This window comes from Saccostrea echinata, unplaced genomic scaffold, assembly GCF_033153115.1.
Source record: "Saccostrea echinata isolate AGI-Se365-2 ecotype Australia unplaced genomic scaffold, CSIRO_AGI_Sech_v1 ptg000034l, whole genome shotgun sequence".
Lineage (NCBI taxonomy): Eukaryota > Metazoa > Mollusca > Bivalvia > Ostreida > Ostreidae > Saccostrea > Saccostrea echinata.
In genome coordinates, this window is record NW_026889783.1 from 4,792,984 (window position 1) to 4,901,879 (window position 108,896).

At 33.8% G+C, this 108,896-nt stretch overlaps 6 protein-coding genes across 9 annotated transcripts; 3 read left to right on the forward strand and 3 right to left on the reverse strand.

Annotated features, from left to right (window-relative positions):
- Positions 1-3,689: 3,689 nt before the first annotated feature.
- LOC133199418 (somatostatin receptor type 2-like) lies at positions 3,690-5,716 on the reverse strand. Its single transcript, XM_061335225.1, has one exon. It carries the CDS (start codon positions 5,682-5,684, stop codon positions 4,566-4,568), a length of 1,119 nt encoding a protein of 372 aa, XP_061191209.1. The 5' UTR covers positions 5,685-5,716; the 3' UTR covers positions 3,690-4,565.
- A 44,374-nt stretch (positions 5,717-50,090) lies between these two features.
- Positions 50,091-63,386, reverse strand: LOC133199604 (protein transport protein Sec31A-like). Of its 3 annotated transcripts, none has more exons than XM_061335447.1 (27): positions 63,197-63,386; positions 60,809-60,943; positions 60,561-60,650; positions 59,955-60,153; positions 59,618-59,713; positions 59,393-59,530; positions 58,769-58,911; positions 57,779-57,890; positions 57,534-57,686; positions 57,292-57,420; positions 56,856-57,155; positions 56,580-56,663; positions 55,951-56,010; positions 55,695-55,815; positions 55,335-55,513; positions 55,066-55,192; positions 54,729-54,877; positions 54,321-54,491; positions 53,822-54,164; positions 53,526-53,655; positions 53,223-53,290; positions 52,965-53,083; positions 52,719-52,856; positions 52,019-52,078; positions 51,542-51,673; positions 51,162-51,233; positions 50,091-51,065 (listed from the first exon to the last, which is right to left on the reverse strand). In XM_061335447.1, exons 2-27 carry the CDS (start codon positions 60,919-60,921, stop codon positions 50,871-50,873), a joined length of 3,621 nt encoding a protein of 1,206 aa, XP_061191431.1. In that variant the 5' UTR covers positions 60,922-60,943; positions 63,197-63,386; the 3' UTR covers positions 50,091-50,870. The 3 variants fall into 3 exon arrangements, with proteins under 3 accessions (XP_061191431.1, XP_061191430.1, XP_061191432.1); XM_061335446.1 differs by having other exon boundaries at positions 52,965-53,086; XM_061335448.1 differs by lacking the exon at positions 52,019-52,078 and having other exon boundaries at positions 52,965-53,086.
- A 30-nt stretch (positions 63,387-63,416) lies between these two features.
- On the forward strand, positions 63,417-66,261 carry LOC133199710 (uncharacterized). Its single transcript, XM_061335578.1, has 5 exons — positions 63,417-63,590; positions 65,099-65,192; positions 65,403-65,562; positions 65,825-65,977; positions 66,071-66,261. The coding sequence occupies exons 1-5, from the start codon at positions 63,451-63,453 to the stop codon at positions 66,259-66,261; spliced, it is 738 nt and encodes a 245-aa protein (XP_061191562.1). The 5' UTR covers positions 63,417-63,450.
- A 4,842-nt stretch (positions 66,262-71,103) lies between these two features.
- On the reverse strand, positions 71,104-74,797 carry LOC133199711 (uncharacterized). The gene is made up of 6 exons (XM_061335580.1): positions 74,620-74,797; positions 72,970-73,539; positions 72,657-72,760; positions 71,766-72,494; positions 71,398-71,668; positions 71,104-71,260 (listed from the first exon to the last, which is right to left on the reverse strand). The coding sequence occupies exons 1-6, from the start codon at positions 74,795-74,797 to the stop codon at positions 71,121-71,123; spliced, it is 1,992 nt and encodes a 663-aa protein (XP_061191564.1). The 3' UTR covers positions 71,104-71,120.
- Positions 74,798-75,131: 334 nt separating this feature from the next.
- Positions 75,132-78,741, forward strand: LOC133199606 (uncharacterized). 2 transcript variants are annotated; one of them, XM_061335449.1, is made up of 2 exons: positions 75,132-75,496; positions 76,172-78,741. In XM_061335449.1, the coding sequence occupies exons 1-2, from the start codon at positions 75,263-75,265 to the stop codon at positions 78,692-78,694; spliced, it is 2,757 nt and encodes a 918-aa protein (XP_061191433.1). In that variant the 5' UTR covers positions 75,132-75,262; the 3' UTR covers positions 78,695-78,741. The 2 variants fall into 2 exon arrangements, with proteins under 2 accessions (XP_061191433.1, XP_061191434.1); XM_061335450.1 differs by lacking the exon at positions 75,132-75,496 and adding an exon at positions 75,536-75,772.
- Positions 78,742-79,391: 650 nt separating this feature from the next.
- LOC133199607 (uncharacterized) lies at positions 79,392-101,528 on the forward strand. Its single transcript, XM_061335451.1, has 23 exons — positions 79,392-79,554; positions 81,219-81,264; positions 81,369-81,508; positions 81,797-81,885; positions 83,013-83,082; positions 83,348-83,469; positions 83,580-83,712; positions 83,898-84,176; positions 84,546-84,628; positions 85,902-86,031; positions 86,233-86,375; positions 86,499-86,691; positions 90,818-91,458; positions 91,818-91,940; positions 92,040-92,127; positions 92,442-92,562; positions 93,053-93,302; positions 93,387-93,510; positions 94,238-94,454; positions 94,577-94,741; positions 94,851-94,983; positions 95,094-95,175; positions 98,386-101,528. The coding sequence occupies exons 1-23, from the start codon at positions 79,432-79,434 to the stop codon at positions 100,165-100,167; spliced, it is 5,277 nt and encodes a 1,758-aa protein (XP_061191435.1). The 5' UTR covers positions 79,392-79,431; the 3' UTR covers positions 100,168-101,528.
- The last annotated feature ends 7,368 nt before the right edge of the window (positions 101,529-108,896 follow it).

Here is a 108,896-nt window from a genome sequence, read left to right on the forward strand (position 1 = left end):
CTGACAGCATATGTGACCTGTCTACAAGGGACGTTTACTCCTAGGCAGCGATCCAGCCTCTGAAATTTAACTCCGTATAGTGCCCTTTCACAAATTTGTACATTGTTTGAAGATTTTTTGATATCGATCACTGTTCCTTATCCTCGCCTTTTTCATCTAAAAAGATTAATTATTTGCATGTCAACAAAATTATTTTGCATGTAAGTATAATTATCTTCCATGTTTATATACTTTTTGCATGTTGACATAGTTAATCTTGCATATAAGGGGCAGCTATACTATAGGGCTTCGTGTTAAAGGTGTTATTGTTTTAACCTTAATGCAATATAAAGAGTTTAATGGAAAAACGATTTTAATAGAATTTAACTGTAGATTGTTTAAAGGAAGACCCGATTTTGTCTGTTTCGTATCTTTTTTGAAATTTTGTTTATTAAAATTGTGTTCTGTTAAAGTCTTGTGTTTGGTATCACAAACTGTTAAGTAATTTTTTTGTCTGCTTGGTAAAGAATTTTCTTAACAAATCAAAAAACTATAACTTCATTAATTACAAAATCGCAGTTTTTCAGATTAATTATCTTGTAGATTTTCCATGAGGACGTTAAAAGTTTTGCTAGCTTCCAATTTTTGACATGTTCTTCTTTAAAATTGTTTCAAGAGTACTCGGGTACAAAGTAAATGCAGCACAATACTTTGGTACAAAATAATTGCCTGTATTTTAGATTTCCACTTTCTATATTTCTCGTCCTTCAACAAATAACCTCTCGCTAAGACGCTCCCAAAATTTATGATCACGATGTTTGGAAATATGAGTTGCCCATGTACACTGATTTATTGCTTTGAATATTGTTTAATGTCGGGGATCAATCACCCGATAATAAGTTTTACAGAATGCGCAATATTTTTTGTTGGATGATAATGTTGAGAAATATATTCATCAAGATGAAAATATTCTGGATGCAAAACATAATGCAAATTCATTCTATATTCACGTCTGAAAATACCATAGGGAAATAATTCTATTACATCCTAATAAATGTATATCATAAAAATACAACCAGAAATTGGCATTAAGCCTAAGTATTGAAATTAGGAAGCAAGTTATTATTGACAGCTACCAATGATTATCCAAATGAGAAATTCTAAATCTTGATCTAGTCTTATGTCTTTGGAAGCTTTTGAAAACTTTGGAAGTATATACTTAATACACAGTGGGAAAAAATATATGGCACTTTTGACCGATTACATTTGTGATGCTGTAAGACTGAATTTAGCCTATTATGTTCTTACAATATTTAGATTCGTTCGTTATTTCATTTCCACAATTGCTCCTCCGTAATTACTTTGCGATACTGATGACCCGAAACCTTCCATTTAACACATAAACGTGTCAGTAGGATTTTTATATGATAAATTCTAGTTCATTAAAGCAATGTGGAATAAATTGATCTTCTCCTCGCGCTCACAACATCTGTTTACGAAAATGGTGAACTCATTACTCGAACGGAATGCATTTACTTTAATTGCGACAATTAACTAAAATTAAGTATGCATATTTATTCCAATAATCTGTAAAAATGTATAATCTTTTTTTTTTTTTAAAGATTAGACAATTACATAAGAATTATCTTTGTTTGAATTATCAATAACCGGGTAACCGTTATCAAATCAATGATACATGTATTGAAATTTTTTTTTATCAAAATTAAACCAAATAACGATATTCACAAGCAAACTTATTAGAAATGTTTCATTGGTTTTTCGCAAGTACCTGGTGAAATTGTAGAAAAACTGAAAATGCATATTGTAATATATACAAGATGAAATTGTACCATTTAGTTAACTGAAAGGGGACTGAAAACTTACTGAAAGTGACTGAATGCCAGAGCTGTGTCATTCATTGACTTTTCCAGACCTTTCAGTGACCATTCAGTTGACTAATGATGTAGGTTCATCCTATGAAATATTTTGTGATTTTATATGACTCTTTAGCAAGATATTTGATTCTATACATATAGATGTATTCCGTAACATGACTCTTTGTTTTGCTTCATTATTATTATTATTATTATTATCACGTTGTTAATGTTATTGTTGTTTGTTTTCTTTTTAGGTTGTTTCGATTTTTATTCACTAATTTAGCAAATAATAGGGAACGGACGAGTAGGATGTACGAATTACCCAGTAAATGTGGCTATTTCTCCAATAAAGATAAAACACTAACTAAGACAATACAGAAATCCTGCATGTCCGCTGCGCCTTGGTTGACAATGGTTTTCTCGGGGTGAAATTTTTCAATGTAACCATTAATTACATGCAATATTTATTGTATTATATAATATTGAATGTTTTAAACAAATACAAATAAATATGAAGCGCGCGCGCATGCATAGATTTGGTGCAGTTAATTTTTTTTTTTTTTTTTTTTTGAATATCACTCGTCGTCACTGTTGCCCTGAAGGACGTGGTTTTATCATTCAAATGGTAATAGTGTTTTAACAAATGTTTCTAGACGAATCTATAACATGAAAGTATAATATTACATTGTATAATAGGAATTATATTTATAGATATGATAAGTATTATATTAATAATATAATGACCGGTCATGGTAGCCGAGTGGTAAGGCGTTCGCTTCGTGATCGGGAGGCCCGGGTTCGATTCTGGTTCGCCGCGCCGCGTCACACCTAAGATGTAAACATAAGTAGTGACTGTTCCTTCTCCAAGCGCCCTGCATTAAAAGTGAATGTCACGGGTCATTAGGATATAATGTTAGAAACCTAGGTCCCTTGTCACGGTAGGCTTTGCACGCTTAAGAACCCTCACTACTCAATGGCCCTGAGTGACGAGTACAGGTCTAAATTTGAAGCCCTTCATCGACATACTGTGACGTCTCTATGTGAAAGAAAAATTCTCGAATCGGACGTTAAGCAATATACAATCAATCAATAATATAACAGTAGATATGATACGATAAGTATTATATAATATAATATAACATTATGTAGGATAGGATAGATATCTGGAAATACAGTCGTTTGGCATTGAACTTCTGCAAAAAATATCTTTTAACAATGTATATGTATATAAAAAAAAGACATAGAATACTGTTTTAAATAACGATTTTCATGAGTAGGGATTACAGTAATAGAGAGGGGGAGGGGGTAACTATGAAACGAAAACTAGAAATGTTTGTAGTTTTACTTTAATACAACAAATATATCATAAGTTATCAAAGGTTGTCAAAGAACCTCTAATTCTGTGTCTCTGATTCCTTATTTTTCATAAGGTGGTGAAAATAGTTCTTGATTCTTAATTGACTAGACATTGCAGTGGATTTTAACTTAAAAAGGATCACTCCTGCGGGATTTATCAAAGTAGCACTTAATAGTGTTGATAGGAAATGCTATCTGTGCTGTATCTTTTTTAAAAGGATAATGGTATTCCAATGAGCAAATGGTAACATTCACTTTGAAAAGTAATCAATATGAATATTAGTTTAACCTGAAACTTAACAGTATTCCCTCACGAAACATTATGCTCTATCTCCAATATCTAATTAAAACTTCTGATTAAAACATATTGTAGACAAACAGAAAAAATAAGTTTTTATGCTTTTTTTTATCTGAAGGACAATTTACCAAGATGGTAATTTCAAATCAAGGTTTATTTCTTAAATAAGTACATGTCGTTCAAAAGGCAAATTTCTTCTATGTTTTTCCTTCTTTTAAAATAATAACAGTTTTCATCTAGAACAAAATTCTGTCCTTGAGAATGCGTGTGTGTCAAATTCGATCAACCAGCTACAAATACACCATATGCACGGAAATGCTCATTTCCATTTATTTATGGTTTTGCTTGCGAAATAATCAATTTTAAATCATTTTCATTTTCTGATTTTAGGTTGTCAGAGAAACACTCTGCATCGAAAATGCACCATAAACTTCAATTTATAAAATGGCCAACACAAGTTGTGTTTGTCATGCATTCACAGTCCCATATAAGCTTCCTAAGCACAATGTCTTGTCGAAGAAGTGAATATAGAGACCCCGTTTGCCAGAAGATAAAATATATTTACAATTTAATTTTTCAAAAACTTTTTGTATATACTTAAATTTTCTTAAAATATTTTCTCCTTTTACGCACAATATTATAACAATGAATTTATAGAACAGACAAATTCTTGTGATTGTGAAAAAATTCAACATATTAATTCTTACAATTTGAATTATTTTAACCTCACCAAGTGCGGTCTCACTTTTTTGAAATTCCTTTAGGGCAATTGCACAATTTACCTATTCCAAAAGAATTGATTAGAAGATCTGTTCTGTACCTTCTGTGCGATTGAAATGTTTCCAGTAAAGAAGGTAAACATGTATTAAAATTTACTATTGTATGCTACATTTAGTTTTAAGTCTGTTTTAGTTCAATCAAATAATTTCTGCATGGTGACGAATCAAATCAGCATGTTTATATGAATTTGCCAGCATACACGTCTCACGTAAGATAGCAAATGATTTTTTTAAAATTTAGAATATCATGAACTAGATAGAATTGTTCATTTCATTTCATAATCCTGTGTAAACGCCTCCATTGTTTTCCCGGTCAAGGCTGTCCTGTTGGTCTCGGGTAGTCTCAGCATCGGTTTGATTACTAGCATGTCTCCTCACCAAATCAAGTTCAACTTGTTGTGTTGTGTTAGTATGACCTTGAGTTAAGATGTATCGAATACGTTCTTTAAAAATGCACTGACACGTAAATGCTTCCTTGAATCTTTGACGAAAGTTTTCACTGATGAAAGCATACAAAATTGGATTGATCATACTGTTAGCAAATGTTAAGACTGTACATATATGTAATGCTACTGCTATAGTATCTATCACTGTGTTGTACAGACTCAGTACTACAAGTACTATCTGTAGTACCCAGTAAGGTAGCCAACAGATTACATACGTCAAAATGATTGCAAAAACAAGGTAGGTGACTTTCCTGTGATTTTTACGTTGTTCAGTAGATCTTTGTCGATTTACTGGTCCAGCACTCTTCATATGAAGAATAACACAGGTGTAAAATGTTGAAATGAAACAAAGGGGAATTCCAAATCCCAGAATGAATGTGTAAATAATATATGCAGGAACGACCTTTACGTCAGGCCAGTCTACCTGGCAGGAAAATTTACCTTCCAAATAAGGATGTGATGTTCTTTTTGAATATAGAATTATAGGCATTGAGAGTAATAATGAAAGTAGCCAAATAAAAACGATGACAAACACAGCTTTCAATCGTTGTCGATGTTTCTGAGATATTACAGGCTTACAAACAGCAATATAGCGGTCCACGCTTAGACTTGTTAACGTCAAAACGCTGGAAAACGTGGTAACCGATGCCGTCATAAAGAATATCCTACACACGGTTTCTCCGAATACCCAATGCTTGACAATAGTGGTGGTTGTGATCATAGCGATATGTAGTAAAAATATCAAATCTGAGAGAGCCAAGTTAAAAATGTACATATTGGTTACCGTTTTCATCTTCGGTGAATTCAAAATAACGTAAATGACCAAAAGATTCCCAAACAAACCGCAAACTCCAATCAAAATGTAAACCACAACAAAAACGGTGTTCACAGCTTCATTTGTGACAATGTTGGCACATTCACTCTGCGTAGTGTTGTTTACCAAATACATTTTTCAAAGTTAAATTATATCAGATGAGATATCACAGTGAAAATGTTTCTAAACGTCTAACAAACTCCAGAATCTCAGCAATTCCCTAAGCTGTCGCGGCAGACCTTCTCGACCTGTCGCAAGATTACATCGGAAGCCTGCTCTCAGATTCCACTGGCTTCTGTCGATCGACAATCCGTATTTATAAAGTCTTGTAGGTCTAAAGAAATTTCAGTGAAAGTGAAACAGCTGAGTTTGTTTATATAGATAACATCACACGGTAGTACTAAAACGTGAACAAGCACAATATTTTTTTAACACTGTCATTATTTTTTCAGCTTTAAAAAGTTTCTTTATTATATGCAGAAATGAGCTTCGTTTGATGTCAGATGTTTTTAAACAAAACTTGCTGTAATCACATTGAGAAATATTTATATGGATGAACTTCCATATAACCTATAAAATTCTTTCATGAATAAATAATCTCCGTAATATTTCACAGTTTTTCTATCATCTCATCTGATAAAAAAGTTCATATATGTTTAATGGAATAAAATTATTAAACAAAATCATGAAATAGTAATAAAACAATTGTTTTTCGATCAGAGAAATGTCCTGGTTAACTCCCCTAGTTTTTTATTGTTAATGCAAAGCAGGTCTGGATATAATCATATCTGTCGCTGTTGACAGCTTGGTTGAAGAGTATGAGGAAATCTTCATCGACAGCAGATTGCCATGGAAATCATTTTCTTATGCCTATTCATTGTCTGTTGTTTATTCAATCAATGGACGATTCTATTTTGTCCTACCTCTAGCATCTATATAGTATAGCATGATAGGAAAGACTGATGACACTTAAGGGTTTTTTTTTAATTCCCTTCAATAAATATTGCGGATTATATAGCATTTGTCATTTCAATTCAAAGAAAATGTTCAAAGTCTTTTTATCAAACGCCAAACTCTGATAAAAATTATTTTGATTTTACACTCAAGTGCTCAGAAATGGATATTAAAAGGAAGCTGGGATTCCTCCTTGACAATATCTATGCAATCGTTAGACAACATGTCTTCTCCCGGGATCTTAGTGCCCTTTGATTAGCCGACCTGAATTGTATTCTTATTCTAAAGTTTCTATTTGAAAAGAAGAAATCTCATTCTATGACATTCTATTCGACAGTTAGATATGTCGACGTGATTTTTAGTCTTCAATATCAAATTACAACAATTAAAGAAAAGAATGAAAGATTACTTCACAAGTTATGCAATCCGTTGTAGAAGAAATGAATTGAAATTTGATAATATGCACTTAGGGAATTTTTTTTAATCTACCAATTAAAAAAAACCTGAATCAGGTTTAAATTCCTTTATCATGTTAAAGGTGAATCACCAATTCCAGCTCAGTTGGTAAAGCACTTGACTGGAGATTGGGGGGAGGGGGGATAACCACTGATAACTTAAAGATTACACTTAAGTTTCTTTATTCTCATAAACCACCTCACAAATCAGAATGACATAAAACAAATTCAAACATTGTGAAATATGAATCCTTGCACCAACAGTTCAAAAGTTACGGCCAAGGTTACAGGTAGTTCAAATTTATGTGTCTCCGTTATAGTTCAGTATTTTCAGGAAAAAAAATCCTAGATCTCTACGATTTCTGTTAATTGCTAGATGTGTCGAGGGAACGTCCCTAGATAGAAAATGTTTAACATTTTCTGCGAAGAATTTCATACAAATAATCGATGGCAAATTTTCCTGTGAAATAGTATTCAATTTCCACAAACAACTTGAACAGAAAGAGATTGAATTTCTAATTGCAGCATTAATACGATATTGATAAACCTCATATTGATTAGCCAAAGGCGTTATATTTTTTGAATTTATAATTTAAATTTGCTTTGAACTTGTGTTCTCTTTGAAGTGTAAAGAAAATCTAAACAAAGCAAACACCATACATACTGTATTTTTATTCTTCCTTTTATTTTTGAATCAAAATGCAATATTCTATTGTAAATAAAAAAGTTGTTTTTATTAATGGTACGATGTTCTGTTTACAGAAATGTTTCTCTGAGGAACATATGGCTCCAACCCGACGAAAAGGAAACCATTTGAACTATTTGTATGCATTTTGTTAATTACGTTCTTCGATTGCATTTGCACAGGTCATTAGTGTAAGAGCAATTCTTTTATTTGTCAGAATATCAGAACTTAAAAGTGGTTTTGTTATCGCTACAAACAAATGGATTAATTGTATATCGATACAGCAATCAGTCACAACATGCAATTTTCTAATTGCTATTTTACTCCTCTACTCGTCGAAAATAGTTAGTTATATTCTTGGATTCCATTAATATCCATAAAGAGAAATATTCCATGTAATTAAAATAAATACATCGAGTGAATTAAAAATGTATGAGTAAACTTTTAAACTATGGAGATTATTCTCAGCATCAATATTCATTGATTTTATGGGCAAAATGCTTTCTTTAATACCTATAACATTATATAATAAATTGAAAAGTTTTTTATTACAATTTGTAAATATTTTATCTCTTTTTTTATTCTTATATTGAGTGTAAGACAGTTAATTGAAATCAATCAGTATAAAGATTTTGTGTTTAGTTTATATAATAATCTAATACATACAATTTCATTCAGTCAAATGAAGTCGCGCAGTGGTTAGAGCATTGGCTCTAGAGTCACGGAGAAAGGAGATGATCCTTACGTCGGGTTTTCGAATCCCATAGCGGGAAATGTAAACCGATCCTTCGAATGAGACCGTATAAATTGAGGTCCCCTGGCCAGTAGGTGCTAAAATATCGAAAAAAAATCTTTCAATGTTCAAAGGCTGTCAGTGCCGACTACAGGTCTTTATGAGTGAAAAAAAATTTCGAAGGGACGTTAAAGAAACAAATAGATAAAATTAAATGATTATATTTATAATGATATTTGTAATTTAATTCGTATTGTTTATGTTTTCCTACGGAAAAGGATAGGTTAACACCATTTTGAATGAACACATGTTAAATTGCAAAGGTAAAAGTTGATTCCCTAGAAATGAGATACTGTTAAAAGCTTTCAACTGAAAAATATTATCGGATAATTTTTTCCTTAACTTGTATCCATTTTTTACAGAAATTCAATTTAACATAATACAAAATATTGATATGCTTACGTATATATTTCTTTAGAATTCCTGCAATTTCTGATTTGAAGGACTTATCGACCTTTATGCGAAGACCTTTTTATATTAATATGAAACAGAATTTATTCAAAAACTTCTAGGGGAAAAGAATATTTTGCTGTGGCTTCAATTGGACATTTAGATATATTGACGACGTTTTATCGATTAACAATATTTGTTTTTGTTTCCAACGTTGATTCGATATATCCGTTGGAACTTGAAATAAAAGACACCTCAGAGTCTGGCACATCTGTTTCATATTTAGATATTTTTATTCCGGAGAAAGACATTAATGGCACACTAGCGACTAAACTTTATGATAAACGTGATAACTTCATCTTTTTAATATATTCGATCAGTGCATATTATCTATTCAAGATATATTACTAAAGTCAGGTACTCTTCACACAATTGCTCCGAAGAAAATAGTTCCATTCATGATCAGTAGATAAAACATTACAACAAATATTAAGAATAATCATGTATATTTAATACGTTAAAGAAAACAAAATTAACGTTAAAAGATTCTAAGAAAATCACTTTTTCCCCAGAAAAGCAAATAAAAAGTTTTCATATTCCTACGCTCGCTGCCTCCTCAGTCTTTTTCACGAAAATATATAGGTCACACTTCGATTGATAATGATAAATCTTTTCACCAATTATATTACATGTCATGATTGTCATGATTATTGTTCGTTAATTGCCGTATATTTTCTTTTGAGTTAGAATGTTAATCATTACTGTGTGTGTTTTTTTTTCTCTCTTTTTTTAAATAACGGAATGGTTATTATGGTTAAACACTTCTCGGCAAAGCAACGTGATTTTCCGAGCTCGGAAAGATCTTCGCACGTGTGTAGACCAGCTAGGCTATTTGGTCTTGCAAGAATAGGTGTGTGCACCGTTCCCTAGTGACGCTTAGATCGGTAGACTGGGTATCGGTACTTGCTACGGACATAAAGAAGTTTAGAACTATACACCAGTTTCATAACAAGTGCAGGTTATTTACTCAAGGTGAAGCCTTATACTGGGCTAGAGGGGCTGAGTTATGGTCATCGATCTAACACGAAAATGTACTATTTTTGTAAATAAAAACATTTCTAGAAACAAAAATGAAGTTTATCTTCAAAACGTCTGTATATTCAAAATCAGTATATGGTGGAGGAATATTCAGTGATGCTCCATAGCCGCAACCGATCTCGCGCTTTCCTTTGCGTCTAACAACGGCCGTCAATGCATCACTGGACGAGTTCATTGATTACTCTAAAAGGTGACAGGTTGGACCATCTTTAACATCTGCCTATACTTTGAGTGATAGTACTTTTTAATAGCACAAAATTAAAAAATGAATTAAAATCTATCCTTGATAGATTTATAGTTTTGCTATTTATAAAAATGGGCTATCTTTGATAATCCATAACGGCTTGGACTTGTTTTGAATTTTTTTTTACAGAAGATTCTATCATTGGAAAGTTAGATGGTACACATGTAGCACAGGCCCATAGTACGCGGGATTTTTTGGCAGTCCCCCCCCCCCCCCATCACTTCGAAAACGTTGCTATAGGCCTGTAACATGCTATTTGGATTAAATATTCCTGAAAATGAGTGAGGCGTTAAATACATTTTTAAAATTATACGATTAATTATATTTAGTTTATGTTCTATGTGAAATTAAAACTATTTTTATGCATGTGCAACTTTGTGATAAAGTCACTACATGCATGTAACGTTATATATGTACATGCAGTTTGTTTCCTACTATATGCATATTTTACTCAACAAAAGATGTTGAAACTCAGTAGCCTAAATATTATGTCATTTTAGGATATTTATGTATATGGCACTTTTATAGTTGACTTTATACAGCTTGGGTATCTCTGACGTTTTGTCAGTAAATACTTTTTTTTATTAGAAATCATCTGAACACAATAAAAATTCGAATAAATTAAAAGTCGAATATCTTGGATATGGGGTAACCCATATCTATTCTTGTCTATTGTCATCTTCACTTATTTATGTAGCAATATACCATTATCACCTACATATGGATTTTATGTGTACCAGTTGATTTGATACGCAAGAGAATCTTCTACGTAACAACAGCTTCTAAAACGAGACAAGCTATTGACAAATAAGTTGATGATAAAAGGAATCAACAGTCTCGTTTAAAGTCAACAATCTATCGCTAAGTCGAATGTTGACTGACTTTTTTCATTAATAAAAATTAGGCCATTATTTTCAAATCTACGGATTTTTATGTTTGGCCGATAATGACAAGGAGCAGACCGGGGAGGGGGAGGGGTAACCGATTGACAGGGGATGCTTACTCCACCATGGCACCTGATTACACCTCTGATGTTTTTATTGGTCCCTTTTTCTTCTGTTCGCGAGTTGTATGGTTCAAATGAACTTTTGAGCTTGATTACTGTACGTTTTCTTCATATTATACTTTTGAGCTTGATTACTGTACGTTTTCTTCATATTTTATATTATAAAAAAAATTGTCGTCACTGTTGGCCAATATTTTAGGAAATTTTTTTAAAAGTTTTTAAATCAGTTTAAATCAATTTCTTGATCTCTGTTTCGAACATTATTCCAAATTAAGACGGTAATGAAATAACAAGCCATAGTATTATATTTATGAGAGTTTTAAATGGATTTCACTGTCGTCTGTTTGTGTGTCTGCAAACATTGGGTTTTCTTTTTACCCTAAAGATATCTCTGCCATTATGAACCAAACACTAATAAAGTATGAAAAAAAATTTTTACCTTTCGCTTCCAATTTATCGAAGATACAAGAAGACGAATGAAAGTATCCTTAGGCCGACCTCTATGTGACATCTAAATTTTAGGCGCCAACTGGCTCCTTATCAAAAAAAAATTAGTCGCCATTGAAAAATTTTAGTCGCCAGACAAATTTTTCTTATGCGCCAATTCAAAACTGATGTACCGGTAAGTCAATAAATTAGAGACATGTCCATTGCTTACCTTTAAACTTCTTTTCTGCTCTTTATTTAAAAAAAATGTTGAATATTTATAGTTCAGTAATATGACAATCACCAAGTCAATTTAAAATGGTCGCCAATTTGGCGACTTATAGAAAACTTGAAAACTTTTAGGCGCCAATCATAATTTTTAGGCGCCATGATGACTAAATTAGTCAGCAATTAGATTCCTGTTAGGTAAATTTAATCTAAAATTTAAATCATAATGAAAATTAATGGAGAGTCTTGTCACAGTAAGCCTTATTTTGGGCGACAAATTACAAAAGATTGAGAAAAAATATGTTGACGCAAATTAACAATCTACATTTATTTTTGTTCTTGTGTTAGAAAATTGAAGTGTTTATCATCTTCTTTAGCAGCTGGTTATGGTTACAGTTGTGATATGACACTAAAATCGTACAATAAACCATGGTAATATTAATATAAATCTAATATGAAAATGTCACATTAAAGTGCATTTTTAAAAAAAATCTAATTGAAATTCGAAAAAGGGTGGAAAGTCTTTGAAGACCAGGTTTTTCCCATTAGCATTTCCATAAGCAAGCCGGCTAACTTAACTATATGACAAACAGGATGACTTAAGATGTCCCATTGTCAACTTTCCGTACTTGTATAGCTATATTCCCTCACTATGAACAGATGTTGTTCATGTCTCTGAACTGATTCGGTACCTTAGAGCATGTTCGTTGTACAACCAATTAACAAACTGATGCAAACTACTAAAAATAGGTTGATTTTACAAAGTTTTTACATGTAATCAACATTTCGCAAATTCTACGATCATTGTAATGACCTAGTTTGCAAAACAACCTATAAATGAGTCAAGTTTTGACTGAAGTTTTTCATAGCCACAAGAGGTGGAAAGTGGAACTGTTGAGGACTTAACATCTTCTGTCAAACGGTCATACCCGCAGCGAGCCTTTTGTCCATCTTCTTCGAGTAAACGGTGTACTCTATAGAAATTTCAGTATGAACAAATCGCCTCATGATTTATACTGAACATCGGTCGGCAAATTGGTGTTTGCAAAACAACAAGATTGATTATACCCCTGTTACATCAACTTCTTTGTCAGTAGCTTACTCTGGTTTAAACATTGTTCGTATGCAGAACACACTCTTTCATATTGAGTCAACTGTGAGACAAGAACACCATATGCAAGTGATGATAAATAAAGGAAATTCACAATAGAGAAGTCCGTTGGCTTTACAAACATGCTCGCAAACTCTTGCATTTGTACACCCAACTCGTGCCAATATTCACCAGTATAAGTTTAATAACCATATAATATTAATGAACAAAGTAGTGAAATACTAGTACATGTATAAGAGTTAAGGTTATTGTGTTATTCATAGATTAGTGAAACAGACCAATAAAATTTTCTGATGTCAAAGAGGAGCTTTTCAAATGAGTTTTACATTGCATTATAAAGACTCGCAAAAAAATACTAAAAATATAGACAGCACATATTTAATATAAAACTTTTGATCAAGCGTTTAACAAAACAATAATTGCATGCCATATCATTAATATTATTATACTCAAATAGCACTCACAGAGTACCAAAGGATAAAAGATGAAAATATCATTTTCCAAATTATGTTATCCTTAACTAAAAAAAATTATCAAAGTTTACCTAGGTTTTGCTTTGATAATCATACAGTGCATGACAGCCCGTATTTGATTTCTAGGCGTGAATATGATTACTGCATAAAATATCTGAATTTCGACTATCTTGCATTCTGTGCTCTTAAAGCAAAATACTTCACACATTTTTAACATTATCGTAAGTAGAAATGTGAAAAATTTAAAGCGAAACAAGTCCATAACCTTCCTATTACCTTCAACAATGTAATAACTTAAACAACTCTAATTTTGAAACAAGAATAATTACAAATGTCTAATAATCAATTATTGCATTGTTCTCTGTGACATTCAAAATGGCATGAAAAAGGGTCCTCAAACTACCTTGTACATTGTCCATAATGATATCAAATAATTGGTGAGAGGGAGGGAAAGAGAGCAAGAAGAGGTAAAGGAAAGAACAAGGATCTATCTAACACAAACCCTACAAACAATGCAAAAACCAACAACAACTGGTAAACATTATCAATTTCCATCTGAGCATATTGTTTCTTTTTTGGTTATTTTTCTTGTTGTTACTAATGAAACATGGAGATAATGAACAGTATTCAAGCTCATATGTTTATTCAAACATTGCAAATCAGGAGCATAGCAAACACGGACCTCCAAAAACATCAGAGGTGGGATCAGGTGCCATGGAGGAGTGAGCATCCTTTGCCAACCGATCACACCAGCTGTGTGCTCCTTGTCATGAACAGCAAAAATCATTTAACGTTTCATTGTGTAAATAATGGCCTAACAATTAGTATGAAAAACATCAGTCAGCATTTGACTTAATGATAGATTGTATTTGCTGATTATTATTATAAGGTAAACTTTGATTATTATTACTATTGAAATTCTTGTTTCATCAACTTTTTTGTCAATAGCATGTCTCGTTTTAGAAATTATTCGTAGGTAGAGCATGCTCTTGCGTATCGAATCAACTGAGAGTAATAAAACCCATATGCAGGTGATAATGCTTGACTTCTGTCAAATTCTCTGTAGTATTGGTCATCCAAGAAACTAAAGTAAAATCACATATTTTCATGGGGTCATAATTTTGTGGTCTGAGGAAAAAATGTAGGTTTGTGAGGATTTGTTTGAATTAAGAATTGTTGAGTAGTTATGCATATGATATTTTAGATTTCGTGGTAGATCTGAATTGATGAATCTCTCCTTACCTGGAAAACAACGAAAAGTAATCCCCCACGAAAAAGAGTGATTTCCCAGTACTAGACTTCCGTCAAATTCTCTCTAATTATAGCCATTAAAGGATCTCCTTGACTTCCGTCCAGTTCTCCATAATTATAGACACCCACGGATCTGCTTGACTTCCGTCAAATTCTCTGTAATAATAGTCATCTAATGATCTTCTTTACTTCCGTTGAGATCTCCGTAATTATAGTCAACTAGGGATCTTCTTGACTTCTGTCTTTTGGTGTAATGCAATACCGACTTCAAATTGTCTCATGTAATTGTACATTAAGTGGATAAAATACCTTTATTAGCTGATTTTGTTTGAAATTAGAGGAATGGGAGTTATTAAGCATATATATGTATCTTCTGTTCTGCAGATATTTTTTTAAAAAAGAAAAGGCTTGATTTTTATAATGCTATCATTAACGTTAGAAAGTTTTAAAACTCGCAAAATATTAAACAAAGAACATTCAAGTTTTACCTCACAATATGTCTTTATAATTTTAAGGAGAAAAGAGTATTTCATCCAGAAAATCGATGGTAGATTATATGACAAGATTCGCCTGATTGAAACGTGCATGCAAGACTAATGTTTAAAAAAGCTTAAATTAGCGGGGAAAATCGAATATATACTTAAAATGACTCGTTGGATAAGTGGAACAGATTGGAAACATTTTGCAGTGCATATTTGCTTTTTACCGAGATGAACTATTCTTAAAAATTTGCTGCTTCAAATATAGTACAATATGAACTCTTTTTGAAAATCTGAAAGAATTTATTTTACTGTATGCTTTTAGCTTATTTAACTGATAACATTGTGTACATAATAAAAGATTTTCAATTGCATGGCATGAGAAGGAATGAATTATAAAGAAAAATATATTGCACGTTAGAGAGTTACATTTATATTATCATCCTCTTGCAATAAAAATCGGTTGCTGTACCCGAATGGTTAGGCGCTTGCTTCATGAGCAGAAGGTCCGAATTCGACTCTTTTCCCCGATGCTACCTTAGTCCTAAGACATTTCTTATAGGTAGTGACTTCCCTTGCCAAGCGTCTTTCGGATATGAACTTAACAAAAGTTCCTGTGTCATGATAGGCGTTGACACAAAAAAGAACCTTCACTGCTTCGGCCATAAATGCCCAGCATAAGTCAAAATTAGTGGTACTTCATCTAAAGCTGGTGATGTCTCTACATGAGTGAAGACTTATAAGTAACATAAAACAACGTACAATTAATCAACCTTACAACTAAATTGAAGTTGATTTTAAAAGAATACTGGCGTTTCTCACTGACAACTATATAGTCTCCGGAGACTAGGTCTTCCAACAAACTATTGGAATTCTCATGGGCACTCATTCTGCTTCTTTATAAACCAACCTGTCTTTTATATCCTATTAAGCAGAATTTATTCAAATTCTTCTACATGAGAAGAAGGAAATGCTTGCTGTGACTTTCCACTCGATATTCAGATATATCAACGAATTTATATCAATTAACAAAAGTTTTTTCGACTCGGTATATCACAGTGAACCGGAAATAAGACACTACATAGTCTGCTACATCTGTTTCATATTGGGATGCTTTGCTGACTATAGACCATAAGGGTCACCTAACAGCTAAACTGTAAGACAAGTGAAATAACTTTAACTTTTTCAACTTTTCAATCACCATTGGTTGTAATTGGCAAGCTGTAATTACAATGAAGGTCACTGTAACTACCATAGAATTTCCGAAATATTGACTGAATCTTGTTGATTTAATAATCTTTCTAATGTTATAGCGTCAACTTGTTGACAAATTAAAGCTTAAGGAGCTTCAGAATGATGCTCTTTCGTCAAGCATGATGATTTAAAAGTCTGTCATGGACGACATCCTAAAAGAGATTACAGCACCAGAATTAGGATCAGTTGCTATGGAGGAATCAGTAAGCATTCACTTAACGATAGGTTGTATTTACACACAAGGTCAATATAACGGGCGAAGAATTTGCGAAAAGCTGACTTAAAATAAAGTTAATGAAATCCTTGTAACAACTATTATCAACTTATTTGTCAGTAGCTTGCCAAACTTAAAAAATGATCGTACTCTTAGCATTTTCTTGCTAATCGAATCAGATGAAATATGTGGAGATTTGCGATAAAAACACCTTATGCAGGTGATATTGGAAAACTACATAAATAAGGGGAAGCTTACGATGGAAATCTGGTCATCCCATTTGTTATTAGTTGGTCAAATAGTCAATAAATAGTAAAGCATCCAGATATGAAACAAATGTGGCTGTCTGTTGTGTCTTTCATTTATAATAACTGATAACTTACAACTTTTGATTATTGGCCTTCAAAATACTTATTTCATATCATGTAAATTTATTCATTTAGATATGGAATTGATAAAATAAGTTTAACTGATAAATGATACGTACTAAATGCAAAAATCTGAGATTAAAATACTACAACTATCTCAAGAATTAATGCAAGACTAGAAACCTATGACTTTCACCACTAACTCTGCAAATCTTTACACAATATTTATCTCTACGTACGATGTACTTTTCCTAATTTGTTTCCCGAGTGAATTTCTTTACCACTATTAACGTTGCCTGGACCAACCAACGGCTAAAATCTCCAAGAAAATTTTGCAAATAAAATACAAAGCAAACCACAGAAAGCTCATGAGGACTATCACAGAATGTGTCCTATATGATTAGATTTTCCAAGACAATTTTACAAATAAAATACGAAGCAAACCACAGAAAAGTCGTGTAAACTAAAATTACATTCATAAGCTGTATTGCAAAATGTTAAATCAGGAGCATTTGTCTTAAAAGGTGACTGAAAGTATTATGTTGAATTAGAAATTTAGTTATAGACCTGCAATTGGGGATCTTTAACTATAAGACAGTTATAAGACAGTTAAAACAAAGAATCAAAACTTTAATTTCATCTATAATATGTATATTTTTTACATTTCTACATGAGAAAGTTATAGTGCGTTTCTTCGATGTATTCTTAATATATTTGAGTATCTGTTTATTTAAGGAATAACTGTCTTATTTTTTGGATTCATGATGTGATCAATCGAGTGGCTTGCGTGATAATTTGCATAAAGGCGTTTATGCATAAAATTATCACGCAAGCCAATCGATTGATCATCGTCATGAATCCAAAAAATCTGACAGTTATTCCTTATATTTACATGCTCCTGACTGTGCAAATTCCCGTGCTAATAGCCCCGCTTCTGTCTCTATTTGTCCCGCCCCGCAAGTGATTTTTTTTAACCGTGCCTATCGATGAACCAGTAGATTTATGTAGAAATAAAATATTTTTACAATTTGTAATTTTATCTCGGACAAAGACATTGGAAATGTAAATATTATGTTGTATCCTCTCTCTCTCCATCTCTTGCGCTTTGAGCAATCTGACTGATTAATATCGTCAGACTGTGACATCACTGTTCCTACCTCTTGGCTACTTCTCCTGATTATTCATAGTCAGATGGCAGTCGTTCTACCTTAAGGGAAACTAAAATTGATATTTCGATAGTTGTATTTGTAATGCTAGCAGAAATTACTAGCATTCTGTTTTAAAAAAAAAAACAATTAGTGAATTTGAGGAACATGCATTGTTTCTGATATATCTTGTTACTTTCTGTGATGCAATGTCATGTTTTCTTTCAGTTAATTGCGTTCAAAACAAATTTGTCTTCCCCATCTATATTTGGGAAATTTCAGGCACTAATAAGAGATTAATTCACAATGGTCTAAATTATACAGGTAAAGCCTTTAACGCCCAGAAGACTAACATTAATGTTGCTATTGATTTATTGCATGTTAGCCTTTTTTTAAAATTGAGACCACGATTCTGATTTTGTTATTCTTTTTACATTTTTAATTTAAGCATGATTACGTCAGTAGCCATTCCGGGATTTGCAGGTTTTAGTGAAAAAGACCGATAACTGAGTTGTATTCATTCTGTTATTTTGTCTTCACCATAGCAAAACACGCATTTTGATATAATACCTTAGCTTTCATCATCGAGACCTTTCTTCCCAATTACTGAATGTTTGGTAGGATATTTTATAATGTAATAATTCATTAACGATGATATTCTCTAAAATTTTCATACTTTCCTTTAAAAGTTAGATCGTTCGAAATCACCATAAAACTCCAATCATTTTTAAAAAGAATTTGAAGACTCAAAAATGAATGTGTCTTTATTTCCTCAATTATAATATTATTTTTTTTTCCTTACAGAATTTCAGGCTCATTTTAATGTCAAAGAATGAAGAAATATCTTTGAATTTAAGTCTACATAAAAAACACATATTAAAAAAAAACTATTAACTGCATTACACAAATTCATATATTTGGGACCAAATATTTACCGAAGAAAGCACATATAAGAGGGTTGTCCTAAATTCCTGTAAACTAAGGTCATATCTCTTACAGAAATTATTGCATCTTTATAAAATTTTCAGGGTGTGTCTTAAATGTGTTGTTTGTCTATAAATTTTTAACATCATCGCCTGATAACAATACGAGTTGTTAAAATCAAAGTGTTACCGTTTCCTACCACATAGAGCAATCTCCGACGTCAACAAAGATAAAAGTCACCGCTTTTATTTATTTATTTATTTATTTATTTATTTATTTATTTATTTATTTATTTATTTATTTATTTATTTTTTGAGGAGGGGGGGTTACACTAATTAACAGAATCAAATTTTTGATTTATCATAATGATTTTATATATAATGAAATAGGTAAAGATAACGAAAACTGTTCGTTCTAAATAAAAGAAACAAACAATACAAAATGAGCATGGCATAGAACACGATCCCCTGAAAATTTCAGAGGTGGGATCAGGTGCCATGAGGAGTAAGCTTCCCCTGTCGACCAGTCACACTCTATGTATTGACAGATAGACTGAGTAATCATGAATGTTTAATAAATTAAACACTAAAATATACAAAGAATTTCCAGGTACATGTATCAAATAATAAAAAAATCAAAAACCTTCTATATTTTTAATGCTTTTTGTCTGCCTTCCCGAGTAAAGTTGCGGCATAGTTTCAGTTTTATATCGATTTATTTGTCGATTTTTCCTTCGGACGTTTTCGTTCTCAGTTTCGTTTTAAAATATACAATGTAATTTGAAAAATGCAATAGTCATTTTAATTCTAGGCGTATGAAAAAATTCTTTTTGTACCAGATATTTGCCATATTTCTTTTCCTTGCGTTTCTGTAAGTGTGAATTCAGAATAGATCTGAACATTTGAACAGTCAAGTGCGTTTCCTGTGTCTTGCAGCCTCCATTTCTCAACTGGACAGGTTCCTAAAACCGTCGTAAAACTTTTATTAATTGAAGCACATGTATGGCAAGCCCTTTTTATTATTTATTCGAAAAATAAGATATATTTTTATTGAGATGCGTGTGCTCCTTAATACCCCTTTCATTTAGGAAGATAGCTCTGTCACTTTGAGAGACATCTCTTTAACTTAGAGATATCTCTTTAACTTAGAGATATCTCTTTTTGATCATCTAAAGTAATATCTCTAACTCAGAGATATCTCTTTAACATTATAAAGAGATATTCTTAACGTTAAAGAGATATATCTCTCTAACTTTATGATATATCTCTGTAAATCTAAGAGATGTCTCTCGAGCTTAAATACATGTAGATATCTCTCAGTTTGTAAGATATGTTTGGTTTGATGAGATATCTCATTAGTTTAAACGATATCTCTCTACCTTAAGGTAGATAGGTATCTCTTAAGTAAAAAGATATATAATATATCTTTCTTATTGGAAGCGATATATCTTTTTCTAATATATAGTATTAGGACTTACCATATACATATATGAAAAAATTGGAAGAAAGATATTCAACTATATCATATTTGAAAAATTTAGTTTTTTCCCTTTTTATGAGTAGTAGATTCTTTTTGAAAAGACTTTAAACATCACTCTCCGATTTTTAATTGCAATTTTTAGGTGCTATCCCGCCTTTTCACACCAGAAATTACTCAAAATTTGTAATTTTTATTAATTGACGGTTTAATCAAATTAAATTATAAAGTTTCAATAATTTGTGAAACCAGGCTCCTACAAAACTACGTTTGTCTTCGGAATTTTGGGACAACGTTCGTAAACAAAACTTAAGGGCAGATAACTTTACGAGAGTATGAATCCTTCAGAATCATGCTCTTGTAAATTTTAGGTTTGAGAACATTCCTTCGCAGGATAGATTCAAGTTTGTCCTCACCCATCCCCAATCCCACCTCCGACTGTTTCTTTTTAGTTGGGTTCAAAGTACAGTTTTACAATGGTTCCTAAAGGAAATATGTTTTAAAACTGCATGTAAGCTGTATTAAGAATATTAGAGTAAGGCTGTAGAATAAACCATTTCAGATCCCCAACTCTAGCAACTAAAATATAAATCTATGTTTCTGCAAGCATAATGCATTGATTTTTAATTGAAAAAAAAAAAAGATAGGTCATTGATATTTTTTCAAATTAAAACGTGTGATAAATAAACATTTACGTTTCTTTAAGACCAGCACACAGTAAAGGTCCCATGGTAATATATATGTTGAAAGTAGACAATTAACATGTACATCATGAACGCTCACCAAAATTCAATATCAAAAGCACAACAAATCTCAGAACTCTAATAACTAAAAACATTTCCAATCATTTTGAAAAGAAAATGTAGGTAGACAAAATGTATGCCCTATCTGCAATAGGATATCTGCTTATCAAAGCACTTAGATAGTAGACCGGCCGGCCTGCCTGATATGCGCGATATACAGTCGTTTCGTACGATAGAGACAGGAAATACCATTCTATTAGATCAGTTACTTTTGGGTCCTTGTGCAGGGTATCAGTCATGATATTTCTGTTGTGAATAGATGGTCCGTAAACAGACGAGATAGAAATTGACATATATGCATTATAATCATCTCAAATCAACAAGCGATAAAACAGGTTACAATATTATAATCACCCCAAATCAACAAGCAATAAAAACAGGTAACAATATTATTAACACCCCAAATCAACAAGCAAGAAAACAAGTAACAATATTATAATTACCAGAAATCAACAAGCAAGAAAAACAAGCAACAATATTATAATTACCAGAAATCAACAAGCAAGAAAAACAAGTAACAATATTATAATTACCAGAAATCAACAAGCAAGAAAAACAGGTAACAATATTATAATTACCAGAAATCAACAAGCAAGAAAAACAAGTAACAATATTATAATTACCAGAAATCAACAAGCAAGAAAAACAGGTAACTAAAAAGGGTTTTAGAGACAACAATCAGAAAATGTACAGAAAATGATTCAAATGAAAAAAGGTGAAGATAATGAATAGTGTATGAGACAACCAGAACAGTTCTAAATTACCATGGTCTGATTAATATTTTGTTTAAATTTTGAGTAAGATCTTAACATAAAGATTTCGTAAGTACGTATTTCTGTTTTAATGAATAATATGCGGATGAATAGAATAAAGTAGTTCTTAATGTCACGTATGCACAAGCTGTTGAATTAACCGAAATGTGATCTCCGGTAATCAATCACGATACCTAAGAGCCGATGAACTTTAAATGAGCAGTAAAAAAAAAATACGAAGTTTTAACAGTTTATTCTGTACTGAGCGCTTCAATACTTTTTTTTTTATATGATATGAAATATTTCAAAGCCATTCTTGTTTGAATTTTTCGTATTCACTTGCAAAAACATAACTCTTTTTTAGCTTTCTTGCTGCAAAGGCATTACATCATTTGTAATGAACAATTAAATATATCATGAACAATCCCTCAACCAACAAAACAAAACTTGTCATTCTATTGCACGTAAACAAGCTATTTATAATCAATCTATTAAGTACCTGATGAATTCACCACTTTTGATTAAGGTAAAGCTAAGGAACAGTGATGAAAATATTCATCCAGTAATCCAGAACAGAAAAAATATAGCTTTTCGGCTATTTGTGTTGAACTGTCCAGCCAAAATGTCTTTTTGTATTATTGTTTCTATTAGTGTGCCTCGCAGGACCTTGTTGCACAGGCACTTGTTTCGGTAATAAATTTTTAACCCATAGTATAATAATAACACAAGGTATCTAACTCCGAATTACACGGAGTACCCCCTCCCTCAGAACCGCACTCATTTACACTTTCAGAGGAAATACACTGACAAACTGTTTATACCTATGTTTTCTACGATAATTTATCTACACAACCATATATGGCATGCTTGTCTTTATTTTCTTTAGTCTCCGTAAACAGCGTCAAAACTCTGCTCGTCGAGTGGAAAAGTCGAATTCAACCATGAAATGGTATGTGCTAATCCCGCACAGAGATTTTGATTGGCTAAAAATCTGTTTCTAAAATTACATCGGATAAACATCGTAATGTTTTCAGGGAAAATCAAACTTAAACAAGTTCTATTTACTCATGCAATATTTAAACACTGGAATTGAATTTTTAAACCCACTCATTTTTTAATTTTGTTCTCTGTGCGGGATTAGCACATACCATTTCATGGTTGAATTCGACTTTTCCACTCGACGAGCAGAGTTTTGACGCTGTTTACGGAGACTAAAGAAAATAAAGACAAGCATGCCATATATGGTTGTGTAGATAAATTATCGTAGAAAACATAGGTATAAACAGTTTGTCAGTGTATTTCCTCTGAAAGTGTAAATGAGTGCGGTTCTGAGGGAGGGGGGTATTCCGTGTAATTCGGAGTTAGATACCTTGTGTTATTATTATACTAAGGTTAAAAATTTATTACCGAAACAAGTGCCTGTGCCTTGTTGGTCAGAATTTTCGCTTTTTCCATTTGTTATTATAAAATGTTTCTACGTAGTTAATAATTTACAGAATCAAAATGTCACTGCAATTTGCACACCATCAATCAATTTAGTCAAAATCATCAGCTAATACAGGGTTTATTGTCTAACTATTTTTCCTCATTTCCCTGTTATTTAATAACAATTTCTGCAAAAGTGCAGGTTCCCACTTACAATGATTTAAAGGGACCCACGCATACGTTTACACACAGCGTTGTTTCAGATGCGTCACAAAACCCTTGATTGCCTCACAATTGAATATAATAACGTTACAGATAAAATGACTTCAAATTGCGGTAAAATATTTTGCTATTCTTGCATACGTGGTAGGTTTGGACTGTGTATGTTGAAAGCTCGTTCATTTTGGCATTTCTGCCAGTTCTTGCTATTTTTTAAATAATGAAATATTAAAATTAATAAGCTACTTTCTTACATAATCTATTTTGAGATATTGTCAATTTCTAGAGAGAAATTTGTCAGTCTTATCTTATTTTATTTTAATTTTTGAGTTTGAAAAGCTACTTCAACCAAACGTTAACACATGTAGTATTTCTCCTTCAAAATATTTGAATATGCATGCAGTAGATAGACATGTTTTAAAAATCTACAAGACAGTTGATGCAACCCAGAAGAATATTTTAGTTTTAGTTTCCTACATATTAATAAACTTTGTAATTTTACCGCTTATTTACCTCCACCCTTTTTTCCACGTTAAACAACGTATTGTGTTAAATAAAAAAAGGAAAGAAAATTCTTTCAGAATGTAGGAATCATAAACTTTGAGAAACATGTACAACAATCATTATCTAAGATAAAATTTGAAGTCCCATTTTGTGTTTTTGATATGTCCTCTTTTCACTACAATAAAGGCTACCCCAATTTTCTTTTCATTTTTAAAATGGGGAATGGATATTGCATAACATGTGTGAAAAGCAAAACATTTCACCCTTTAGTTTTTTTTTTTTTTAAATTTGTCAATTCCGTTGTTTATTAGGTAGTTTTAGCATATAATTGTGTGTAAAACTACGAAAAATGGTCCATATTTTGAAATCGTCCCGTATCACTACAATCAAGGCAAGGTAACAAAATTTCATTCTAATTAGCTCGGTAAATACAGAAATATATCTAAAAATCAAAAATATTTGTCGGTACCTTTTCGTAATTTCCAGCTAGACTGGGCCTCGTTATGTACAAAAAGATAGACGTGTAGAAGAGCATTTCAAAGTAACCCGGGCACTTCTGCTATATAGCAAAGTTACTGTACTTTTTTAAAATTAATAGCCAAGATTAAGACCTACTATAGTATTGTAATAATTTTCGAGATTTTTAGATTGTGTTTATATTACTCACCCCTGAAATTTGATAGAAATGATGTGTATATATTGCATAGGTCATAAAATTTAGCATTCGATTTAGTTATCTTTGGTAAGATAAAGCTGAGTAAATTAACTACAATATTCTTATATAATATGCTATTTTTAACTTAGCTGTTCTTGTTCGAGTCCTGTAAGTCCCTAACAAAAACTTCTTAACTCTCCAAAATTTTTGTGAATTAGAGCCTTGATATTTCATTCACTAATGATGTAAATTTTGAAAATTATAGGTAAATATATGTAACCGGAAGTAGAACTCTTAAATGAATAAATTAACAAAGTTACTAGCCAACTTGGCTTAAAGCAGTAAACTATCTCCAGTTATGTCTGTCAGCCCAGGTAAGGGGATATCTGAACTATGATCAACGCTAAATGAAAACACAGTTGTAAGTTTTATAAATTTAATAAAGTGAAAATTAACCTTTGCAAATGATAACAAATAATAAATAATAGTCAAAATTTAACAGAGAATAAAGTCTTTAAAATTGCATAGAATAAATAAAGTTTTATCAAAAATATAATTTAATTTGGCAAGTGAATAACGATAATCTCAATAAATTAATAAGAATTTTATGAAAAATTTAATAGAAAATGGGAGGAATGTGGAAAACCTTATGAAAATAATTTATGTCCCTACTGAGCTTCCATACTTATGAAAAAGGTCAAAAATCCTATAAAAACCGCTATAAATGTCAATGGGTTGGAAAAATGTAAGGGAAATGAGCTACATCACCCAATGTGAACTCTACTAATCAACAGTCTAGAGTTGAACTTAAAATAATAATGCTAAATCTGAACTCTAAAAATATCTAACCCAGAAAATAACACCAAAAATAAATAGTGAATAGTGGTTCTAGGAATTAGACCTGTTATCTACAAATCCCTAGACCAGGCTGGACTTGGAAAGGGGAAAATAAATTTACTCTATAAAACCTACATCCTAACTGTTTCCTAACAAAAACCTAGAACTTGTGAAAAACGTGAAACTAAAGCTAGCTAAGACCTAGAGTACTGTTAAACCATGAGGTTTTCTTAGCACTCTAAGGTACTAATCAAATAGTGCTCATAAACCATGAGGTTTTCTTAGCACAGTAAAGATGAACTAACCATGAGGTCATGTTCCCCAACCCAAATGAAGAAAACTACACAAACACGGATTTAAATACCCTAGCTATAGGCCCAAAAATAAAAACAAATAAATATCAAAGATCCTATAGCTAACTTAACCAATCAGAACACAGCTACCAAAAGTACTATGAAAAGACTCGCAACATGGATGTCACTTCCTGTTTAAAAAGTAAAACATGTGGAATGTCAACACATGTCTTAACTTATAAAAGACAAATAATAAAGGGATTTTACATAAGTAACAACTGAAAACATAAGGTAAATAGAATTATCATGCTGAAATACCAACAAATACTTGCAAAATATAATTTACGAAACAAGGGCTAAGAAATTAAAATCTAAACCACTGCATATACAAGTAATATTTCCTTTAAATTTAAGAAAATAACATACAAGAATTGGAGAAAATAAAAAAGTAGCAATATAAACCATTATTTAAAAAAAAATGGATTTACTATTTTGAAAACTAAAATTATTTACCATAGTAAACTATGGTTAACTGAAGGAAACTAAACTAAACTAACTAAATGAGATTTCTGTGGCTTATTATAATTTTAAAAAGGAAAAAAATTAACTAAACTAAACTCAGTCTGATGTGTAGGCATTCACTGCACCAAATGAAATGATAGGTTATATTTCATAACATGGTCAATATAACGACTATAGAATCATAGCATGCTTTAGAGTATCGAATGAGTTTGGGAGACGAAATACTATATGCAGGTAATGGCGGATATTTAAGAAAGTTGACGATGGAAAACCTGAAGTCATATCGTTTGTTATAGAATTTAATAGTTAGTTGACCCTGATCGTCTAGAGTCAGTAAAATATCTAAATATGAAACAGATGTGGCAGACTCTGAGGTGTCTTTAATTTCGTGTTCACTGGGATATATCGAGTCGACATATGAATGGAAGTAACTTTTGTTATTTTATAAAACGTCGTCGATATATCTGAATGTCGAATTAAAGGCCACGGCCAGTGTTTTCTTCTTCTCATGTAGATGTTTTTAATAAATTCTGCTTAATAAAAATATGATAACAGGTTGGCGAATAAAGGCGCACAACTAGTGCCCATCGTAATTCCAGTAGATTGTTGGAAGACCTGGTCTCCAGAGACTACATAGATTTTGTCAATGAGGACCTCTTGCATCTTTTTAATATCAACTTCAGAGTACTTGTGTGTAGAATCAGAAGGATTTTTAAGAGTTCCATTTCATTTGAGGAAAAAGATGTCTATAATGTCAAAAAGCCTTTTCTTTAATTTATCGCAATGTGTGGTTGTATAAAAGAGAAAATTCATAAATTTTTATGCTACTTATTTTAGAAAAGTTTAGCAATTTTAGACTTTAAAAAAGTTCTTTTAAGTTTTTTTATTCTTATCTGATTTACACAGTTCTTCTTGAATATGCTGTAGTACAAAAAGTAAATAATGAAATTTCTCCTGCACAGAAGAATAGAAAAAATATGTTGAGTAAGAGCCAAAGCATATGGCATTTATGATCGCTTTTTTTCGCGCATATTTCGTCAATCAAACTGTTCTGCACTTAAAATCGTGCATTTGTATACTTTATGTCACATTTTTCGCAAGGTGTAGAGCTCAAACTTAAAACAAACGTTTTGATCATGTTTCTTTTATCACCTTATCATGGTCATTTGGACAAAATTAACATCACAGAATGGGAAATTTAAATTCTTGTCCATTCCATAACCTCTAATAGCTCAGGGTAAAATGTTTCCCTATTGCAACTGGTCCAGACTCGAGTGGTATTCAAACTTCATTGTTTAAACACGTCTTAGTCTTATTTCTACTTAAGCATTTGCAAATTACCTAGATTTTTACTGGAGCAGCATTGAACAAGTCACTTTAAATATTTCTTCAATCCTATCTGCGCGACTTTGACATGCACAACAGTGTAATAAAAATGTGATGAAACAAAAATAAAGTCTGGTTTTATGATTAAAGCTAAACAATTTCCTGCAAAACAGTCATGATCTCATCTTGTACCAATGGTTTATTTCTCTCAGGGTTTTTGTTTTGAAATTAAAATTGGAGAAATAGATCGTGATTACGTGCCCATATGAGTATTTGTTGATTATCTTCCCCTAAGCAAATGAATGTGGTACTTCAACCTGCATCCCAGACATTTTTGTCAATATCTGAGCAAGAAAAAAGAGTTTCAAAAATTCCCCTGTGATTGTTTTGTGGATATATGTGTATTGTTTGCTAATTTCAAATTCTATTCAGACATGACAATTATAACCTACGTTCTGATTTTCGACAAAGTTGGCCAAATATTCATTGTGCAATTCAGCTATTCAATTTCGGATACATTTCACATGTTACTACTTGAGGAATAAGTAAATAGAGCAACCAAAAAAATTCTTTTTCTTCTCCTTCCTTTAAAGAATGAGGTACTGGCAGAATCATATTCTTTTATTTTTACTACGAAAATGTAAGAGAAGTCATAGAATGCTTATGGAAATATTCTAGACACATGGAATATGTTTTGCATTTTGATTGAAGAGCCATTTAAGTAATAAGTAAAATACTATTACATTGAAATAAAATCCGGAAATGCCTGAAAATTTACGTATCATTACATATTGTACCAGATTGCTAATTATCTTATCCTCTTACCAAACCTCAGAATTTTCCACTTCCATTGAAATATAAGCATTTCGCCGATTCCGGTATTTTTCATCTTAAATTTATTGGTAGTCTAACTCTGTTGACCAAACAGAGTTCATTCAATGTGTATACCGTATTTTGTTGTCTTAGTGATAATAAATAATCTTAGAAAATTAAATTTGTTTAACCTGTGGGACTGATCTTATGCAGAGCTAATCAAAGTGAAGATAAAATTGTTACGAACAATATTAGGGGTTTTTTTTTTTTTGTTCAATTTCCTGTTAGAACCTTCTTATATTTGTTTGAATTACCTTCTTCGGTTCCGAGTTGCTCAACTACCAGTCAAATCTAAATAAATAAGGATGTAATTAAGTGTCTTAATTTTTATTATCAGGAGGAATCAAATCTTAACGTATTTGACATTTCTATCCGTTTTTCTCCCCGAGCATCTTGATAATGTCAAATCATGAAGAAAATTACAACAAATGAATGCTTCTGATATGAGAATAATTCTGGCTATTTCGGAAATTATGTTTGCATAATGATAGCAAATAAAGCACAGAAATCCAGACAATGGAATGTAGCCGACTGTGTTGACATTGCTTATAGTAGACAAATTTCTCCGTGAGGTCCCGTCCGAGTGTTCAAGTTCTTTATTACGGCACATCGGAATATAGAGTAAATTTAATACATAAAATGTTACAGAATATTACGATATGAGAGTGGGCACAATGAAAAGGTCGTATTTTGACTGACATTTTTCATACCATTTGTCAGACCATTGTATTTATAATAAATTTGACTACGGAATATACCGTTTACCTGATAAATACATAGGGTTCACGGCGGATGTGACCGGTCGACAAGGGATACTTACTCCTCCTTGGCACCTGATCCCGCCTCTGGAATTTCAGGGGATCCGTGTTTTATCATCTGTTCTTGTTTGTTTGTATGTTTTTTTTGGGGGCGTACTGTGCAACAATATATTCAAGAAATGGTGTAAATCAGATTCTTAAAAATTCCAGGGAACTTTTAGAAATTTAAATTCAAAAAATTTTGCCAAAATCAATAACATCAAAATCTACGACTTTTCAACTAATTTTTACAAAATTGTTTTGTTAAAAAACCATTATGATTGTACCCAAGAATACTCTGAAGTTGATATTAAAAAAAATACTTGAGTTTCTGATTGACAATATCTATGTGGTTTTTGGAGACCAGGTCTTCCAACAATCTGCTGGAAGTCCTATGGGTACCTATTGCGCCCCCTTATTAGCAGATCTATTTTTGTATTTATATGAAGCAGGATTTATTCATTATCTTAAACATGAGAAAAAGGAATCTCTTGCTGTGGCCTTCAACTCGACATTTAGATATATCGACGACGTATTATCAATTAACAATAGTTATTTCCATTCATATGTCGACATGCTATATCCAAGTGAGCTTGAAATAAAAGATACCACAGAGTCTGACACATCTTTAACTTTTCAATCGTCAATTCCCCTTACTTATGCAGCAATATATCCTTATCACCTGCATAAGGGGTGTACATATCTCAGTTGATTCGATACGCAAGAGGGCGCTCTACGTATGAACAATTTGTAAAACGAGGTAGGTTATTGACGAACAAGTTGATGGAACAACAATATCAACAGTCTCGTTTAAAGTCATCATTTCGTAGGTTCTATGGTCGATACAATGACCTTGTCAGGAAATACAATCTTTCATTAATTATATGCTGACTGACGTTTTTCATACTAATTGTTAGGCCATTATTTACACACTAAATTGTCGACGGATTTCGTTTCCCGATCATGACAAGGAGCAAACGGCGGGTGTGACAGGTCGGCAAGTATGGTCACTCCTCCATGGATCCTGATCACACCCCTGATGTTTTTGGAGGTCCGTGTTTGCTCTGCTCCAGATTTGTATTGTTTTAATGGACTTCGAGTTTGAATACTGTTCGTTACCTCCATATTTCATTGCATATTATGTTAATGTCTCCCAATTTATTCGATACTAAGGATTACTCATTCTGGTGCATCAAAATTGGTACCGTATAAGATTTACATGAAGGGCATGCTCTGAGTACGATCCATTCTTAAACTGAGGCAGGCCAATGACAGAAAGTTAATGTTACAGGGATTTCAACAACCTCGTTTGAAGTCAGCATTTCGTAAATTCTACAGTCGTTATAATGACCTTGTTAGCAAATACACGTGTAACATATCTCTGGGTGAAATTTTGACTGATATACATGTATTTCATACCAATTGTAAGGAATTTGATTTTATACTAAATTTGAATTTGGAATATTCCGTCTACCTGATCAATAAATGAGGCCTAGGTTCACGGCGGATGTGACCCCTCAACAGGGAATGGATACCTACTTCATATACCATAATTTATTGCATGCATTTTAACGCATTATATTATGAATGGATACAACTAATGTACATAAAAATGTCACAAACTTGTATGAGTTTCTATATTACAATTAAAGTTACACATTTTCTACCCTGTCCAGCAACATGCTCTTGGAGGATATTACATTTACAATTAAAAGTAAAACACGTTCCTAAATAACTACATCTCTCTAATATATCCTTTCCATTGTAAAAACATTTTCCCTCATTTCTTAGAGTTTCACCATTTCTAAAAGATAAGTAGACCGTTCACGGTAGCTCAGTCGGTAGAGCGCTCGCTCCGTGATCGGGAGGTCTTGAGTTCGAATCTCGGCCGCGACAGACCTAAGTCGATAAAAATTAGGTAGCAACTGTTCCTTCATCATTCGCTCGGCACTTTGAAGTGAAAGTTGCGGGTCCTTCGGATGAGACCTTAAAAGCCGAGGCCCCGTGTCACGGCAGGCGTTGGCACGATAAAGATCCCTCACTGCTCAATGGCCCTGAGTGCCGAGTAAAGGTCAAAATTTGAAGCCATTCACCGGTATATGGTGACGTCTCTATATGAGTGAAAAATTCTCGAATGGGACGTAAAACAATATACAATAAAATTTAAGTTTAATCTGTGTTTATAAGTATTTTTGTAATGTTGTAATTCAATTGTTTTGAATGTTAAAATTACAAACTTAAGTGATATAAAATTAAGAGAATCAAACCCAAGTCTTTATACCTCAATATTTCTTGAACAGTGAATACAGATGTGATCATTATCTATAAAGCATAAAGACACTAATCATTTCTTTTCTTTCAGATTAAGTAATGTCTTAATATTTTAAAAGAATGAACAACTTCAGTATTAATTGCGATCCAAATTCAGCTGGAACATGACATGTTACAGAAAATTACTGTACAATATACTTTGATGCAATACTTGACTATTTCTACTTCAATCTCGCATGATTTCTTTTCAAATGCTCATCAAAATCCTTAAACGAAAAGGATTTTCTTTTTTACTAAATCAGAGGATAGATAACCTCAATCTGAACGAATTTATTCAATGCCGTGCTGATGCTTTTTCTGTCTATACTGGTTTAACATTTTAATTAAATTCTTCTGACTTACAGAATGCCAGAATCACGGAGCCTCTCATTAATTATGTGTGTATAAATCTAGTGATCCAGGAAATTGCAATAGTTACAGAGGATTAAGTGAGACAAGTTGTTTTGGTTAACTTTTTTAATGAACTTCTCCAAATTCGTCGTAATTACTCAGAATCTGAGGGATTATTTAGTCACTTTCAGCAGAATTTGGGAAATGATATACAAAGGGTAACATTTTCATTTTTAAAAAACTTGATGAACTTGATGATGAATTGTTTTTATGTTTGATTAATTATATCAAAGATTTTCACACTGTGTGGAGACAGCAATTTTATACAAAACTTTGAAGAGGAATTTGTTGATTTTTTTTTATATAAAACATATGTATTGCACTAAAAGGTGCAATAAGAGAAAAGAATTTATGTCGTGACCATTTAAATACTACACTAGGAGTTAAACAAGGGTGTAATTTAACTCGTGTATTTCATATTTGTTGTTGAATTTTATAACCTTTTATAACCTTATATTGATAATTACTAGTATCCTATATCATTGGAAAATAAAACTTTTAATAGCATATTTTTGCTGATGATCTTGTTCTGTTTTCAGAATTTGCTGAAGGCTCCCAAAACTGTAAAGACATTTTTACACGATAATGTATACAATGGAAGTTCCACGTGAACTAAGATTATGGTTTGTTCAATCAGCGAGGAAAATTGATTCTATTTTCAACACTACTAATGTAGATACTGTCTTGATATATTTTTCTACAATCAAATGGCAATTTAAAATATGCCTGAAATGATCTTGTTGCTAGAGCTTTGGATAAGATCTTGCACTCAAACTGTGATTAAACCGCTAATGTTCAATTTTTAATCTACTCCTCAGAAATTTAATATCTGATTTCAAAACAATCATCAGTTATTTAAATAAAGACATTTTGAGAAAAAAATCAAAATTTCTATTAAAGAAATTCAAGGTATACGAGTAAAGAATCAAACTTTGAAGCAAGAATCGAACGACATGTGGGTGTCGTCCTCTTCCTTTTACATGTCAAAATATATCAGCTTGCTTTAGATACCAGTCCAGGAGAGAAGAAACTGGCACATCAATATCACAATCTTTTATGAAATAGTGCTTACTTAGAGGATATGCAGTTGGTCCATAAAAACTGAAAAAGTTGGCAAAGCTGTATAAAATTAGTACAAAAAATGTTAAATCTTAAATGTGATCCAGCATGTAAAATGTTTGTTCATCCCTTTTCTCCATAGCAAAATGGGCAATAGTTGTGTTTGAATGTGTTCGGGTGTGTTTTTATTAACTTTTATTACAAATACAAATATTTTTAAAAGTTAATTACAACCATTTATCCCAGATATCAATGTATTTGATAAAGTCTTCAATATTGAATATAATGAAGTAAAATCACAAGAATCGTATACATTTATTTTATATTATACTTATAAGAACCGAGGGGGCAAAATATTCATCAATACTTTCATTGTGCTTTTTCGCCTTTTTAAATAAAGAAGAGATCTTTAACTAAGACAAACTGCATGATTCAAGAAGACTTTTCAAAGAATTAAATTCAAGATTTTTAAAATATATAGTAATGAAATGTGAAGATGAAGTACAGATTCAAGCTCAAAAGTCCATGAAACAATACAAATAGTGAGCAGAGCAAACATGGACCTCTAAAAACATCGGAGATGTGATCAGGTGCCATGGAGAAGTAAGCATCTCTTGTCGACTGGTCACATGCACCCACCGTGAGCTCCTTATCTCGATCGGGTGAATGATATATTTAACTAAAATCCTATGTAAATTCACATCCAAAAATTTTGCTACAAATTTTATTTCATTTAATTTTACAAAATTTAATAACATGAAAATTATTCCTTCTGATTGGATTATTAGGATATATTTTACATTTGTTTGTGTCGAAGGTATCCATTTAGTTGATATCAAAGGTATCCTTCTAACTAATTGAAGTTTGAAGACTTAACATGAAAATAAAACCTTTACTTGCGATTGATTTTTAAACTCTGTAACCTAAACATAAAAGTTCTCTATCAAATTTACAAATGTAAGTGAGGTTCGAGACTCCTATGGCTAATCACTAAAATATAATGTCAGTCTTCATTACCATTAACAGACTGTAAAGTTCCAAGATACTAATGTCCATCTTCATGTCAAGGAAACTTGTCTGGAATTTAAACCCAAGTAAATAATATACGTCTAGCAAGAACCAATTTATTGATTAAGGTTCTTTATTGCCGACACGAGTATTATTTGGGTTAAGTTAATTTTCAGTTAAAGTGTTTTACAACATCAACTTCTGGTATCAGACCTGACAATGAAAAACAACGAGAGAGTAAATTACCTCATACTCTTTAAAGTTTTGTAAAACGTTACATGGGGAAAGTCTGTACAAAGTCAATTTATACAAGACACATTTACTTTTTAAAGTTGTAAGATAAACATGTTCTGTCTTAATACCTGCATGTGACCTTTAACCCAGAAATGTGCTCTGCACTTCCGATGTTGGGTTTCATAATAATGAACAGGAGATATTTTAACATTTAAGTGAGCTATATTCTCATTTAGCAGGAATTTAAAATTTCAATTCGGTAAATTATGTTTTTTTTTATATCGAAAATACATATTAGAGTTGTTTGAATGTTCATCTGATCAGAGGAATTCATCTACCGAATTATCATTCATTTTATATCCATTTTACAGTGTAATGAGTTGATTTCGTGCTTGAGCTACATACTAAGGACGCAAATCTTAATCCGTCAATGTAGATTTGTATGACTAATGATTTTTGTTTTCGCAGCCATTTCGAAGGGCTGTAATGAACGTTTCACATAATTATATAAATGAATGTCTGTTTACCCTGTGGACAATGCATTATTTCTTCTGCTTCCCAAATATCTTTTTTAGATTTAAAGTAGACTAAAAATAAAAATTTTCAGGCAGTTTGGTATATTGCAAAGATTTACAAAAATGGTTAAGAAGAAGCAAACGTGACTCTTTAGAACTCCTATGAACATAAATGATATCAGCTTTCTAAATGTTACAAAGTGATAAAAAGGAAGACTCGGAATCCCGCGCGTATTAATTGTTTTCGTCAAGAACAGATGACGGTTTTTCATCAACAGTAAAATTGAATGAACAAGGTTCTTAATATATCATCTAAAAATACGAATAAGTAGAGTTCTCTCTAATGAAGTCAAGAAAAGGCCGTTAAACTAATACAATGCGTCAGTTTTCTATGAAAATCATCTTAGGGTAATGATAGGAAAAAATATACACTCTCTCTCTCTCTCTCTCTCTCTCTCTCTCTCTCTCTCTCTCTCTCTCTCTCTCTCTCTCTCTCTATATATATATATATATATATATATATATATATATATATATATCTTTAACTTGAGATTCACCACCACACTTGATTAAAACACTCACCAGCGCATGTAGCATCGTTTTTAGAAGGATAAAAGAAAAAAAAATATTGAACCCCCCCCCCCCAAAAAAAAAAATAACCAGAAGCCTCTCTCGAGACTGTAGCTCTACTGGTTTGTGATTAGAACAAAGGAAGAGAAAATTAGCACTTGATAAACATGATGACTTCAACTTTTCAATCGTCAACTTCCCTTACTTATGTAGCAATATACCCTTATCATCTGCATATGGGGTTTATGTCTCTCAGTTAACTCGATACTCAAAAGCATGCTCTATGTATGAACAATTTCTAAAACTTGGCAAGATATTGACAAACAAGTTGATGAAACAAGGATATCAACAGTCTCCTGTAAAGTCATCGTTTCGCAAGTTTTATGGTCGATACAATGACCTTGTCAGCACATACAGCCTATCATTGAGTCAAATGCTGATTGACATTTTCATACTAATTGTTAGGCCATTATTAACACACTGAATTATCTACGGATTTTTCCAAGTTTTTTTTTCGATCATGACAAGGAGCACACGGTGGGTGTGACCGATCGGCAGGGGATGCTCGCTCCTCCATGGCACCTGATCCCACCTCTAAATTTTGAGGTCCGTGTTTGCTCTGCTCCACATTTGCATTGTTTTGTTGGACTTTCGAGATTGAATACTGTTTGTTATCTTCATATTTCATTATTAAGATAAATTTTGGTTTCAAAAATTGTCGATTGATTTTTCCTGGACATTTAAGGATTACATTTGCAAAAAATTTGTACCTGTAGACATAATTATTACGCAATTATTTTCACACCGAATCGTCTACTGGTTTTCCGTTTCCCGATCATGAGAAGGAGCACGCGGCAGATGTGACCGGTCGACAGGAGATGCTTACTCCTCCATGGCACCTGATCCCACCTCTGATGTTTTTAGAGGTCCGTGTTTGTACTGCTCTCAATTCTTATTTTTCCAATGGACTTTTGAGCTTGATTACTGTCTTTAAAGATTTATAATATGCAAAGAAAACGAAAAAATGTATTTCACGCTGATGAAAAGATCAAAGAAATTCGTAATAAATATTAATCCTGTGCATCAATTTTATGAAATCAATAAGTAAAAGATTAATTTAAATCAATTTAATGCTTTGTAAATGAAAACTTTTAGGGGGAAAACATTTTCTCCAATATAAATGAAAAGGATATTAATATAACTCAATATTCAAAATACCTAATCCTCTAAGAATTTATGTCATTTATATTAAAATGGTGAATTTACATCTAGTTTCTTTTATTTAAGTGGGGTTTTTTTACATGTACGTTCTTATTTGTGAAAGTGATCGCAAGTTTTGAATAGTATGCACAATTTCTGAGTAGCAAAAAATAAACATGCAATTTATTTTGAAAATCTGGAAAATTTTATAGTGAATGAAAGACTTAAGATTCCTCTAGATCATTTCTTCTTTCACATCAAAATTATTTTGCATGTCCACGGGATGTACTACTATTCATTCAATTATTTATAAATTAATATCCGTTTTAATCTTCAGAACTTTTTCACTTACTTTCAGAGGGGAGAAAAACCATGTCATATATTTCATTAAGTATTTCATTAAGAAATAAGCAGCATCTTATACCGTTGAACACAAAATGGAATTGGTTTTCCTCATCCTTGATTATTAAATGGAAATTTCGGAAACCTAAATGGTTTGTCAATTGCATTTAGAAGCATTCTTCGAGCAAATGATGGTCGGCAGTAAAATTAAATGAACAAGCTTTTTGGTTTTCAATCAGCTGTGTGAGCAAACAGAGGTCAGACTAATGGTCTTCAGAAAAATCATTAAAACAGTATAGGTATTATCTCTGGTAGATTGCGTATAGATTATAAAAAATCCTACAAAATTCTTTTATCATATACACTTGTAGTGTCCTCTACCAAATTTAGAATTTGTTCAATTTAAATTTATATATGACAATTGAATTGCCATATATAAATTTAATTTAAAATTGAACAAATTCTAAATTTGGTAGAGGACAATAGGAATTTTTCTTAAAAACGCAACAACAAAAAAAATAATTAAATAAACATGTTCCCGTTGCATTTTTAATACCAAGCATATTTCTAAAAAGACTAAAAATAAAAAAAAAATCAGTTCCGACGCAGTCACAAGTACTGGCGACGCAAAAAAATTGATCCTGCAAATCTACAAAATAATTATCTTCTATGATCTCCGACACAACTCAAGTTCATAACTTTAACCGTTCTGAAATAGACAAAATTTTCTTAAATATTAAACATATGGGTTTGTCATACGGTTTATGATATTTTGTTGCAGGTCCGTATGCACTTTGCGGGGGGGGGGGGGGTTGTAGGGGGAGGAGGGGACCAGTATCGTATGCTTACTTAATTAATGGATTTGCTCCCTCAATAATTATACTACTTGATTTTTGCTGTCAAGGAATTTTTGTTCGGTTAGTTCCTCCCCCAAACTTAAAATGTTTAGTTGCCCTATTCACCCTACTAATATATTTTAGTTATTACACACATGGGGGGTTAATACGGAAATATATGGGGTCCTTGTAAGTTCAAGTGAAAACAGTGTATGGAATTTGATATCTCGACATTTGAAAGATCAGGGTTCCCACAATTTTGGTCCTTTTAAAGTATGTGATTTAAGGTCCTCATTATTAACTACATTTACGTCACCAGTAATGAGGTGTCAAGCAGGACTATAGTTGTAGGATGAAGAAGAACGTGAACACTTTAAGGATTATGTTTCAGATGAAATATATGAAGATAACAGTATGCAAGCTCAAAAAGATGTTCGATATTTAGGGACTGTAGATATTTTTTCTGTAATTAAAAATGTTGGAAGCAATACAGTCGATGTATATTTGTAAAAAATACAGGTTGTGGACTTTGTTGGCAAAAAGTTTTAAGAAACAAACGTGTTGATTAAGCAGTATTCTCTTGTACATTAAATTTGACAACGGAATATTCTATCCACCTAATCAATCCTTAGGGCTCACGGTGGTTATAACCTGTAGATAGGGGCTGCTTACTCCTCCTGGGCACTTGATCCTATTTCTTGAATTTTTGCCCTGTTCACAAATTTGTATTGTTACATGTAGTAGTTTTTTTTTCTGAAATTGATCACTGTTCGTTATCTTCACCTTTTTCATTTTAACCACGGAGCATGTATCTCTATAGGTGGATTGTGTGAGTGAGTCTGTCCCCAAGGATACTCATCGCTCGGTTTATACTCTGCTATGGATATTTAAAAGATAAATGATTAATTACTGACTGACACCGCGCCTAGTATAAAAAGTGTCAATCTGTAGAATCTATAAGGGACACAGGCTCTTACAGAATGATTGATGTCCCTCGGATTCTCCTTCGGATCATTAACAATGTATCGTAAAGACAGTCAGCAGATAACCAGTTTTGGTATAAAACAAACTCAATCTCTACTGAAATAAAGATTGTGAGGTTTCAATCAGAGATATTTTTGACAATTCCTTTTCAGACCCCATGTGTCTCATTTTCAAATATTCTACTAAAAATTGCTAAACCTGCAATAGTTTGAAAACAAATACTTCATTTTATAGCAACCTTACTGTAAAAGTTTTTATACTAAAACTGGTGATAATTTGACTTGTCAAAATTAAAACGTTGTTTATGGATTTGAATGTACTCTTTTAAGAAAATGTACTGATTTATACTGGGTACACAAAGGATTCACTCAGTAAGAGAATGTCGGGGTAGAGGTTTGAAATAAATGATGGGGGCCATAAACATCTTTATGAACATTTGAATTCGCCTGACCACTCTATTCTTTTAATGAGGGTTTTAATTTTGGGAAAAATATATCATCCAATAATTGTCCTACTTTAAGTACTCCATTTCGTAGACGAGAAAAAATACTGGATCAGGAAACTAGGTACGCCATTTCCATCAAACCCACTGCGTGCAAATGTGAACGTGATAGGACTTTTTAACAATACACGTAAGTGTAGTCATGGACATCGATCATACAAAAGATCAAATATACATGATGTCTCTTTTGATTCAGTTTTGCCTTACGTCAATTAGGTACATCTGCATAACATTCGCACTAAAACATACTCATTTCCATTGAAATTTTTGAATGGAATATTTGAAGAAACTAAAGCAAGTCCATACATAGATTCTTCAACTGCAGAATTCAAGCTAGTGTTTGTGATTATGGATGTTGCCCAGCACAGGCTCTTTAATTAAGCCAACAAGTGTGACGTAAGATAATAATTCTGATTGAACCCGCCGGTTTCTTAAACTTAAATTTGCCAACAAAGTAATAGATGGTGGGAGCATTAGTTACAGTACTCTAAACAAAAAAGTTTAGTCTTGAATTCCACCATATTTCAAGTTGAAGTCTACATCCTGCATTTTCTACAGATATTCCCAATCTGTTGCTTCCAAACCTTTCAATTGAAAACAAACTTTACAGTGCCTAGAAATTGAACATTTAAAGCAACAGTTCCGCTGGACACATCATTACCGGTGATGTTAATATAGTTGAAAATTACGACCTAAAAGCAACCGTCTTAAACGGTCCTTAATTCAGGGAGCCCCGATGTTTTAATTGCCTACGGAACTTCATTTTTTATTATGAATTATGTCGAAGATAATGCCGGACGATGGGTTAAATACGAAAAAGAAGACCTGAACACTTTATCAAAATGGATTAAATGTTTTGAAAATATATTTCAATCGTGTTAGAAAGTTAAAAGGCAATATGCAAACCATCTATCCTTCCGTTTTCAACAAATCGGAGGTGATAAAAGAATTTGAAAGACTACCTGAAAAGTATGCTATGGCTCCAGTAGGAAAGACGTGTAACAATATCGTTTTTGTTTGTAAGGCTCCTATTGATAATTGTATTTTAAAATACATTGGTTTTAATTCTACGTCTGGAAATGCAACTTATACTCACAGTTCACTTTCTTCAAAATGACATTTAAGTCTGTAATACTTTTAATTCAAACATTCCAGTCAATCCCTGTGATTTCGATCTATCCTATCTATGCTGGATTCCTAAACTTCATAAAAAAAATCCGTACAAGCAAATATAGTGTTAGAAAATTAAAATATATTACCGTGTCCAGCAAATGCTCTTCTAATGCCCGTATTCACACCTGTGTTTAAACCAGGTTTACCACTAAGAAAAGCTTACATTTTTTAAATCCGTTTCATACCTGTTTCTCAGAAGTGAGCTGAGCTCACAAATTAAGCTAAGCCTAAACCTGGTCTGGGGTAGGTTTAAATGTCGATTTACTGTTCTTCTAACACTGGAGGACTGGATAGATAAGATGAAGTAGGTGGAAGAAAATAAAAGACAACTCAAAATTATACATGACAGAGCAAATCTATTTATATAATGTTCTTGGACTTCTCTCAAAATGCTGTTCTACTTATTATGAACATACTGAAGTGTGTTACATCTATCACGGTGTAAATTTTGATAAAAACAATTTTAGTGGCCTGTTTTAACTATCTTTGAAATATACTTTTAATCTATTGTAATTACTTAAAACAACATAAAAGACTAATTATGCTAATTACCATGTAACTCAAAATGTGTCAATTTAATCGATTTACTCAACATGTCATGAGTTATTCTATCTAAGCCATCTGTCCCTCATGCTCAAAATTGTGCTAAATGTCATTGTTATATTTTATTATTTATATGTTATATGCAACATTGTTAATCAGTTACATGTAAGTCCTAGGCTTCGGATTGTTCGGGTCTAATTTTTGGATTTCCAGAATTCACCCTACCGACCTAAGTTTATAATAAAGTGCTATTCCATCGTTAGCATTTTTATGTTTCATTGTTGCCGGAAAGTTTTACACTTATTTTCCCCGGTGATACATCAATGTTCAATGCCATTCCCGGGTGGAAATTTAAAGATGATTTTACATTGTCTCCGATTTGCAACTTCGCTCTCTATTGTGTGTAATTGCAAAGGCAAGTTGTGTGTGTGTAGGGGGGGGGGGGGGGATTTGAACCCACATAGAATGAAAGTGATAAAATAAGTATTGGTGCTTTTTATTTCCTTTGAAAAAATATTGAATTAATTTGGAAGATGTTTCTATTTTGAGTGGGTAAGCCCGTGCCTCTAAAGAAGAAAAATTCCTGTATCTGCCCTTGAATTGTGTCTTTTGCTCTCTTAGAAAATTAAATTATAGAGTAAGTGGAGGCATTCGTTATATTGAATGAATTAATTTATTGATAGTACATGTAATGGTGAGAACATTGTCTCTACTCAAAGTAGGAGGACGCTCCTAGTAAAACCTTCTCCGTGAAGGAATGAAAGATTTTCTATGAAAATATATGTTTTTTTTTCATTTTCCTGTGTCTCTGGTTCTTTCTCTGCTTAATATTATACCAAATGCTGTCAAAACACGAGATTGACTGCAGTTTAGGTAAACCCAGTTTTATTTTCAGTGTGAAACACAAGTGAGGTTAAAGTGAGCTCAGCTCAAGTGGGATTTAAATCCGGTTTACTTGACTCTGGCTTACTTGATAAACCTAGCTTACCTAAGCCATAGGTATGAATACGGGCATTAGCGCCTATCCTTACTCCTCACAAATTATTAACTGCTATAAAGGAGAAACTTTAGGCGTACTGTGCTACAACATATTCTAGAAGTGGTGTAAATCAGATGTGGATTCTCAAAGAACTCTTAGAAAATTTTAAAAATTCCAAATTTTTAAAATGTCAGTAACATCAAAAAGTGCGACTTTTCTACACTTTATACAACCATTCCTCATGATAAATTTAAAAAAATAAACTAAACTTTGAAAACTCAGAAATCTTCATATCTTGTGACTGGTCATCAGCTAAATTACTTGTAAAAAATCACTCTGATTCTACACACAAGTACTCTGAAGTTGATATTAAAAGGATGCTAGAGTTCTCAATAGCAATATTTACGTAGTCTTTGGAGGTCAGATCTTGCAATGAGATATATGGAGATAACGAACAGTATTCAAGCTCAAAAGTGCATTAAACAGTACAAAGTTTGGAACAGAGCAAACATAGACCTCTAAAACATCAGAGGTGGGATCAGGTGCCTTGGAGAAGTGAGCATCCCCTGCCGACGGGTCACACCCGCCATGTGCTCCTTGTCATGATCGGGAAATAACAGAAAAATCCGTCGACAGTTCTATGTGTAAATAAGGACAATTTGGAATTCCGATGGACGCTAATGGTGATCCTTTATTAGCCGATCTGTTTTTATATTCCTAAGAAGTAAAATCTATTCGAAAAGAAAAGAAGAACACTTGCTGTGGCCTTCAACTCGACAATCAGAAATCAAGATATCCCAACTTATACTCAAGAGCTTGCTCTGAGTACGATCAAGCTTTAAACCGAGGCAGGCTAGTGACAGATAAGTTGATGTTATAGTGATTTCAATAACCTCGTTTAAAATTAGTATTTCGAAAATTCTATAGTGGTTATAATGAACTTGTTAGCAAACAGAACCTACCATGGGTCGTATTTTGGCTAAGTTTTCCATGCCAATTGTTCGGCCTTTGTTTGTATACTTATTTGACTACTGAATATTCCGTCCACCTGATCAATACAAAGGGCTCAGAGGGTGTGACCAGTCGACAGGAGATGCTTACTCCTCCTAGCCACCTAAATCCACCTCTTGAATTTCCAGAGGTCCGTGTTTTATGCCTTGTTAACATATGAATGTTTGTAGAATGTTTTGAGATCGATCACTATTCGTTATCTTCACCTTAATGGTTTCTGCATAATTAAATCTTCACCGATTTGACATTCTGACTTATTCTTCTTTTAGACTCGATTGCAAAGAATCGAATGAATTCGACATTCATAGAAGTAAATCAGTGAAGCCCGACAGACTAGTCAACACAAAGCGTTACTTCGCCGACCTCTGTATAATTGTTTTTCTACGTTATTACGATACGACAAACATACAATCCACAAAAATCTTGACATTTCTCATCAGCATTTGCATCTAAGGTTTATGATGCATTTGGCATGTTCTATTTGCTCTCAATGATTAACTGAGTACAAAGATAGCTTCCCTTTTCATATTTATTATTAATCCACAATTCCGAGATTAATTAAACTGCACATAATAGTCTGCGAACACTACACTCGAGACACCATGTTTACTTTGGATAATGAAGGGGATCAGAAATAGATACATCCTAGAGAGAGAGATTTACATCAGAAAAGCAGTTAAGGGAAAGTGGGAAAGAGCACCATGGGCTACTGCGCTCACCTGAGTCACATCTGCCCTGCTTTTCTTAACAGCATAATTTTTAAAGATTTTTCACCCTATATATTCATATGTAAAATTTTGACACCCTATCGTGGCCGCATCCCCAAAGAAGTTATGACAACAAAACTTGAATTAACACTACACGGGGATTCTGAATATCAATATGACTGTTGCTTTGCTGTTCTGCAGAAGATTTTCCCAATATAAACGTACAAAGTAAAATTTCATCGATCAGATTGATTTCATCGCCGAGTTTGAATCTGCGCTTTGCTGTTTTCCAAGTATAAACGTACAAAGTAAAATTTCAGTTTGAATCTTGCAACTTAATGATTCCATGCAACGTGGAAAATTTTGTACATTTTGATATGTTTAACAAAGTCATGAAGGACATCTTTGTGTACACTAAGTTTTGCATTTTAGAAACATATGGGTGAATTTTTATAAAAAAAAAAAAAAAAAGAAAAAAAAACCAAACTCATATTTATCAACCTGCACTAAAAATACAGGCAATGGGAATAAATTTCTATGTTTCAGCATATGACTATATAGTGTCTAAATACCTGCCAAATATCTCATTGATATCTCAGTTCACAAAAAGTTATGCCAAAAATGATGCTAAAAATACCAGGAGTGCAACACCTTCTGTGACAATATTTTTTAAAGATCTGTGAAATAAATAATAATGGTTTATGTTGGAAATAAAGACTTCCCTGAATAATATTCAAAGTATTGAGCTTTAAATGTAGACTGTAGCAACTTCTTTTTCACTAAGCTGTGGTCATGGCTGATGTTTAAAAAAAAATTATACCATGTCAAGAGTGCAACAGGAAAAATGTAGTGTTGCCAAAAAACATCGATTTTAAAAATCTTAAGGACAATTCAGTCAAAAAAGAATTTTTAAAATGTAAAACAATAACTGGTATGCAATTTAAAACTTAAAAATGGTATATATATCACAAGTAGCATTAATGAAAGTCAATTATCTGTGCATACCCAATAATGTCAGGAGTGCAATGTTTAATGTTTTGCTCCCAAGAATGAAAAAAAAAAACTTTTATCAGTATATGATTCTCTGATTTTTATTTTTGAAAATAAAGACACAAAAAACATATATACCAAAGAGAGTATCAATTACAGGGTCTGTCTGTGTTTCAGATCCATATTTCTATGGTCAGGAGTGCAATACATTTTTTCTACTTCAAGTTATATGATGAAAAAAACTATTCATTTAGTACTAAATTATTGACCGTTTGAAAAAATTGTTATAAAATTCAAGTAATTCCAGCTCAACTTCGCTGAAACAACAGAACAAGTTCTGATGTAATTTCACTTCTCAATTCTACCTTAAAGACTCCCATGCTCTTGGTCAGGAGTGCAACAAATATGTTAGAATTTTTGCTGATCAAATATGAATAAATATAGAGAAAAAAATGATGAGTAGAATGTTTCTGGTTGACCTCTGTAGCTTACAGTGTTTGTCCTGTGAAAGAAAATATGCTATAAAATATATTTTATCTTCTAATAAATATATATTTTTAGCTTCTTCTTTTTTTTTTTTTTTTTTTTTTTTTTTTTTTTTTTTTTTTTTTTACATAAATAGGAGATAACTCAAGATATAAACCCATACTTTCATGTGTTTTAATTATGAAGTATTAGACTATAAATATTGCACAATTTCGTTACCATTGCCAACATTTTATGAATTTTGGTGTTCTATGGTTATAGTTTTTAATTTTACTGCAGTCAGGGGTGCAACAAAATTGCTTTATAATTATCAATGATCTTTAAAATAAATTGAAAAAAAATGTTTGATACTTTTTGATGTTCAAAACATTCTGTTATTTCAGAGGATAGTTTTCATCACTTAACACATATTTTTAAATACAATGTATATATATTACACATTGCAAATAATCATGTTTTAAAGTCTTGAAAATATGAAAAACTTGCTGTAAATGATAAAAGATATCAAAACGACGAACAGATTTACAAACTAAGATTGGGTTATTGTGTGTTATAATTTTCAAAACAATGTTAAATAAAATACATATTGGATGTCGGATGTCAGGAATGCAACACAATATTGTAAAATAGGGTCACTTCAAAATCTAGTATATTTTGTAAGAAAACTTGTATTATATCAAATTTCTTTTTAGGCCTAGATTTAAGGAGTTGACTTAAATGGACAAAAAAAAGTGATGGGGATATTTTAATGTTTCATATTTCTTTTAAAAACTTTTTAAATCAGAATTGAAAAAATAATGTAAAATAACATTCAAAATGCCATTTTTTCCCACATATACAAGAGAAGAAACTCAGTCAAGGTTTAGATCTAATCATTTATATCCATGATACCATTTTGATGTATAAAAAGCTATAATTTCTTTTGATTATGAATGTTAGGAAGTCTTTCAGGATGTAGTGATATTTTCTTTTTTTAAAATAAAGTTTTTTTTAAAGAAATTCTATTTGATGGTCATTATTTTTTAATTCACCCATATAATATTTAGTGTGGCATTGCTACTCTCGAGTTTTTTCAATGTACACTATACCTGGGGATCGTTCCCTATAAAATTACAAATCATAGCCGTGTATTATTTGAGAAGATTTTTGCATGATCTCGGAGAGTGTTAAGCTCTCTGATTGAATTAGGAATTAGGCTTTAAGCATTCTGTAGCTTACTGTTATTTCAATTTTGAGGTGAAATAAAAGAGATCAGTAGAACCTAGGTATGGGCACCTAGTTTAAAATTATCCAGTGTAGTACTGTTTTGTAGCAATCGCATCTTCTCGGGTCTTTCCGGTAACATATACAATCTGATTAAAATCAGATCCTTTGATCCGCTCACATGGATTGCTGCACAAGGCGAAGATTTTAATCAGGTTTGCAACATATATATCCGAGATTGTTTGCCGAGCTTGCCAGAAAGAAGTTAAGAAAAACTTGGTTAGGGTTTTAGTATTCTTTTAGAATTAACCGATCTCTTCAGTCTTGGCATTATAAGACCTAAGTTTAACTGTTACTTTTTTTTAACATTTGTATACAGCTTAGACAACAAAGCACAAAACTTCAGATCATATGTATTTTCAGATAATTAAACGAAATTTACATGGTACAGTTTATCTACAGTTGTGTTCCCAGAATGCCTTACCGTGAAGTCGAGCATGCGTATTCCAGGAAAATAGACTAATGTAGTCGCTCGAGAGCGCTAGCAAAAAGATTTTTAAAGAGTCTTCGTACAGGATATACTTGCAACCTTTATTATGGTCTTATCCTGGGTACCACCGAGGGCCATAATTTTAATAAAGAACAACTTAATTCAATACTAATGGCAATTTGGCCAAAAAATCTTTCTTGATTGCAAAGAAGAGTTCAATAAAATTTAATATTATTGTCAAATAGTTAATTACTATTAATTTCAACTCTTTTTATAAGGGGGGGGGGGGGGGGGGGAGCCGATGTTTTCCTTGAAATCAGACTTTAAAGCATCACCAGATTTTAGAATATTCTTGGATATAAAATAAATGACCCTTATAAAAATCTTTTCTTATGTTTAACTTATGTAAAATGTAAAATTTAAACTTATATCATAATTGAAACAAGAAGAAGCTTTGTTGCCCAAAAAAGCAAGAGAAATAGGATGATATCAGGATCATCGAAATAATTAGTTTAGTATTCAGTAACAACTTAATCTGTCCCCAATTAGATTTTTCTTCTATAAGTTTTATTTTCTATTATGGCCCCACCCTACCCCCGGGGGTCATGATTTGAACAATCTTAATCTACACTACTGTAAATCACTTTTTTATTCGCGAGAACTTCATTTACGCGTAATTACGCGAGAAAAACGTGCTCTAAAAAAATTTTCATTCTTGTGTATATAAGTATTTCTAAAGATTATATAGAGCAGTAACCACAATTCGTGAATATTCTGTCTCGTTAATAAAGAGTCAATAACTATCTCGCGAAAATTTAGTGATCTACAGTACCTGAAGATGCTTCTGTATTAAAATGACTAATCATGGCTTTGTTGTTATTGAAAAGAAGATTTTTAAATGATCTTTCCTATATATTCCTAACTAAAACTTTTATCACCTGTTGTGCCCCCACCCTACACCAGGGGGTCATGATTTGAACCAATTTGAATTAACATTACCCAAGGATGCTTCCATATAAATTATGGCTTTGCTATTCTTGAGAAGAAGATTGTTCAAGATTTTTCCTATGTATTCCTTTGTTAAACTTTGATTGTCCATTGTGGCCCCATCCTACCCCTGGGGGTTATGATTTTAACAAACTTGAGTCTACACTACCTGAGGATTTTTCCATATAAGTTTCATATTACCTGGTCCAGTGGTTCTCGAGATTTTTAAAAGATGCCATTAATTTTAAACTAATTCTTAATTATCTCTCCTTGGAAGAAGGCGTGGCCCTTCATTTGAACAAACTTGAACCACCTTCACCCAAGGATACTTTGTGGCAAGTTTGGTTGAAATTGACCCAGTGGTTCTTGAGAAGTCGAAAATGTGAAAAGTTTATGCACGACACACATCCGCACGACGACGGACGAAAACAGATAGCAATAGGTCACCTAAAAAATACAATGTTTAAGTACATTCCATTGAAATTGGTGAAAAAATGATCATTTTTGCTGTTTTTGTCTGTAAACATACCCCACCCCACCCCCCGGTGAAACAACAAAAGCTTTGGTATGAATTTGTTAAATAACAATTCTTAATGCCTGTAAACAGGAATTCTTGTTTCATGGAAATATTGACTGATTGTATGTTGTTTTACGTCCCATTCGGGAATTTTTCACTCATATAGAGACATCACCATATACTGGTGAAAGGCTTCAAATTTAGACCTATACTCGGCACTTAGGGCCATTAAGCGGCGAGGGTTCTTTGTCGTGCCAACGCTTATCGTGACACGTGACCTCGGTTTTTAATGTCTCGTCCGAAAGACCCGTGACTTTCACCTCTAGTGCCGGGCACTTGGCGAAGGAACAGTCACTACATATTGCTATGTTTTCGTCTTAGGTTTGACGCGGAGCGGCGAACGAAAATCGAACCCCGGCCTCCCAATCACGAAGCGAACGCCCTACCACAAGGCTACCGTGACCCGTTTCACGGGGTGAAGTTTTACCAAAATTATGGAGTTATCTCTCTTTATTTTCCCAACTAAGTTATGTTTTGTGAAAATCTACATAAATATCTATATAAATATGAAAAATCATTCAGATATGTTAACTTTTGAAAATTGATTTGGAGGCAGGCGGCAGAACAATGCTATCGTTCGCAGTTCTTTGAATTTTAACTATATCAGGAAGTTTTATCTTCTTAGGTCCCATGGCTCTGTAGAAGATTCTACTGGTCCCAGTCCAGTCCTTTCTTGCCTTTTCTTGGATATTACCCTTTGGAAGCAGGCATGGCCTGTCATCTGAATTAACTTTTATCTCCTTTCATCAAATTATACTCTGTGCCAAGTTTGGTAAAAATTAGCTCAGGGTGTTGGAGAAGTTGAAAACCTGAAAGTTTTCTGAAAACAGACACACCAATTGTGCATTTGGCTCAGGTAAGCCAATAAAGCAGTTCAGTTTCGATTGTTTGATTTTTTTTCATTTACTTATAGATAGCTTATCTAATACAATATTGCACATTAAATACATTTCTTCCTTACGATTCCACCCATGATAGACAAAACAGGTGGGGGGGGGGGGGGGGGTGTTAAATCTTTTCCCTGTTTAAACTAAGAACAAACTTTAACTCATTATAGTTTGTTTTTCACTTGTGTAAAAGGTAGACAACTAGCAGTCAATATTATTTTTCCCCCATTTACAATGATACAAACCAAGACAATCCCTTTTAGAGTGATATAAACCAACACAATCCCATCTACAGTGATATAAACCAACACAATCCCGTTTACAGTGATATAAACCAACACAATCCGTTTACAGTGATATAAACCAACACAATCCCGTTTACAGCTATATAAACCAACACAATCCTATTTCCTGTGATATAAACCAACACAATCCCTTTTACAGTGGTATAAGTCAAGACAATCCCATTTACAGTGATATAAACCAACACAATCCCATTTACAGTGATTTAAACCAAGACAACCCCATTTACAGTGATATAAATCAAGACAATCCTGTTGCTTAGTTTTTCTTTTTATAATTACTTGTACATCAGTCAATCACATTAACAGTCATGTTCAGTACAAATACATGTATACAGCATGTTAACCATATTCTAAATATTCATTACACAATATTTGTAGATTAAAATTGATTTCAAATGTTCTGAACACTGTGCTTGTAACAGAGAAAACCTACATAATGGACAACCAATACTTGTTTCCAAGTACATGTAATTTCAAATGAATTTTAACAGAATCTGCATTTGAAGCATTAACTATAGAGTGCATTTAATTCATTCCAATAAAAATTTCACAAAAATTTCTACAGTAATCTCAATAATGTATCTAGGCATTTTATGTTAGATGCTTTCATGAAGAATGACTAGAAAAATATGCTCTCACATCCTTTTGAAATAAAATAAGGCCCTATCTACATGAAGAGAAATAATATACAGCATTATGAATCTTATTCTGGGCTGCCAGGGACCAGCTCTGAGGTTTTACATATACAGGTATAGTGATAATATGTTATTATCTTGTCTACATCACATGAATAAATATGAAGTAAAAGTCATTCCTTTAATCCACAAGAATTTCACTCATGTGGATAACATTCTTTTTGGTAAAATTGTATCTTATAACTTATGAAATTCCTCTGAGTTATTTCCAAGAGTTAATACCCACATATCACATTATCTGTGAGGTATCATATTAATGTTCTTATACAACACCCTAAAATTTGGCAGCTCATCGTTTCATGATATAAATACTGTAAAATCCTAAACTAATCTAAGACTAGTGTGCTTGCACATATACATTCATTTGCATTGCTGACTGTATCAACATTTTGAGTCCCGGCATGAAGCTGCTGATTTCTGAGAAGTTGCCCTGACTAATCATCTGTGTGTAGATTTGTAGAGCTGTGTTGTAATCGTACTGTTGTATGGCCTGGACTATCTGATGTAGACCCAATATCACAGACTGGGACAGCTGTTACACAAAATAACAAATATTCAATGTACATAACAGTTATAAAACATAAAGCTAGCTTTATCTGTACATAAATCACTTGCATATTATACTTACACTATGGTCTCGCAATCTGTCATAGAGAAGTTCCAACTTTTTCGAAACGTCATCTAATTTTCTCTTCATTTGCTGAAATATATGTAGATGATTGTGTAGCATACAGAAATGTACATGTACATCTGTGTTTAATTGAATCAAATTATTGGAACACAGAACAGCTCAAATTCTACCAACACCTTAATGCATCTCTTTCATATACCGTATACATATACAAATTTATATCCTTATATTTTTTTCTACTTTCAACATTGTTAACATGTTCCACATGGAAAAGTAAAGTTGGAAAATAATTTCTATGCTCACAGCATTGGGGGCAACATTTGAATAGATGTGCACTAAGCTGTTGAAAATATCTTGTAAGACCTATCTATACTTACAGCATTTGAGGCCACATTTGAACAGTTGTGTACTAAGCTGTTGAAAATATCTTGTAAGACTTGGTGTTCAGAGGGGATTGGTCCTTTCTCCACAGGTTTAGGGGGCTCTGGAGGAGCTACAGAAGCTGCTGCCTGAAAATAATAACAGACCAACATGCTGAATCTATACAATGACCGGGGGTTGACAACTCTGATACCCAAGGTCAATGCTGATGATTTATTTGTAAATTCAAATTATTAATGCATGCATAATAGCAAATAAAAGTTAATAATATAAGTGTAAGTTGAATAATGGAACATGATGTTTTATCAGTTTTGAAATAAAACAAAAATGAAATCAAGCAGTTAAGATTGAACTTCAGTAACTTAAAATGTGCTATAAAATGTTGGATATGAGTTCTAATAAGTTTCTCAGTGTAATCTATGTGTAAAGATAAGGATCTGTTTTGTTCTTCCTAAGTGTCCATACTTTCTCACCTTCTGTTGAGAACCAGGGGGAGCAGAGGCATTTTGTAATGTCCTTGGGGGTTGGGCAGGCTGAAGGTACAGTGAAGGATTGTAATATGAGTGCATGCCATGCAGAGAATACAGAGAGAGAAAGCCAAGCTGTTCTGCTCTTCAGTAAAACTCTAATCATACAGCTATACTTTACATTCTCAACTTCATTCATGATTAATTATAAATGAACAATAATCTATTAATTCTAAATATTCTCTTCTTTGAGAATATTGCTGTAAAATACTGTAAAATCAAGCATTTTTCTAGGGTCATATTTTCATGGTTTGATAAAAAATACATCAAGGTTCTTGGGGATTTGTTTTGTGGTAATAAAAGAGACACATAGTTTGAAATTTCAAAATTCTGTGGAAGACCTGAATTCCTAAGTCCCTCCATACCATGAAAACAATGAAAATAAAACCCTCTTGAAAATTAGTGATTTAACAGAATTATGGAGAAAAATCTAATAAACAGTATAAAACTTGTTATTCAACAAATTAAAAACTGTACATTGCAAGAAGAGAACAAAACAAAACAAAAAAAAATTACATAGTTCCCTGCAATAGCTAGAATGAATTTAAAATATAAGGTACTCGTGTATTCATATATGAAGCAGTATTGTTAAGTAGTACAGTTAAGTTTATAGACATGTTAACTGTGATCAGCATGTGCTCCCTACCTGTATTTCTGCCTGGTGCTCCTGGGGGTTGTACAGGCTATAATTTGTAGCCCCTCCTGCCTGATTTGGGTCTTGAGGTACTAAAGTCCCATACAATGGACTTGTTATTGCAGTTCCATCATACTGTGTTGGTGGATTCTTAAAATACATATCATTTACTAATCAATGGGAATAGATTTTTTTATAGCTCTGAAAACAAAAGAAGAGTCATTCTGATTCTCTGTCAGTATTGAGACTGATCTTTACCTTTGGTTTCTTTTCTTTCAGAGGGGGAGGGTCATTCCAGGCTGAGGGGGGAGGGTTATTCATGAAGGAGTGGACATTGTGGTTGTCACTCACAGGTGGTGGAGCCATTGAAGCCGAGCCTGCTAATAAATCACACAGGTCACAACAAACATGTCTACATACAGCATACTGAACACAAACAGAAGCTATTACAATAACAGACAGTGGGTACCCTTATGAATTAGGGGTAATTATTTTTAGATATATAGTAGTAGATACCTGGATTATGAAAAGGCTGATACATATTTGTTGGCTGGTTTGATGGCTGGTTAGATGCTCCCATTCCACTATAATTAAGCACAAAAAACAGTTCAGGGGAATTGAAGAAAAATTTCAATCAATCAAGCAACCTTTTCATTCTTTTATGTATGTACAGTACATGTACGTTGCCAACTTTAAGTTATCTTGGAAATACATGCTTTGACTATGACACAGGTACAACAATTATTGTTGAATATACATGTACATATAGTATGTATAAAGACTTGATTAAGTGATGATATAAAGTAGGATATCACACACCTGTAGTAAGATGGATCATATGCTGGAACTGGATTATATGGCTGATTGTTGGGCTGGTAACCTCCTTGTGTGTAGGGGTCATAAGCTGATGTTGTGGCTGGGTGTGAGGGGTATTTATGTGACAGAGCACCTGTGAGGAAACACAACATGTTTTGATAGACTATTTCTTCAATAATACATTCTTTTATGCATACAGTTTTGTCTTAAGCCATTACATTCAGGGCAATAGCATACAACATAATTACAATCACTTATAATTACTACAAACAAAATTTGATGATGAAAAAAGAGCCTACCTTTAGACATGGCACCTGTGCTTGATGGAGGTGTCTTAGGAGCAACATTTGCTGTTGGATTATAGTACGAGGGTTGTGATGTCACCCCATTCATGTGTGTGTACGGAGCTGTATAACTCATTGGATTGTTGTAAGAACTACTGGGTGTGGTCACAGTTCCAAATGAGCCCTTGGCCTGAGTCTGATGAGTCCCTACCTGACCAGTCGGTCTCTGAGCCTGAGTGGTCCTCTGCTGGGGCTGAGGAGCACCTGCTGGTAATACATTTATCTTCTGGAATGGACACGGTGATCCCTGAACTCCCAGAGCATTATACAATCTGTCTTTCATGATCATGAGATTTGTCTGTAATAAACATTGAAATATGATATTAAAACATGTTGTCTAAGCTGGATTATCATTGATGAATCTTCGAAAACCTGTCTCGCTCTTAAGAATTAAAATTTTACATTTATTTAAAATTAACAAATATTAAATTTTTCCAGGTTTTGAATAACATACATCTGTAGAGTTTCCTAAATATCTGACAGCTGTGTCTAAGCTTCCCTGAGCTGCAAGGAGACTTGCATACTCGTTCATTTTCTCAGCCAATAGTCCTCCACTGATATCGGTAGCCTGTCCTCGAGACAATTCCACTGCTTTCCTCAGTAACATTACTTTCTCTACCATGTCCTATAGAGAAAATAGTAAAACTATAAAATTTCATTCAAGAACAGTTTACCAAAAAGAAAGCTTCTGTAATTCAAACTAGAAGTGTTATGATACGCTGTTTTAGTTTGTATTTCACCCTGTCCCATTTTGCTATACAAATATTAATCATGCAAATACAAACAGGTTAGAGAAATAAATTTAAAGACATGTACAAAGTATGTTATACCCTGACAATGCTGTATATGTGATGGTATTTACCTGTAAACCAAGTGGTGTGTTATTTCCTTCTGTGTTAGCGTACCAGTTTTGTAAGAGTTTTTCCACATTTCCAGAACAAATGTAACACAAACTGGCATACACACTCAGGTCATCTGCACTCTCAGATTCCAGTCGATTAGCCAAGCTGTCTGTAATCAAAAATCAATGTGCTTATCACTTATCCTGCTGTTACATAGCCTTCTTCATGTATTGTGGGATTTATTAGTTATAAATATGTAATTTACTTCAATGTAACATTTGGATTTAACACAATTCAGTTCCCTTTAGTCAGAAAGCTACATGACACTTTAACAAACATTTTACTGTAGCCACTCACCACACAGTGTAGAGAACTCATCAGGAGAAGCATAAGTTAAGATTAAAGCTAAAGCTTCCTTCCAGTTAGACAGATCACAGGTTTCCACAATGTGTGACCAGTCATGGGTGACCACCGAGGATATTAGCTGTACACAATAAAACAATCTCTTCATGAAACAAACTTCAAATTTAGGGATATGCTAAAATTTTCACTCAAATCTATCATTTACTTTAAATTATCGGTGTAATATCAATAATATCAATCTTTAAAGATACAAATTTCCATACTCTTCCTATGCTGCACTTGCTCTGCTGGAAGAATCTCTTCTGTGTGCGACTGAGAAGGTCCGGCCCTCCAGCTATGGCTAGGATAATAGCTTCTGCCATTTTGTTTTCACAAAGACATATCTCAACAGCAGCTTCAAAGTTTCCAGTCAACAAGGCCTGACTTAAAAGTCCATCTGCATCTAATTACATGTAAATGAAATAATTCATGATTCACTCCAGCAAACATTCATTAAAAGCTATCATAATCATTCTGCAGTCATTAGATGACCAGATGACCAACTCATATCTTTTTTTGACAATAACCTTTATTTACTGTATCACCTTTTTTGACAAACAGCTAAGCCTGGTATAACAGCTTACCTTGATCTGTGGGTATAAGCAATGGTTTAAGTGACTCTTGGTCCAAATCCTCAGATTTACTACTCTGTGACAACCCAATCTCATCAAAAGCTGAAGCAGCTTCATCTTGACTCAATGGCGTCTGTAATAGTGAAGGTAAGCATTACCTAATATACACAGGAATTTCAACATCAAAAGTTTCTTTTAAACTGTCTGCAGGCAATGATCCATACTGACATATCATCAGTAAGTTGTAAATGAGCTTGTTTAATCCTACCTTGGATCCCACCACTGGAGAACCCTGGACAGAAGCTTGGCGCCCAGATTGCTGCAAGTCCTGTAGCAAAAGAAGGAAAGGGTCATTTGTTACTCAAACTTATCTTTAAATCAAAAACTGCAAATACAAAGACCAATTAGGAGTGAAACGGTTCACCACGGTATCGATTCACCGCGGTATTTTTTCTCGGTTTGATACACGGTGCAAAATCTCTAATTTTCAGTTCGGTTCATTTTTTGGTCGGGATCGTTATTCAGTCGGGTTTGGCATAAGGTAAAACACGTTACTCAGTATAAATAAGTATAGAAAACGTAAATTTTTGATGACTGATAGCTTGTAAAATAATTTTTGACAGTCAAATAATTTTAATCAATTTCTTCTAGTCAATTTGCAAATAAAATTCGTAAAATATGTGACTAGATTTAGAAAAAGAAAGCATAAAACAACGTTGAATTTGTTTCCTTCTATCAAAATGTATCGTATCGAAAATAACCGAACCGAGACAAAATTATACAATACGTATCGAACCGTGAAGGAGGTGTATCGTTTCACCCCTAAGACCAATGTAATTCCTTTGAATGATCTGAATCTGTAAAGAAAACCAGGCATGATAAACTGTGTACATGTACCTCAGGACTAAGCTGTGACATTTTCTGTGCAAGAATCTTTGCATCCACTCCACTGTCCTGCCCCATGCCAACATGTTCAGAAACCTGTGCAAATAATAAACAAACCGGTTAGACATCACATGGAAATATTGCAAAAATACAGAATAAGAAATGGTTTACATATCTTTCATGGACTTTCTGTATTAACATGATATTTTGATTTTGAATAATTTTCAAAAATTGGTCTTTGCCTATCACATCTACATACATATGTATTTTCCCAGAGAGAACATTTACCTTTTTAGCCAGATCTGTTTTATCGTATCCTAAGAGCTGAATAAAATGTTCTCTTGGCTCCTTTTCAAAATTGACTCTAAGGAAGTTCCATATATTTTCCTGTAGAGGATCTGTGCAGTTGGCCGATTTCATGGCACAATATTCCACATACTGGCCGTTTTCCAGAGCCTGCTCTAATTGAAGGGACCTCTGTAGCAGGTCCGTCTCCGTGACTACTTGACTGATGTACACCATCTTTGGGGCGGGCTGCTGGGGATTCTGAGATTTTTCTGTGTCAAAGCTAACAAGTCGACCACCAAACTGATGAAAGAAAAGGACATTCAAAAATAATAAAATAACTTTTCTAGATAGAATTTTTAACTGTATTGTGGAGTTCTGAAGATATGCTACACTTGGTTTCACAAAGCAGAAGGCACACTTCTTACTCATTGCTTACCCCGAAGTTGGCTCCCACAGGCTTTCTTAACCACTTGGGTGGTTTCTGAAGAGGCATTACATTTTGCGTAGTCTGAGATGGTGGACTGGTTTGTGCAAATGGATCATTCGATTGAAATGCATCAGCAACCTGGCATCATAGAAATAAACTAATGAACTCATTGGTAAATGAGTATTCACTGAAATGAAAACTGTAATTTGTAAAAAGTTTCTGTTGTGAATGACTCCTTATTAAGCCTTTACCTTGTCACTGTGATGGATTGGATGCCCTCCTCCCATCAGAGAATACACTGTAACATGACCATCAAATGAAGAACTAGAAATAACAGCTGGATTCCGAGGACACCACTTCACATCAAAGCACCACTGATTGCTTGTAGGTAACTCATATACAACCTGTTAAAATTAGCCATAAAGAAGTGAGTTCTAACACTTCATACTCTTTTTTAATGCAGTCAAGTGAATTTTCTGATGTCTTTCAAATGTACCTCTCCTCCTTGGACATTACTGTTGGGGTTCCAGCACAGAATTCTATTATCTTTTCCACAGCTCAATAATAAGTCTGGATCTTGTGGACACCATGCTATATCTAGCACACCTCTAAAACATTTAATGAAGAAAGTTAAACCATCCAATATTAATTAGATGTATATAATGAAAATCACAAATAAAGAACAAGTCTCAATAAGGCTTATCTGTGGTCCTTGTTACTAGTCAAATTTTGAACCTTTATTAAAAACCTTTATGACTGGATATATTATTAACTGATGTCTGTATAATTTGAGGCAAGATCTGAAAATCACGAAAACTGTTTGAAGGTGGAGTCCCTCGATTTTCATGAATAATAAAAGAAATTAAGTGACAGGTGCATACTTTACAGGCTTTCATAAACACTGGGCAGATTTGTTCAGTCATAATGTGCAAATGTGTATATGGTACAGTTGGTATAAAAGTTGAGTGAAATTATCTTTGTTGAACAACCTCGCACTCCATGTTTTCCAATTAAAAGTACTGTGATTTTGAATATGTTTGCCGACTTCACTTAAATGCTATTATCATCTTTACGACCTGTTTAGAAATCACGTGGATCTTTATTGTCATAGGTGGATGCCCCATGTTTTAGCAAGAGACTACCTTGCACTTAAAAAGTACTCAGTTTTACATCAGTCAGCATGAACTTGTTTGGTTCATCTTATTAGCATTTTATTGCAAAGTTTTGTACATGTACATAGAAAACTGATTTTTTAGTTTATTGAAATAACTGAGAATGTTCCAGAAATTTAACATTTAAATAGGTGTTAAATACTGTATGCTAATTTTTAAAAGGTAGAATAAGGGCAAAAACAGGGATCATACTACTATACTTGTGTAAAATTCCTTTTTGAAGCTTATTTTAATTTCTGCAAACCAAAGATAGATTAATCACTGTATTTAAGATACTCTTGTATAGTTTTTTCAAGTAGATCTGTAATTGATACCTGGTGTGATTCTCCAGCTGTTTGACAGGTGAGGTGGCATAACGAAGGTCCCACAGCTGGATCACTGGAGTATGATCATCCTCCGACGACAAACACAACTGTGTGGCTACATCAGGGTGCCAGCTCACAATTTTGGCTTTTATCTATTAGAATTTGAAATAATATAATCCAACAAAATGTACATATACAGGGCTCTAATTGGCGACTAATCTAGTCGCCATGGCGCCTAAAATGTTTGATTGGCGCCTAAAGTTTTTCCATAAGTCGCCAAATTCGCGACCATTTTAAATTGACTTGGCGACCGTTGAATTCTGGAAATTTCCATATTTTTTACAATTTTTCTGAAAAAGAAATTTAAAAGAAGAGGAAATTCCTTTACCAATGGACATGTCATGTTTTCTTGGGTACATCATGGGCCCCTATATTCTATTAACTTTTAAAGTTGGCGCCTTAGAAAAATTGCCTGGCTACTAAAATTTTGCATTGGCAACTAATTTTTTTCTGATAAGGCGCCAGTTGGAGCCTAAATTTTAGAGGCCTGATATATGTGGATTTTCCTGTTCATCAATGAGTCTTCTTGACCATTCTGACAATAATAACCATACATTACAATTAATGCCTTACCCGTGACATGCTATCGCTGATCTTGATTATAGGTTCATTCTTTCTTAAATCCCACACAACACATCTAGCAGCAAATGTAGAGCCCAAGATATGCTGCACTTGCTTGTTCCATGCTACACAGGCAACCTCTTCTGGGGGCTATAAACAATATAGAGATTCATTTAAAACACACTCTTCTTTGTTATGTGAAAAATGATGAGGCTATGACTTCCAAATTTTACTTACCTGAGATTTGGCCCCTGGTGTCATGGGATTATCTGGTTTATTCAAGTCCCAAATATAAATCTCTGATTCTGAAGCCCCAGAGGCCAGTAAATTTGTCTGTAAATATGACAAAATGTAAGTTTAAAAGGGGATTCTTCCTCATTGTAAAACAACTGTTCCATAGCATAACAATTTTATCTTTTTAACGACTTTTACAACTACAGTAATATCTTCAACTCTAAAAGAAAAGCCTCTATAAGAGCAATATATATACATACATCAATCATTTAAACACAATACTCTATCAGAAAGTTATTATTTCTGACATCTCTAATAACTGTTACAAGCACTATATTACCTGAAAAGGGTTAAAATCTAAAGCCTTGACAGCTCCAACATGCTTGTTTTTCTTAAACATTAGACAGTCTTCATCTCCCTTGATCATACCAGCAGCATCATAGTAGTACATACTTCCATTGTCAGCTCCCGCCACCACAACTCCTGATGACATATTAGTACTGGTCATACCATGTGAACCCCATACTACTTTATGAAACCTGGAAAATAAAGGACATTGTTATATTCAGAATTCCAGTGCAGAATAGTTTTCTGTATCTAAATCGTAAATTGTGTAAAGTAAGTATTCTGAAAAAATATAATACAATTGTTGTTGAATTAAATTTACAATGTTATCCTTGTAATATATATTAATCCTTATTCCATTCTTAAGTTTTAAACATGTAGCAATATCTATAACAAAAAAACTTTAAAGCAGCCGAGTAGCTGAGTTTTGAATTCAGATACACCATATTCTGCATTTATGCAATTCTTCCAGTTAGCACACTGTAATTCCAGTATTGAAAAAAATTATTATCATATATTTATATCATTGTGTTTAATATTGCAATATACCAACAAACCGGTAATATTGAACACCCCCTATAAAGTATAAATGCAATATTACCTGCACTCAGATGGTACTGATGCAACCAATGGCATGTCTAAAGAAGGATCTGCTAGATTCAGATGGTAGACCTCAAGAGCTGCAGATGTGCTAAAAATACAAGTAACTGTTTTCACCTCATTGATACATGCTTCAACTCTCTTTATTAGTTTTCACTGAAATAGCTCACAGCCTCACACTCACTTTCTTATCACACAGAGTTTTCATATTTCTACACATGCATGCTGCTTCATTCTTTTTTTTTTTACCTAAATGTTGCGTCCAGTTGCTGCGCTGCGGTTCCAGCCACCATGTAGATTGGATATTGCTGAGCTGGGGACCAGGCCACATTGGCTGTCCTCTCTATCTCTTTCACCCTCATCTCTCAAAGTTTTAGTGCTACTCTGCAATATCATGAACAAGAACATACATGTAATACAGCAATTTTTTTCTACCCATTGGGAAAGGGTCCGGTACCGGTTCAATTGGGAAAAAAAGAATCGAAGTAGAAAAAAGGAAAATTTCCTGTCAATTAAACAAATGAAACGTATTTTGCGTTTATTCCAACCTCGTTACCTAATACTCCGTGTTTCAAAGAATAAACAAGTATTATTGTTTTCAATATCAATGTCCCTTGTTTTCACATTTTCATGCTTTTATTTGTCAAAATGTATGACACTACACTGTTTACACAACAGGTCCCGCCATATTACGACTAATCTCTACTTTCGATTTAAATGGAAGTGAAACTATTGGTCAACTTGTACAATGTTTCATTTAAAAACAAATACGATGTCATCGTAGTCTGTTGCTTGGCAGTTGAATTGGGAAATTTAAGTCTCAAAATTGGGAAAAATTAACGTTTTTTGGCATTGGGAATGGTACCGTTTATCGGTACAGGTACCAGTTATATAAGGAAAAAAAACGCTGTATAATATTAAAGCTCAACAAGATTTGTAAAAGGACTGTGTCTGCCATATTTGGATTGGATTCTCGCTATATCTGAGGGCTCCTATATAAAGCCGCTGACTTGGTCACTGTTCAGTGTAATCAATCGTCACAAGTGTAGAAGGACATATGCTATACAGCACTCGGTAGCGACAAAATATAACTGTGTACCTATTCTAATGCAGGAGAGAAAGATACCAAAGAAACTTACAACAGTTGCACAGGTCAGTGCAGTATGCAAACAAACACTTGTAAATACATGTAACTGCAATAACGATACCTGTGACAATAAAGCAGTCAGGTGTAATGAATGCAAAGAGTATACCCCAGTGCTGATATCGTAGATAGTAATATCAAAAAATGGCGTATGCCTCTTTACGAGTCATGTTCAGCTTTAATTTTGCTGTTGCAATATTTGGTACTCTCATCCTATATTCCATTAATTCATTCAACAAAAATAGACATAACATTTGCATTTTTCTTCAGTAAGTAATGGTTTTTCTTTAAGTTTATATTGTGATGGAGAAATCAATGCTATTTATTTCTTTATCTGTATTGTGTACGTTGTAGAACCCAATAATGTTTTTTTTTTAACGGTTTAAAAAAAAAATTGGTTCCTTTGAAGTTATGCTCTCGACATTTTGACAACTTTCTAACTACTTACGCAGGTAGGTTAAGGCTTCCCGTAGAATATCACAGTGCACTCTGTGCCTTCACATCTCTGAACTACCAAAGTATGACATCATAATGGAAAATGACGTCAAGTCACTGCAAACTAGAGGTGCTATGACGGGGAGAGTGTCATGAACTTTACACTTTATTTCAAACTGCATGTAAAATGCAAGATATCTATTGCAAAATTCACGGGTCGTTAAAGGTTTTTTAAGTCTTATATGTCCGAATATTTTAAAAATACACTGGTTACCTACCCTTGATTGAAATTCAGCCATGTCAAAAATGCTTATAAAAAATATAATTTTGAAATGTACTCTGTTTTATACCTGTGGTTGGAGGTAGAACTTATTTTGTGTGTATAAAAGAGTCTGGCGCAGGTGATTAATGAGGATTAATCTGAGAATTTTTGTGGAAATCTGTAAGGAGAGGTTGTTCTCTAACTGAATCTTGCTTGGGAAAAATGTGTGTTGGCTTTGTTTTAATACAGATTACTATATTGTGTGGAAAATACCCTCAAATTTGTAGGTAAGTGATGAATTTCTCAGGAAATATTTTGTACCCAAGTAATACTATGACTTTTCCCAAGCACATTTCGGATACACAAGGACACGATGAGTTTATTTATATAACAAAATGTTAATAATTATTGTGTTAATCAGCTGCGCCAAGGCGATTTATATGAAACACTTAAAAAGATCATAATTGACTGTCACGTAATCAACATAGTCATGTGATATCATAACAAATATGTTAATGTATAGCCGAGGAAATCCTCTATGTAAATTGGAAGTACTGAAGTTCAATACTTATAAATTAAAACAAAAACCGACCTCGCAATGACATATTATGTTTGAGCACATTTTAAAGCTTCGGGAAGCCTTAACATAGCTGCGTACATACCTCAATTCAAATTGCAGTATAACATATGAGAAAAGGCTTTATTTTTTTCCGTATCTACACTGGAGCTGATATAATGTTGACAGTGACAGACGGCCATTTTAAGATACCGGTCAACTTTACCTAACTATAATTACCTGTTTCTGTTCAACTTTGGTGACTTCTACGACGATATTTGTGAGATTAAATATTCATCCGTAACATAATATACAAAAAGATTCTATCTGAACACGTACTAATAAAACACTTGTATGTCTACACGTCAGTCTGCATACCAAACCAACGTGGCAGAAGGAAGCGTATCCCAGAATTATCTGCAATTTCAATACTTCCGGTTTTTAAGAACTCTTCTGTATAAGAGGTTAAATTATGCGGATCAAATTAGCGGGAAATGCCAATGGAAAACTTTGTAGAAGATGTGGATAGTGCAAGATGGGAGAAAGTTTATTGTCTCTACCAAAAGGCAATGAAATTGAAGATAGACAAAATGAAAAATGACAAAGGAAAGGAACTAGAAAAATTAGATCTTTGGTAATTAGTCATTATATTCTGATATTGCCATGACATGTACCAGGTCTGGTACAATCACTGGATTTAGCTACGTAGCTTGAATTACCTACATAGCTTTATTAACCTACCTGAAGTAGCTTTATTTAGCTACCAAATCAAATTTATTTTTTAATTTACCATTTTTCTGAGAAAGTGCAGAAAATTGCACTTTGATGCAGTGATAATTTTCAACTTTGAACTCATCTGAAAACAATTCATGAAAAAATCACTCTTGGAGATTTGTCCAGAGACTCCCTGTTGGTCTAGGACAAAGCCCTGGTAATTAACATGGGAGTAGATCCAATGAAACGTGGTGACTAATACTCTTTACAAACACTGACATGATTAAGCACTGGTCCTGCCAAAATTCCTTTAATCAAAGGAAATCCAAACAAATTTAACAAGACGTTTTGAAATTGATCAAAAAAGTTCAAAAGCTCAGGGACATTAAATCTCAGTCATCTGTCTGTCTTTCAAAAAAAAACCCTTTGACTAAGTTATAGGGCCCAAAATAACTGAAAACCGTGGTCCAAGTTGTTAGGCTCGGTTTCAGTTCCATTTTTCCAGAATTCAGTTAATGGGTCAGGTTTATGTATCAGAATCTGTTTTATAAGAAAAATGGCATCGAAATTAAAACCATGATGATGATGACAGTGATAAATAATCATCACAACTGAAATGTACTTCATCCATGACAAAACACTTGTAACAAAAGGATGGGATAATTATCAAAACGAGCAAGAATGGTCATGTTGTAGCTAACAGTCGGCTTTGCAGTCCTAAACACAGATGTTAAGACGTTAACATGGTTAAGACTTGTTTTCAAGGTGAATTTAATGTAACAAATAAAGATTTTTCAAGTTTAATTCATGAAATTAAGGTTTAAATAGAAGTAAATAACTAAACCGAAAAACCCAAAAGCGAACCGAAAATTTACAGAACCAACACAACCCGAAAAATTCCAGAACCGTGACAGCCCTACTAGCCTTTCTGAATGTTTTGTCACTTTTGACATCTTGACCTTAAAGTTTTGCCTACTTTTCAAAAAAAAGCTTTTGCATCTGAAAAGTTAGGGCTTTCAAATTACTGTGACAAGGCCCTGCTATATCAATATTGATCTGCATGTCTGTACAGTTTAAGCTTAGCCTTTAGATCACTTTACAGCTTATCTCAAAGGATATCCAATCTAAACTTGCAGATGTGGTGCATCTGTGGAACTTGATGAGATGCGTCCTCTGATTGCGTAGAGGAGGGGGGGGGATCAATCTCTTTAGGACAATTCTAGATATTATTTTGAGTTGATAATGTACACAATACATGTATATATGAGGAAGCTGTTGATCTTAAACATTATTTAAGATAAAAATAAAACATAAGCTTGTAATGTTATAGGATTATGAATAAGTTCTCGATGAAATCTCATTTTATTCTTTACATTATTGTGGTATTCATGCCTTGAGATAAGTATTGATTGATTTGAATATTTGTAGGTTCCAGAAAGAATTGCCATCTGCCATTAAAGACAGGAAAGATAAACACATCACAAAAGCTGAACTGTGTAAACTAATGAAGTGGAAGCTCAGTGTATGAAAATCTGTAGTTTATTATCTTACAAAATTGTTTGATTTTCATTTAATATTGTTCATGACTATGCCAACATGGTAAGATTTAACAGAAAATTAATTTGCATTTAAAAGCTAAAATACAAGTACATTATAAAAAAGTGTACTGTATTAACCCTTATTGTTAAAGAATATACATGTATGTAATGCATAGGAATGATTTTATAAATAGAGAGGTAAATTTCGCCCTCGACTCCAACAAATGGTGGAATCAAACCCTGAAGATGCAGTTGTTTCAGCAAGTAAAAAGGCTTTCAAGCATTTACCAAACTTAAAAAAGGCCATAGAAGAGCTCACAGTTTTAAAAGCAGTAGGACCAGCAACTGCTTCTGGTAAGTACATGTACATGTATATACATCTAAACATGCTTAAACTGTGCTTGCACTGTTCTGCAGTATTTGATTGATAACACTGCAAGACAACTGACAGTACTAATTCTTGGACAGATTGCACACATTATTTTCAAAACAAAAAGAAATTCTGCTAAAGAACACATAGGCAGAAAACCTTAGTAGTAAATTTCAACAGTTTTCATGATGCCATATTATCTATAAAAGTACTTCAATTAACTTTTACAAGTTTATGTCTCTGCAGCTGTCCTAGCAGCAGGTGCCCCAGAACAAGCAGCTTTTATGGCAGATGAGAGCATGCAGGCCTTACCAGGATTACAGCCTCTACAGTACACTCTAGGATTCTACTTACAGTATATGGATAAAATAAAACATCTGATGAAAATTCTTCAAAAAGGTAATTATCAGACTCAAAACTGCATCACTGTAGATTGCTACAGATAAGTTTATCTCTCTCTCTCTCATATTAAATACATTATTTCTGATGTAGGTGACAAAGACTGGACTGCCCAAAAGGTAGAACTGACTTTGTGGACATATGAGAACCTTAGGAAGGCAGACCCAGCCCTACTGACAGACATACTGGAGGACACACCCAAACGAAAACAGGAGGAAACTAATGGAGATGTCAAGTCAAATAAAAAAAAGAAAACTTATATATATTTATTTTATTTGTTGTAAAAGTGGTGAAATATTCAAGTCTTAGGGTCATAACTATTGGAACCATTTTATTGTCACTGCAAATGCAGCCATCTCACTAATAGACAATTGCTACACTGGTAGCAACAACCACATATAAAACGAGGTCCCGTGTCGCAGTGGGTGCTGGCACGAAAAAGATCCCTCACTGCTCATTACCCTGAGTGCAGAGTATAGATCAAAATTTGCAACCCTCTACCGGCAAGTAGTGGCGTCTCCATTTGAGTGAAAAATTCTCGAGAGGGGCATTAAACAACAAACAAACAAAAACTTCTTTCAGTCAACCACTGGATGCCTGCATTTGTGGCAACATTGGACAATTAGGCCATTCCAAGTTTTTTTGCTCTGTTTAGCGTCACCCGTCTTTCAAAAACCTACCTACCTATTCGCAAAAAACACACAAGCCAAAAAATAAAACACATACTTTACAGTAAGAAAAATGGCATCATTCAAAGGATTTGATTTCATGAATCTATTTTTCTCATAGAAATATTTTCTGTTTGGTAAAATCAAGGTATTAAATGTTTAAATATACATTATATGACATACTAGTGAGAAATATTTAAGGAACTTGACAAAGAAGATGGACGTGTTTGGTGTGTGATCTGCAGGTATAAGGCCTACGAAACATTTATAGTTTGTCTAGGATTTGGTCGGCTGACCACAGCTGGACATACTTTACAAAGTTATGCACATCGGAAAATGTTACATTTAGTTTGAAATACTTTGTCAAATTTAATATATCAGTCTGCTTATTTTAATAATTACTACATGTAAAACTTAGTAACGCTTCACATAAATACTAAACACCTATAGGCTAAATTGTTAAATGCAATCACAAGTATATGTATATATTAAAGTATCAATAGGTTGGAAGAATTGCTTTCGCATTCTGTGCAACAGAACCAGAATTTATCTATTTGAAAATAAATCAGTACATAAAATTAAACTGACAAAAGAATTGAGTCTTTGACTAGAAAAAATATTAACACTCCATGCGAGGATCGAACCAAAAATATTTCTCTTCATTGCACTGGACGGGTAACGCATACTACTGAGCTTTCACTGCTACATATACTTCATGGTTTTTAAAGCGACAATGAAGCACCGCATTTAACATTGGAATTTTTTTGGAAAAAGTTCATTTTTTATCGTCTCTGGGTCTTCTCTCCATATTTTACAAATGTTTGTTAGTTTCTTTGAATTATAACACACACAAATAACATTTCAAAATCATGGAGAGATGACCCAAAGATAGCAAATTTTTAGAAAAACGTGTTTTAAAATGACACATCTAGCCAATTTTCAAGTTCTTTTTTAGCAAATCAAAATACAATATCGGGAAAATATGTCCCTTTCCTATTTCACAGGAACCCGATACATCAAAAGAATGCTAAAATTTCATATGACAGATCAATGAAATTTTCACTTTTCAAGTTCCTGCCGAATGCCAATCAAAAGCGCCCTTGTTCTTTCCAAAATTTTAACCAAAATAATCAATTTTAGGACTCCTGATTTTGTTTTTTTCTGATATGGGGTGCCAAAAACCAAGGTGCACGTGGACACTAAATAATAGAAAAAACTTGGAATGGCCTTAACATGAACAATATTCTATTTCAGTTTTACAGAAAAATTGGATCTTCAACACTGATGTCATATTTTTTTATTTTTAAACAAATTTATTTCAACTTTTTACCAACTTATGCTGTTCTTAATTTTTTGTTTAAATCTGTATGGTTACAATTATATCTGTATGATTACAATTACATCTGCATGATTACAATTACCTCTGTACAATTACAATTTCATCTGTATGATTACAACTACATCTGTATGATTACAATTACATATGTACATGTACAATTACATGTACAATAACATCAGTGTGATTACAATTACATCTGTACAATTACAATTACATCTGTAAGATTACAATTATATATGTATGATTACAATTACATCTGTACAATTACAATAACATCTGTACAATTACAATTACATCTGTACGATTACAATTACATCTGTACGATTACAATTGCATCTGTATGATTACAGTTACACCTGTATGATTACAATTACATCCGTATGATTACAATTACATCTGTATGATTACAATCACCTGTATGATAACAAATTTACCTCTGTATGATTATACAGTTACATCAGTATGATTACAATTACATCTGTACAATTACAATTACCTCTGTATGATCACAATTACATCTTAAGATTACAATTACCTCTGTACGATTATAATTACATCTGAATATTTTGTAGGGGGATATTCAATTCATTTATTTGACAACACCATCATACATTGGCATATAGTCATGAACCCTTATCAAAATGAAATCCATTTAAATACCATTTAAAAGACATTTCTTTTCTGACCATTTTAAAACCATTCGGGAGCCATTTTATATCATCAACAGTTTCAAGAATTCTCAACAGAAAGGATTATCATTTAAAAACCATTTTTCATTTTATTTCCATTCAAACCTCATTTAACATCCATTCAAACTCCATTTTTTGGGGCCTTATAACATGCAAATTAACCATTCCAAGACCATTTATGCAAATGAGAAGAAAAATGAAAAATAAATGGTTTTTGTTTTAACCATTTAATATCCATTTTAAAAACATTTTTAAAATGATTGAAAAATGAAAAAAGCTGGGTTCTCAATATCCACAGAATAAGCACTTTGAAAATCCATCTTTTTGGTAGTATTAATCAGTCATGAAACAAAGGTCAAATGTTTTATTTTTTCAAAACTTTGCTTTGCATTCCTAGAAATTTGGATGGATTAATCTCCTAATTTGATTTGAATAATGGTAGTCTGCATCTTTGACAATTTACAGTTTCCATGTTCATTTTGGTGTTCCATATGCAAGCAGTATACGTATTCTAAAAATAAAAGAAAATGCATAATGAGAAAAGAACAGAAAACTGTTTTGTCACATTTTTTTCACTACTGCAGCTGATCATTACTCCTGTAGCATAAATCGAATAACTTTTACAAGGTTTGTCTTCATGAACAATATAAGTATACATGTTCAAGTATTGCCCTAGCTGCCTGTATATTCACTATTTCATCAGAAACAAATGAATTATAATAGGTTGAACAGATTGAAGAAGAAAATTTTAACCATTCAATACCTGAGAAAAGTGAGCAAGAAAATAGTTAATAATTGAAGTTTATAAGAATTTACAATAGTGTCCCTCGATCAGTCTAAGTTTTAACTAGATTGGCTTATAAATTAATTATTGCATCAATATGATCAGTGGACACTCCTAATGTACATGTTTTCTTTAGAAAAAAGCATTTTTCTGTTGTTGACATTAATAAAAATATGTACATATTTATACTTACTTCTTAAAAAGAATACCCTTTCAGTGATGTTGAATGTGTTGTTTTTCTTCTGCGCCACTCCCCGAATATAAGAAACATTAAAACTGTCAGATAATCATCCTCCAAGAAGTTAGTAATCTTATAATTCTGCTTTGATCATTAATGTACAGTTTTTTCAGCATCAAAAACACTAAAAACCCCAATCTTCCTTAAATTCAGCCATTTAAGCTCCATCACTACCAGCTAGGTTGAAGTGCTCTTGTCCAATGTTTAAAATAACTGAAAAAGGTGGTCACCACAGAGCTGGGGAGGAAATCTGATAGCCACTGGCCCATTATACAAACTTGGCACCTGGCATCAATTAACTGCTGACAAATCTTAAGGGTTAAGAATATGCCTAAAACTAACCATTTCTTCATTTTTTCCATTTCTCAGAAAATAAATGGAAGAAAAATGGCAAGCTCAAGCAAGTTAGATCACCAAACTGGCATTTCTTTTCCATTTACTCAAGTAAATGGAGAAAAAATGGTGTAGTTTACCATTTAAAAAGCATTTTCTAACAAAAATGGTTTTGAAATGGTTCTGAAAAAATGGTTTTGGAAAATTGAAAGATAGAGAAATGTAGGAAAAATGTTTTTAAAATGAAAAATGGCTAGAAAATGCTGAATGAATGGAGATAAAATGGAAAAATGCCATTTCTTTTTGCTATGGGAATGCAACAAACAATTTAACATACATAAATTTAAATTAATTAAAAAAAAATTATTCCAGTTAGTATATCAGTTATGTTGAAGTTTTTATTTTCTAATATCAAAGCACTTTTTCAGAAAGTTACATACTCTTCTAGCAATTTTAATACTTGAAGGGTTGATACCTGTACGAAATGATACGCCTGGAAAATAGGGGGAACAGAGGCGGAAAAATACAGAGATTCCGGGCGTCAAAATATTTCCACACATTTAAATAGAGTAAACCAATTCCAAGTGGAAACCAGGCGGAAGTCAGACGGAAGTTGGCAGGAATTTTTAGGCGAAAAATGCAAATGAGCTCCGCCCGGACAGATCTGATGGGCAAATTTCTCCGCCTGGAAAATCAAGGATTCCAGGCGGACCCTTCAAATTTTTCCGCCTGGAAAATCAAGGATTCCAGGCGGACCTTTCCTGCTCTTATTACACCCACATTCCGCCTGAATTTGACGCCTGGGTTCCGTCTGCTTCTTACATCTGACTTCCAGATGCTTTCTGCCCAAAGTCATCCTAAATATTTCACTGCATCCTTAGCTTCCAGTCCCACCTAATGATTTCTAAACAAAAAATCTCAAAAACAAGGATGAAATTGATAAAAAAAATATATTCTAAACTAAAATCATTAATATCATAATATCATAGATTTCCAACTCAATTTCCCTGATTTGACACAATTGTCTCAATTGTCACAGAAATCTTAATTCCAGTCAATGTTTTTGTCATGGAAATGTCACAATGTTGAAGCCTACTTTGATGGTGCGTTCTTCTTTACTTTAGGCTTAAGTTGCTTTCTTGCGTAGCTAATACGCTCCGTTATCGCATCATTTAAAAGACTTTCAGTTGGTTGTGCCATTCCATTTTTCCTGCACCACACTGTTACGTAATCTGAAACATGAACATGAAATTTTTAAATCCACCTGATATGATCACAGCCCCTTTTAATGAAGTTTAAAAATTCAAGTATGTCAAAAAGTTGGATGTTTTTACCCGCTGATAAAAGTTAAATATAAAATTGTTCTCACTCTTTAAACTGCTGACAAGTTCCTTGTCCAGAGGCTTACGGAAGTCACCTTCTTTTGTTTTGCTTAGGCCTTGTCCTCTGGAGTTAGCAAGAACTTCAAGAGAAAAAATCTCTGGAAGCAACTTGTAGCAAAGTGTGAATCCAGGTTTTTTGGCAGTTCTTGCTGCTGAAGTGGCAATTCTCAGTGAATCTGAATCTATTTCCAGGTCACATCCATCAAGCAGCTTGCACTGTGAATTTAAACAAGAGAACAATATATTAAAAACATGTACCTTAAATTAAAAAAAAAAGGGGGGAAGAGAAATTTTAGTTTCTTTCTTAATTCTCAGAAGTTAATCATATCAAGCAATATCATATATTTATATATACCTTTTGTATTCCTTCATTCTTTTTCTGTTTACGTGGCGATCTCCGCAATGGTGGTGGTGTATTGGTTGGTGTTGATTCTGATATTGGTGGTACACTGGTTTGCTGTGGAGGTGGAGATGGAGATGCAGGTGTAAGTGTATTTCCAAAGACTGTTTCTGTATGATAGATGTTTTGGTAAATGTGATGTGGTGTCGGTTCTCTTGGTCGGTGTGTAGTTGAATGTGGCAAGTCAAGGAACTGGTTAGTGCGCTGGTAGGGTGCATTCACATGTACATTGGACAAGGGCATATCAAAAGTTTCCCTGTATGGGGCTGTGAAGTCTACATCTACAGTTGATGACTGCTTTGTCTGACTGTCTAGATTTTCCCTGTATGGGGCTGTGAAGTCTACATCTACAATTGATGACTGCTTTGTCTGACTGTCTAGATTTTCCCGGTATGGGGCTGTGAAGTCTACATCTACAGTTGATGACTGCTTTTTCTGACTGTCTAGATTTTCCCGGTATGGGGCTGTGAAGTCTACATCTACAGTTGATGACTGCTTTGTCTGACTGTCTAGATTTTCCCGGTATGGGGCTGTGAAGTCTACATCTACAGTTGATGGCTGTTTTGTTTGACTGTCAAGAGTTTCCCGGTATGGTGCTGTAAAGTTTACAGTTGGTTGCCCTTTTGTCCGATTGTCTGTCATCCAATCTGCTTGCACAACAGTGTCCAAATCAGCAAAGGTGTTCTGTTCAAATGTTTTCAAAATGATTATTTACTTTCATATTAGTTCAATGTATTTACACTTGTAAAAATAAACTAAAGTAGCTTCTAGATAAGCTGTTGGATAGAAATCCTTTTTTGATAAGAGTGAATAAACAATATCAGCCTTTCTCGTTTTCAAACTGACCTGTGGTTTTTGTTGCCGTGCATAGGTTACAATCTTCTTTAAGTAAGACTGCACGTCTGGTCTCAAGAAATTTTCTATGGCCTGGATGACCTCCAAGGATGGAACTAAATTTAAATAAATTGAAGAAAAATATAATTTACAAAAAAAATTCATTCATTATTGTTAAATATATAATTATGTATAATTCAAACATGAAATTTTGATCTTATCACAGTGGCACTCGATCAGATTTTTTTCTCAACATTTACTCATTTCAGTGATATAAGAAAAGACAATATCTGAAAAGTTTAAGATATGTTCAATTCAGTTTTACCTGGTATTTCACAATATCTTTCGGGTGAAAATGGCACTTTCAGTGGTGTATGCTGTGTTGATGGTCCAACAGCATCCATGGCATCATTGCATATTTGCCATGTTTGCGATATTGAAATGGTTTCTGAGGACACTGCGTCTGTCTCTGAAACCATCCTGGTCTGGTCTGCTGAAACATTTTCAAACTGATTTAAAAGATGCATTCCTTTTTGTCTTTGCAGGGTTTTTAGTGACTGGGGTAGAGTGTCTGGATGCTTGAGTTTTGGGTTTTTGGTCTTTGGCTCAGTGTTTTCGGTCTTTTTATTTTTCTTCTTGGGACTTCCGGCATCTTCAGTAACATTCTTACTCTGCACATTTACTTTCTTTTTTTTCTTTTTTGGACTCATAGTGTCATCTTGCTCCTCTGATTCACGCAATCTTTGTGTCTTGCTTCTGCTTCGCTTCTCATTCTGCTCCTCGGTTTCATTCACTTCAAAGGAAAAGAGTTCCTCTGGTACTTCGGTGATGTTCTTTGCTCTCTTTAAAATTTTGGAGTAGGCCTGGGTTGCAAATTTATTCAAAGTCTCTTCATCTGTAAATAAATCAAAATTATTAAATAATGCATGTCAAATAACAAAAGTAATAAAAATCCTGCTTTCACATACAATATTTGGTAGTACTAGTATGTAATAATAATATTGTCTCTGTTTATCATGTTCATAAAACTTTGTTTTTCAGGACTTGTTAGTTAATATAGGTCCTAATAAAGTTTAAACAATTAGACTGGGTGTTAACAGGATTTCTTTCATAAATTACTAAATAATACATAGTCTATCGCCGGTGTAAATGTGACAGATTGATAGGTTAATGCTTACTCTTGGACTCCTAGACGCCTATTTTATCCCATGTTCAAGTTGTATATTGTTTGCTTAATTTATGAGATCTGTCGAAGTTTGCTTTACTTTTCTTCTAATTTTTTCCCCACTTTCAAACATTCCTTTCGTGTACTAAGTTCGAGATAATTCTAACTGATTTGACAAGCACATCATCACTCGGATCTCCTCGGATGGTTCGCGCATCGCACACTCAGCCGAGGATTGCCGATTGGTTCTTTACACAGAAGAGATCTACTTCCGGAAGATTTGACATTCATGATTATACGTAAATAAATAAAAGTACGGGAGCTGACTAATAACCTAATGCATAAATATTTAAGAATACATGTATATAAACCGCGTTGGTAAACTACATCCTATATTTATTCTCTTGTGATATATGCAGCACTTGAATAGGTTTTGGCATTCTCTCACCAGAGGGCGTACATTCACGAAGCTTTTGACGGAAATGGTCGAAGGGTTACGAGATCGATCACGTGACTTTGTGGAAGCGCGATGTAATATTTAAAACATGCGAAATAACGATTACAATAAAGTGAAATAAAATGAGTAAATTAACGATATTTTCAAATGTATATATACGCATATCATATATCATAACTTTCTGCTTTCAACACTGTTCAAGTTTTAAATTCCAAAAAAAAAAAGACTATACATTTATCAAAATTGATTAATTTTGCATTATCACTTAAAGATTTCACATAACTACTAGCTAAACCAGTCGACTAGGCTTAGTTTTATTAAATCATCACAAGAAGAAAACTAATCAGGCTTACCGCCGACTTTGATGATGGTGCCGTGGAACAAAGACTTCTGTCCAGCATTTTTTCCAGGCCAGAGCATCTCCACTTTTCCTTTTGGTTCCCACTCACCATTTAATACTTTTAAGCTTTTGTTGTTTTTTCCAACAACACTGAGACTTGCGTCTTCGATGAAGAAAATACAAGCATACATTTCAAAGCTGAACTGTGATACTCAGAGCAAAGTGATGGATCCGCGGAACAATTACAAGTGAATGATAACGAAAGACTCGGGCGCCAACTGCCTGAACTGGTCAGAGAAGCACAGTATCAAGTAACAAGCGATAACCCGCTGTGCGACAGAGGCGACTAAGGTTCTGCTACTTTATTACCAACTGATTACAGTGATAAATATTCTGATTATTTTTCAGTAATCCGCAGTGTTAATGAGAATTAAATTTGTGTACGAAACTTTAAATAAAAAAAGAAATTGTGCTTTCTTGCACCAAAATATCCAAACAAGAAAGAAATGCGATTTTTAAAATAAATACTGATAAACAGAATTAAATCCCCAGTTTTCGCCCCAAATTGATGATGAACAGATGAAAGTCAAGTTGACCTGCAACTCCGGTTTTTATTTCTACAAATTCAATCCGAGTTGCGACTGAAAAAAATAGATATGGAAGACGCAAAAAAGAAAAGGCGAAGGGGACCGTACAAGCGAGACGAGAATGACGCAAGAAAAAAAGAATTGATACGGCTAGATACAAAATTGAGTGAAGAGAGCAATCTGAAATTTGATATATCTGGCGAAAGGAACTTCACAGACTACTTGCATTTCATGGATCCTAGATTTCAAACGAATTCTTCACCAAAAACAGACGATTCTTTGACTTACCTGGATGAAATTTCGGTACGTATACACACACACACACACACACACACCAAAAAAAAAAAAAAAAAAAAAAAATCCACATCCGGAATGCATTCATATGTTAAATGGAATCCGGCTTTAAGAGTTCTTAATTTATTTCCGGTTTTATTTCCTCTCGGAAAAAAAACAAAACAAATCTTTGTCTTTGAGGCATGGAATGGGATAACAAAGATAAATTCAATGAAAACATTTGATTGTTTAAACAGTTTCTACACCTTTAGAGTATTTTACGTAGTTTAAATACGGACACCTGAGGTTAGTATACATATAGACATAGATTGCATACATACACGTGTTAGAAAATTAACAAGCAAAAAGGAATGTTCCTGAAAAACTTCGTCATGCACAAGAAAAAAAAAGCAGACACTGGAAGAAAATTAATTGTTGGGGGGGGGGTCCATTAAATACAATAATAATGTGCAGCAATAAAAAAATTTTAATCAGGAAAGTGTGTGTGTTGAAGGGGAAGGAGGGGGGGGGTTCCTGCTGGGAATTTAGTAGGTGATACTGTGTGATATTGTGTATGTTAGGTAAAGTTAATTGCATGAAAAGTTTTCAGAATTTTGAGGATTTAGAGTTTGTTGAATTAAAAAAAACCTCATTTTTATTCTGATGAAATATTAAGAATTAATACATTTTCAATGATTTATTTAGAAGTTCCCTGAACATTCCGAGGGTGCATTGGGTGATCAAAGGGATTTTGAACCTGCAAAAGGACAAGTACTAAAGGAAGACAACACAGCAAACAAATACCATGGTTCTTTAAGTATTGACCAAGATGATGTTCAGTTGGAGGAAATGTATATGTATGAACTATCAGATGAAAATAATTGGGAGGAATATGAAGACTGTGTAGAGTTACTGAATGACTCTGATACAGAGCTTGATTTTGACAAAAACAACTTCACGGGCGAAAATGCAGAGAACATCTTAAATGAAGATGACCAGCTTCTTTACCCTGGTGCTTCAGTGTCCATTGGAAGCTTCATGCTTTTGTTCACATCTTTCATCATGAAACACAGCATTAGCAGTGATGGGATTTTACAGTTGTTAAACATATTTTCATATGTCTTACCAAGCAGCCATATACTGTGCACAAGTCTATATGACTACAAGAAATTTTTTTGCAATTTGAAAAATCCATTGGTAAAGCATTTCTACTGTGTCCATTGCCTAGGATATTTAAAATCCAATACAGAGACAACATGTCCATATAATGGGTGTAGAAAACTCCTCAATGAAAATGACATCATGTACTTTTTGGAGATGCCAGTTGAAAATCAGGTGAGAAATTTTTTTTCACAAGAAGGATTCTTTGAAAAACTTCAAGTGAGATTTCAAGGACAAAACAGGGATGGAAAATATAGAGATGTGTATGATGGACAACTGTACAAATCCTATTGTGAAAATGATGGGCCGCTGTCACAACCAGAAAACATATCTTTTACATTCAACACAGATGGTGCCCCTGTATTCAAGAGCAGTAAAGTTTCAGTTTGGCCATTATTCATGGTAATAAATGAGTTACCTTACAAACTACGCATGTTGAAAGAGAACATGATAATGGCAGGACTTTGGTTTGGCCCACACAAACCAGCCATGGGAACTTACCTATCTCCATTCTTGGATTCTTTTAAAAGATTGCATGACGGGATAAATTGCTTTTCTCCTTCTCTAGGAAACTTTATAAGTAAAGGCTACCTACTTTGTGGCACAGCAGACCTTCCAGCTCGTTGTCTTGTATGCAATGGTGTTCAGTTTAATGGAGCATATTCCTGTTGGAAATGCATGCAAAAAGGCGAAACAGCAAAACGTGGAAAAGGACACACACATGTTTTTCCATATTTGTCTGCACATCCCAAAGGTCCAGAAAGAACAGTAAATGCTGTTTGTCGCGATGCACAAGAAGCCCTAGATAATCTGGAGAGAGGAACTTCCCGACCTAGTGTCAATGGTGTAAAAGGGCCATCATGGCTGACTTTTTTCCCCAAGTTTGACATTGTAAATGGAATTGCTATTGACTATATGCATGGGGTGTTGCTCGGTGTTCAAAAATTGATGTTACGTCTCTGGTTTGCAGCAGAGTTTAGTACTAAAAATTTCAGTTTTCATAAACATGTCAAAGATGTTGACAATAGATTAAGAAATTTAAAGCCATCATTAGACATTAGTAGGTTACCTCGATCTATTGAAAATGACTTGAAGTACTGGAAAGCTTCAGAATACCGTTCATTTTTGTTGTACTTTGGTGCACCTGTTTTGTATGGTATTTTAGATTCAGTTAGGTTTCAGCACTTTTTGCATCTTGTCAATGCCATGCACATTCTTTTAAAAGAAGGTAGCTCACATGATCAAATTTCAGATGCAGAATCAATGTTATTCAATTTTTGTGCTGACTTTGAAGTTTTGTATGACAAATGTTTCATGACACTTAATATTCATCAGCTCTTACACTTAGCAGATAATGTTCGTTTTCTAGGGCCATTGTTTACTCATAGTTGCTTTTCATTTGAGGATAAAAATGGCTGTCTGTTGAAAATGATCCAAGGCACACAGCACATTGATAGTCAGATTGTTACTGGTGTCTCTTTTTTGCAGAAATTGCCTGAATTGAAACAAAAGTATGTGAAAAACACAGTTGAAGGGTCAAAATTAGAAAAACTATTCAACTCTATTGAGTCACCAAGTGTATTGATTAGATGTGAAATGATAGAAAAGGGGGTGTATGTTTTAGGTGGGGTAAAATCTCGAGATTTGACTAGAGATGAATACAGAAAGCTCTGTGATTATCTGGGCCATGCACCAATTATTGACAAATTTAGTACATTCAAAAGAATTGATTTTTTCAATCACATCATATATGGTTTGGAGTATGCAAGAATGATGAAGCGTGACAATTCCACAGTAATGTATTTTTGTGGAGATGCAATGTACTTTGGTCGAGTAAGATTTTTTCTACTCATTAATGACAAGAGCACAGTCATAGCTCTGATAGAAACACTTAACTGCTTGAATTTTTCTGAGCATTGTAATATATTGAGAGTACAGAAAACTGGTCAAACAAAGTTTATTGCAATGAAAAATGTTAAAGAAGGATGTATGTTTTTGGAAGTCCAGAGTAATATTGAAAATATTTGTTATGTGTGTCGTTACCCTAATAGAATAGAATCTGATTGATTTTGTTGGGGATTATAATTATCTGCATTGAAATGTCAATAAAGTGGACATAAGCAAATTTTTGGTGTACATTTTCTATTTAAAAAATTTATAATGCCAAATAAATATATTATTTATTTTTATAATTTATTTCTGACTGGTAAAATTTTATAATAAGTCAGAAATCCTGGCAATGAATGAGAGTTCAAATTTTCCAACTGCCTAATTGTACTGAATTCTTTCTAAGTCTGAAAATTCCCACTCAAAGATGGTAGGTCCAGGCGGAGAATAAGAGGCGTAATTTTGAGTCTAATTTTCCTCCTTAAATCCGCCCAGAATTTGTCATTACCTAGGCGTAATTTTAGAGACGGAAAAAGCCAGTTTTCCGTCTCCTGCTCCTTTTCGCCCCTTTCCAAGCGGATTCCGCCTCTGTTCCATCTACTTTCCAGGCGAATTCCGCCTAAATTGTTCATACAGGATAATGTCAATAATTGGGTTTTCCTTCATGTACAAACATTGAGCATTAAATAATAAAGAAAATTATCTATTTTTTTTAAATATATGTATATGTACAAGGAGAGCATGATAGTTTGCATAGATGAAGCTGTTTGTGTATTAATCACGATTTGCTCCCACTGTATTTACTTTTACATCATTACCTGGAGCATCTGATATTAGGAATCGGGATCGGTATTCACTACTTACAAATAAAGCCGGTTCCGCCATATTGGTTGTGGCACGTTGATTTTTAGAAAGGCATGGCACACTTCAACCCCCCTCAAATACAGGACAATCCCAATGGATGGGGTCCTTGTGCAATTCCAGATCAATTTAAAGATCTTCCGTATCAACCTTTTTCTAAAGGAGATCGTCTAGGAAAGGTGAATTATTGAAACTAGTCTGAAAGTCCATATGGTACTGCTGTGTTTCTGTGTCACATTACAGTCATTTAGGGTATTCCGAATCACCTTCTACGTTTTGAATGAAAACGATTTTATTTAACGATTTTAAGAAGTTTAATATGTTGACGGTGCGACCGGTGGGGCGAGCGCAGTTGTTCACTTAATTTTACTGTTATAATTGTAACTTAGGAAAGGAGAAATGCATGAAGAAAACATATGGCTGGACCGGGGATAGAACCCGGGACCCCTGTATTACTAGTCAGGTGCTCTAACCACTGAGCTATGCAGGCCGATATCCACGGTCCGTAAAGCCCGAACTTCTACATTCCTCCCTCCTTAAACAGTCTTCGACCTTGAAGACACAAGTTCTAGGGCCCTGCCAGGAATTACTAATTTACATATAACATAACCTGAATGTGGCCTTCCACACTAGCCACCAAATGTAGTAGGAAAGGAGAAATGCAGGAAGAAAACGTATGGCTGGGCCAGGAATCGAACCCGGGACCCCTGCATTACTAAAGTAGTCAGGTGCTCTAACCACTGAGCTATCCAGGCCGTTGTCCACGGCTCCTAAAGCCCGAACTTCTACATTTCTCCCACATTAAACAGTCTTCGACCTCGAAGAGTTAGACACAAGTTCTAGGACCCTGTCAGGAATTACTAATTTACCCATACATTGTAACCTGAATAAGCCCCCCCCCCCCCCCCCCCCATTGGCCACCAGATGTAGTAGGAAAGGAGAAATGCATGAAGAAAACATATGGCTGGACTGGGAATCAAACCCGGGACCTCTGTATTACTAGTCAGGTGCTCTAACCACTGAGCTATCCAGGCCGATGTCCACAGTCAGCAAAGCCCGAACTTCTACATAACAATCACACAGTATTTATTGTGTTTGCAAGGAAAGGATCTATTCAGTTGAAAGAACTTGTATCCGATCCTTTGGATACATTATACTATAAAATGTGTTCATATCAAATCGATCAAATCTGCATCTTTTAAAGTGGCTTTATAGTCATCATTTAAAATATAGAAAGATATAAAACCTAGAGATTCATGCAACAATGCTGTTATTACTTAAAGAAAAAAATTGAGACTGGAAGATAAAGATATGGATATTTCAAGAAATGACATGAAAAAAATACTTTCAAATTTGGTATTAATGTATGAATCTGGGGGGAAAAAGTTATATACACAGGATCATATAGACTCTTATCATACATATCACATAGATTTCTTATACAGTATTTACATGAATTATATTCTTAGCTAGAAAAAAAATGCATATGCACCCCCCTATCATTATTATATATTTACACACACATATTGTATATATACTTTTTTCTCTAAGTGCCATTTTCACTAAGTGCTGTTTTCACCAGATGCCATTTTCACTAGGTACTGTTTGAACTGTAATTCACGCCTTCATGCATATATCAGCTGTGTATTAATTGTGTTAATTAGTTTTATGTTATTAATGTTCATGACTGTATGCTGACATGGTAATTGTCAATTGAATTGATATTTAGAGAAATATGAATCAATAACGTGCTACAACATTGCAAAGAAACATGTTGGATGACTGTTAATGCAGTAACGGTTAGTCAGTTAATACCAGTGAACTTTGCTTAATGATTTTGTAGGTGTCTGATTGGACTGGAGCTACATACCAAGACAAGAGACATCTAGGCAAGTAAATATAATCAAAGCATTCAACAGACAAAGTAAGAAATGTTCTTTATAGGTGTTTCTATTGCTGAAACCTCAATGAAAATTGCTTTTTTGATCAATAGGGAAATACTCCTCTGCATTTGGTGGTGGTGCCAGCCAGTATGCTTATTATCATGACGAAGATGAGAACAGCTTCCAATTGGTGGACACCTCAAAGATCCAGAAGCCCCAGTACCAGAGAGGCCGCAGAGTGTTCCAACAGGTGAGGACTCCTATAGATATTTACCTGTTTATCTGTGACACCCATTGAAGATTGATTTGTTATATATTTACTTGTTTATCTGTGACACCCATTGAAAATTGATTTGTTTTAAGAATTTTGTGTCTCTTAGATACAATACTGTAAAAGAATAAGAGGGAGGTCTAGAGAGACAAGAATTTTTTTTTGCATTGAGAGAATTAATGTTCTTGACACAACAGCATATTTTCTGATAAATACTAGTAATTACTTCAATTTTGATTTATTTTATAAATTTTATTTGAACTGAAGAACAAACAGAGAAGAGAACGAGAGAGGAGACAACAGCAAAACCAGGCCAACATGCAGGTGCTCTCCAAGACACAGAAAAGTAGAGAGAGGTAAAGAGAAAGTGGTAATCAGACATAATAGAGTGGAGAGAGGTAAAATGAAAGTGGTAATCAGACATAGGAGAATGGAGAGAGGTAAAATGCAAGTGGTAATCAGACATAGGAGAGTGGAGAAAGGTAAAATGAAAGTGGTAATCAGATATAGGAGAGTGGAGAGAGGTAAAATGGAAGGGGTAATCAGACATAGTAGAGTGGAGAGAGGTAAAATGGAAGGGGTAATCAGACATAGTAGAGTGGAGAGAGGTAAAATGAATGTGGTAATCAGACATAGGAGAGTGGAGAGAGGTAAAATGCAAGTGGTAATCAGACATAGGAGAGTGGAGAAAGGTAAAATGAAAGTGGTAATCAGACATAGGAGAGTGGAGAGAGGTAAAATGGAAGGGGTAATCAGACATAGGAGAGTGGAGAAAGGTAAAATGAAAGTGGTAATCAGACATAGGAGAGTGGAGAGAGGTAAAATGGAAGGGGTAATCAGACATAGTAGAGTGGAGAAAGGTAAAATGGAAGGGGTAATCAGACATAGGAGAGTGGAGAGAGGTAAAATTGAAGGGGGTAATCAGACAGAGAGTGGAGGGAGGTAAAATACAAGAGGTAATCAGACATAGGAGAGTGGAGAGAGGCAAAATGGAAGGGGTAATCAGACATAGGAGAGTGGAGAGAGGTAAAATTGAAGGGGGTAATCAGACATAGGAGAGTGGAGAGAGGTAAAATGAAAGGGGTAATCAGACAAAGGAGAGTGGAGGGAGGTAAAATGCAAGAGGTAGTCAGACATAGGAGAGTGGAGAGAGGTAAAATGGAAGGGGTAATCAGACATAGTAGAGTGGAGAGAGGTAAAATGCAAGAGGTAATCAGACATAGGAGAGTGGAGAGAGGCAAAATGCAAGAGGTAATCAGACATAGGAGAGTGGAGAGAGGTAAAATGGAAGGGGTAATCAGGCAAGGGAGAGAGGTAAAATGCTAGTGGTAATCAGAGAGAGAGGAGAAGAGAGAGGTAAAGTGAATGTGGTAATCAGAAAAGTGGAGAATTTCCATCTTACACATATCTTACACATGAAGAGGCTGTTTGGTTATCACTGACCTTCACAGTAAGAGACAGGAATGATGTTTTCTTATTTCAGAGATAGGCAGAGGCAGCTGAGGAAGTGGCAAAAACAATTTGGAAAACAAATGCAGGAAAACAGAAACAAGGTAATTTTTGGTCGGTTTAAGAGCTTTTAAACTTCTGTTCATGTTGTTTGTAAACAGTCCAACTCTTAAGTTAAGTTTACTCTCTTACTTGTGTTCAGCAATAATGGTGTTGATTGAAGCAAAAGTCTTTTTTCTAACATTGAGCATACATTTTGAATAATCATATGTGTACATTGTAGTTGATCAAGAAGAATAATGTATGCATTTCTTCAGCAAATTTCTCCATGAATTCCACTTTCAGTAGAATCTTGTGGGTTGTTTGTAGGCTCCGTTAAAACACAGAGATGCCTCAGTTCAGGTCAAGGACAACTGGGAAGTGGTTGAGGAGATGGATTTCCCACGACTGACCAAGCTCAGTCTGCCGACCGTAGATGATGCCGTAGATCTGTAAGTCAAAGATTGGCAGTAAATCAAGCTTAAAATGACCTAGATTTTATACGAAATGTAAGTCTCTGAAGTATTTGAAAACGTATTTTTAAAACATGATGCAAAAACAGGTTGAAGTGTGGCAGTATGGAGTATTATGACAAGCAGTATGATAGAGTGTCAACAAAGAATGAGAAACGAATGAAGAGGATTGACAGAGTGTTCCACAAAGTGACCACCACTGATGACCCCATCATCAGACAGGTTCAGTGAAATCCATATTGTGTTGTGCATCATCATATGATTAACAAACATGTAAACGGAAACTTAATGAATAAAAATGACTGTTATGGGAAAAGTTTTTATAAAAAAATCATAAATCAGGAACTACTTTATAAATAAATAATCTGTTTATAAACACTAATTTTTATGAGTAATCATTTCAACAGCTTGCTAAATCCAGTGGCAATGTGTTTGCCACAGATGCGATCCTTGCTACCCTGATGTGCTGCACAAGATCTGTGTACTCCTGGGATATCATTGTACAGAGGGTAGGGAACAAGCTGTTCTTTGACAAGAGAGATGATTCTGAGTTTGACCTGCTGTCCGTGAGTGAGACGGCCACCGAACCACCGCAAGATGAAGGGAACAGCATTAATTCCCCTCGTAACCTTGCCCTGGAAGCTACCTTCATCAATCACAACTTTTCTCAGCAAGTTCTCCGAATGGTGTGTTTCTGTTTACATGCTAAATGCATTTAGTCGAAAAATATTGCAAAATTATTCAAAGATTTTTAATTAGAACTGAAATATAAACATGGAATACTGTAGATTCCTTATTTTACGCGAGTACTTAATATCGTGAAATGGGCCTTAGACGACAAATCGTGAGAAGTGTAATTTGCGAGTGGATGCTTGATTAAGATATTTTATATGGATTTCAGTACCACAAAAATTGAAGCGAGTAATTTTATTTCGCGAGTGGTTCTTTTCGCGTAATTACGCGATAATTAATTCCTAGCATATATTTAGGAATCTACAGTAAAACGAGGTGAAAGTAATAGCACTTAAAAATTTCAAATGTTTTCATTCATTCAGGGAGATGAAAAGTACAGCTTTGAGAAAACCAATCCTTTTGTTCAGAAAGACGAAGCATCCAATATAGCATCTGTAGGATATAGGTAAATTTTTAATCTACATATACTATTCTGCATAAGGCCAAAAATAAAATTAGCTTTGTTTGGCGTTGCCGGCCGACTCACATAAATCGGTGCGGTCCGAAGAATTTTTTCAACAGATACTGATCATAATTTTTATTTCGTTATATTCATCCGGATTTAGGTGTTTGTACGTTTGTGTAATATAAACAGAATGGGAAAGAATCATGTAAACGCTTGATTGATCAAACAGTTTTCATTTATAAGCGTCTATGTGATGTTGAATTAATGCGTATCACGAATCCAAGCATGGCTGTCGAAAGCGGTAAAATGTAAACTCGGTATAACAGAAGTTGATGGCATGACCCTCTGTGGTAATGTGGTTTTAAAAGTAAACTGATGAATAAGATATACCACTTCGAAATAGAAATTTCATGGTACAATGTCCTGTCCAATTTGCTAGTCTAGCTGCCATGCTTGGATTCGTGCACATGATTCGAATTTACAAAAATTTAATGTCAGTGATTTTTAATACTACATATATTAAAGGTTTAAATCTAATAGGGTTTGAAAATCAATGACAAATCTGAGAATCAATTCAGACTGTGGTTGTTGTTAAACTATCGGAAACCCACGGCGTTCGGATACTAACAACATGTACCATTTCTGAAATTTAAATAAAAAAAATATTTTCCCTACCTACCGACCCAAACGTATAAAGACTAAGTCGGCAACGCCAAACCAACAATATTTTAATTGTGGCCTAATACATATTATACCCCCCACGGGGGAGGGGGGTGTATAGTGATGAGGGTGTCCAACTGTCCGTTAGGCTTTGGGTTACACATCTCTTATCCGCAACTCCTCTTATATCACTGAATAAAATTTAATGATACTTTCACAGAATCTTTATTTTATAGTGCCAATGTGACCTCCTATTTTACTTTTTGATCGGACATATATTTTGGGTTTCCAATAGCGAAACATAGACACTGCCAGTTTTCCTACAAACTTGAGGGGTACCCATCTCTTATCTGCAACTCCTCGTATATCCACGAACAAAATTTAATGATACTTTCACAGAATATTTATTACATAGTGCCATTGTGCACCTCTTATTTTACTTTCTGATTGGACACTTATTTTGGGTCTCCCAGAGCAAAACATGGACTTTACCATTATAAAGATATGGGAGGCTAGGGGTATCATTTTGTGAGCTCAGTGCTCACAGCACCTAGTTTTACTATAGATTTGATGAATTCATAGTGTTATTGTGGGTATTTTATTTATTATACAGGTATCGTAAATTTCAACTAGGAAATGACATTGAGTTAATATGTCGCTGTGAACATGATGCAGTATTGATGGGTCCCAATGGAGAACTCCAGTTCATTAACATCAAAACGCTTAATGAGTGGGACTCAAGAGTAATGATGTTTTCTTTATTCCTAAAAATAAGACATATTAATTGAATTATGTGTCTATCAAATATAATTTTTGTGTAAAAAGTAAAACTGCACTTTGGTGAGATCCAAAAGAAAGGAAAAAAAATGATGTTTAGAAAAATTACAGATATGTATGAATTAATGTCTTTTGCAATTTCTATTATTACATGCTTTGAATTGTAGTATAGTGGAGGTGTGGACTGGAGAAGTCGCCTTGACAACCAGAGAGGGGCTGTGTTGGCTACGGAGCTGAAAAACAACAGCTGTAAGCTCGCCAAGTGGACAGTCTGCTCACTACTGGCTGGATCAGATCAGATTAAATTTGGGTCAGTTCTTAAAATTATTGCAAGATTTTAAATTGATATTGATCTCAAATGTGCAGAGACAATTACCATGTAATAAATAAAAAATGCATGAAAAAATGGTGAATGATTAGAAATGTTTTGTAGCTATGTTTCGAGAGTACATCACAGAGACACCAGTAAACATGTGATTCTGGGAACTCAGCAGTTTAAGCCTACAGAGTTTGCAAATCAGATAAATCTTAACATGGAGAATGCCTGGGGAGTACTGAGGTGTATTATAGATACCTGTATGAAACTGAAAGAAGGAAAATATCTCATCATGAAGGACCCTAACAAGGTCTGAATCTCACTTGTTCTATTGTTGTATACTTAAGTGTGAATTTCCAAATGAAAACTTTGACCATGGCAATATACCGTCATAAACAATACTTATGTCAAGAAACATCTTCAGTTCTTCCCTTGTTTTGCATGAGAATTAGGAAACATTAATGCATTTGTATTATTAAAAAACATTAATACGTGTATTTCTACTGAGAATTAACAAACATTAATACGTGTATTTCTACTGAAAATTAACAAACATTACGGTAATACATGTATTCTTTCTGAGAATTAGTAAACATCAATATGTGTATATTGTATTTTTACTGAGAATTAACAAACATTAACATGTGTATTTCTACACCTTTCAGCCTGTGATGAGAATCTATGACATACCTGATGACACCTTTGAGTCTGATGAAGAAGAAGATGATGATGAGGATGATGAAGACGATGATGATGATGAGAGTACTGATGATGATGATGGTATGTAATTATATCAATGAATTCATCTATTACTGCTCAAAATTACTATCGGGTAATTCATACAAAACCCTAAAATTTAGTAAAAATAAATAAGCATTCCTTGCTTATTTTAAAATATGTTGAATAAGTTGGTCCTGAGCTTTAATTTGTTATTTTAAAGTCTATGTTCTGTTATAATTGTGATTAATTTACATCAGTGTTGTATGTACCTTTGAGTTAAGAGTTTGGACTTCAGAGATGTGTTAAACTCTATAATCTCTTTCTCTCTTAGATGACAAGAAGTGAAGACCAGCATATAACTTAATTTTATATCCCTTGGAATATGGAGTGGAAGGTGACATAAAAGGACAATAGCTGCATCAAATCTATTTATTTTCTCTTAGTGCTGATATTTTGTTGAAGAAAAGTATTAGAGTGTATTTTTTAAACCTGGTATGTACTAAAAGATCAAGTGACTTTGGTATTCAACATCTCAAAATTAACAGCCTTGGAAACTGATGTTCAGCACCATTAATTACAACAACCATGTACACATATAAAATTAAATATCAATAAAATGATTAATACACACTGTAACAGTCTGAATTTTGTTTTGTTTTATTTGAGGACAGAAAAATGATCTATTTTGATAGTTTGCATAGATGAAGCTGTTTTAATCACGATATGCTCCCATTATATAACCCCAAACTTTTTTGCTTTTTCATTCAATTACCTGGAGCATATCTGAAATGCAAAACATAATAAAAATATTTCTCATGCAAACATTAACTTGGATACCATTTGGCAGTCAGCCAGGTTTGATCGCCAGTGGCCAGATGGCTCGATAGAGCACCTGACTAGTGATTCAGTAGTCTGGGTTGTAACCCTGGTCTGGTCCATCTCATTTTCTCTTTGTCTGGTCCACTATACTTTTTCTCCTTTCCTGTTACATTTGGTGCTGTGCAATTCCATGGAAGTGACAAGTGAAAGACTTGCAATTGAGGAGCCTGGATTGGTTTCTTCACAGGCAAAGATCTTTAAGGAGGAACGTGGCAGTCAGAAGGATTCAATCGCCAGTGGCTCAGTTGGTAGAGCATCTAGCTAGTAATTCAGAGGGCTTGGGTTCAAATTCTGGTCAGGTCTGTCTCATTTTTCAGCTTGCTGGTTTCATTAATGCTGTCCCTTGCCCAGGAAGTGATGTGAAAGACCTTCCAGGGAAGTATCTGGGTCTATATCTCTTGGGCCAAAGACCTTTAAGGAGGGAGGAATGTGGTGGTCAGAAGGGTTCAATCACCAGTGGCCAGGTAGCTCAGTTGGTAGAGCACCTGACTAGTGATTCAGGGTGCCCGGGTTTGAGTCCTGCTATTATCCGTCACATTTTTCTCCTCACTGGTTTATGTACAGTGAAATATGCATTATCACATAAGAAGCATAAGCTTATATACATGTACATTCCAATCTGATTGCTTTATCACTGTCTTATCATAAATAAATGAATATATTTGAGGTTGGTTTTACTATTTTGGAGGGAGATGGTAGAGTACATTCAATCTCCTCACCTCACCTATCCTCTTCATCCCCATGTTGTCATTGTGTGAATTCAAGTTTGAGGAAGTCATGAGTTGACCCCTTGAAGTTAATTAAGCTGGAGCCATCATCGTCATCATTTATTTGGTATCATGTCATCATATATAAAACAAATACACAGTTATACATAATCTTTTGAAAGATAATATTTGGGAAACAAAAAAAATATAGTTTATGGAATGTAAAGGAGATAAATTTAGTATATATTTTACCATTTTGTTTTGACATTTTGTAATTTCTTTTTCAAACACTTTGTCAAACGTGCATACCAAGCACAGCAGGCATAATTTAAATGACATTGTACAAGAGCAGAACATAGAAATTAACATTTTACTTCTAATAATCCAAAAAAACAAGCTTGTATGTATAAAAAAACACAGCCTGTTGTTAACTTTTTGTACAATGGACTCAATAATAAATTGATCAATAAAAACTCTAGATATCCATAGAATGTATTGTATTAGTTTGTTGTCCATTACACTCAGTGTGAAAGTCTTCAACACTTGTAAGCTTCTTTCTTGATCCACATAAAATACATTCAGTTTTTCCCAGGTGTAGAGATAACTTATCTACTAGCCAATTTGAACATTGTTTTAAAACAGTAAATTAATTATTCATATTTTATATGAATCATGACCCTCTGGGATTGGATGAGACATTCATGTTTTATATACATGAATATTTAATCCACGTATACAATGTATTGGGAATATGAAAGAGAGAAGGCACTTAATTATTGAAGAACAGCATGGTTAAAATATACTCAGGTGAACATTGTGGCCCATGGACCTCTTGCTTTCCTAGATTCCCGACCCCACCCCATCCCCCTTTGGAAATAGTCTGTGGTGCATTTATAGTTATATACATAAATGTTTAATGTACTTTTCATATTATAATTATGATAATCATAAATGAAAACCATTAATTATTATAGGCGGCAGATAGTCGAATAATTCAAGGAACGATTTAATTGCCGTGAATTCCGTCGCCATTTTCCGAGAAAGATGACGCCACGATAAAAAGAACAGAGTATTTGTGTAATTCCTTATAAATCCAGAGTGAAACAGGTAAATCAACTACCCCTACAATAATGAAATTTCATTTATTAACGCCTGCTTTGTTTGTTTTTTTCTACATATTAAGTGCTTCTTAGTTAATGGACTCGTGCCACAAATTAATGACTTCACATGCCATGGGGTTACAGAAAAAAAAACAATTTTTGAAGATAAAAATCATATATATGTAGCCAGTTGAAATTGCATCATGTTATCATGTTGATTTATTCATATTTTATATAGAATACAAGACTTAAATTATTTATTTCAAAATCTTATCATCGCTAGCTATTAGGGTTCCGATTCGATCCACTCCACTCATCAAAAGGATTCGTGAGAATTTGGGCGGATCAGAAACCCTTGGCTAGCGAAGATGAATCTTAATGAATAATGAAAAATCAATTAATGAGTTATTGTGCATGACTTACTGAGTTATTGCCAATATAAAATTGAATTATGTCATTTTTAAAAATAAAACATGCCAATGGCTCTGTGTAAAGCTTCAAGTGGCATGCGAGAATGATAATGAAAAGAAAGGGGGTTAGTAATTTTGTTGTATATAGCCCAAATTTTTGTAGGTCTTCCCTAGGTCTTCAATTACCTGTAGGTCTTCAATTAGGTAGGCCGGTTAGTATGTCCGTAATTTGTAATCCCAACCAGACTCCCCCCCCCCCCCCCCCCCCCCCCGCTAGATATGGTAAGAATCTGAGAGAACCAGTAATGAACTTCCATAAATGAGAGAGGCTCAGACACTAGCACAGGCAAATAGGTAAAATATACAGCAAGTATTGCAGCCTCACAGTTCTGTTTCTTATTTTTGCATTTAGGCCTTGTTCCTAGCAATTACAGCAGTATATATAGTTTTTAATAGCTTATTTGACAATGGAGTGAGGATTACATTTACACTGTCTATTTTTCACTATTTGATAGAACCTTGGTCAGAGTCCTAGTTCAACTGAAAAAAAATTCCAATTATGGTATATAATATAATATTTTGAAATTATTACAGTTTTCTGGTTTCTGTTTTTTTGGCAGCTGGGAGTAAATATGAATCAGTATCCAGCTGGACTAGTTCCCATGATGGTTCCTCAGCCATACATGATGGCTGTGCGATTACCACAAGGAGTGCAGCCCCAACGAGCCCAGACTGCTCTTGGACAGACAGCATTAAGCCAAGCTGCATTAGGAACAGCAGCATTAGGCCAGGCTGGTATCATGAGTCAAGCAGCTTTAGGACAGACAGCCTTAAACCAAACAGCTCTGAGTCAAAGTGCTATGGGACAAACAGCAGTCAGTCCAGCTCTCATGGCACAGGCTGCAATGGGACAAACAGCCCTGGGTCAGACAGCCTTAGGACAGACAGCATTAGGACAAAATGCACTTGGCCATATTCCTCTAAGTCAAGCAGCATTGGGTCAGGCAGCTCTGGGGCAAAGTATGTATGGACAAACAGCTTTAGGTGGGGCAACAGCTCTAGGCCATTCAGCATTCCTTCCTGGTTTACCCATAGCAGCAGCTGCAGCTCAGAGGTTTGCCGCTGCTCCGTCTCCTGGTGGTTTGCAGGCATTGTCCTTGACCTCAGCAGCTCAAGGTCTTACTCCCCAGCATCAGATGTTACAGTTGGACCCCAATGCTGCACTCAAGCTTGCTTATGCAGATGGTGGACGAGCAGCAAGGTGAAGATTACATTAAAACAATTAGATAACAACAAAAAAATAATTTTTTTTTCTGATCTTTTAATTCACATGAGTATTTGTAAATGCTTGATTTTAAACTACAGTTGAACTTCGGTATCTCGAACATGGATATCTCGAATACCATGGATATGTCGAAGTGATTTTGAAGTCCCAACTGCTTATTCCTTAAATATTTTACCCGGTATATCTCAAATCCTCGGTTATCTCGAAGTAGTTTCTCTGTCCCTTCGAGTTCAAGATTACGAGGTTTGACTGTACACATAATTTCATAATAATTTTGAACTTTGAATCGGTTTTCTGTTTATAAAGTTAAAATAGTAAGCATAATAATATTTCAGTCTAGCCAGTATGTATGGGATGGGAGAAGTGGTTCAACAAGCAGAGCCAGAAAATTCTGAGAAGTCTATTGTGATGTTAGATGACTACAATAGTGACCTCCACCTTGTATTGGATGATGATGGGTGTGTACATGTAAAGTGATACATTCTTTATTATGCTTTCTATTCTAGATCTCATTCTATTGTAAGCTTCATATAAAATATCTTCTTTATACATGACAGGTATGGTGCTCGTCCCTTAAATGATCCAGCGGCATTCTGTTTTTGTTGGGCTGGTGTCAAGGCCACTCATGGAGTGTACCGGGGCAAGGTCAGTTTGCTAGTATTTCCCATTGTTTAGTTATGGTATCTTATAAATGCAGATATGTATAAAAAAATATATTTTAAGACTAATCATCTTGCAAATTCTTGCAATAAAAAAAATATGAAGCTGATTTCAAGGCCTTTTAGAGAAAAACAGTTATACTGATTTTCATACCTACATGTATTTAAATAATGTCAAGAAATAATTACAGTGGATAATGTTGATAATGTTGATTTTCAGTGGGTAATGTTGATTTTCAGTGGGTAATGTTGATTTTCAGTGGACAATGTTGATTATCAGTGGGTAATGTTAATTTTCAGGCCTATTATGAGATACAAGTCACAGAACACCAGCAGACAGATTTTGGTTCTGACCACCAGGAGAAAGATCCACACATTATCAGGGTGGGCTGGTCCCTGGAGGAGTGCTCTCTACAGCTAGGTATAACCTTGTTACGTTTCCCTCGAACCAAAAATCACTTTATCACATGTACAGAAGTGATCTTAATTTGCTAAAATAGTAGAAAACTAGTTGTAATATCACACCTTTGTTTTAAATCTTTTTCCTTTTATTTAAACCAAATTAACATCTTTTCACCCACTTCTATCATCCTGTAGAAAAAAGGAAATGTCTAGCATGATTAGAATTTTCAAACCAAGCTTAGCTTCTGCTGACCGCATCCTCAGCCCCCCCCTCCCCCCCCCCCCCTCCCCCCCCTTTTCACCATTGGAGTCAGATTTTTTTTTATAAAAAGTGAATCCAAAAAAGTCTTTCAGAGAGATTCTTCAAGAAACACCAATGTTTTTATGCCTCATATTAGATATACATGTATCTGGATTGATGCCTATGATTAGTGAAGAAGAAACATGCTTGTAATACAATAACGAGAATTTAATAGCATATCTTGCTCTACTCAAAACTTATTTTGTAGGAGAGGAGCCATATTCTTATGGATATGGAGGGACAGGAAAGTTTTCACAGAACAATAAGTTTACTAGTTATGGGGAGAAGTTTGGACAGGGAGATGTGATTGGTGCATTACTAGATATGGACAGTCAACCACCCACAATCTCGTACATGAAAAATGGCCAATGGCTAGGAGTAGCTCACACACTGCATGGCTTTACTCCAGGCATCAAAGAGAAGGCACTTTTTCCACATATACTGACAAAGAACTCAAGGTAAATATATTTCACGACAAATTTGTTTCTCTTCTTTTCATTTTAGTGAGAAAAAAATTTGATAACAATTTTTATCATGTATAGGTTTCGCATGAACCTTGGACAAGAAGGGACTTGGTATCCACCCCCTCAGGGCTACAACTATGTGCAGCAGGTTCCAGAAAAAGTGAAAAGTATGGATTCTCCAGAGAAAAAGAATGAATGTGAGGTGAGTTTTAAAGAAGAAGGGTGTAGCATGTTCCTACTGGTTTTACTAAATTGCTTGGAAGACATAAATCAAAATTTATACATATTTTTTTTTTTCTAATGAATAAGCTAAATACTGTTTACTGATGTATAGAAAAAGTACATATAGGCCAGGTGTCCTTTTATGAGATGACTAGGAAAAATTTCTGGAGCTGCTTCAAAATGAGTACTTATTTTGATTGGGAAGGGGGGGGGGGATTGTGCAGATACGACCATTACCATACCTCTCCCTTAGAAATGTATAAGTGAGCACATTTCCTCTGAGTGCTTAATTTTAACATTTGAAATTCACATATATTGAACATGTCCTCAACAAATGATATGGAATTTTACTAATTAATGAATTCATGATTAATTAAGACATGAGTACTTTCACAGTGGAATCATCATTGTTTGTGGGGAACCAATGTTTGTGGAATTTGTGCATGACCCTTACCCATGAATTTGCATACCCAACCACAAACCGTGTGAAAGTATCAATTCATTGAATCATCTGTATATATACTGAAGAAATTGCATCCCCAGAAACCAGTAAATATTTGGTTGCCTTTGAACATTGACCCCCATGAATTAAAATGATTCCACAGTATGCAAGTATGAACACCACAAGTTGTCTCCCTGCCCTACCAAGCAGTAGTCCATAGAAAAAATGTACTGTACTATAGATGAAAATGACTTCTGATTTGTAGATGATTATGATAATTGGTTTACCTGGTGCTGGAAAGACAACTCTGGCAGAAAACATGAAAAAGAGTTATCCTGAGAAACGGTATAACATCATAGGCACAGATACCCTCATAGACAAAATGAAAGTCATGGGGCTTCCCAGAAAAAACAATTACAATGGTCGATGGGAAGTTCTTATAGATAAAGCCACAAAAGCTCTCAACAAACTCTTTGAAATAGGTAAGGGTGAATTATGCAATCATTTGTAATACATTTGTAGTATATAATCTCCAAGAACAGTGAAATTACAATTTGAAACTGTCTATTGCCTGATGATATAGTTACATATCTTGCTTGAACAGCAAAGAGTAAGAACAGAAACTACATATTGGATCAAACTAATGTATACCCATCAGCAAGGAAAAGGAAGATGAAAAACTTTAATGGCTTTTTCCGGAGAGCAATGATATTGCAGCCAGATGATGCTGAATTGATGAGGAGATCTGAGAAACGTACAACAGAAGATGGTGTGTATTTGGATGTTTTAATCAAGATTTTTTTTTTTGAACTCTAAATAGTGCCAGATTAATGTATTTATTTCACCAGACTGTGTAAAAGTCCTTTGAAATTTTGCAGGAAAATTTGTACCAGAGTCTGCAGTACTAGAGATGAAGGCAAACTTTAAGTTACCTGATGATAATGATCCCCTGTTTGACAGCATTGAGTATGTGGAACTGCAAAAGAGGGATGTTCAGGAGCTAGTAGACAGGTTTTTGCCTTGTTTTCATTATAGAATTGAAAAGCATTCACAAAAGGCATTGTCGAACATTTTAGTTTGTACATAGAAACTGAGATCTGTAATATATGACACTTTTGTAGGTACAATAATGAGGGAGCTTCTAGAGGGGTGCCAGGTAGATTTGGACAGAAGCCTTTCCAGCCACCAGCTGACATGCGCCAGGTATTTATAAATATTATTACAGGGACAATACCACCTCCCCCACCTTATCTATGGTTAAAAAAATGAAAAGAGAGTATATATTTATAAAGAAGGTCTAAAGATATAGTTTTATTAAGTTGATTAACTGTTTTAAAATTGATTTTATTTATAGAAAGATCTGTATGGTTGCATATCTTTGAACAAAAAGAACAATTAATTTACATTTGATTTGTCTAGAACTAAAATTTATATATAGGTCATATACATATACAGGTGTATCATATTTATTTATTTAAAGAGATTTTAAAGATTGATAGATACTTATGCTTTAATTAAGACTCCATCTGCTTCTATACAACATGCCTAGCATCAATTGACCCTTTAACCTCTGAACCTTGGTGGTATTGTCCTAACCTTTCCTCAATCTTAATAATGCCTAATGATAAAAGCTTGACTGTATGACATTGTGTACCATAGTTTTTCAATTTAGTGAATACAAATATTGTCTCTTTCTCTACACTGTCGGTATGTCTGACACAGTAACCTGTGTATATTGTTTCATGTATTGCTGTGTTATGTGTAGAAAATTCATGTCAACAAACACCATTTTCAGGATTTCAGTCAATAATACTAACTTCAAACAGCTCCTTAAAGAGGTCCATCACACACACACAAACTGTGTTCCTTCCCCTTGTTTTTTTTCTACCATTATTGTAATGAATGGGATTTTATTTCATATTCTTGTTATACATTATTTCGCAGTTCTCTGCTTTGTTCCTTGTGCTTTGTCATTTGTATCTAGGTAACAATTGTCTAGATCAACAGGAGAGTACAGTGATACATCTATCATACTGTTTGTTTGACTTGTTTTCAGGGTTTTTATCTTTTTAGAAGACTTGCCCCAGTAGTGGCTTAATCCTATGAATTATACACATACACCCCCCTAAATAATCCTAGTTTTTAAGTTAAAACCCTATACTATGATAAATGTGAAATAAGCACCATGTGTATTCATTAATGAGTGGATATATTACTATCAGAAAACACTGAGGATAAAGTTACAGATTTGCTATAGAGAGAACTGAGAGCAAATTACACAAGTTTTCATTGAGACCTAGGTACATGTATCTAGCATATAAATTCATATTTGAAGTAGAAACAGAAAAAAGGACATTTTACAAAAGAAAAACTCAAGATTCATATTCAATGAAAATTCTAATATGCTATGTGAATCAGTATTTCATTTAAAAAAAATATCCAGAAAGTTACAAACATGTATTTCATCAGACAGTCCCTTTGTAAAAAGTCCATAAATGTAGCAAATAAATGATGCTTGATTTGTTTTATTTTATGATTTTCTAGGTTTATTTTTAATCATTGCTAGTTAATTTTGTCTAGAGAAAACTTTAATAAAGAAAATTATCTAGATGCAATACCTTAAGTTCAGCAATTGAATGTTTGAATTTTTTTTTCCATCAAAATATATTATTAAGAGCTAATGCCAAGTTTGATTAAAAATGAATGCATGGTGATAGCTTTCAAAGATGATAGGAAAAGGATTTTAATAATAATATTTAATGTTTTATTCCCTACTTTATGTTTTAATGGAATTAAAGTGTTTTTTTTAGTCATATGACTTGATTATTTTACAGGAAGTGACATAACAATTGCACATTTTGTTATTGATAATGTAGCCTCTGCACCTTCTTCCTGGCAGATGTAATACTGTAATAACATAGGGGAAAAATCACAAAGAATTTTATTGAGCATGAGTACATGAAGATTACCTTAACTTCTAACTTTATTTATTTTTGTTTTTTTTAATGTTTTATAAGAAAAACGTGTTTCTATGTAAATGTTTTGCATGAAAACTTAAACATGAATAACTGATAAACATACTTATATTTAAATGATAATTATAATGGATTTTATCTTAACCTAAATGCAATATACATGTATATATTAAAGATATATTATTTAAAAGTTTTAAAGAAATATTGAACAGAAACTTAAATGGTTTCTTATTAAAACATAGTGCTAAGGCTGTGTCCTAATACAATTTCTACTTTTAATGACTTCTATTTATAGATCTTATCTTGCTGCTCTTAATATTTCTCCTTTATGGTTTTTAACTTATATAATGATAGTAAACCAAAAAATATGTGTTCCTTTCCATTGTTACATTTTAATAAATCAGGTGTTTTAAAATATTAATATGTTTAAAGTTTAGCTTAAAAAGTTAAAGCAGATTCAAACATTTTATAATTGCTAATTCACATAATTAGATTTCCAGTGAAATGTTAATTTTTCATAGATATTATTTTATTTAAAAAAAAAAGGATAATAATGCATAAGAATGTGTCAAATAATTATTGTTTACAAGGTAATAAAGTTTTAAATCATTATAGTTATATTTTGGAAGTAAAAGAGTCCCAGCACTACTTTTGCCCATTAAGCAGTATGCATTGTGAAGAGATAGTTGTTGCTATTTGTTGTATCAGAATCGGGACAATTGTTGGAGGATTAAGACAGAAGGCTTTAGCAGGTCATTACCTGTGGTGATGGTGGAGGAATTGCATGACAGTTCTATGTATATATAGATAGAATTTTATCAACTAATCCCAATTTCAGGAGCAGTTGAATGTTTATGTTTTTATCTTTTATTTAACTTAAAGGCATTTATGAGTTGGATCATCCCAGATAAGAATTATTTTCATGAAGGTAAATAAGAAATATTAACTTGCTTTCCAAAGGTGTAGATGTTGTGACAGTTGATTCTTTCCCCTCCCAAAAAAAGCAGGTGTCTTTATGTGAATTTTAATGAAATATTCTGCATAGTGGACTTGATAAATGGCTTTATTGCTAGCTTAGAGGTGTAAATTGTTCAAAACCCAAGGGAAAAAAACAAGACTGAAATACAAGCTCTCTTTCTTAGGTGAGACATGGATATGTAAGTTGTGTAGAGATTGGACTAATTCCATGTTTATAGCAGCTGCAGTACTTTGTGTCTCTGTTGTTTCACTTTGATTACATTTAAAGATAAGATAGAATATTAAAATTAATGTAAAAAAAAAAATACTTGAGCTTAAATTTTGTAGTTGAATGTGTTTCAAAAATACTAGAAATATTTAATTATTTTCAAAAAAATTGAGTCTGATTTAGAGAAAGCACTGCAGCTGTTATCTGAATGCTAACCCCTGCACTTTGTAATGGAATATTTGTTTTATTCAGGGTGGCTCGTTTTCAAACCAAGCAAGTAATGCCCCTCCATTACCCCAAAATCAGTTTGGAGATCGATTTCAACAAAGCAACTACAGCCAAGATTATGGCCAACAAAGCAGAACCAGAGATTACGAGAGACAAGGCAAACATTCAGCTTCTGGTGGAAGGGATAGTGAACCTCCAGAAAAAAGGGGTAGGTTTGAAAACAGTGGGAATTCCAGTGCATTAGATTTACTCAAACAAGAGTATGAAGATGATGAACCATCACAACCACCAATGGCAGCTCTTATGCAAGTAAAAGAAATCAAACAGGAAGCTCAGTGGCCCAGAGGTGCTGCTCCTTTTGGAATTGATCCCCAGCAGTTAAACACACAAAGTCTATTAGGATTGCCACCCGGTCATCTTTTGGCTGGGCAGCCAGTAGCATTCGGTGGATCAAATCTTCAACTTATCAGTTCTGCAGGGCTGGCAGGAGCAGCTGAGAGAGCAACCGTTATTCCAGGTTATGGCCAGGCCTTTGCTCATGCTGCTGCAGCTCAACCAGACCTTGTAAAGGGTTTACAGGAGAAGAGAAATCTAGCAGAAGCTGCTATGAGGGCAGAGGCAGCTAATGCTCTTCTGGCACAGCAGACTGCAGCAAATCAGCAAGCACAGCTTGCTGAGACTTTGAAGAACTGGCAAAATCAAAATCAGCAACAAAGCAATAGCAGGCCTAATAGCCGTGGAGGCTATAATGATCAACAGGGACGAACACGTCCACATTCAAACCCCTCCCAAGGTTCTGGATATGGAAGGACAAATGCTCAGTATTCCTTTAATCCAAACCAATCAGCTAGAGATCAAAATAGACCTAGTAGTGCAGACCAGAGAGAAAGCTATGGTCAAGGGAAAAATAATCAATCTGGCAACTCTGGTGGTAGACTAAATTATGGCCAGGACTCAAATTCTAATGAATATGGTAGCTCAGATTTTGATAAATCCTCCTTGGACTCATCCCAAAATAATGACAAGCGAAGAAGAGAAAGGAAGAGACCCAGTAAATGGGACAATCCAGATGACAGTAACAGTAATGCAACAGCAGCAGCTGAAAGTGGTGTGAGTCAGGAAGTGATGGCCAAAGTTCAGGCAATTCAGCAAAGTATTCAGCGACAGCATGAGCAACAGGAGTCTCAAGCCACTGAGGGTGGTTCAGCAGGAGTGCCTTCAGATGAAGGCATCAAGCAGGAGAAATGGCCTGACGGTCAAGAAAATAATCAGTTCCCAGGGAACTTTGGTGGTCCCCCAGGTCCAAGAATGGATGGAGGTGGTTTCCCTCCTCAGCGTGGAGGATTCGGCGGACGGCCCCCAAGACCCATGATGGGAAGAGGTGGACCCCCTGGTCCAGGACAAAGACCTCCTCTACCATTCAGGCCACCAGGTCCGATGGGAGACAGATTTCCACGTCCAGATGGATTCCCACCAAGACCTGATGGATTTGGAGGTCCTCGTTTTGGAGGAAGGGGACCTCCTCCACCAGATCAAAGATTTGGAGGACCTGGAAGAGGTGGTCCACCTGGTCCTCCTCCTGGGGGACCTCCTGGACCCCCTCCTCCAGGTGGCCCACCTGGACCTCCACCTGGCCCTCATTTTAGACCTCGAGGTCCACCTGGTGATCAAGGAGGCATGAGAGGTGGGAGACCACCATTTGGAGGAAGAGGTCCACCTCCTTTTGGTGGAAGAGGAGGAGGAATGCCAATGAGACCACCACTTCCTAGAGGAGGACCACCTGGCGGAAGGTGGCCACGGCCTTAAATAAGTGTTGGGTTTTATGTTGTTGCTTTTACTCATGTCATCATGTAGGAGAATTAAATAGTTTTCAGCGTGGCTGTTTTTAATTTATGGGAGGTAAACAGGAGAATATTTTTTAAAATCTTTTTTTTTTCTTCAAATTCCTTCGTCATGAATTTTCAAAGCAAATACCAAAATTGTATAATATCCTACTACTTGACTAATCCATTGTAGAAAGATAATACATATACCATAGCAGATGTTCTTTTCAGCTTTTAACAGGAACATTTCTAAGAGTAAATTTAAGCTTTAGTCAAAAGTAATTATTAAATGGTATTTTTATAATTTGTCTAGCAAATGAATAAACAAGTGCTAATGTTATTTAAAAAGTAAAAAGCATTCAATTTATATGTAAAAACATGAAAAGTAAGAAATTTATGATTTCAAAGAACAGTACTTTTTTTGAGAAACAAATTAAGAAGTGTAAATTGTTTACAGCCTAGAATTCCTACATAGTGCTTAGTTATATGAATGATTTATCCTTTCAATGAATGATCATTGTATACCATTTTTGTCAATTCTTGAAAGTATAAGTTAATGATTTTAAAAGCTTCAGTAGAAGAAGGAGACATTTTATTTCAGGTACCCGGAATATGCTGTATAATTGTATTTCAGTGTGATGTTTAATTATTTAAAACTAGAATTTTGATTGAATTTTGCATATTACTATGAACCATGATTTGCACAGAATATAGAAAGGGGAATTCACTGTAGGAAAATCAGCTTAATCTTTACCTTGCTTCAATGAAAACTCAGCATCCTATTTCAGATGCTCTTTTGCATGTACAGGTTGTGGAATGAATATTTTGTCAATCAGTTTAAAAAGACCCAGAATCGTGTTTAGAAAAGGGCATCATTGATCTGTTTTTCTCTTTAGAAGAACATAGTTGAAGTTAAGCTAAGTTTTATGGTAATCTGTAAATTTATATCTATGAAGTTGATTTTAAAAATCTAGGTGTCTTTAGGAAGTGTTATTTTCATATAAATTTAGTATATAGAAGTGTTAGAAGCTTCATTTATAAAGTGAACATTGTTTTTTAACGTGTAGAAATATTATACTATATTAGTCATTTTCAGGTGTAACCCGTTCACACTACAAATAGCATGCTTTTTATTAACTGTATCATCGGGTCTTCTTTTATGTATAACCTCTGCAATTGTTGTATATAAAATGATTTCCATGTTTTGTGATGTCAATTTTGCATAAACTCAACCACTGTAGGTTTCATCATACCGAAGCTAGGTAAGCATTTTATTTCAGCTTCGATACACAAGGTGTCCTCCTCGTTCTTTTCAGCAGAATGAAGTAAATTTTATAAAATTTATGTCTTTGTTATTCTATGAATTTCAGGATCTCGGCAAATCTCGTGAAATACGAGATTATAAGTTGTTTCAAATTACCTTGATGTTCTTATTAATATGTGCTACTAATATAATCTACTGGAATGATATTCCATCAATTTACATTCATACAAATTCTAGCAAAGTTTATATGCACAGCTAGGGGCGTATATATATACGTCCCTTGAAAAACTGTTTAATATATGCATTTAGGCACTTTGCACAATTCAAAACATATTTGCTTAATTAATGCAATTTTCTGTCAGTAGATTTCTATAACGTTAGAAGCTGATAAGGGGCTATAACGTTAGAAGCTGATAAGGGGATATAATTTTTTGATAATGACAATTTAAGTATGATTAATGTAAAAGATACATATATTTTATGGTTAATAGTTATTTAATTTTCACACACAGAGGTCTAGTTTTGGATGTTGAGAAGGGGTGGGGGGATGTAAAATCTTACTAGTTAAGATCTCTTCGGAATGAATAACCTGATTGGACCAAGTTTGCGATCTGCTTTGTTTAAGGTGTTGTAAAATATGCTAATGGAGAGTTAATTGTTGATTACAATGTATTTTTTGCATTTATTGCCACCTATAAATGTACGTGCAATTGATGCACTGCTTGAATCTTTTGAAGATGGTATGAGAGACAAAACATGACACTTGGGAGACTTTTGATCAAGACGATTGGTATTTGTATTTTTTATCAGTTTTTTTTTTTTTTTTTTTTTGGAAAAATTAAATCGTTGTTTGGCAACCCCTAAATTAAGAATTAAGATATGAGAGCAGGGTACTGTTTAGCTCTAAACATTGATAAAAAATGGTTGGTTTGGGTTTTTTGTACCCTGCTTGAAAAGGGGGGGGGGGGTATTGTGATGGGGATGTACATCCGTCCGTTACGCTTTGGGGTACCCATCTCTTATCTTCCACTGAATAAAATTCAGTGAGACTTTCAAAGAATCTCTGTTAAATAGAGCCATTGCGCAGCTCCTAATTAACTTTTTGATGGGACATATAGTTCGAGTTTCCAATAACAAGACATAGTACCATTCTGTCAAACATATTGGGGATACCCATCTCTTATCCTTAAGTCCTCTTACACCACTGAATAATCATGGCTTAAAAGTTGCTGTAGCATTTCACACGGAAATATAATGAAAAACTTCTTTTATCTGGAAATTATTGGAACTACGTATGAATTTGGACGCGTTTGATTGACACATCCTTGCACTTTCACAAAGTAAACTTTATCCTTAATACTAAGGAAAAGTAGAAATTTTGTTGTGTATTAATGAAAAAATTAAAGATATAATCCAGAAAATTCAGAGTAGAAATGTGAAAAAGCAAAAACAACTCACCAATATTGTAAATGATGTGTGCAGAGTTTCACAAACTGAACACACCCGGTGGAACGTAAATTGTTTTGTAAAAAGGGCACGGGCTCTGTTATTGTTAATGTTTACGTTTCACCGGGTGTGCAGGGATGTGTCAATCAAACGCGTCCCGAAATTCGTAGTTTCAATAATTTCCAGATAAAATAAGTTTTTTTAATTATATTTTCGTGTGAAATGCTATAGCAACATATAAGTCATGATATAATACAGAAAATTTGACAAAATATTAACTTTAAAGCTGAACATGATTCGTAAAAGCAATGTGTCCGCCATTTTTGTTCGGATTCTCGCTATATCTGAGGACCCCTATATAAAGGGCATGACTTGGACACTGTTCAGTGTAATCAGTCGACACCGGTGTAGACGGACGTATGCTCTACAGGGTAACAGGACGTTTCGCCCCTATTGACGTTTCGCGTCGAGACCATTCGCCCTCAAAGACCTTTCGCGCCTAGACGTTTCGCGCCACATTTAATCTACATTGTCTATGACGATTTATTACGATGTTTTAAGATAAATATTTATATATAAGGTTAATATTGACTTTATTAAAAATGTTCTAAAGTTACTAAAAAACTTTCATGTTTAAATTGTTGAAAATAGCTTATACCATAATTAAATGTATCATTATCCATGTGCAGATATAATTATGTTTATTCAGCAATCATAATTGTCTGAGTCAGTTTTGTAAGTAAGGTGTTATAACTATAATTTGGAGACTAATCATGTCAAGATAAAGAGGAGAATTAAATTATGAGACGGGTGTCAAGTTCATTTTACCGTTGCTCAATAGGATGCACACTGACTCCAATTTTCTTTGCGATTTTGAGTCAACACCGTTCATCTAGCTCTAGCCTAAGCTCTTCTGGTCTCTGACCAGTAGAGCTAAAAATATCAGGTCATTCAAAAATATCTTTTTTTAAGTAACAGTAATTTATTTTTAAAAAAATCAGGTCTGAAAATTTCTTCTTCTTTTTTTAAATTTTAGTATGATTATGGGCTGGGGGATATATAGCATGATAAAGAGATAGATTCTCAGTTTTTTTAATTCTCTACAACTGTATTTTGGTATGCATCATCTATTAATATTTCCCCCATACAGGCAGAATTATCTCAATCAGCCGGTCTACAGAGTGTCACGTCTTTAGTATATCCCATATAAATTGGTTTTATTGATTGAACCAATGGATTGGATTAATATAACACAGTACAAAAGTATTATTAAGAAGTTAATAATTGCTGTTTACAAGTGATAATTACCGCATAATTAATTAATTGATCTTCGGCGCGAACCGTCTTGGGGCGAAACGTCTCAGCGCGAATGGTCTTTTGGGGCGAACCGTCCCGCACTCCTATACAGCACTCGGTAGCGACAAAAAATAACTGTAATACCTCTTCTAATGCAGGAAAGTAAGATACAAAAGAAACTTACAATTATAGTTGTACAGGTCAGTGCAGTATACACACAAACACAGATACACGTAACTACAATAAAATGTAAACAAAGGTAATGAAAGATAACCAGCACGAACACGGGTCGCCATTCCACGCCGACACCCGTGACAATAAAGCAGTCAGGTGTAACGAATGCGAAGAGTATACCCTGGTGTTGATGTATCGTAGATATAATATCGAAATCGGCGTATGCCTATTTACGAGTCGTGTTCAGCGTTAATTCTATGTATATGCCCCTTTAAAAAGCTCAATTTGAATACAGTATGTCTGACACTATTATGTTCATATAAACCTCGTATTTGTAATTTTGTGATTATAATTTTTTTTCTTTTCCTATTCTCTGTGCCAAACTTTCTTATATCATGATCAGACATAACATTAATTTATGAAAAATCCATCTCTTTTTTTTTCATCTGAATCTAGTGCTGTAGTTGGTCATGTCAAGTACCTTATTAATTTTTGTGTGTGCACTAAGTGGAAATAATGTTTTGCCTTCTTACTAAATGCCTCTGTGTATTACTTGCAATAATGTTTATGATTGCTTCAAAAGTACATGACCTTTTCTTCGAGTTTGTTGGATTTATGCCCCACTATGAATATGGCCGGGGCATATAGTGTTTGTCATGTCCGTCCTTCCGTCACACTTAGCGTTTAACCCAGTTTCAAAGAAACTATTCAAGATATTTTCATTTGCTGATAAATATTGATGAAAGCTATTCAAGTGCATCAACATTTTTTTAACCTATCCTTTGACCTTGACCTCACTTTTCTAAAATTTGCGTTTAGCTCAATTTCAAAGAAACTTTTCAAGATATTTTTATAAAATTTTATATGCTGATACATACTGATGAAAACTATCCAACTTCATCAACATTTTTTGACCAAGACCTTTCCTTTGACATTGACTTCACTTTTCTTAAATTTGTGTTCAGCTAATCAAGTTTCTAAGAAACTATTCATGATACTATTATCAAACTGCATAATGATTTGCTGATACATAATGATGAGAGGCAGAGCTATTCAACTGCATCAAAATTTTTCTCGAAGGGGGAAATTTATGTTTTATGGACATACATCTAATTTTTTTAGCTCTACTGGTCAGATACCAGAAGAGCTTATGCGATAGTAAGGTGTCCGTCGTCCGTCCATCTGTCTGTCCGTCTGTAAACAATTTGTCAAAATGTTACTCCTCCTACAGTTTTGGTCTGATTTCAATATAACTTGGCACATAAGTAGACTACAATAAGATACATAGTATATCGCTTTTTGATTGATGAAGAGTGTAACCATGGTTACTAAAAATAGAAATTTCTTTGAAATACTTTCAAAACGCTACTCCTCCTACAGTTTTGGTCTGATTTTAATATAACTTGGCATGCAAGTAGACTACTTTGAGACATTATTGTCTTTATCAGATTTTGATGAATGATGTTGCCATGGTTACTATAAATAGAAATTTCTAAAGAAGAAAAATTCAAAAGGCTTCTCTTTCTTCAGTTTTAGTCTGATTGCAATAAATCTTGTAACATAAAGAGACTAAACCAAGGATCATCATCCTTTGTTATAAGATCAAACCAGTAGAGCTACAGTCTCGTCAGGGACTTCTGGTTAACATATTGAAGTCGAGTAGAGTTCATTAGTGCTACATCCCAGGCAAAATAAATTTCAAAGTTACTATGAACCTTATATAATGTAAACGAGAAGTATCATGATTCATGCAAGCAATTGGTTTGATAAATGAACCTGTTCTTAAAAATTAAAAAGGACAAATAAGAACATACGCAACGTAGTTTGAACTTTATTGTCTTTTTCCCTGGAGATGAAGAGTTCCAATACTTAAAGGAACCGTGTTATACAATTTAATGTCTATATATGCTGTGTACACCTGTTCTAAAACAAGTTTGGAAGAACAAAACATCTAGAATAGATGTTTAGTAATTTTTGTATATTTTTCTTTAAATTATACAAGAATTTTCATCAATTGATATCTTTTCAAAACCCCTTGTAATGCATGCTGAATTTTTGTCTACGAACATCTGATGGCACGATAATCTTAAATTAAGAATGTCTTGAAAAATTATCAGCAGGAAAGGTACGTTGCGTATGTCCTTTAAATGCTGGTCACCCCCCCCCCTTTTTTTTTTATTTGTAAGGTCGGGCACTTGCAAATTCTAGGAATCGGACAATGTAACCGTTACTGAGGGTCAAAGTTTTTCAAGAATATGTCAAACTCCAAGGTCAAGGTCATAAGGTGAAAAAATAGCATCAACCGTTGAGAAGTTATGACCAAGGTCAAAAGCAAATAAAACTCCAAGATTCTGAGGTCAACATTGTTGGACCTAAAGGAAAGGTGTCACAAGAAATACAAATATGAAGTAAGAAAGCTCTAGCATCAACCGTTCAAAATTTATGGCCAAGAATAAGGTTTATGAGGATAAACAGAAGGGAAGACCAAAAACTAAAACAATAAACACTAATTCTAATGTACTGTCTCTGATTTATTATTTCCTGGTCATTTTGGGGACATATTTGAAGCCCTTTAAAGTACATTTGAAATATATTTTCCTCATAACAGCTAGGATATTTAACTCTTTAGAAAAAATTAAACATTCAATTTATAATAGCACTGATCCAATATAAGATGTATAGTAATATTTTATTCAAAGAAGATGGGCGAACAAGGCGAGCGCAATCCCTGTAGTGCAACAAACATGAATGTGAAAAATTAATTATAACAAATTTTTCTTCGATATTTCATCTAAAAATAAAGTATACTGTATGTAAAATCTCCACAATTTGCAATAATCTCACTAAGATTGAAAATATTTGCCTATGAAATGGCAAACAAACACTATAAGAGAGGGCAAAAAGGATCATTTTCTCATACTAAAACACAATTTAAATGCCACAATTCTTCACGAGCTGTGTAGCGTAGTGGCTAACGTCTTGGTCTCAAAGGAAAATAATACTCAAGATTTTTATTGTTAGGGTTGAACCCAACAAATACCACATTATTTTTTTAATAGCAGAATAATTTTTGCCGATAAAATTTTCCTCAGAAAAGTTTTTTTTTTTATCATAATTTCCTTAATTTCAATAATGAGTACTTACTCTAAATACTAAATTCATAAATTGATTATGATTTTTATATATCTGAATGTATAGGCATTCTGCGCGCCTTGTTCACCCATCTCCTTTGCATTTTTGTCAGTTTGAATGATTATTCCTATCATGATTTAGTATAGTAATGACAAGAGGTCGCACAGGAAAACCAGTAGAAGTGCATGCATATATCTTTGTAAGTTTGGTTGAGATTGGACATAGTGTTAGTAAGGAGGCATTTAATAAATATTTTTGACCTGCATTTGTGTCGGCTCTGCTAATTTAAACAATAAAACACTTTCTTTGGTTGCAAGTGTGGGAATTAATGTTGCAGAAAAATTTGCAAAACCCGCGTACGTGTATTGCGTGTAAAACGTTACATTATTATACTTTTTTGTTATTCAAAGAAATTATTATTCTAATGCTAAATCATATCATTCCTATTCGAAAAAATGTGATTACTTTCAGTAAGTTGTTATTCCTATTGGAAAAAATGTTATTCCTATTCGATAATTTGTTATTTCATTCGATAAATTGTTATTCCTATTGGAAGAGATATGATACCTATTCCAAAATACATGTCATTCATATTCGAAAACGTGTTTCCTATTCGATAACATGTCATTTATATTTGAAAACATTTCATATAAACACATCATGTATTATGTAAAATTTGGATCTCTGCCTTCGGCCGAACCCTAACCCCAATGCTCATAATTAAAAAAAAAGAAAACTGATTCCATATTTACATGATTTAGTGCACAATATGGTTTTGCCACTGAACAGAATTCTTCTTAATAATTTCCCTGTAAAACTTTTATCCTTTAGCTACAATGTAGTTATCTCAGTCCAATGCAGATTCATAGCAGGTATAATGTTTAAAAAATTTATATACTCTGTTTGTATGTAAGGTAATTACATTAAATCATAGGTTTCTTTCCATTCTGGTATAGCAGTGCTACAATTTAAAGGACATATGCAAAGAAGAAGGTATATATCTGTAGTACAATTAAAAAAATAAATTCTGAAATGAAAAATGTGTTTGGTTTCTTCATGTTCTGCCTAGATTATTGTGGCAATTTGGAAACTTGTACCAAGTTCCATATTAATTTATATAGCTGCATATTTAGGAATAATATATAATCATTGTCGCTTTGAAATATACCTCAGAAATGATATCCGACATGCAATTTGTATGATGGTTTTGTGAGGTGCCATGATATTGTTTCTCGCAATAAATATTTACTGTGGAAAACCATATGTTACATACTAGTATAAAATTACAAAGTATAAATTGTATATCAATTGAATGCAAGTTCTCGGCTTTCTGTTCCCTAATCATTCGTGTTGGGTGAAAAACATTGTGAAAATTCCAGACTTTGCATTGAGGCATGGCA

What these genes read in the sequence shown, in the direction of transcription:
- LOC133199604 (XM_061335446.1), bottom strand. Translation starts at nt 60,921, where the DNA reads ATGAGGGTGAAAGAGATAGAGAGGACAGCCAATGTGGCCTGGTCCCCA. An exon ending in CAATCCATCACAGTGACAAG is followed by an intron (nt 57,421 to 57,533) that starts GTAAAGGCTTAA and finishes CTATGATGCCAG; the next exon opens with GTTGCTGATGCATTTCAATC. An exon ending in CACAGGTGCCATGTCTAAAG is followed by an intron (nt 53,656 to 53,821) that starts GTAGGCTCTTTT and finishes GTTTCCTCACAG; the next exon opens with GTGCTCTGTCACATAAATAC.
- LOC133199607 (XM_061335451.1), top strand. Translation starts at nt 79,432, where the DNA reads ATGGCACACTTCAACCCCCCTCAAATACAGGACAATCCCAATGGATGG. An exon ending in AAGGAGATCGTCTAGGAAAG is followed by an intron (nt 79,555 to 81,218) that starts GTGAATTATTGA and finishes ATGATTTTGTAG; the next exon opens with GTGTCTGATTGGACTGGAGC. An exon ending in AGAAAAAGAATGAATGTGAG is followed by an intron (nt 93,511 to 94,237) that starts GTGAGTTTTAAA and finishes TCTGATTTGTAG; the next exon opens with ATGATTATGATAATTGGTTT.
- LOC133199606 (XM_061335449.1), top strand. Translation starts at nt 75,263, where the DNA reads ATGGAAGACGCAAAAAAGAAAAGGCGAAGGGGACCGTACAAGCGAGAC. An exon ending in CTTACCTGGATGAAATTTCG is followed by an intron (nt 75,497 to 76,171) that starts GTACGTATACAC and finishes TGATTTATTTAG; the next exon opens with AAGTTCCCTGAACATTCCGA.
- LOC133199710 (XM_061335578.1), top strand. Translation starts at nt 63,451, where the DNA reads ATGCCAATGGAAAACTTTGTAGAAGATGTGGATAGTGCAAGATGGGAG. An exon ending in TAATGAAGTGGAAGCTCAGT is followed by an intron (nt 65,193 to 65,402) that starts GTATGAAAATCT and finishes TTTTATAAATAG; the next exon opens with AGAGGTAAATTTCGCCCTCG. An exon ending in GATGAAAATTCTTCAAAAAG is followed by an intron (nt 65,978 to 66,070) that starts GTAATTATCAGA and finishes TTTCTGATGTAG; the next exon opens with GTGACAAAGACTGGACTGCC.
- LOC133199418 (XM_061335225.1), bottom strand. Translation starts at nt 5,684, where the DNA reads ATGTATTTGGTAAACAACACTACGCAGAGTGAATGTGCCAACATTGTC.
- LOC133199711 (XM_061335580.1), bottom strand. Translation starts at nt 74,797, where the DNA reads ATGTATGCTTGTATTTTCTTCATCGAAGACGCAAGTCTCAGTGTTGTT. An exon ending in AAGATATTGTGAAATACCAG is followed by an intron (nt 72,761 to 72,969) that starts GTAAAACTGAAT and finishes ATTTAAATTTAG; the next exon opens with TTCCATCCTTGGAGGTCATC. An exon ending in AGAATGAAGGAATACAAAAG is followed by an intron (nt 71,669 to 71,765) that starts GTATATATAAAT and finishes TTTTAATTTAAG; the next exon opens with GTACATGTTTTTAATATATT.